The sequence below is a fragment of the Microcebus murinus genome, chromosome 3, assembly GCF_040939455.1.
Source record: "Microcebus murinus isolate Inina chromosome 3, M.murinus_Inina_mat1.0, whole genome shotgun sequence".
Taxonomy (NCBI): domain Eukaryota; kingdom Metazoa; phylum Chordata; class Mammalia; order Primates; family Cheirogaleidae; genus Microcebus; species Microcebus murinus.
This window is the reverse complement of record NC_134106.1, coordinates 60665707-60807054: the sequence shown is the minus strand read 5'-3', so window position 1 is coordinate 60807054 and position 141348 is coordinate 60665707. Positions and strand designations below refer to the sequence as shown.

General features: G+C 46.9%; 6 protein-coding genes across 9 annotated transcripts; 3 read left to right on the top strand and 3 right to left on the bottom strand.

Annotated features, from left to right (window-relative positions):
* The first annotated feature begins 53922 nt into the window (after positions 1–53922).
* EGR4 (early growth response 4) lies at positions 53923–57133 on the top strand. The gene is made up of 2 exons (XM_012756330.2): positions 53923–54304; positions 54705–57133. The coding sequence occupies exons 1-2, from the start codon at positions 54169–54171 to the stop codon at positions 56024–56026; spliced, it is 1458 nt and encodes a 485-aa protein (XP_012611784.2). The 5' UTR covers positions 53923–54168; the 3' UTR covers positions 56027–57133.
* Positions 57134–77482: 20349 nt separating this feature from the next.
* Positions 77483–93051, top strand: FBXO41 (F-box protein 41). Its single transcript, XM_012756326.3, has 12 exons — positions 77483–78522; positions 79856–80081; positions 80576–80649; positions 80911–81269; positions 82501–82742; positions 82966–83081; positions 83204–83356; positions 83522–83617; positions 85090–85208; positions 85391–85549; positions 86826–86941; positions 87071–93051. The coding sequence occupies exons 1-12, from the start codon at positions 77618–77620 to the stop codon at positions 87131–87133; spliced, it is 2628 nt and encodes an 875-aa protein (XP_012611780.1). The 5' UTR covers positions 77483–77617; the 3' UTR covers positions 87134–93051.
* A 61-nt stretch (positions 93052–93112) lies between these two features.
* Positions 93113–111346, bottom strand: CCT7 (chaperonin containing TCP1 subunit 7). Of its 3 annotated transcripts, XM_012756320.3 has the most exons (12): positions 111187–111346; positions 105449–105602; positions 104358–104464; positions 102725–102850; positions 101779–101831; positions 101254–101425; positions 97221–97385; positions 96242–96430; positions 95507–95604; positions 95054–95186; positions 94367–94573; positions 93113–93466 (listed from the first exon to the last, which is right to left on the bottom strand). In XM_012756320.3, the coding sequence occupies exons 1-12, from the start codon at positions 111190–111192 to the stop codon at positions 93245–93247; spliced, it is 1632 nt and encodes a 543-aa protein (XP_012611774.1). In that variant the 5' UTR covers positions 111193–111346; the 3' UTR covers positions 93113–93244. The 3 variants fall into 3 exon arrangements, with proteins under 3 accessions (XP_012611774.1, XP_075856993.1, XP_075856992.1); XM_076000878.1 differs by lacking the exons at positions 104358–104464; positions 105449–105602 and having other exon boundaries at positions 111187–111343; XM_076000877.1 differs by lacking the exons at positions 104358–104464; positions 111187–111346.
* Positions 111347–111444: 98 nt separating this feature from the next.
* Positions 111445–116653, top strand: PRADC1 (protease associated domain containing 1). Its single transcript, XM_012756324.3, has 6 exons — positions 111445–111765; positions 112295–112472; positions 114723–114823; positions 115347–115456; positions 115710–115877; positions 116102–116653. Exons 2-6 carry the CDS (start codon positions 112406–112408, stop codon positions 116220–116222), a joined length of 567 nt encoding a protein of 188 aa, XP_012611778.1. The 5' UTR covers positions 111445–111765; positions 112295–112405; the 3' UTR covers positions 116223–116653.
* A 472-nt stretch (positions 116654–117125) lies between these two features.
* On the bottom strand, positions 117126–129846 carry SMYD5 (SMYD family member 5). Of its 2 annotated transcripts, none has more exons than XM_012756322.2 (13): positions 129725–129846; positions 126352–126460; positions 125433–125572; positions 124834–124955; positions 124379–124448; positions 123698–123802; positions 122824–122886; positions 122533–122603; positions 122082–122188; positions 121605–121661; positions 119931–120025; positions 118683–118753; positions 117126–118592 (listed from the first exon to the last, which is right to left on the bottom strand). In XM_012756322.2, the coding sequence occupies exons 1-13, from the start codon at positions 129818–129820 to the stop codon at positions 118448–118450; spliced, it is 1251 nt and encodes a 416-aa protein (XP_012611776.1). In that variant the 5' UTR covers positions 129821–129846; the 3' UTR covers positions 117126–118447. The 2 variants fall into 2 exon arrangements, with proteins under 2 accessions (XP_012611776.1, XP_075856994.1); XM_076000879.1 differs by lacking the exon at positions 129725–129846 and adding an exon at positions 126558–126723.
* Positions 129847–133065: 3219 nt separating this feature from the next.
* Positions 133066–139915, bottom strand: NOTO (notochord homeobox). Its single transcript, XM_012756323.3, has 3 exons — positions 139504–139915; positions 135380–135594; positions 133066–133289 (listed from the first exon to the last, which is right to left on the bottom strand). The coding sequence occupies exons 1-3, from the start codon at positions 139913–139915 to the stop codon at positions 133146–133148; spliced, it is 771 nt and encodes a 256-aa protein (XP_012611777.3). The 3' UTR covers positions 133066–133145.
* Positions 139916–141348: the final 1433 nt, after the last annotated feature.

Sequence of the window (141348 nt, the reverse complement as noted above, 5' to 3'; positions counted from 1 at the left end):
AAGAGGGAGAGAAAGAAATGTGTTATTGGAGCCCAGGGAGAGCTAACGCTGTGGAGGAGCCACCAATAGGCTCTAGTTGTAACGGGACACAGCCTCTCACACTGGGTCCTTTTATTTGTGTGGCTGCATAGAGGAATATACCACAATGCATTAATCTATTCTACTGTTGATGGGCTTTTGGGTTATTTTCAGGTTTTTTTTTTTAAATAGTGTTGTCAAGAATATTCTTGTACATGCCTGTTGGTGTACATATGCACTCATTTCTGTTGGGTATATACATAGGAGTAGAATTTCTGGGTCATAGCATATATGAATCTTCAGCATGTACTGCCAAACTGTTTTTCCAAGTGTGTGTATCAATTTACATTCTCACTAACAATACATAATAATTCCTCTTTTCCTTACTCTTATCAACACTTGCTAAAGAAGAAAAACAAGGTGGGTGGACATACATATTCAGATATCAACATTTATTATAAAACTCTAGTAATTGAGACAGTGTGGTCTGGGGGAAAGGACAGATAAATAAGTGAATAGAGAGAATAGAGAGTCCAAAAACAGCACCATACATAAATGTGGACACTCAGTTAGTAACAAAGGTCACATTGTGGAGTAGTAGAAAACAGACATTCTCTTCAGTAAATGGCATTGGATCAACTGAATACATCTATCCCAAAGTGAAACCTAACCCTACTTCACACATACCTAAAAATCAATTCTAGGTGGATTGCAGATCTAAACGTGAAAAGTGAAACAATAGATTTAGAGGAAAACACAAGAAAACATCATAATTTTGAGGTAGGCAAAAATTTCTTAAACAGGACACAAAAAGCACTTAGTTAAAAAAGAAATGATTAATACATTGGATTTCATTAAGATTAGGGACTGTCATTCACCAAAGGACACTATAAAGAGTGCAATAGTATAAGTCACATCCTGGCCAAGTATTTGTTAACAGATATAACTGACCAAGGACTCGTATTCAGATTATAGAAAGGACTTTTAGAATGAAAAAGATAGCAACCTGGCTGGGTGCAGTGGCTCACACGTGTAATCCTAGCACTCTGGGAGGCCGAGGCGGGAGGATTGCTCAAGGTCAGGAGTTCAAAACCAAAAGAGATGGAGGTCTCCCTACGTTGCCCAGGCTGTTCTTGAACTCCCGGGCTGAAGTAATCCTCCCATATCAGTCTCCTGAGTCATTGGAGTTATAGATATGAGTTACTGCACCTGCCTCTTTTTTTTTGATGCTTTATCAGACTATGTACTTATGATTTTTGCATTTTATATGTGTGTTATATCTCAATTAAAATGTTATTAATGAAAAGTATGTACCTACAAGAGTGTTCATCACTTCATTGCACATAATGTCATTGGGTTCATTAGTTATGGTATTAGTTAAATAAACTGAGGTATACTCATGAAATAAAATACTTTGCTGTCCAACAAAGTAATATCTATGGAAAACTTTCACAGTATTTTGCTAAGTGGAAAAACCAGGTTATAAAACAGTATTTTTAGGCCAGGCGTGGTGGCTCACACCTGTGATCCTAGCCCTCTGGGAGGCCGAGGCGGGAGGATCATCTGAGCTCAGGAATTCGAAACCAGCCTGAGCAAGAGCGAGACCCTGTCTCTACTAAAGAAAAGAAATTATCTGGACAACTAAATATATATATATATATATATATATATATATATATATATATATATATATATATATATATAAATTAGCCGGGCATGGTGGTGCATGCCTGTAGTCCCAGCTACTCAGAAGGTTGAGGCAGTAGGATTGCTTGAGCCCAGGAGATTGAGGTTGCTGTGAGCTAGGCTGATGCCACAGCACTCTAGCGGGGACAACAGAGTGATAGTCTGTCTCAAAAAAGAAACAAAAAAACCCAGTATATTTAGTACAAGTCCACTTGTTTAAACAATGTATGTGGTATGTGTTTCTGGTGTGTGTGTGCTCATTCCTAACTGCAAGGACTCACTGCGAAATATTAATAATAGTTGTCTCTGAGTAGTGTGATTACAGGGTTGTTGGGGATTTTGTGTGTGTGTGTGTGTGTGTTTTTCTCTTCTGAAACCTTTGTTTTTTTATAGTAAACATGTTCTACTTATGTAAAAATATTTTTTAAAAATCTATTCAGAGCTTCATTGCCTCTCCATTAAATACTCTTTTATATATTCTCTGATTTTATCAAGTTAATCTTTTATTCTCCCCATGGTATTCAAATCAGGCAGAATGGCATAATTGATCCACTATGTAAAGCATTAAGCTAAAAATCTAAATGGCAGGCCGGGCGCTGTGGCTCACGCCTGTAATCCTAGCTCTTGGGAGGCCGAGGCGGGCGGATTGCTCAAGGTCAGGAGTTCAAAACCAGCCTGAGCAAGAGCGAGACCCCGTCTCTACTATAAATAGAAAGAAATTAATTGGCCAACTGATATATATATATAAAAAAAATTAGCCTGGCATGGTGGCGCATGCCTGTAGTCCCAGCTACCCGGGAGGCTGAGGCAGAAGGATCACTCGAGCCCAGGAGTTTGAGGTTGCTGTGAGCTAGGCTGACGCCACGGCACTCACTCTAGCCTGGGCAACAAAGCGAGACTCTGTCTCAAAAAAAAAAAAAAAAAAAAAAAATCTAAATGGCTTCACTTCCTAGTCCTCCTGTTGTGTGATCTTGTTTCTCCCATCTGATCTCCCTATACCTAATATTCTCTTCCCAGTGTCTTGCTGGAACTTGGGTTTAAAATTGTTCTGTTTCTCTGCATATTTTTCTCAGCATTTGGATTTCTTTTTTTCTGTCTATAAGAGACACAGCTTTAAAATCTCCAGACATAAACTGGGGTAGGTGACTTATAAAAAAAATAATAATGATCATACTAGCTCCCATGTGTATGAAGAGCCTACTATTTTTCAGACATGGTTCTAAAGGCTTAACATTAGTTGATCCTCACAACCTTAAGAAGTAGGTATTTTATATCTATTTTATAGGTGAAGAAACTGAAGCACAGATTGGTTAAGCAACTTGGTCAAGGTCACCTGGTTAGTAAGTGGTAAAGCCAAGATTCAAGAGCAGACAAGAACCCTGGAGGAGACAGTACATGTAAGATTGCCTGGGAGAGAGATTCATTTATATTTTTCTTTTTTTTTCTTTTAGACTGAATGGGTCTGTGGAAGAGAGATTCATTTAATAAACACCTTGGCTTTAAAAATCTTTGGCACTTCCCTTCCTAAAGAAATCCAATGTCAGGGTAATGAAAGTGAAAATGTCAGGAACAAGCCCTCAGGAGAATATGACAATCTTCAGGTATCTCTGATTGTCTTTGACATTGGAGGTCCCACTCCAAATGAAAGACCTTTTTTTAGGTAAGTGCTGAACTTTGACTGGACAGAAGAAACCCTGGGAGCTCTATTTTGAACTACCGACTTCCACTTCCTTAGTTGGTCCAGAGAAAGCACTTTAGCAAGTAGCAAGGGCTGTTTGAAATATATGACTACTGAAATATCAGTTTTGGTAAATGGATCAGGCTATTATCCAGATGGACCCTGAACGTTTAAGATGCGGATCATTAAGTGCCAGGAAATGTCCAAGGTTCAGCCTAAACTATGTAGAATCGTGGCAAAGCCAAAATGGCCTAAGTCATCTAGCAAATTATCTTCCAATCACTGTTTTTCCAGCCACTAGTTGGAAGTACTCCCAGAGATATAACCAGATAAATGAAGACATTTTCATGGGGAGTGGAGACCTAGGAGTTAGAAACCGATGGTAGTGGTTCTCAAACTCAAACTTGCATCAGAAGCATCTGGAAAGCCTGTTAAAACAGTTTTCTGGACCCCATCCCCAGAGTTTTTGATTCAGCAGATCTAGAGTGGGGTCCAATAATTTGCATTTTAACAAGTTCCTGGGTGATACTGAGGTAGCTGGTCCAGGACCACACTTTGAGAACCACTGGCATAAGAAATTGGTACAGTTGACCACAGCTGGGGTTTTTAGATTGTAAAGGTAAGCCCTCCTCATGGCCAGGTTCAGGAAGAAGATTTTAGGGATGCTAAACTGGTTCAAACAGAGAGGAAGGAAAACCAGAACAGTGCGGTATCACAGAAACCAAGAAACAAGAGAATTTCAAGGAGTAATAAAGTGAGAAGTCACATAAAAGAAGCAAAGATAATGGTCCATTGGATCTGGCATCCTGTAGGTGATCTCAGGGAGAAGAGTTTCACTGGAGCAGAGGGGACAAAAGCGTGGCTGCAGTGGTTTTGAGAGAAATATTAATAACTGGTGACAGGACTTATATGTGGGTGAATTTTTCAAATAGGCTGGCTGTGAACTAATGGAGAGTTAGACGGCAGTAATGAGCAAGGATTTGGTTTGAGCGAGGGCTGAAGGAAGTGCACAACGAGTGAAAAGAGAATGAAGACACAGAGGAGAGAGGAGCTGGTGGTGAACAGGTTCCTGAGAAGGTGAAAGGGATTCCCAGCCTGGTGGAGGGAGAAATCCCTTTCATCGTGGCAGGAGGGAAAGATAAGGGATGGGTCAAGAGAGAGGGTTTGATTTGTAGGTGGTTGGGAAAGAAGTTGAGAGATGGTTTTAATTTTCCCAGCTGAATGGGCAAGCCCTTAGCTGAGAGGGAGAGAGCAGGGGAGGGCATGTGAGGAAAGTGCAAAGAGGTTAGATCAACTGCTGGAAAGATGGGAAATAGCATCATTTCTGACTTACAGGATTAATGAGCAGATATGAGGGCTCAGATGAAGCTGGAGACTAATGGAAATCACGCTTGCATGAATTTCCTCAGCAGCTCTCAGCTGAACAATGGAATGCTGAGATTAACCGAGACTTGGGGTCCTATAGGTCAAGTACACTGGAAGGACAACGGGCATGGGGGTCTATAGAAGTGGATTTGCAGGAGGGGGGAAGTTTTGCAGCCAGCACTTGGGGCATACATTTCATGAGGTCAAATTTACCTTTGGAAATGCCTTACACTACCCTTACATGTAGTTTGCACTGACACCCCAACGCAGCATTCTTCAGTAAGAACCACATAGCCAGCATTAGCCTGGAACCCTGTCTTTGGCTGAGCAGCACATAAAGTAGTGGGCATGTGTTTAGAAGCCATGCTGACAAAAAGAGGGAGTGCTCTTCAAACCACAGTGAGGGCCGTGAGGTGCTCCCGCCACAGGAGGCACAAGGGAGCTGAGGTCAACCTGGGAAACGGCAGACTCAGGGCCCCCACCTCGCCCTCACTCCCTGCACAGACTCTTGAGAGGAAAGTCAGTGAGGCAACCGTGCTATTTAAACTGTTCTTCCTTTCCCGTTCTCATTTTTTCCTCAGACTGTAGAACCGAATTTAAATTAGTTAAAAACATGAATGATGTGATTTCACTATTTTAGGAATAAGAGAATGAGTGAGCTTAAATAATCAGAGGCTGTGTTTGGTGTGAATCATGACAGTTTAAGATTTCAAAGGTTCAGATGGCTGATAAGGCCGAAAGACAAGTATCCAAATAGCTGTCATTATCGATCAATGTGCTGCCTCCAAAAATCTCAAGTTCAAGTACCTCCCCTCTGACCACCACCCATCCTTCCAGTTTGCTAATTCTAGTACCCCCATGCTAGGCAATTTTTTGACCTATTGAGACCTCCAATCCAGTGACCCTGCCCCTCTCTCGCTCTCCCCTTGTCTTGCTCACTAATCTCTGTACCCAGACTTCTTTCAATGGTCCTTCACTACACAGACCCATTTGCAAACAACCTTTTTTCCTTGACCTTCTCTTCTTCCACTGCACTTGCCTGGTCAAGCTCAACTATTTGCCTGATTATGCACCTGAGGAGTTGAAAATTGTTGTTTAACCTGTTTCTCTCCAGGGTTTCCTGTCTTATTATTTGGGTGGATTTCACTTCCAACGTAGGAGTGCAAATCTAAAGTGGGATTGCAAGTCTGTACTGCCCGACAGTCCTGCATCTCTCTATGAGATGGGGGCACTTCTCCTAGAGAAGTCTGTTTTAAAGCTGCTCCTACGTCCTCAAACTTCCAACACCCTTGCCACCCCCTTTTCTCAGCTGATGACCTCATGCCATATGTTACTAATCACTATGACAGTCAGACAGGAACATTCTCACCTTTCCACCACCAAATCTGCTGCCTCCTAACTATATATACACACTGACTTCCTTCCTCTCGCAATGGATGGATGCCTAACCCTATCGAAGTTCAACTCTTCCGTGAGCTTTGAATCCCATCCCCTTTTGCCTTAAGTTCTTGCTTCTGCAACTATTCCCCTGTTCTCTTCTATCATTAATGTCTCCTTCTCTACTAAATTATTCTCACCAGCTTACAAGCATACCCAAGGATCTCACATCTTGGAAAACACCACCCTTGTACCTACATCTTCCTCCACCATCGTCCCATTTTTCTGTCCCTGCCTATCCTACCCTTACCAGCCCCTCACCTCCTATCCATCCTCACCCATCTCACATCTGGCTGTTATTTCATTCCTCCATTCCACTGAAACTGGTTTTATCAAGGTCATGAGTGACTTCTGTGTGGCCAAATCCAAAGGCCATTTCTCTATCCAAATCGTATTGAGTCTCTTAGCCACATTCAACACAGATAACCACTCCTTCCTTCTTTGCTTCTTTGTTCTCCCTTCAGCTTCTCTGACTACTTTTTCTCTCTTTTGATTATTCCTCCTCTGATCAACTGGTAAATGTTGGTGTGCCCTAGCACTCAATCTGGACTCTCTTCATTTTCTCTCCCCACTTTCTTTCTAGAGGGCTCATCCAGTTTCATGACTTTAAATGTTATCCTCTGATGATGCCCGAAATTATACTCTAGTTCTATCTCTCCCTTAAGCTGCAGGGTTACATATATAATTGCCTGCTTGACATCTCACTCAGATATCTGATAGGAAGCTAAAATTTAACATGACTAAAACAGAACTTTTGATTCCATACAATGTCTCCATCCTCTTTCTCCCATGTTTTCTATCTCAAAAGATGGAGATAGAAAATTACATTATTATATATCATAATATTATACCACTATACAGGGTACAATAGCTATCTATTGCTACATAACAAATTACCACAAACTGGCCGGGCAAGGTGGCTCACACCTGTAATCCTAGAGCTCTGGGAGGCCGAGGCAGGTGGATTACTCAAGGTAAGGAGTTCGAGACCAGCCTGAGCAAGAGCAAGACCGCATCTCTACTATAAATAGAAAGAAAATAATTGGCCAAATAAAAAAAAAAAAAAAAAATATATATATATATATATATATATATATATATATAAATATATAAATTAGCCAGGCATGGTGGCCACATGCCTGTAGTCCCAGTTACTTGGGAGGCTAGGCAGAAGGATCGCTTGAGCCCAGGAGTTTGAGGTTCCTGTGAGCTAAGCTGATGCCATGGCACTCTAGCCCGGGCCACAGAGTGAAACTCTGTCTCAAAAAAACCAAATTACCACAAACTTAGTGACTTACAACAGCACAGATTTATTACCATGCAGTTTCTGTAGCTCATATATCTGGGCATGACTTAGCTGGGTTCTCTGTCTCAGGGCCTCACAGGCTATAATCCAGGTGTTGGCTAAGGCTGCAATTTCATTAGCTGGTTGACTGCCATGCTTCTGTGGGTGGTTAGAAGAGCTCATTTCCTTGCAGCTGCAGGACTGAGGGCTTCAGTCCCTTGCTGGAGGCTTCCCTTGGCCCCCCGAGAGGCTGCCCAGTTCAGGCTGCCACATGAACTTCCCCACCACAGCCACTTATCTCATGACAGCTTGCTTCTTCAAAGCCAGGGAGGGTGAGTCTCTCTGGTGCGAGTTGGCTAGCACGATGGAATTTTATATAATATAATGTAATCACAAGTGTAATATCTCATCATCTCTGAATATCCTATTGGTTAGAAACAAGTCACAGGTCCTGCCTACACTCGAGTGTGGGACTAAAAAAGTGTGGACAACAGGATGTGGGAATCAGGGGACCCACCTTGGGGTCTGACTGCCACCACATAGGGTAAGCTGTAGCTATTCCTCTCTGTCTTCTGATGTCCAACAGGGAACTATGGATCAAACACACACACACACGATCACATGTATTTCCAAAGAATGAGTACTAATTTCTTTTTTTGGGGGGGGGGCGGGGACAGAGTCTTGCTTTGTTGCCCAGGCTAGAGTGAGTGCCGTGGCATCAGCCTAGCTCACAGCAACCTCAAACTTCTGAGTTCAAGCGATCCTCCTACCTCAGCTTTCCAAGTCAATAAATTTCTTTTTTCTTTGAGACAGAGTCTCACTCTGTGGCCCGGGCTAGAGTGCTGTGGCATCTGCCTAGCTCACAGCAACCTCAAACACCTGGGCTCAAGCAATCCTTCTGCCTCAGCCTCTGGAGTAGCTGGGACTACAGGCATGCACCACCATGTCAGGCTAATTTTTTCTATATATTTTTAGTTGGACAATTAATTTATTTCTATTTATAGTAGAGACGGGGTCTCGCTCTTGCTCATGCTGGTTTCGAACTCCCGACCGTGAGTGATTCGGAGAGAGCACCTGACACTACATAGAATAGTATGGGTTCTTCTCACTCATCTTACTCCCTCAACCTGTCTCCACCTCCTTCAAACCATGAGGTTCTGGGCCCACAATTCGGGCCCATTATGAAAGCACCTACCTCTTAATCACCACTGCTTAGCTACACAGAGAACTGTCTTTGGCATTGCCTTTCCCTTACCTCGACCAAATTATGTGATTAGCCAAGGCCTGCCCTCCCTCCACTCCCTGACAGTGAAAGACAGGCTGAGAAAGGGTGTTTCCTCTTCCACTTACATAACCAATTCCCTCTTGACTGACATTTTAAATATTTTTGATTTCCTTTTCTGAATCTGTACTGTTCTAAGTGTTTTGTTATTTCACTCCATCTCAAACTGGTTTTAGAAGTAGGTGAACTGAAAAGAGGCAACTAAAAATAAATAAACATCTAGATTCATATCTTCCCTGAGTCTTACCCAGCTCGGGCTGGGTAAGAACTGAAGTGAGATCATGAAGCCGTTGATCAATTAGTGAAAATCAATGGACTGAGATCTTGGGGTGGTTAAAGTCTTGCTGGAATGGGCTAGTAGAGCATGCACACCAGAAGGACAGGAGGTGGTGGTCACATGGAGGGATGCATGAAATCAAGATATTGAAGGAATGCAGAAATCAGTATGACAGATGTTTAGACACTTGTCCTTAAACCCGTCCTTGGTTACTAACTTATCATTCTTGCGACAAAGGGAGTTTCCCAAAGCCTGTTTAGCTTACTTTTGGTTTTATCGATTATCTTCATATTGTTCTAGATCGGGGGTCCTCAAACTTTTTAAACAGGGGGCCAGTTCACTGTCCCTCAGACCGTTGGGCGGCCAGACTATAGTTTTAAAAAAACTATGAACAAATTTCTATGCACACTGCACATATCTTATTTTGAAGTAAAAAAACAAACAGGCAAAAACACCCGCATGTGGCCCTCGGGCTGTAGTTTGAGGACTCCTGCTCTAGATAGTCTGGTGATCAAGGCAAACTTTCTCTGGGATGGGTACTTCAAAGGAAAGTACTCTCACTTTCCAAAGGTTCTGTGGGTCTTCCCAGCTAAACTTTCTGAGATTTTCGAATTTGGATGCAAGCCTTAAGGTCATGCAGTTGCTTTTCTCTGACAGCACCATGCAACTTCCCACTTCCCACACATCAGCTCTGTAGTGTGCTGGCACTGCAAAGGGTTAGAACCATTATGGTTGTATACCACCTCTCATTGGGTCCCTTGGACAATTCAGAAGAAAGTGCCTGGAGGAAAATTAGAGTTCTAATTATGGATTGGCCTGCTGAGATAATGTTTGCAGGCATACTTTTCCACGAATAAATCAGAGGCACACCATGGAAAGTAGATATTTCTGTTCTTGCCTCTTTGAAAGTGGCTTTCTGTCAGTAAATTATCTGTCCCAACAGATCCTCTTTGAGTTCAGTAAAACTGCATCATGACTTTATTTATTTGAAAACTACTCAGCTTAGGAGAGCATAAAAATGAAGTTATGTTACTAATTGTAATCATGCTAATGAGGTTTGCATTTCTTCAGCAAACATAAGCACAGAAGATAATAGTGACTGGAAACACAAGATTTTTCTTTCCAAAATCTCCTCCTCTTGCCACTGAAAAACTACTCCTCTTCTTTTATTTATTTATTTTTTATTTATTTATTTATTTTTTTTTTTGAGACAGAGTCTCACTTTGTTGTCCAGGCTAGAGTGAGTGCCGTGGCGTCAGCCTAGCTCACAGCAACCTCAAACTCCTGGGCTTGAGTGATCCTTCTGCCTCAGCCTCCCGAGTAGCTGGGACTACAGGCATGTGCCACCATGCCCGGCTAATTTTTTTATATATATCAGTTGGCCAATTAATTTCTTTCTATTTATAGTAGAGACGGGGTCTCGCTCTTGCTCAGGCTGGTTTTGAACTCCTGACCTTGAGCAATCCGCCTGCCTCGGCCTCCCAAGAGCTAGGATTACAGGCGTGAGCCACAGCGCCCGGCCTTCCTCTTCTTTTAAATTCTAAGACCTCCACCATCTGAATTCACTTGCCCCACTACTTCTTTGAAAGCAATAACTTCTTTTCATAAAAACGAGTTCACATTCCTTTTTGTAATATCTAAGTGATATATAAAAGCAAAAAATCACCCCAAATGGCATACATTTGGTGAACATCATTTTAGATACATTTCTATGCATATGTGCAATTTTTTAACAACAGTTTTATCAAGATATAATTCACAGGCCATACAATTCATTCAAATGTATAGTAGGTCACTGTGCACTTTTTTTTAGAGACACGTTCTCACTCTGTCACCCAGGCTGGAGTGCAGTGGCCTGATCATAGTTCAGTGTAACCTCAAACTGCTGGACTCAAGTAAACCTCTTGCCTCAACCTCTTGAGTAGCTGGGACTATAAGCAACCAGCCACTGCACCCAGCTAATTTTTTTTTTTTTTTTTGATAGAGACAGAATCTTGCTATATTGCCTAGGATGGTCACAAACTCTTCACCTATTCTTGAATTGGGTTATTTGTCCTTTTATTATTAAGTTGTACTAGTTCTTTATATATTTTAGATACAATTCTCTTCTCAGCTATATATGATCTGTAAATATTTTCTCCCATTCTGTGGACTGTCTTTTTACTTTCTTGATGGTGTCCTTTGAAGCACAAAAGTTTTTAACTTTGATGAAATTCAATTAATCTATTTTTTCCTTTGGTTGCTTGTACTTTTGGTGTCATATCTAATAAACCATGTCCTTAAAAGAGATTATATATTGTGACCAATAAGGATTTATTCTAGGAAAGCAAGTTTGGTTTAACATCCACAAATCAATATAATGTACTATATCATTAAAATAAAGAACAAAAACCACATGATCATCTCCATAGATGCAGAAAAAGCAGTTGACAAAATCCAGTATATTTGCATGATAAAAATACTCAATGTACTATAAATAGAAGGAAACTTCTTTAACTTTATAAAGGATATCTATGAAAAATCCACAGCTAATGGTAAAAAACTGGATGTTTTTCCCCCTAAGATCAGGAATAAGACAAGGATGTCCACTCTTACCACTTCTCTTACACATTGTACTAGAGATTCTGCCAGAGCAATTAGGCAATACAATTAAATAAAAGGCAACCAAATTGGACAAGAAGAGGTAAGGCTTTCTATTCACACATGACATAATTTTGTATATAGAAAATCATGGCTGGGTATGGTGGCTCATGCCTGTAATCCTAGCGCCTTGGGAGGAGGCCAAGGCAGAAGGGTTGCTTAAGGCCAGGAGCTTGAGACCAGCCTGAGCAACATAGTGAGATCCCAGATTTACAAAAATAGAAAAATTAGCAGGGCATCATGGTCCATATCTGTAATCCCAGCTATTCAGGAGGCTGAGGCAGGAAGATCACATGAGCCCAGAAGTTTGAGGTTGCAGTGAGATATGATGATGACACTGCACTTAACCAGGAACAGGAGGAGACCTTAAGAAAGAAAGAAAGAAAGAAAGAAAGAAAGAAAGAAAGAAAGAAAGAAAGAAAGAAAGAAAGAAAGGAAGGAAGGAAGGAAGGAAGGAAGGAAGGAAGGAAGGAAGGAAGGAAGGAAGGAAGGAAGGAAGGAAGGAAGGAAGGAAGGAAGGAAGGAAGGAAGGAAGGAAGGAAGGAAGGGAGAGAAAGAGGCCCGGTGTGGTGACTCACGCCTGTAATCCTATCACTCTGGGAGGCCGAGGTGGGTGGATAGCTTGAGGTCAGGAGTTCGAAACCAGCTTGAGCAAGAGCGAGACCCCATCTCTACTATAAATAGAAAGAAAATTAATTGGTCAACTAATATATATAGAAAAAATTAGCCGGGCATGGTGGCGCATGCCTGTAGTCCCAGCTACTTGGGAGGCTGAGGCAGTAGGATTGCTTGAGCCCAGGAGTTTAAGGTTGCTGTGAGCTAGGCTGATGCCATGGCACTCACTCTAGCCTGGGCAACAAAGTGAGACTCTGTCTCAAAAAAAAATAAAAAAAGAAAGAAAGAAAGAAAGAAATCAGTCCTAAGTAATTCACTAAAATAAATCACTAAAAATAATAAACAAGTTCAACAAAGTTGTAGGATACAAAATAAATGTAAGAAATCAATTACATTTCTGTACATTTGCAATGAATAATCAAAACTGAAATTAAGAAAACAATTCCATTTACAATAGCATCAAAAAGAATGTAATACTTAGAAATACATTTAACAAAGAAATATAAAACTTATACTCTGAAAACTACAAAACAATGTTTAAAGAAATTAAAGAAGATCAAAATAAATAGAAAGACATCCATATTCATGGATGGAAAGACTTAATATGATTAAGGTAGGAATACTCCCAAAATTTATCTATAGATTCAAACAATCCCTATTGAAATCTCAGCTGGCTTCCTTGTAGAAATTGACATACTGACTAAAATTTATATGTAAATTTAATGTAGCTTTTACATTTAGGCCTATGGTCAATTTTGATTTAATTTTTGTATGTGATGTGAGATAAAGGTCTGCCTTCATTCTCTGTATGTGGACATCCAGTTGTCCCAACACCATTTGTTAGAATGACCATTCTTTTCCCTATTAAATTATCTTGGCAATCTTGTTGAAAGCTATTGACCATAAATGTAATAGTTTACTTCTGGACTCTCAATTCTATTCCATTAATGTATAAATGTTAATTGTTTAGCATTTAATATAATTATTGACATGGTTAGATTTAGGTCTATCATTTTATTTGTTGTATGTTGGTCCCGTCTGGTTTTTTTGTTCCTCTATTTCCTTTTTCTGCCTTCTTTTGGATTATCTGAATATTTTCTAATATTTCATTTTAATTTGTCAATTGGCTTTTTGGCTATTTATCTTGGTATTGTTGAAATTTGGTTGTTATTAGTTTGTTAGTAAGGTTTTTTTTTCAAGTGATTCTTCTATGTATTGCAATGTAATTACATAACCTTTCACAAAACCTTGCAGCTATACAGGTCCATTGAGTAACCCCCACCTTAACTGATCTTTATGATGTAGCTATTGTATGTTTAACACACACATCCTTTGAAAACCCCACCAGACAATGTTATCATTTTTATTTAAACAAGCATATGTATTTTATAAAATTTAAGGGGGGAAAACGATAGTCTTTTATTTTTACACAGCTATTTATCATTTCTTTGGCTTTCCATTTCTGAAGAGCCAAATTTCTCTCTACTAAGATTCCTTTCAACCTAAATAACTTCCTTTAGTATTTATTGTAGAGTAGGCAACAAATTCTCTTAGTTTTTCTTCATCTGAAAAAAGTCTTTATCACACCTTTATTCCTGAAGGTTATGTTTGTTGAATATAAAATTCTGGGTTGACAATTTCATTATGTTAATGCCTCCATAGTTTTTTATGAAAAAAATCTGTAAATATTCAAAACATTGTTCCACTGTGTGTAAAGTGCTGTTTTCTGTAGCTGTTTTCAAAGATTTTCCTTAATTTTTGGTTTTGAGTACTTTTATTTTGAAGTTTCTAAGTGATAATGAGGTTTCTAAGTATGATATTCTCTAAGTTTATCTTAGGGTTTGCAAAGCTTCTTGAATTTGTAAATTTGTGTCTTTCACCAAATTTGGGATATTTTTGGTCATTATTTCTTCAAGTAACTTTTACTGCACCAATCTCTTTTTCTCCTCTTTTTGGGACTCCAATTACACATATATTATATCTTGATTTTTTTGAACAGATCCCTAAGGCTCTGTTTGTTTGATTTTTCAATCTATGTTTTGCTTACTTCTTCTGATTATATAATTTCTATTGATTTATCTTTAATTTCACTTATTCTCTTCTCTGTCTTCATTCTACTACTGAGTCTATCCAGTGATTTTGTTTGTTTCAATTATTGTATTTCTCAGCTCTGAAATTTTCATTTGGTTCTTTTTTAATTAGTTTCTACTTCTTTCCTGAGAAATAGAAACTAATAATTCATTCATTTCAAGTGTGTTTTTCTCTGCCTCATGTAACATAGTTACAAAAGCTGCTTTAAAATTTTTGTCTGATAATTTCACGATCTGAGTTACCTTGGGCTTCACTTTGTTGATTGCATTTTCCCTCAAGAATTAGTCACATCTCCTACTTTTTTTTTTTTTTTTTTTGAGACAGTGTGTCATTCTGTTGCCTAGGCTAGAGTGCAGTGGTGTCATCATAGCTCACTGCAACATCAAACTTCTGAGCTCAAGCGATCCTCCTGCTTCAACCTCCTATGTCGCTGGTACTACAGGTGTCTATCACCATGCCTAGCTGATGTTTCTATTTTTTGTAGAAACGAGGCTTCACTCTGTTGCTCAGGCTGGTCTCAAACTCCTGGTTTCAAAGAATCCTCCTGCCTCAGCCTCCCAAAGTGTAAAGATTATAGGCATGAGCCACCATACTCAGCCACCATACTCAGTTCCTTTTTATGTTGAGTAATTTTGTAGTGTATCTTGAACATTGTGAATGTTGTTGAATAGACTGGGGATTGAATAGACTGGGGATTCTATTATAATCCCCCCTGGAGACTGTTTTTGTTTTAGCAGGCAATCAACCTTAATAAGCTCAGAATGTATTTTCTGTGTTCTTTTCTGTAGTAGTTCATATTTCAGATTAGTTCTCTAAGCCTTTGTTATGCTTCTTCAGGTCTATTTTGTTCATGCACAATTAGAGGTTATTCTGAAAGTTGTGAGTTCAAATCCTGCTTAAGTTCTCTAAACTTTTGTCACTTTTGTTTAGGTGAGTCCTGCACATGTGCTCTTCAGTGGTTAGACACTCTGATATTTGATCATAGGGTTCAAATATTTGCATTTGTCCATGCATTCATAGCTTAGGGCTTATGTTGAGAGTTGTGTGGGTTCATGCACTGAATTAGTGAACCCCCTTCTCTGGCTCTCTCCCTTACAGAATTCTATCCCATTCTCTCAGGCCTGCAGAGGTCCTTTCCTAGTTTCTTTGGCCATTAACAGTGGGTTTCTGTTTAAGTTTTAGCCATGAGTGCCTCTGCACTACTCTACAACCAGAGCCCTGCACTGCTCTACAACCAGAGCCAGGCCTCTTGTGGGGAAAGTCCACAAGAGAAAAAAGGAAACACAAAAGAAACTTTACCTCTATGTTGGTTGTTTGCTCATTTTTTTACTCCCCTCCATGGTCTTCTTGCCTGCCCCCACTCCCACTTTTCAGAGTCTCTGGGTAGTTGTTTTTTGTATTTTGTCTAGCAATTTTAGTTGCAGTTGGCAGAAGAAATGGGCTGTAAAGGGCTTATACCACTATGCTGGAACTCAAACTCCGTCATAATATTTTAAACATGGAATGCTGATCTAACACTTGTGTTTATTCAGTTTGTATTCTAACGCCACCACTTACTAACTATGTACACTTGGGCAGATTACTTGATTTATCTGAACCTTAGTTTACCCATCTGTAACATATGATTATACTGCCTACTCTAGAAACTTGTTGTTAGGATTAATTGAAATAACACATGGATAGTACTTGGCCTATGATAGTTGCTCTAAACATCTGAAATCCCTTCCCCTAGATGGAGATAGCAAATGGACCTCAATACTCAAGCCAAACCTGTTTTTTTTTTTTTTTTTTTGAGACAGAGTCTCGCTTTGTTGCACATGCTAGAGTGAGTGCCATGGCGTCAGCCTCGCTCACAGCAACCTCAAACTCCTGGGCTCAAGCAATCCTCCTGCCTCAGCCTCCCGAGTAGCTGGGACTACAGGCATGCGCCACCACGCCCGGCTAATTTTATATATATATATTAGTTGGCCAATTAATTTCTTTCTATTTATAGTAGAGACGGGGTCTTGCTCTTGCTCAGGCTGGTTTTGAACTCCTGACCTCGAGCAATCCGCCCGCCTCGGCCTCCCAGAGTGCTAGGATTACAGGCTTGAGCCACTGCGCCCGGCCCAAACCTGTTTTAAAACACTTCTCAGGAACAATTTCATTTGCTATGGACAAATACCAAGGTGTTTAATAGAGGCTTGTTTTAGTCATTGAGTACAACAAAAGCAAACAAATACAATTTTAAAAGTAAAATTGAAGATTGATGATAAAATTTTATCAAGTTTTAAAATTTGAACATTTTTTTTCTCCTTATTGGTCACAGAGCTGTGCATATTAGGGCAATATTTTCTTGATTGTAATGTAACATGAGGAGCCAAATCAATTAGATCAATTGATTTTGTGGTTCTAACCAGATACAAACATAGAAAACAAATGCTTTTGCAAAATAGCTATACCAAAACATTGTGGAAAGGTGAATTACAGCATTATAACATTTTTAAAACTGTAATTGCTTAATGGACAATCTTCTGGACAACTTCTGCGATGATTACTATTTCATTTTTTGCATGCTAATACACATGGGTCTCTTGAGGCCTTGGCTCAAATGGTTCCTTATCAGTGAGGTTTTCCTTGACTATACAAGTCAGTTAGTCAGTAAGTCAGTGAGTCAGTGAGTCAGTCTGTCTCTCTCCACTCATGGAGACAGACCTGTTTCATTTTATAATAAAAAGCTGCTCCTTGGCCGGGCGCGGTGGCTCACGCCTGTAATCCTAGCTCTCTGGGAGGCCGAGGCGGGCGGATTGCTCAAGATCAGGAGTTCAAAACCAGCCTGAGCAAGAGCGAGACCCCGTCTCTACTATAAATAGAAAGAAATTAATTGGCCAACTGATATATATATTAAAAATTAGCCGGGCATGGTGGCGCATGCCTGTAGTCCCAGATACTCGGGACGCTGAGACAGAAGGATCGCTCGAGCCCAGGAGTTTGAGGTTGCTGTGAGCTAGGCTGACGCCACGGCACTCACACTAGCCTGGGCAACAAAGCAAGACTCTGTCTCAAAAAAAAAAAAAAAAGCTGCTCCTATAAACTGCAATAAAAAATAAAGAGAAAGAAAGAAAAGAGAAAGAGAGAAGGAAGGAAGGAAGGAAGGAAGGAAGGAAGGAAGGAAGGAAGGAAGGAAGGAAGGAAGGAAGGAAGGAAGGAAGGAAGGAAAGAAAGAAAGAAAGAAAGAAAGAAAGAAAGAAAGAAAGAAAGAAAGAAAGAAAGAAAGAAAGAAAAGAAAGAAAGCCAGCCAGCCGGGCGCGGTGGCTCACGCCTGTAATCCTAGCTCTCTGGGAGGCCGAGGCAGGCTGATAGCTCAAGGTCAGGAGTTCAAAACCAGCCTGAGCAAGAGCGAGACACTGTCTCTACTATAAATAGAAAGAAATTAATTGGCCAACTAATATATATAGAAAAAATTAGCTGGGCATGGTGGCGCATGCCTGTAGTCCCAGCTACTCGGGAGGCTAAGGCAGCAGGATTGCTTGAGTCCAGGAGATTGAGATTGCTGTGAGCTAGGCTGACGCCACAGCACTCACTCTAGCCTGGGCAACAAAGTGAGACTGTGTTGAAAGAAAAGAAAGAAAGAAAAGGAAGGAAGGAAGGAAGGAAGGAAGGAAGGAAGGAAGGAAGGAAGGAAGGAAGGAAGGAAGGAAGGAAGGAAGAAAGAAAGAGAAAGAAAGAAAGAAAGAAAGAAAGAAAGAGAAAGAAAGAAAGAAAGAAAGAAAGAAAGAAAGAAAGAAAGAAAGAAAGAAAGAAAGAAAGAAAGAAAGAAAGAAAGAAAGAAAGAAAGAAAGAAAGAAAGAAAGAAAGAAAGAAAGAAAGAAAGAAAGAAAGAAAGAAAGAAAGAAAGTAGTTGAAAACACTCCACAACCAATGTGTAATATCCTGGACTTCAAATGCAGAGTTAATCATTCCCATCAGTTCGTGGCCATTATCATGCTTGTTTTAGGCAGGTGCTTTGCTAGTTTGTTATTTTTTTGTATCCTCATTCCCTAAAGCCTATTTACCCACCGCCCTACCCATACACACACAGACAATAATTCTAGTGAGTTTAATTTTTTTTTAATTTTATTTTTTTTGAAGGGGTGGCGGTTTATGAGGAGGGTTACTCAGTTGCCTTGTTTGTTTTTGTTGAGACAGAGTCTCACTCACTGCCCTAGGTAGAGTGCAGTGGCACCATTGTCACTTCAACCTCCAACTGCTGGGCTCTAAGCGATCCTCCTGCCTCACTCAGCCTCCTGGGTAGCTGGGACTATAGGCACCTGCTGCAATGCCTGGCTGGGTTATTTTTTCTTATCTTTTTGGTAGAGATGGAGTCTCACGCTTGTTCAGGTTAGTCTCCCACTCCTGAGCTCAAGTGATCCTCCCATCTCAGCCTCCCAGAATGCTAGGATTACAGGCAGAAGTCACCTCACCGGGCTCACACCTGTAATTCTAATAAATTTAAAATGTAATCTTTGATTCATATGTCTCACAAAACATAATTTTTGTGTATGTTTTAAAAATTATTGCTATTATGCTTTAGATCTCATTCTCTTTCTCATGTGTTTGACCCCACACTCTGATATTAATATATTATCATACATTCACGTTTCTTGGGCATATCTGGTCTGTTGCTTCTACATGCCACATAGTCTTCTCTGGGCTTTATCCAACACATATTGCTTATCTAATTCCCTATGATTAATACGTAAATTGCCCCCAAATCCCTTCCAAAGAGCATTGAAATCTCCAGATATGCCCTTTTGTGGATCTGCTTGAGAATTTCTTGGTGATATATATGCAGAATGAGATTACTACACTATAAATCATACTATGCTTATTTTGCTTAAGTTCTGCCAAATTGCTCTCTAGAATGTCTATATTAGTCTATACCAGAATTTCAGAAAATTACAGTCCATGATTCAAGTCTGTCCAGCCACCTGTTTTCGAAAATAAAGTTACTGGAACACAGCCATACCTATTCATTTATGTATTGTCTATAACTGCTTTTGTGCTACAACTGCAGAGTTTAGTAGTTAAGATAGATACCATCTGGCGTACAAAGCCAAAAATATTTACTATCTGGTCCTTTACAGAAAATAGTCTGCATTGATTCTATGGAATTAATCAAAGCTTCCTTTGTTGTCTAGTACATGGTAAATTTTTGTAAATATTACCTGCGGACTAAAAAAAGAATGTATTCCTTCTTTAGTGTAGAATTCCATATACAGCTGGATATTATTAATGGTTTTATTCAGATTTTCTATATTTCAGCTTTTTTTATTTGCTGATCTATCAACCTGTAGTTAAAATTTCTAATATAATGATATCTATTTCTCTCAGAGTTCCTCAGTTGTTATTTCATATATTTTGAAGCTATGTTCTTACTGCATATATATATGTTCATGATGACTATATGTACTTGTTCTGTGGTTCATTTTCTTAGTATGTAACAATCCTCTTTGTCCCTTATTATGATTTTTTGCCTAGGAATCTATTTCATAGGTTCAAAGATTGCTAAACAATTTTTTTTGTTGTTCATGTTTTTCTATTCTTTAATTTTCAACCTATCATTTTACTTTGCTTTCAATATATCTCATATCTCATAGATATTGGTGAATCTTGTATTTGTTTTTTGTTACATGTTATTTGAAGATTTCCGGATTTTAATTGACGAGTTTTACTCATTTATATTTATTGACATTTCTGGACTTTTTATTTTCTATGTGCTGTACTTTACTTTTTTCCCTTTCCTGTTTTGCTTTGGATAAATAAAATTGAATGCCTTTTCTTTTTATCATATGATTGTCCTTAAGTTCCATATTTATATTTATTTAATATTATTAATTTATTTGATTAATTTATCAACACATTACCCTTCAAACAAAAGAATAACTTTAACATACTTTTATGTCCATTATAACCATGATCATTTTGATATTGTCTAGAAAATCAGTTCCAGATTTTTATAGATATATTTTTTCTCTTTTTTTTTCCCCTTTGGTCATTAAGTTTTTAAACAATGATATCATTTGCTAAATTATTTAATTACCCTTACATTTTCCAAGTATCTTACAGCATTGTCTTGGTTTCTCTTCTTATTTGAACACTTCCCTTAAAGCATTTGCAAAGTGTGTGTGTGTTTGTGTGTGGTAAACTTGTAAGGCCTTTTGTGCTTGAAAACATCTTTCTTTCTTTCTTTTTTTTTTGAGACAGAGTCTCACTTTATTGCCCAGGCTAGAGTGAGTGCCGTGGCGTCAGCCTAGCTCACAGCAACCTCAAACTCCTGGGCTCAAGCAATCCTGCTGCCTCAGCCTCCCAACTAGTTGGGACTACAGGCATGCGCCACCATGCCCGGCTAATTTTTTCTATATATATATTAGTTGGCCAATTAATTTCTTTCTATTTATGGTAGAGATGGGGTCTCGCTCTTGCTCAGGCTGGTTTCGAACTCCTGACCTCGAGCAATCTGCCCGCCTCGGCCTCCCAGAGTGCTAGGATTACAGGCATGAGCCACCGCGCCCGGCCTGAAAACATCTTTCTCATTGTCTTACATTTAGACTATAACTTGGATACATAAAAAATTCTGGACTTGAAATTATTTTTCTTTAATACGCTACAATTATTACTCCATTGACTTCTTGGATCCACTTTTTCTGTGGGAAAACCAATGTGAATATGGTTCTTATTCCCTTGATAGGTGATCTGGTCTGTAGGCTCTTTGTCTTTGATGTTTTCTAGAATATTTTAGAATTCTCTCTCTATCTTTGATGTCCTTAAATTTTACCATAAAATGTCCAAATGTGATTTTGTTCTTACCTAGCTGGCTTGACATGTAATGAGATTTTTCAATTCTAGGAATTTTATCATCATTATTACTTCAAATACTACTTTCCCATAATTTTCTTCTTCTTTTATTCTGGGATTCCTGCTATCTGGCTGTTAACATTTCAACTGCTATTCCTCACATCTCTTAGCTTGTATTTTATATGTTACATATTCTGCTACTTTCTGGGAGAATTTCTTAATCTGATCTCTGATTCACTAATTTGTTTTTTGCTGTTTATCCCATATATCATTTCAACTCTTGTGTTTTCTATACCTAATATATTCATGTTATTTTTGTTATGACTCCTTTTTCTTTATTCACATTATTAAATAACCTCTTATTTTTCTCAGTCTATTTTTCCTCATCTCTTGTCCCTCTTTCTGTGAGAACAGTAACTTTATTGTCATTAAAAATAATGATTTCACAGCAACTTTTTAAGTGCTGTAAAACAGTGAAAAAAGAGTAACAAAAGCCTCAAGGAAAATAAGTATGATCTTTTATTCCAGGCCAAGCTGTCATTCAAGTACAGAGGCAACAGATAACAGTTTTGAACACAAAGAATTCTGAGAATTCCAATGAGTTTGAATGGAGGAATCTATTAGAGGATAGACTTAGGGCTACCGAGAGATGACTGGAAAAACTGCAACAAAAGAACTGACAGAGAGCATTGGATTCATATCACTGGAGACTAAGACAAAACACATACAATTGACTATGATGGAAAAACAGATTGTAAATGATCTAAAAATGATATAACTGACAAAAATTCAGATGGGAAGAGAGAACAAAAGTAAAGTATAAATATGTTGTGAGGCTAGGCATAATAACTCACACCTGTAATCTTAGCACTTTGGGAGGCCGAAGCAGGAGGATTGCTTGAAGCCAGGAGTTTAAGACCAGTCTGAGCAACATAGCAAGACCCTGTCTCTGCAAAAAACATTGTTTTTTTCTTTTTATTTTTTTATTTTTTTATTTCGGCATATTATGGGGGTACAGATTTTAAGGTTTCAATAAATGCCCATTTCCTCCCCTCCCCCTACAAGTCTGAGTCTCCATCATGACCATCCCCCAGATGGTGCACATCTCACTCATTATGTAGGTATATACCCGCCCCCCTCCCCCCTCCCACCTGCCCAATACCCTATTACTGTAGTACCTATGTGACCACTTAGGTGCTGTTCAGTTAATACCAATTTGCTGGTGAGTATATGTGGTGCTTGTTTTTCCATTCTTGGGAAACTTCACTTAATAGTATGGGTTCCAGCTCTAACCAGGAAAATATAAGATGTGCTATGTCACCATTGTTTCTTAGAGCTGAATAGTACTCCATGGTGTACATATACCACATTTTATTAATCCATTCTTGGATTGATTGACACTTGGGCTGTTTCCACAGCCTTGCAATTATGAATTGTGCTGCTATAAACATTCGAGTGCAGGTGAGCAAAAAACATTTTTAAAAAAATTAACCAGGCATAGTGGTACATGCCTATAGTCCCAGCTACTCAGGAGGCTGAGGCAGGAGGATTGCTCAGGAGTTTGAGGCTGCAGTGAGCTATGATGATGCCACTGTACTCTCACCTGGGCAACAGAGAGAGACAATGTCTCAAAAAAAAAAAAAAAGATAAAAGAAAAGAAAAGATGTGGTGTAAATATGTTCCTTCATCTTTAATAGTTTGGGCTACAAAGCTGCCAAATCAAATGGGAGAAGGAAATATATTTAACAATAGAATGTTTAACTCTAAGAAAATAAGATTTTTAATTATTAGGTGAGGGGCAAAGGGGAGTAGAGAACACAAGAAAGTAGAAATATTCCAATTTCACCATTGCTCATAGTGGGGAATTAATTGACTCTATCTAAAGAAATAGAGGACTAAGATAGCTACATAAAATTATAAAGCTAAAAACTAGGAATATATAAAAATAGGAATCTTTTGTCATCTCACCCCAGTTAGAATGGCTATTATAAAAAAGAAAAAATAACAAATACAGGCTATGTAATTCTTATACACTTTTGGTGAGAATGTAAATTAGTACAGCCATCATGGAAACAGTATGGAGGTTCCTCAAAAAACTAACAATATAACGACCATATAATCGAGCAATTTCACTTTCAATTCCTTTCCAAAAAAAAGGAAATCAGTATATCAAAGAGATATCTGCACTCCCATATTTATTGCAGCACTATTCACAAAAGCCGAGATACAGAATCAGCCTATATATCCACCAACAGATGCATGAATAAAGAAAACATGGTATATATGCACAATGGAATACTATGCAGCCATTAAAAGGAATGAAATCCTGTCATTCACGGCACTAAGAATGAGCCTGGAGGAAATTATGTTAAGTGAAGTCAGTCAGGCACAGAAAGATAAATAGCACATGTTCTCACTCATATGTGAAAGCTAAAAAAGTTGTTCCCATAGAAGTAGAGAGTAGAATAGTGGTTACTAGAAGCTAGGAAGGATTTAGGGGAGAAGGACTAGGGAAAGGTGAGTTGATGAATGCAAATTATAGCTAGATAGAAGGAATAATTTCTAGTGTTCTATAACACTGTAGTAAACAATTATTTACTGTATCTTTTCAAACAGCTAGAAGAGAGCATTTTGAATGTTATCAACACAAAGAAATTATAAAGGTTTGAGGTGAAGGTTACACTAATTACCCTAACTTGATCACTACACATTGTGTACATATATTGAAATAGTATGCTGTATCCCACAAATATGTACAATTATGTGTCATTTAAGAAATAGGTATCTTCCAAATTACGATTAATACAAGAAACACACACTCAAAACAAAGCAAACTGGGAAAAGCTGACTGAAATTGTTGAATGCATTAATGACAATATTCTGACTATAATAGTGTATTACAATTTTGCAAAACATTACCGTCAGAGGAAACTGGGTAAAGATCAAATATATGATCTCTGTATCATTTCTTACAAGTGCATGTGAATCTACAATTGTCTCAATAAAAATTTCAATGAAAAAGAAAAGAAAACAGAGCAAAAGATTTTTAAAGCTAAAAGAGAGACAGTATAAAACAATATATTATAGAAACAGTTAAATGAGTCATATTAATTAATGTTAACTAGCAAAATCTAGGTGTTAAGAAGATCTTCAGATTGGCTCATAAAGCAAAACCCACACAACTGTATGCTATAGAAACTTACCTAAAATAAATTAGCACTGTTACACTTCTTCCCATCCCCTGACTTTTGGTACCTGTTATTTTATTTTTCATTGTCAAGGTTTATAACACATACATTTCATTCTATAACCTTTGTTTCATAAGTATTTATTTCTAGCTCTATGTTTAAATTGGCATTACAAGTAACACTTCCAAACATTTCTGGTTTTTATTTTGATTCTCTTCTTTATTCTATTTCTATCATTAGCATACTTTTCCAAGAAAGGCTTATATAACAACAGCAGCAACAACAATAATAATAGTGCAAAACATTTTAACATGAGTTCAGCTCTTGCTGTGTCTGAAGAACCATGCCCAGACACTTTAAATAATCTCATTTTGCTCTCAAAACAATTCTATATCTTGAACTATTATTGTCCCTATTTTATAGTTTCTTATTCCTTAAACACAGTCGTTTTGCTTTCTTCTAGCTCCTACATCTAAAATTGTATATCTCTTCCCCACCCCAGCATTAAATTCTATCCTCGAGAATGTACATGTTTTTAAACTAAAGACAATGACTTTATTTGAACTTAGCAAACAAAAGACCCCACCACTCTTAGAAGGAAGGGGAGGGTTAAAAATAATAGTAGCATTTCGTTCTACCACATCTGGGAGTCCTCACAGACTGATCCCTGAAGATGTGACTTCAGGAACCTTTATTTACTGAACAGTGAAAGGAGAGGTTGAGGAGGAAGCTTAGAGCTGGAGCAAGGTGTTTTCTTACATGGGTAGGATGTAAGTGTAGCCAAAGGAGGAATCATACTATAAGGTTAAAGTCCTCAAGCCATGTGACAAATGAACAAGAAGGATTGTTTTATCTGAAATTATAATTCTGAAGGAAAATGCTCAATTAATATTGCTTTTAAAATTACTGGTTGTTGGAATGATCTCCAAATCTCGGAGGTTATATATTTCCCCAACTGTGGTAGTGGTGAAGAAAAAAGGACAAAATTCATATGTGTGGATTACCATATTCATAATCAATTGCATATTTCTGTACTGATTCTAGAGGATTTGAAGATTGAATAATTACTTCCCCCTTTTTCTTTCCTTTAAAATACTAGTTATGGTAAATTTCTCCCTCTTGTTCCCACCTCTCACTATTGTAAGTGGGTACGTAGGTGGTACTTAAATTTATCATTCATTCCATAGGTTGATGAGTACTGGAATTATGAAAAACTAGAGGGGGAATGGGCATTAGCTGGATATTGCAATCTCCAAGATCGACTAATAGCTCTGAAAATGAAAGCAGTAGAGCATGATGATTAAGAACAAGGGATTCGGGAGACACTTGGCTTGGGTTCAAATCCTGACTCTGCCATATTTCCTGTGTGCACTTGCGAGGATTAAATGAGGTAATACATATAAAGTACTTAGAAAAATGCCTGGCGCACGATATGTGCCAAAGAATAAAAATGTAATGATCCCATGCTTTCATCTCAAGATGCTGAACATGACTTGGTATTGGCTCCCAGGGAGCTGTTCATGTTATCCCACGAGTAGAGCAAGTATTTGGAGCAGACATTTAAATGTGCTAGGATTCTGCCTCCAATATCCAACAGTGTCCTTGAAATATTAGTTTTCTTAATGACAAGGCACAAGATAAAGGAACTTGCCTTTCATTTTGGATGAACTATCCCCAAATACTCCAGATCTCTGCATACCTCATCCATCCAAGACCTTCCCCCAAGTGGAAAACTCCTGCATTTTCACAGGATTTATTGCTTTTCTTTGTTCCCTTTACACAAGCGTTAACGAAACACTCAATGTACTTATGGCTTTTAGTTCTCCAGAACCTTTAGTGTGGTGCCATCATTCTTGCAAAGAAGCATGCTGTGCTTTGGGCTGAAGATGGAGTCAGGGCTGCTGCAGAGTTCCAGAGCCCCCTGTGGTTGTGGGGTCTCCCCAGCAATTCTCCTGCCTTATCAGCCCCCTGGCTCATCAGCCTCTGGTTTAGATTTACTGTTTGTGAAGTGGACCAAGGTTGGTATGTGGAAAGGGGGACAAGAAAAAGGACAGGGAAAGACCTGGAATGCATGAACAGTCGTAACCACATGGGATAGCCAGTGGTGGCAAAGAATGACAAACACCTTGGATGTCAGCTGCAGCACAAATAGGGTCCATGCTGTACTTAAAACCTGGCATTCTCAGCAGATTGAGTCTGTTTTCATTCTGTTTCAAAAAGTGGCAGTGGGGGTGGGAGCGGCAAGGAACAACCAAATAGAATGAAAAAAGAAACCATTTTATTCTCTTTTTTATGCAGCTTCTGGAACCCACTCAAGTGGCAAGACATCCTACTTGAAGGAAGAGAAATGCATTTCATTACTTGGTAATAAGCTGGATTGGCTATTTATTAGCATCTATTTCAACATCCCAGGCATCTCCTGTAATGACAGGAGAGGTTGATCAACATTTACCGAGAAACATTTAAGAACTTCCATAAATTCGTGTTTCCTATGCAGAGCACTGACAAGCCGGAGATGTAATGACGATAATGAAATCTGGGTTTAGGAATTCCTTTGAAATCGGTCCAGGCTTGTCAGTGCCTTTGAAAAGCATATGGCCGAAGGCAGCAGTGATAATAAAAGCCCAAGGAAGCACAGCTCAATCACTCAGTTGCTTTCTCTCCCCCTCGCTGCCTTTGTTATCTGGCCATTATATGCTCTCCGGGCCATTGGCAGGAAGTCTGTAAATGCCAACTCGAGGAGTTTCTGGTGCATTATTAGAGCAGGCAACATTATTGGTTTTTTCTCCTTTAAAAAAGATTTTGGCAAGATACCTGAGACTCTGGAATGGGCCGCCAGCTCTCAGTAGGATTCCAGATGGCTGCGATTCCGGCTCCTGATGCCCTGATATCTCCCTCCCTCCTCTCTTAGATATTTTCATTTGTGTTCTCCTCAAAGATAAATATTTTAATGTCAACCAGCCTCAACAGAGGTCATTGTTTAATGCTTCTGGGTTAACCTTGAGGTGAACGAGCTCGCTCATATGTACCTGTGAACCTCAGCCTGCATGTCACCCCTCTCCGCACTCCCCCTGCCCCCTTTCAGCATCCTCCTCCCTGCCTCTCCCGCTGAGGTGTCCTGTGCAGACCTGACCTACTAATGCTCCCTCTTTCTTCCCCCCATTTAACGGGCTGCTCTCTAATAGGCGCTCAGGCATTCGCAGAGTGATGTGTGTGCTGGCTGTGATCCCCTGACCTCTGCGATCTGGGTAACTGCCCCTCCCTGAGCTCCTGTGGCATCCCGCCTTGTCCTCTATCATCAGAATACAAGGGAGTGGTTAGGAACAGAGACTTTAGACAGAACTCTTGGTGGGACCCTCGGCTCTGCCTCTTGTGAGCTGTGTGACCTAGAATAAGCCACTTAACCTCCCTAAGGCTCAGTTCCCCCATCTGAAAACCCCCCATACTAAAGTTTTCTTAGTAGGATTATTGTGAGGGCTGAACAGGTGAAGCACGTGCTATGGTCAGGGTACTACCTGTATATAGTAGGTGTCCCATGAGCTCTTGGCTGTTGTCATGGTTATCATAGCATTTATTTCCACTGTGAGGTGGCTGTCTGCCTCCCACGCTGGATTGTAAGCTCCTTGAGAGCAGAGGCTACATCCCTGTTGTCTCTGACTCCTAACTTCTAACATATTAATAACAGGTATCAATATATTCTGCCTCGAGGGCTGTTGGGGAAACTGTGCCCTCAATAAAAAGGGTGACTTTAATGGGGGAAAGTTCAGTTATGTGTAAGGCAGGAACATTTGTGCCCCTTTCCCCATATGCCCATTTCTGCCTCTCAGGGAAGGAGTGGTGCATTACTAGTCCTGTCTCTGAGGGTGGAGGAGCTGCTCAAATCCCGGGCACTCCTGAGCCATGTTTTACTGGTGGGCAGAGTGATAGTCTTCAGGACAGGTGAGAGTTTGGGCTCCACTGTCTTTCACTCCCCGCCTCCGCCCAGTGAGCAGAGCAGGCCTGGCCATCCTTCTGGTCAGCCCCGCCTGTTCTAGCGTCTCTGCCTGGACCTGTGGGAGGAAGGAGAGTGGGTAAGCTTCGCAGGCTCAGCTAGCCTCTCAGAAGAAGGAAGCCCTTTCTAGACTTTCAGAACTAAACCTTGTGCTCCAACTCAGAGAAGAACTATTTCTGGCAGGTGTCATCTACTTGTGCACCTTCAATAAAGTGATGCTGTGTTTCCCACTCCCACGTAGAGCTGAAAGAACCCTGAAATGGAGAATGGACACGTGCTGTGATCCAGACACCAATATCCCACCCCAAATCGAAATAGAGGGTAGATAGGCTAGATTGTACCTGACCCTTGCCAGGGACCATGGAAAGGATGGCAATACTCATCTAGACACTCCCAAGGTGTTCCGAGAGGGTGCTTGAGATGAACCAGAGCAGAGGAGCTTTTCTTCTTACTCTCTCCCCTTTTGTTAAATCATGTATGATGAGCACATACAGCTTCTATAGTAAAAAGGAGGCAACTGAAAAAGAATGGAGGGCTGGGTGTGGTGGCTCACACCTGTAATCCTAGCACTCTGGGAGACTGAGGCGGGAGGACCGCTCGAGGTCAGGAGTTCAAGACCAGCCTGAGCAAGAGCAAGACTCTGTCTCTACTAAAAATTGAAAGAAATTAATTGGCCAACTAAAAATATATAGAAAAAATTAGCCGGGCATGGTGGCACATGCCTGTAGTTCCTAGCTACTTGGGAGGCTGAGCCAGGAGGATCACTTGAGCCCAGGAGTTTGAGGTTGCTCTGAGCCAGGCTGATGCCATGGCACTCTAGCCCAGGCAACAGAGCAAGTCTCTGTCTAAAAAAAAAAAAAAAAAGAATGGAGGCATGAAGCCTGGCTTGGCAACAGTGAGGAGGAGTCAGGGCAAGGCGACCACCTCTTCCTCCCTTTTTCTTTGAGTCCTACTTCAAGTGTCCCTTGTTTCACATTCTGTTTACTCCCACTGAGTCACACTGTCTTCTTCCCAACACCCCATCCAAAGTTATAAGTAAATAACCTTTGGTTGGAATTCAGGTGACCTGGATTACTGCTCAGCTCTGCCCCTAACTCAACTGCCTTGGGACCTTGGGTCCTTATTTTCCCCAAGAGCCAATTTCCCATCTGGAAAATGGTTATAAATACTTAGCTCCCAAGAGACTGTCAGGTTATGGCCAGATAATGTATGTAAAAGCTCTTTCCAAAGTACACAGTGCTATAAACAATGTGCCCACAGCTTTGAGAAAGTCTTGAAACACTTGGCATCCCATAGCCTGACCCCAGAGAGTCAAGAGGAAAACAGAGCTAAAGAGTCAAAGACAACAGCACATTCAAGTCTCAAGCAATGAGATGTGAATCCCAGAATGGGGACTGGGAAAAACAGATGTAGCAACCAACTACTTCATACAGTGACCTCAAGTAAACCACAAAACCTAGAATTCCATGATTTTGTGTAAGAAGAAGCTGAAGTTTATTTATTCTTTCCTCCTCATTCTACAGATGCAGAAATTAAAGCTCAGAAGTTCTGGAAATCTCTCCCGGTTCTCAATTCAGTGTTCTCGATGCTGCACACACCTCTCTATAAAATAAACCTTCAGTTATCAGCTTCTGTGATGTGATAAAACTATGACTTAGAGAAAGAAACTAAGAGGATTTCCCAGGGTTAGACCTCTTGGTGGCTGTAGACTTCAGAGGAGAAGCCTAAGCTCCTGCTGCCTGGTCCAGAGGCAGAGCTCCAGGTTCTCACTGAGACACACACAAAAAAAGGGAAAATCCAAATTCCAGTTCCCATCTCTTCAACTGAGCCCATGTCTACACGGTGTTCAGGCTTGACAGGGGCTCTTTTGATAAAAAGCCCAGGCTTCCGAGTGAGAGAAGAGGCTCAGGAGAGTGCAGAGGAGGTCACAGAGTCCAAGCTATGAGCCATTTGGGGGCATTAACAGCAAGTTTAGGGCTGCATAAACAGAGCAGGATGGCCTCCTAAGTATTTGGGCCTAGACCCTAAAATCCCACTGTCCTGATGAGTTAGAAGGCAACAGAGTGAGAAGAGGATGGCAGGGCTCCAGTGGCTGTTTAGCATGGCACAGGCTTAGAAGTCAGGGTGTTTCTCTTCCTAATCTTTGGGATGTGGCAGTTTCAACTCAACATCTGTCTACCGAGTACTGGTAGCGTATCAACAGTTGGAGGCACAGGAAAAGGGAATCTATGGAACTGCCCCCAGGTGGTATATCCGACAGGCTGGTTGTGGAAGTGAGACTCAGACCATGAGAGGATGAACTAACAATCCAAGACAGTGTGAAGTTGTGGGTCAAAGTAGTGAAGTAACCATCTGATGTATGGAAGTCAAAGGAGGAAGGGAACCAATAAGGCTGGAATGATCCTGGGAAGCTATAGCATATGGACAGGAGGCAGAGAGTTGAGAATTAACAGAAACAACGCAGCCCCTCTGAGTAATCAATCTAACACAAGGTAGGAGATGCTTCCAGACAGATCACCATCACTATTACAGAGAACTAGACTGTAATGCCTGGCAAATAGCTGTTCTCATGCTCATTTTACAGGGAGGCACGGAGAAACTCGGCGACTTCCCAGAGATTTGCTACAAGCAAAAGGTCAGAGCCACAGTTGAAACCCATACAGTGCAACTCCCACCTCACATCTATTTCCCTCTCTGTGTGAGGAGCAACTCTCCAACCTTCTGTGAAAACGTCATCCTTATCCAGCACGGGACACCAGAGCTGGGACCTCCACCATATATCTGGGATACCAGGTGCCAGGATTTGGCTTGAAGAGCATGGAAGAAGGACAACACTGAAAGTCTTGCCTACTGCATAGACTGATCAAGTAAGGTAACAACCTATTCATTCAAAGCAGAGTGAATAATTATAGAAATCACATAAAGCCCACATGGCAGACACTGTTGGTTGGATAACCCCAGTCTGTTTCTGCTTTGCCTTCTGCACCGTGGAGGTAAGAAGCCTGGACTCACTTTCCCAGCCTTCCTTGCAGCCAAATGTGACTAAATAACCTAATTCTGATCAAACAGACTTGAGGAAAGTCTACTGGAATGGGGGAAGGTGAGAAAGCTGGCTTTTCTGATAAAAAGGTTAAGGGGGCCGGGCACAGTGGCTCACGCCTGTAATCCCAGCACTCTGGGAGGCCGAGGCGGGTGGATTGCTCGAGGTTAGGAGTTCAAAACCAGCCTGAGCAAGAGTGAGACCCCCGTCTCTACGATAAATAGAAATAAATTAATTGGCCAACTTATATATATAGAAAAAATTAGCCGGGCATGGTGGCACATGCCTGTAGTCCCAGCTACTCGGGAGGCTGAGGCAGGAGGATTGCTTGAGCTCAGGAGTCTGAGGTTGCTGTGAGCTAGGCTGACGCCACGGTACGCACTCTAGCCTGGGCAACAAAGCGAGACTCTGTCTCAAAAAAAAAAAAAAAAATATATATATATATATATATATATATTAAGGGTGAAAGAAGGATATGCTGGTACCACCCTTTCCCCCTACTTCCTGCCTTGACTGAGGAAGTAATATCTGGGATTGTGGTAGCATTTTTTTATTTTTTGGAAACCAAGTCTTTCTCTGTTGCCCAGACTAGAGTGCTGTGGTATCAGCCTACCTCACAGCAACCTCAAACTCCTGGGCTCAAGGGATCCTCCTGCCTCAACCTCCCGAGTAGCTGAGACTACAGGTGTGTGCCACCATGCCTGGCTAATTTTTATTTTTTTATTTTTAGTACAAACATGGTCTCACTCTTGTTCAGGCTGGTCTCACACTCCTGATCTCAAGCAATCCTCCCACCTCAGCCTCCCAGAGTGCTAGGATTACAGATGTGAGCCACCTCGCCCAGCCTGTGGCAGCCACTTTGTAATCATGAGGGAAAACAGCCAACACAATACTGCTGACGATCTGCAAGGGCTCAGGAAATAGCACCTTGTTCCTTGTCCAGGTTTGAACAAATTGAGAAATAAAACAGCACAGTCAGGAAACAGGATGAAAATATCACTTTTATTACTGATAAAAATAGTGTTTAGGACACAGTTTAACACAGAAGCCTGCTGACTCTCCACCCTAAAATGGCAGTCTGCCCCTGCTCCTACCTTCACGTGCTGCCCCCGGCCCTGCCACACTGCCCACGGCTCTTTTGAGAGTCCTGCAGGACCATGTTGGAGGCAATGCAGATTCTGCCACCGGAAATGCCTGCAATGAATTGAAACAGAGCATTCATTAATTCCACTTCCAGGCCATTGTCTTCAAGGCTGAGAGTTCATTCTCTCTTTCATTGCCCATCCCAAATAATTCCTAGCTGTGTCTAAAATAGCCTGTCAGAGGTCCTGCAATCAAACTACATGAGAATATTGGGGTTCTCCAGCAATTAAACGCTGGCTGCTAGTTGCCCCAAATACAAAACATCAACTGGTCCACCATCAAATTCCTGGGTAAATCAGATCCCTTCTTTGTAGGTTAAAGCTCAAAATAATTTTTAAGTACAAAATCAAGTTCTCTTGTCCTTGTGTCTTGAAGTTCAAAGGAATTGAAGTTCACACCATATGGTCCTGATTCTTCATTCAGCTCAGCTGCAGCCGCTGGGTTGGCATTGTCCTTTGGTGGGTGCAGCCTGGGCGGCATCCCCTGGACTCAGTGGAGGCCGCTCCTCCAGGACCCCAGAGGTGAATTATTTCAAAATCAAGTCTCCGGTGCACCACACTTTTTGAAGAGCCCAAAGATTTTTAAAGGACACACAAGATGATCACAGCATTGACCCAGCAATTACCGATGGGTTCCTCAAACTAAGCACTGAGTGTTTTCAAACACCTCAGCAGCCGCTCAGAAGTAACTGCCTGGGAGAGAGAGATGGAGAAAGTTTCCTTGGTTTTGGCCCCACCAGGATGCCAGATTATGCCAGCTGCCCATTAACCTTTTAAGTCCATAAACCTTTGGATTTACAATCAGCCAGAAGAAATTAAACAAAAGGGTAATTTGAGGACTTTGTACTTACCATTTCTGTGAGGAGAATGTACCTAGTACAACCCTTTCATTTTTTACTTCTCTTTTAGCCCTTTCAGCCCTTTATCCACACAGATTCCCCAGCAGAAAGGCGCGGCGGCACAGCCTGCACACTGGCGCTCTGTGGAGAGAGAGAAGAGAGGCAGGGAAGGAGGGCAGCAAACCCAGACGGGGGCACAACAAGCTGGCCGCAGCTTTACACACAGACAGGGCCTGATACTCAGCCATGCAGGACATCAGGCAGGCCACGGGACCTGCCTTAGAATAGTCCCTTAGGGGGAAAGAGAAGAAAGAGGGGAGGACCTAGAACTCTGTGTTTTCACCAGCCCTTCCCATGATTCCATTCACGTTCAAGTTTGAAAACCATTGCTCTATACATACACTCACCTATCGACAAAGCCTCTATAAGCTACAGTCACATTTAGAGCTAAATACCATGTAGGCAGCTGAAAATCTGTCACCTGGGTCACAGAATTAAAAGCCAATTGCAGCCGGGCGTGGTGGCTCACGCCTGTAATCCTAGCTCTTGGGAGGCCGAGGCGGGCGGATTGCTCAAGGTCAGGAGTTCAAAACCAGCCTGAGCAAGAGCGAGACCCCGTCTCTACTATAAATAGAAAGAAATTAATTGGCCAACTGATATATATATTAAAAAAATTAGCCAGGCATGGTGGCTCATGCCTGTAGTCCCAGCTACTCGGGAGGCTGAGGCAGTAGGATTGCTCGAGCCCAGGAGTTTGAGGTTGCTGTGAGCTAGGCTGACGCCACGGCACTCACTCTAGCCTGGGCAACAAAGCGAGACTCTGTCTCAAAAAAAAAAAAAAAAAAAAAAAAAAAAAAAAAGCCAATTGCAGAAAAATTCCTTCTTCTTGACAAACCACCACAACTAGAGTACAAGGCTCGAAGCCACCACGCCTGGCCGGAAATGTAAATTTGGTCCCCAAATCCCAGATACCAAGCAAGGGGAGAGTGTGTGTGCAGGGAGGTATAGCTAGAAATATGAGCAAAGAAATTTAAAGAAAAGAAAAAAAAAACAATTCTGTTGCACCCACTAAAACTACAGAACCCCCTTTCCTGTCTATGGAAGGGAATTTAAGCAGGAAAATAAATACGAGAAAGATTCAGAGAAATTTAAAGATAATTAGAAAAATAACAAATTGATAAAGGAAGCTCGAAATCTGGCGAGTCGTATCAGTTAAGATTTTCTTGGTTGCAAATAACAGAAGCCAACTTGCACTAGTTTACAGAGAAAAGGGAACCTGGTGGAAGGACCCTGGATACCTCACTGAATCCGAGCCTCCAAAATGCCTGCCCCAGGCAGCTGTGAAGACCTCAGCAGGGGAGGACCATGCAGTTGACCCTCGAATATCACCACTGATGTGACTCTGCCCTGGGGTCTCCCAGCTCCTGTGTCTCCTGGTTCCATAGTCCAGATCCTTACAGAAGATAGGATTTGGTAGACACAACCTGAACCAGGTTTCCTCCCCTGAACCAAACACCTGCCTTGGGAAAAATTTAAAGAGCACAGACCTGGGTGCTGGGCCCCACTGCTATAATTTAGGGGCAGTTCTCAAGCAAGGAGCAGTTGTAAGCTGAGCACCATGCAGGCAGCTCCCTACCATGGGACCCACTGTAACCCATGTCCCTTGGCACATTAACCCAGGAGAGCTCTGGACTGCAGGAGGCCAACCCTTGTGACCTCCCTCATGTTACCTTGTTCCTGAGCCTTGCAATGTCATGACCAGAAAGAAAACAATATTTTCAGCGGCCAGCCATGATGACACCCAGAGCTCAAAGGTGACGTAGAACACATCCTTATTTTTCAATTACTAGAGCTCTTTGGTGCAGACCCAATAGGCCTTGGCTGGGAAGCCCCAAGTCCCTTCTTCCCTTGGCTTCCTGCCTTTTCTCTTTTCTACTCCTTTCCCCCTATCTACCTCACCCTGCCCCCTTTAACCCATCCCCAGGCTTCAGATTCTGGGGTCCATTCTGACAGAGCCCCTGTGGACAATGTCTTGGAGACTGAATTGTCTCAATGGCAGACAGAGCCTCCTTACAGCACTTTAAGTCTACATAACTTTAGGTCTTGCAGATTCTTCAGAGAAAAACATCTATAGGATAAACAGGCTTTTATCCCACTAATTCAAATCCCCTCCTAGAATTCATTTTTGTTCTAAGAGACCCTGTTCCCAGCAAGGGTGAAAATGAACTAAGGGGGTTCCATAACATGTATCATTCTTTTCCTCCCCTCTCCAAGTTTGGTGTGAGTTTTGTGACTCCTGTTCACTGTCTGAAACTGCTCAGAAACACACACTTGAACTCAGCGCTAGAAGGAGTGACTAATGGCAGCATGTGTCACTCCACCCAGCAGCCTCTAAATTACGAGACTAGAAGGAAAATGTCACTCAGGAGCCATTATGCCCCACAGCAGAGCTGAGGGAAAAACACTAATCAGTAATGGAGAGGAGGTGGGCAGGGGGTGTGTGTTGGGGCGATCTCTTAGTCAGCTGTTGTGGTCCTATCCTAGGAGAAGGAACTTCTGGAATGCGACAAAGGAAGTTCTCCAAAGTGGTGGGTGATGGCTTCAAGATGAATAATATCTCAGCTATATTTGAGCTCCTCTTAAACATAGAAAATCATGCTATAAGAAGCAGTATTTAATCTGAGCTTTATTCTCTGCCAAGTGAGGCCATTTAAGGATTTTTTTAAAACATTAAGCCTGTCAAAGCAGATCTGCCCTATTGGTGACAACAGGGATAGATGAGAAGGTGATATAACAACAGGACAGGCTCCTGACTCCAAACCTGACTTGAATATAGCATGGAAAGTCACCTTGGACAAGGGAAGGTGAAGGAATGAGACAGGGACCATACAGTTAGATGTGGGTTATTGCCAAGAGCCTAGTTTTAAATGGTAAGTTTGTGGGTTCTTACTGCATTATTCAAATTAACTTAATAAAAGAAAGTTATAAAGGAAGATGAGGGTGAGGCAGGAGAATCAGCAAGTCCTTAACAACTCCATGTACCTATCTTTTAAATAAGATTTTTTAAATGTTTAAAAAATACTAGATTTATAAAAAAGTAAATATCTGTATAATCCTATCATATTTTGGATGTGGAAATTAGGAGTTTCTCCCACTACTCCTCCCAATCCCAGAGGCAACCTCAGTAAGTTTGAGGTGGGCACTTCCTAACTTATGAAATGACAATATAAAAGGGAGCACTTTAGCTTCTTCAACTCCCCACCTGATAAATTTCAACTCCCCACTTTGGTAAAAATATCCCTTTAAATGTCCTCAAAAGCATTTACACACATACAGTTGCCATGGTGTGAGGCTACGTGAAGATTGATGTAAGGTGAATGGACCCAGATCCTGGAACTCCCAGAAGCTTGCAAAGCAGAAATGATTAGGATTGACTGAATGCATGAGTTATTGAATAAATATATAAATGTAAAGAAGGTTGCTTTCACCCCAAATAACCAAAGCAATCTTAAGCAAGAAAAACAAAGCTGGAGGCATGACACTTCTTGATTTCAAAATGTATTACAAAGCTACAGTAATCAAAACAGCATGATATTGGTATAAAAACAGATATATAAAACAGCGGGACAGAATAGGGAGCCCAGAAATAAATCCATGCATCTATGGTCAATTGATCTTTGACAGGGGTGCCAAAAACACAATGGGAAAAAGATAGTCTCTTCAGTAAATGGTGCTGGGAAATCTGGATATCCACACACAGAAAAATTAAATTGGACACTTGGCTCATACCATATACAAAAATCAACTCAAAATAGATTAAAAACTTAAATGTATTAATAAGACCTGAAACCATAAACTCACTAGAAGAAAATATAGGAAAAAAGCTTCTTGACATTAGACTGCACCATGATTTTCTGGATATGACGCATAAAGCACAGGCAACAGAAGCAAAAATAGACAATCAGGATTGCATCAAAGGAAAAAGCTTCTGTACAGCAAAGGAAACAATCAACAGGGTGAAAAGGCAACTTCCAGAATGGGGGAAAACATTTGCAGATCACATATCTGAAAAGGGGTTAGTATCCAAAATATATAAGGAATTCATATAACTCAATTGGAAAAACAAAACAAAACAAAAAACCAAATAACTCAATTTAAAAATGGGCAAAGGACCTGAACAGACATTTCTCATAAGAAGACATGTAAACGGCCAACAATACAGTGCAGGAAAAGATTTTCAACATCATTAGTCATCATGGAAATACAAATCAAAACTATAATGAGATATCACCTCATACCTGTTAGGATGGCTATTAAAGACAAGAGGTAACAAGTACTGGTGAGGTTGTAAAGAAAAGGGAACCCTTGTACACTGCTGGTGGGAATGTAAATTGGTACAGTCATTATGGAAAACAGTATGGACATTCCTCAAAAAATTAAAAATAGAACAACTTTATGATCCAGCAATCCCACATCTGGGTATATATGAAAAGAAATGAAATCAGTATTCCAAAGAGATATTTGCACTCCCATGTTCATTGCAACATCATTCACAGTAACCAAGATATGGAAACAACTAAATGTCTGTTGACAGATGAATGCATAAAGAAAATGTGATATATAGATATAAGTCTACCGATAATGTGGGGTGCACACACACATTCACAGACACACATATAATTCAGCCTTAAAAAAGAACGAAATCCTGGCCAGGTGCAGTGGCTCACGCCTGTAATCCTAGCACTCTGGGAGGCCGAGGCGTGCGGATTGCTCAAGGTCAGGAGTTCGAAACCAGCCTGAGCAAGAGTGAGACCCCCGTCTCTACTATAAATAGAAAGAAATTAATTGGCCAACTAATATATATATATAGAAAAAATTAGCCAGGCATGGTGGCACATGCCTGTAGTCCCAGCTACTTGGGAGGCTGAGGCAGCAGGATTGCTTGAGCCCAGGAGTTTGAGGTTGCTGTGAGCTAGGCTGACGCCACAGCACTCACTCTAGCCTGGGCAACAAAGTGAGACTCTGTCTCAAAAAAAAAAAAGAAGAAGAAGAAGAAGAAGGAAATCTGCCATTTGCAACAACATGGATGAACCTGGAGGACCATATGCTAAGTGAAATAAGCCAGGCTCTGAAAGACAAATACTGCATGATCTTACTTATATACCAAATCTAAAGTAATCAAAGTCAGAGAGGCAGAGAGTAGAATGGTGGTTTCCAGGGACTGGGATGAAGGAGAAATAGGAGAGCGTTGGTCAAAGGATACAAGAGTTCAGTTAATGCAGGATGAATAAGTTCTAGAGATCTAATGTACAACATTGTGCCTATAGTTAATACTATTGTATTGTATACTTGAAATTTGTTAAAAGGAAATCTTAAGATCTTAAGTGTTCTTACCACAAAAAAAAAAGAAAGGAAAAAGAAAATATTAACTATGTGAAGTGCTAGATATATTAATTAGATTGATTGTGGTGATTATTTCACAGTGTATATGTATATCAAAACATCAAGTTGTACACCTTAAATATATATACTTTTTACTTGTCAGTTATACATCAATAAAGCTGAAAAGGAATTTTGAGCAAATTTCCTCAATTTAGTATTTGTTTTATGTAAAAATTAGCTATGAGCATTAGTTTTCAAATATATATGTTATAAAACACACACAAACTTTTAAAGAATGAGATTTTAAATAATTATTATGTGATGATATCTTAGTAGGAGCAAAGTGATAAAATAAGTTTTATTATTTTTAAAAATTTTAGATACCAGTGATCAGGCATGGTGGCTCATACCTGTAATCCTAGCACTCTGGGAGGCTGAGAAGAGAGGATCACTTGAGGTCAAGAGTTTGAGACCCACCTGAGCAAGAGTGAGACCCCATGTCTACAAAAATTAGCTGGGCATGGCGGCATGCTCCTGTAGTCCCAGCCATTTGGGAGGCTGAGGCAGGAGGATCACTTGAGCCCAGGAGTTTGAGGCTGCAGTGAACTAGGATGATTTCACTGCACTCTACCGAAGGCAACAGAATGAGAGCCTGTCTCAAAAAAAAAAACCCAAAAAATAAAAAAGTTTTGAAATGCATGTTTGTAAATAAAGAAAATGTTCAATTTGCAGGATTGTAAATAATTAAAATTTGTGTTGTGGAACATTGTATGTAAGAGTATATAAAAATAAACAGTTTAAAAGAAAAAAGGTTGCTTTCCTTTGCTTCAAGCAGAAAAAAAAAAAGTCAAGGGCATTTAATGGGTGGTGAGTAACAGTGGGGCCAGGAATAACCTGAATTCCTCTGGCAAGTCATCCGGACAGACGTGCACTGCATCCAGCGTGTACCAAGCCCCTGGCTGGATGCAGAAAGGGTGCAGAGATGAGTAAGACTGGTGCCCGCCCTCAAGAAGTTCAGAGTCTAGTAGGGGAGATAAGTGTCTATACAAATGCTATTTTATACAAAAATATAGAATTTAACTAAGGCTTACCAACAATGACAAAAAAGATGATGAGAGCACAGTGACAAGGGGAAGGAGTTGTCTGTTTGAGAACGTGAGTCACCTTGAGCTGGGATCCGGAAGAAACTCCAGGAAGAGCCTTGTTGGAGAAGGCAGTGAACAGGGGCTTGGAGAGAAGACACTTGAAGGCTTAGGAAGGGTGGGTGAGAAGAAGCGAGGACAGGGGGCATGAGGAAGGCAGCATCTAAATCTGCATCACGCTCCTGGACTCTCCAGAAGGCCCAAGAGTCCCTGAGGATGAGGCTGATGTGACAGAAGTGCTAGGAGGACTGGACACAGAGGCTGGGTCGGGTGCTCTTGAGGGACATATGGAGGGCTGTGACAGCCCGGGACCCACCACCTGGGGAGCTTGTCTCTGGAGGCCAGGTCTACTGTGGGCGAGCGGGCTCCCTGCCTGGACAGCCAAAGCAAGGGCTGGGTGGGCAGGCTGATAGGAAGGAAGTGAGGAAGGTACAGGCAGTGGAGTGAAGTGGTTAGGGACATGGGTCTGGACCCTTGAGTTGACGTCCCAGATCTCCCACTTTCTAGCTCCTTAATCCTGGATCAAAACTTAAACTCTCTGTTCCTCAGATTCCTCATTTGTAAAATGTGGACAATAAAATCCCCTAAGTCGTAGAGCTGCAGTGAGCAGGAAATGAGTTGACAAATACAAAGTACTAGCACAGAGTTATCACTCATTAACATTAGCTAGGATTATTCTCTAGGCACTTGACCTGGGTGCTCCATTTCTCTGTCCCCACTGATTTTTTCAAAAACTGGCTCCATTTTCATCCAGGGCCAAGTCATTCAGTGGATCAAAACATGCACTAGGGAGGCCCACGGGTTGAGGCTCAGTCTCTATATGGATCCATTAATGTGTCTTGGTTCTGCATCAGAGACGCGTGGCTCCAGCCCCAGCTGCAGCCCCAGCCCCAGCCTGGGGCGCCAGCCATGGAGAAGCAGGTGCCCTTGGTCATGAGGGCACCTGCAGGAAAGCAGAGGTGCTCCAGGGACCCCACCCCCCACCAATCAATCAGTTTGGACCCCACCAGTCCCATCATTCTTTAATTTTCTCAAATAAGGAGAGAGATGAAATATTTTCAATCATAGGCATCAATCCCTTTTCTTCCCACCCACACTTCCCATCTCCTCCAATCCCTCCCACAAAGCTAACATCCCAAAGAAGAGTCTTGTCACTCCTGCTGCTCTGGAGAAAGTCTCAGCCTCAGAAGACCAAAAGACAAGGTCCTTGCAGGCAGCAGGACCGCCAGGCAGCCCAGGCGCTCCGAGGCATAGGTGCTGGCAGCGGACAGCCTATATATGGAGCTGCCAGGAAAGCGACTGTTTCCAGGGTGAGCCCGCACTGCCTTTCAGGAAACTCGGAACCTAGCAACTCAGAACCTAGCAACGTAATTGAAGCCTGCCTCGCTCACCTCTCACCCTCCACCACCCGCCCAGCTCCTGCTCTGCAGCACAGGGCTGCTTGGGAGGGTTTGCTGCCCTGCCGGTGCCCAGCAGCTGGGTGAACTCTGCTCACGCGTGTTTCCCAAAAAGCCCTGGAGGAAATCCGGGTCTTCCACGGTGGTGTGGGGTTTTGACCTCAACAACAAGGCCCTGGTGGTGGAAATAATAACAACCCAGGGAAAACAGAGGGACAAAATGGCTAAAGGAGACAGCACAAAAGCACAGTCCGGGAAAGTGAATCAGCCCAGACTCTCCCACTTGGAAACAGACAGTGTGTGTTTGGCGTGATGACTGATTCTCCTCTTACTCGCTGTCATGAAAACAAAGCAACCATAGGGGCCATGGCAGATTGGACAAGAGGAATTAAGGAATCCATGGACTGGCAGGATGCATCTGTGAAGATACACTGGGTCCTCATGAGGACCTGCCCACACCAACTCCCAGACCACCTCCTACCTCCACCTGCAGGGTGGCAAAATGGCCTCCACAAGAAGTAGCTCAATGGGGCTCTGTCCTCTCCTTGCCAATACCAGGATGAAGAAGCAGGTGTGATGGCCACAGGACCAGGAAAGACCATGGATATAGGCAGCAAAGTCCAGGGAGATTTGCTTAGACAGAAATCCGCATAAGTCTGAAACTAGCACGGAGAAGAAATGGTTAAGGAAACAGAAAGAGAGAGTGAGGGGGAGAGGGGCAGGGGGCACATCCCAGAAACCAAAGCCAGGTGTGGCAGGGTTACCAGCTGCAGCCCTGAAGGCAATCCTGTCACACTGAGCCTTTGAAGAGGGACCCCTCCTGTCTAGGGCCAGAACTAGTTTCTAACTGGCCTCTGGTCACTTTTTTCCTTATTTTAACAAAGATGTATTTGATTTAATAGGCTTCTGTCTCAGTGATATTTGAATATATTTTCTTGTCTCAATGAAGGTTGTTTTGACCATTCTTCCATATCTTTATTTCATTGCTTCTCTTCCTAATTTTCAGGCTTCCAGTTCTACCTTCTTTCTATTACTTTCTCTTACCTTCCCATCCTGTGTATTAAACTTTATTCTTTTAAAAAATATCTGCCTCTATATTTCAGCCTTTTTATTTTAAAAAATTTAACCTTTTAAAATTCTGCCTTTGCTTTTTTTTTTATATATTCCTTTAAAATGTTGCTTAGTTAGATATTTACGGATCAAATACTTTCTATTGTATTTAGTTTTAGTTCAACTTTTTATTCATAAATTGTTGGTTTTTAAAAAAAATCCCTGCTATTAACTACATCAGTCATGATTCAGAATAGCCATGTGGCAGATTATACTTCCTAAAAACGGCCACAATATTTCCTTCTCACATGCTCTTCCAGAACTTTGCCACTCTCCCATCAAGAGGAGTCGTCTAAGTCCCCTCCCCTTGAACAACCTGGGTGGGTCTTTATGACTGATTTGACTAATAGAGTATGGCAGAAGTGATGTATGGGACTTTTGACGCTAAGTAATAAAGGTGATTAATTCTCTCTTCTGTCTCCTCTCTCCTCTCTTCTGTCTCTCTCTCTCTCTCTCTCAAAGCTAGCTCTTGGAACCCAGTCACTATGCTATGAGGAATCCAGGCCACATGGAAAGGCCCACGTGGACAGGAACCAAGGAACCCAGCTGACAGCCAGCACTAGTCAGCCCACTGCATGAGTGAGCCCTTGTGTAAGTAGATCCTCTAGTCTTGGGCTGAGCTCCTCCAACTTATGTGGGGTAGAACAAAGATGAGCCTTCCCTGCCAAGCCCTGCCCAAAATAAATGACAGTTACTGTTTTAAGCCACTAAGTTCTGGGTGGTTTGTTATGGCAGCAATAAGATAACTGAAACTGGGAAATAGAAACTACTTTCTGTATTTTAAAGAGGAAAAGCTTTATTAGAGAATAGTAAATACACAATTTTTGGAAGGGCTGGAATGAATCTCAGAATGTAAAATTATCAAGTTCAAAAATACACCATAGTAGATGGAATACAGGGATAGGAAGTGTGCTGGACAACACAACCACCTTTCAACACCTAAGAAGCCGGGGAGTGCTCACTGGAGCCTTGCTTTGGGAAAACCTCGACATGGCTTGATGGCACCAAAGGAGACAGGAAGATGACTGTGCCCCGCACCCAATTTCCAAATATCACACAAGGCATCTGCTTGGTATTACCTAATTTGCATTCAGAAATCTAGCTATGAAGGGGTCTGAGGATGATAGCTTTCAGCTCTCCAGTCGCTGCAGTAGTGGGAGGCCCTTAGAAGCGAGGAGAGAGAGAGATCAAGCAAATTGGTCAAAAGTATCCACATCTGTCTTCTACCCAGTAGTGACATCAACTTCCATCTTTTCAAACTGTTTTTGCTTTATTCTCATCTTTTCTTCTTGAGGGAAAAGAAAGAGACCCCCCCACTGGACAAAGTTGACACTTAAGGGTTAATAGAAAAGCAATGGCTTAAAATAAACATGGAGAATACCCAGGAAAACTCTCAAGGCCCAGAGGGCAACCTATAAAGTCCTCTAAACAGATTGAGACTTTTGTAACCACTTTTGCCCTCTAATAGTACCCTTTAGCTCATTTTATTATTAAAATCCCTGCCCAGAGGAAAGTTATAATATCATTAACATAACATGGTCGCATAAAGACACATGGTGGATATATTGCACCTCCTTAATATGGTTAGCCTGTGTACATACCATGACTTCAGGAAAGACTCCACATCATTCACTGAAAAGAAATTTAAGGTGCCACAATAGGCAGGTAGCCCATTTTACTCCCCAGAGAAGTCCTGTGCCACCCAGGAGTGAGTGGCCTGCGTAAGTAACCGCCAATAAACTCATTTGACTCGCCAAGCTGGATTTGTCTGAGTCACTTTTTGGTTTCTCAGCACCATCTCAGTCCAGAGGGAGGTTTTTCTAAACCATCCAGAGATTTTTCCGAAACACTTCTCCATCTTTATCATTAATACCTCGTTTTTCACTATTTGATTTTGTACTGGCTAGCAGAATTAGTAGATATAATAACAATAGCACCAAGGGGACTGCACACTATAAGAACGGGAGTATAAAACCTTCTGTTGGACCAGCACGGTGGCTCACACCTGTAGCCCTAGCACTTTGGAAGGCCCAGGAGGGAGGATTGCTTGAGGCCAGGAGTTTGAGACCAGACTGAGCAACACAGTGAGACCTCATTTTTACAAAAAGTAGAAAAATTAGCTGAGCATGGTGGTGCACACTCATGGTCTAAATACCCTGATGTCAGGCCAGGCGCGGTGGCTCACATCTGTAATCCTAGCACCCTGGGAGACTGAGGCGGGAGGATGGCTCAAGGTCAGGAGTTCGAAACCAGCCTGAGCAAGAGTGAGACCCTGTCTCTACTAAAAATAGAAAGAAATTAATTGGCCAACTGATATATATATAAAAAAAAAATTAGCCAGGCATGGTGGTGCATGCCTGTAGTCCCAGCTACTCGGGAGGCTGAGGCAGGAGGATCGCTTGAGCCCAGGAGTTTGAGGTTGCTGTGAGCTAGGCTGACACCACGGCACTCTAGCCCAGGCAACAGAGTGAGATTCTGTCTTAAAATAAAATAAAATATTAAATAAATAAATAAATACCCTAATGTCAAAACCAGAACCCAGAAGTCAACCCTGATTCCTTCCTCTTCCTTCTCCCGCACGTGTGACTCTTCACCCACACGTGTCCATTGCAGAATAGCTCCTAAATCGCTGCCGACTCTGAAAGCGTCTCCCTTCCCACCGCCACCACTCGGTTCAGGCTTCAGGGCCTCTTTCACTTGAATTGCTGCAGCAGCTTCCTAACTGATCTCCTCTCCAGGCTGCCTTCCCTGATGGGGTCAGACTGGTCTTTCTAAGGTAAGAATCACATCTCCTACATGGCTTAAACCTCTTCAATGGCATCTTATTGCCCTAGGGATAAACTCCAGATGCCTAAACCTGCTAAAAACGTCCTCCATGGCCCTGAGCTTGTCTGTCTTTCCAGCCTGACTCTACTTCCCCTTTCACTCCTTCCCTCTTTCTCTTCAGGTCCAGCCCTCACAGACTTTCTCCAGTTCCCTGAATCCTTTTTTCCTCCCTTATTCTTTTTCTCTCACCTTCTGGCCTTTGCACATACTGTCCCTTTTGCCTATAACATTCTCCCCACTTTAACCTTTCCCCTTTTCTTGGCTAACTTCTACTCAGTCTTCCAGTCTCAATTTGAATGTCACCTCCTTGGGCAAGCCTTCCCTGAACGTCTTGACTAGGTAACTACCTCCTGCCTCATCCTATGATCTCAAACCACCCTGTCCTTCCCCCACACACACATGCATTACACCTTTCTGTAAGAAGTTATAGAACTGGCTGATCCATTAAGTCCTCAATAAATATTTAGATGAATGAATAAATGAGTAAATGAAAGCAAGGATTGGAAGAAAACAGCTAGAAATGAAATTCAGGTCATAGTGACAAATCCCACCCCCATATGAGGAGATACCCAGAAAACAAAGTGCACACATTTGGAGTAAGGCAAGTTATTCCCTATTTCTTAACTGGATATATTGTTGTTTTGAGACAGAGTCTCGCTTTGTTTCCCAGGCTAGAGTGAGTGCCCTGGAGTCAGCCTAGCTCACAGCAACCTCAAACTCCTGGGCTCAAGCAATCCTGCTGCCTCAGCCTCCCAAGTAGCTGGGACTACAGGCATGTGCCACCATGCCCGGCTAATTTTTTCTATATATTTTTAGTTGGCCAATTAATTTCTTTCTATTTTTAGTAGAGACGGGGTCTCACTCTTGCTCAGGCTGGTTTCGAACTCCTGACCTCGAGCAATCCGTCCACCTCGGCCTCCCAGAGTGCTAGGATTATAGGCATGAGCCACCGCGCCCGGCCTGGGTATACTGTTTCTCACCTCACCTTTCCTAGTTGTGGCAAGTACTTGTGCTTCAACCACATACTTTATTAATTCTGACTCTTAATCCTGAGGCTGTAGTTAAAGCAGATAATATACCCCCATTTCACAGGTGAGAAAATGCAAGCACAGAAAGGATTAGTAATTTGCTCAAGGCACAGTGGCAGAGCTGGGTTGGAATCCATTCCCCTGACTCCCAGGCATGAGGTCTTTACCCCATTGAAGGATTTTCTATGTCTCCTGTAGGCATGTGTCCCTACCAAGTGGAGGGGTCACTGGTTAGGCCTTGTTGGAACAAATGTTTAGAAGTTCTGTTGGAGTTCCTTCCATTCCTTTCCTACCCTGTACCAGAAACCCTCTGTACTTCAGTAATAAAACCAGTTCTGTTCCGGGCCCCCATTGCTGTTTCCTGGGGAGGTGACCTCCGGGGCCCTCCCCCTCGTGCTCTGCCTGAATACAGCTCCCTTCTGGAGCCTTCACATGACACACAGCGTGAACGTGTGGGACCCACTGGTTGCCAAGCCAAATGTGGCTCCAGATTATTCTAGGAAACAAATAAATTGTTTTGCTCTGGATTGAAGGAATTGCTAATTAGGGATTTTTATTTTGAGCAGTGTTCCTTGGAGCTGGCAGACAGATGGAGTAGGCAACTTGCTCCAGGAGCATTGTTAAGCAGAGGGAGCTATCCATCTCTGCCCCTAGTTATAAGAACCTGCCAGGGTTCACTGCTGCCCAGCTCCTGCCCTCAGGGACAGAGGCTGAGGCTGTGTGGGAGGCTCCCTGGCTCACAGTGATTTCTTCTTGTCCAGGAACAGCCCTCTAAACACAAGCACAAGCCCCTACTGGCATTGTCAACTGTATATTACCCTGCCTGATAGCCAGATAATTGTCCTAGGGAGAAGAGCAGAGACCTTTCCTGGGATTCCCTACCTAGAACTAAGAATAAGAATCCATTTATCACAGCAGCTGATGCATAGAACACAGAATCTGCCAATGGTCAGGTTTTCAGTCATCACTGGGGGAAAAGAGGAGAAGCTGAGAGCATTCGGAAAACTCTTAGTCTGGTTCTACCAGCTCCTCACAGACACTCAGTTGTGTCCCTGACTCCCTTGTAGGATTGTTGTTTGATTCACGGGCTGATACATTTGGTCGTGGGGGGAGGGGCGCCTAAGCTAATTCAAGTTGTATCTCTGTTACTTGCTACCTGCAACCAGAAGCTCAGCGTGATGGTGGTGGACAGAATTCAGGGACACACAGAAGACCTAGGTTATGGTTCAATGGACCTAGTTGTGGATTAATTGCCTGGGTATTTTGGAGTCATGTTGTCAGATCTCAGTACATTGACCAATCTTCTTCAAAGAGGTTTAAAGAAAATGATAGCAAGATAGGGGAGGAAGGAAGGTGAAAAGACAGTGAGATGATCTCAGATGAGAGGAAGCAGGAGGAACCCAGGGGCAAAGACACGCCAGATAGGTTTAGCAGGCTTGTTTCTGATTCCAGTGCTGTTCTAGAGCTACAGACCTCTCAGCCTCCTTTTCACCTTCTCAGCACATGGATTGAAAATCAATGCTGTGAACACCATTATCTAATCAAATAAAAACATTTATCAAGATCTAAGTCCATTATTGCCCATGAAGGGAGAATCAGGCACAGGACCCAAAGGGGTGGTGGGAGGCTGATTCCAAATCACAGAGTGGGAACAGCATGAAGCCACTCTGTCCCTCTCCCTGCCTCTGATCCTCCTAGAACCCATCCATGTCACACCTGTTCTGTGGTCATCTACCTCACAGCTCTGCCCAGTGTTGACTCTGCCCAAGGAAGGATGGAGAATGCAAGACAAGAGATAGAATGAGGTCCCATTCTCCTATGGGAGAACAGCTTAGAAACTACCTTGGAAGGATCTAAGAAGCTTTTCCTAGTGCCTGGTAGCCACTTTGTTCTCCTCTCCTCTACCTTCCCCCATGATCTAAAATAGAAAGGACAAAATTAAGGAGGACAGGGGCAGAAGCCCCAACATCCAAATCCCTGTCCAGCCCTCCTCCCAGTACATGCCAGAGCAGCCCTACACGCAGGGGTGTGAGGAGCATGAGGAAGGCTCCCACTCAAATGTCTTCGGGTGAAGAATGAGTCCTCTATCTCATGGAAAAGGAAATACTAAGGCCCTGTGAAAAGGGCAAATTTCTTAACATTCCATGCCTCAGTTTCCCTATCTGTAAAACAAAGATTATAATAATAGTCATCAGGTTGTTGTGAGGATTAAAGGATGAGTATATGTAAATTTCTCAATACCTGGCAAGTAGTGCTCATAGCAAGTGGTACATAAATGTTAGCTAGCAAACAGTAATATTATTATCCCTATAATCGACACCAAGTATACATAAAAGGCTATGCATATCCAGATTCTTTGTAATAGTGGAAAACAGGAAACTGTCAAGTTAAAACAGCCCATATCATTATGGAAAAAATAAAACCACTCAAGGTAGAGTGTTAAGTTAGTTACAAGAGTGTGTACAGTATGATACCACTGGTGTAAATAATAACAATGATGAAAATGTGACTGTTGAATAAATGAATGTTGAACAAATATACATGAAAAACAATCTGTAGGAATCAACCTGAAACTATTTCAATGTATATATCTGGATATGGCATTTTGAAAGGCATTCTCATGTTTAAATTTATTTTTATTTTTTAGCAATGGGGGTCTCAATATGTTGCCCAGGCTGGTCTCTAACTCCTGACCTCAAGTGATCCTCCTGTCTCAGCTTCCCAATTTGCTGGGACTATTGGCACAAGCCACTGTGCCCAGCAGTATTCTGATTTTTTGCATTATAATTTTTAACATGCTTGTCTTTTTTCCAATGAGCCTGTTAAACTTTTTTGGGCATTAAAAGTAATAATCTAGCTGGGTGTGGTAGCTCACACCTGTAATCCTAGTACACTAGGAGGCGAAAACAAGAAGATACCTTGAGCTCAGGAGTTCAAGACCAGCCTTGGCAAGAGCCAGCTCCCATCTCTACTAAAAATAGAAGAAAAAAAAAGTAGCTGGGCATGGTGGAATGCTCCTGTTGTCCCAGCTACTCAGGAGGCTGAGGATCGGTTGAGCCCAGAAGTTTGAGGTTGCAGTAAGCTACGATGACACCACAACACTCTAGCCAGGGCAACAGAGTGAAACTCTGTGTCAAAACAAAATCAAACAAAAGCAACAACAAGTAATAATCATACTCATAATAATGACCCAAGCCATAAACCAATGACTGGTCATGAGTAGGGAAGAAGGAAGAAACAGAAAAGGACCCTGACAGTGGGTCTCTTGCCTTAGGGGCAAGATCATCAGACTCCTTCTGCCCCAGTGGTCATGGAAGCCTGGGGACACTACAGGGGTCTGCGGAAGGGGGCTGGACACTGAAGAGGCTGCAGGTGGATGCAGACTTTATCTCTACTGCCTCCTGTTGGCCTTGTTCCTTGTTAGCTTGATGCCCCAAACCTGCCTTTGCCACTGCTTTTGAATATATCATTTAGCAAGATGGGGGGTGGGGGTGGGGGTGGTGGAGGTGGTGGTTAATGGGGAGGGTAGGAGAAGAGAAGAGAGGAAGAGGGGAGAAGGGAGAGGCAGAAAAGAAAGAAAAGGGTGAGAGATGCAGTGTCTCTGCATTTCCATGGCCCCCGGGAAGTGGGACATGGAACAGCTCCTCAGCTCTCTCTGTTGAGAGTCGCCATGGAGACCGAGCGCTGGCCTCTTCATGATTAATACTCCCAGGCAGCTGTCTTCTTGGAGTCTTTTAAAATATATACACTATTATTTGAACACAATGATATTTAGAGCAGAAAGATCAAGGTAGGGTGTGGAGGAGGGAGCAGTAGCATTAGCAGAACTGTGACAGGGGCTGGGCCCTCCCCAGAAGAGAGAGCAGGGATGCTGCCTTCACCCTCCCTCTCCTCCTCCGCGGACCCCTCTACCCCTCTCGGGATCCAGTGCTTCGGTCTCATGAGCTGCAGCATCAGCATCTGAAGGGCCAGCCCAGCGCCTGGCACAGGGCTGTGCTCAATGAACATTTGATGAATGAATTTGTTCATTCATTAATTCATTCAGCAAATGTTTGTTGAGTGCTTGTCTAGAAAGTAAATTCTCCTTCCCATACCTTTCCCCGATGAAATAAAAAATGCCCTTTCACTCTCCCCAATGCTAAACACACACACACACACACCAACAAACTCCACAACAAGTCCTAAGAACTCTGCATGTGCACCTACTAAGCACAAGTCTGATGTGACCCACTGTGTTCCAATCCAGGGCCATCACTCCAGGGAATTCTTGCAGGAGTGGACAGCAGCAGGATTGGGTTTGCACATCACATCCTAATTGAAAAGCTAGAGGATCCTAGCTTTGAAAAGCTAGAAGATTCTCCATCTAAAGCCATCTTAGAGTGCATCCATTTGTAAAATGAGTTATCTTTTCCTAAATTATGGAGTAGGCTAGCCTGGGCTCTACTCTGAGCTCCATCACTGAACAGAGTGTGGCCTTGGGCGAGTCATGTAAAGGTTTTGAGTCTGTTTCCTCATCTGTGAAATGGGTCTCCAATTTCTTACTCCTAGAACTTTTGTGATGATTAAATTATATGTTTGTAAAGTGCTCAATGTATGTGACTTCTCTTTTTCCCCTTGTGTAAATTTCTGTCTTTGTACTTGAATTGTGATTAAAGTGGAGCTCATAGATCTAAGCTCCTCCTTCTTCCATCTTTTCTCAAAGACCTTTATTCTATCTGGGCCCAGAATCTCTTTATAAGTTGTTAAAATAGGGTGGGCGGGGCTAAGCTGGGAAGGGCTACAAAATGTTCAGCTCCCCTTTTATTCCCTCCTGGTCCTGGATGCAAATTGCCCTCCAGAGGTAGCCGTCCCTTGTTTGTGTATCTGTCCACCACAGGTGAATGGCACAAAAATGGGGATGTGGGTCAGCCTACACCCCAAGCCCAAGCTGTCTTCCCTATCCCCTCTCCTAATTATTCCTACCACTCCCTAGCCCTGCCCCCAGACCTAGCCTCTAACAAGAGAAAGTTAGGAAAGTTGCCTCTAAAATTTAAAAAATAAATTTTTTTTTTTAAAAAGAGAGAAAGTTAGGATAACTTGGACCCTTGTCCTAACACAGACCTAGCCCAACAGCCCTTGGCAGATAGCAGCAATGACCTGGCAGCTCACCAGAGGAGCAGGGGAATTATCTGTGACTAAGAAGGAGGAGGAATGCTGTGGCAGAGGGAAGAACAGCAGAAGGGACAGACACCCTGGGGCTGACCAATCTGGCCCGACGGGGCGACCTGGGGAGCCCTGGACACCAGCCCAGCCAAACTCCTCCCCTCCCCCTCCCTCCTAGGCAGCAAGATGCCAGAGTGGATTTGAGACATGTGTGCCCTGTGTGTCTGGTGTGGGCTCACCTGGCCTGGGCAATGCATTTGGATTACAATCAAACCCTGGGTCCGAAATAGAGTATAAGGGAAATAGTGTTCAGTGTGTCTAATATTTATAGACATGTGCTATGTTTCTGCATTTCCTACATGCACACATATGTGCTGCCAACACAGAACCATATCTGTGGTCATGCTGCAACCACATGACCCTGTGAAAACCTTTGTATGATTTGTGGCTTTGAGGAGAAGATGCATACAAGTGTGTCAGCATGTTTTGCAGGTGATTGTATGAAGGGACATATTCTGTGAACACAAACGAAGGGTCATTGTGGGGTGAGGGGTGGGCAGCTAGGTATGGAGATGGGGCTCAGGGTCCCAGCAGAAGAGAAACTAAACTCTACCTCCTGGTCCACAACAGACACATAAGAAATGAATACTGAATGAATGAACATGAGAAATTGAATGAATGGATGTTTGGATAATGGACATAAGGGGAAAGGACTGAGAATGTGGTGGGATTTGGGCATTCTTGGGCACTCTCTCTTGAAAAGGAGAGTACAGGATGGAAGGGAGGCTGGGAGACACACTGTTGTAGTCTCCCCAACCACCAAGGGGCTTTATTTCCATTTCAAGGAAAGTGGAGAATGAGGGGGGAGCCCAGACCTGTCCTTCTCACCTTCCAGCACCAGGAGTCCTAGGAATTGATGCTCTTTATAAAGAAAAACGTGCTTTTATTTCCCGTGTATTTATGCAATCCTCCCATTTAATTTGGTTCCAGACAGGAGTTAAGTGAGCTATACCACAAAATAAAATGAACGTTTTAAAAAGAGGATAAGAAAACGAGACAGAGGGAAAACCACGGCACAAGAGAGTTGAGACGCGAAGAGTAGGTCGGCTTCTTCGCTGGAGTTGGCTCTGATGCTTCTGCAACCAAGATTTGCAGCCTCCTTCAGGTTAGGGATTTAAAAAAAAAAAAAATCTCAGAAGAAGCCCAATTATTCCAAGTACTGCTTCCAGGGAAATATTTCCTGTGGATTCTCTGTGTTGCTAGGAACAACATCCCTAGAGTAAAAGTCGTTTATATGAAGGCAGAAAAAAGGTCTACAGAAGCACCTCATGCCCTGTGGGTGAGGGAGGAAGGAGCAGGAATTGGCCCTACTTCTCTGGAGGAGAATTTGCCAGTTGTCTATCAAAATTTTACCTATCCTTTGGCACAGAATCACGCTCATTGGAATTTACCCCACAGATACGTTCACGTTTATATAGTCAGGGATGTTGACTCCAATAACGTTGGTAAAAGCAAAAGGTTGGAAACTACCTGTATGCTTATGGATGGGGACAAATTCACTAACTCATGGTTAGTCCTTACAATGGAGTACTATGCAGCCTTAGAAAAGAATTACCAGGTCATTATGTTTGGACGTGGCACGATCTCTCAGCTATTTTAAGTGAAAAGAAAAAGTATACTGCAGAACAGTGTGCATGCTTGCATATGCATAACAATTTTCTGAGAGAATACCCAAAAAACTTATATGAGGCTACCTCCAGAGATAGGAATGAAGGTGGATGGGGAAAAGAGGAACTTTCACTTTTCCACTTAGAATTATTAATAATTATTACAACTTTTGTACTGATTGACTCTCCTCCCCCTCCAGTATTAGCAAGTATTACGGTCCTTTTTAATTTAAATAGGTTATTTTTCTAGCACAAACTTAAACAAAAAAAAAAATTAAGAAAATGGAAAATCAGGCGTGAGCAAAAGAAATGAATGAATGGCAATAATGTCTATGGTTTACTGAGTGTGCCTGGACGTTTACATGCTCTAACTCAGTTTCTTTCCATAGCAAACTCACAGGTGTGGAACTTGACCTTAGGGGGAATTAAATGACACACTAGTTAGTAGCAGAGCGGATTCGAACCCCAAACTGTGGAATTCCAAAGCCCACACGGTCCCACCCCGCAGCCTGTCGGCCTCTGCCTCCAGGCGGGAAGCGCATCCACTGGACGTCCGGCCCCACGCGGCGCAGACCCCCAGACCAGCGCACCCGCGACCCCGGCGCGCACGGGGCTCCACGCTCAGGGAGCGCGCGCGCACGTAGCGGCGCGGGGCTGGCGGCGGCGGCGGCAGCGACGTCACAGTTCGAGCTTTCCTTTTCGGGAGTCCCCGGCACACATCCTGTGTCCATGTTTGGGCATTTACGTCACGGCGGCAGGGCCGGGGCCTCCCGAAATGGCAGTGGCCCGGGGAGTCGGAAGCCCGGAGCTAGCGCCGCCGCAGCTATATAAGTGGGGGGGCCGTGGGTTGGGGGAGCCCGGCTGCGCTTTGGAGAGGCGAGGAGCCGCCGCCCGAGGCCGGTGCGGGCGAGCGAGGGCGCCGCGGCCCCCCAACTCCCTTCCCAGTGGTGAACCCCCGGAGCCAGGAGCCCGAGCGCCTAGGTCTGCGCGCCGTGGGGCGCCCCGACCGCCGGCCTCCCTGCTACCCGCGCGCCCCCAAGCCCAGCGTGCGAGGCCCCGGGCGTCCCCAAATCGCCGCCGAGCCATGCTCCACCTTAGCGAGTTTTCCGGCCCCGACGCGCTCTTCGTCAAGTCCACCGAGGGCTGTTGCGCGGAACCTAACGCTGAACTGCCCCGGCTGCCGGCCAGGGACGCTTCCGCGGCTGCTGGCTACCCCGGAGGTAAGGAGCGCGGCCAGAGGTGCTCAGACGGCTGCACAGCGCGGGGGCGGAGGATGCCTGAGAACTGGCAGGGACTGGGACTCTGAAGCTATGGGAATAGGGGCGATGGGAGGCGCGAGGATCCTGGGGCGCGCACCCCCATTCCCACCCCCACCGGGCCGCCAGCGCCTCCGCAGGAACCTGTGCGTGTATAGGGGCGTCCTTTTGCTTGTACACGTGTGTTCTGCGTGTGCATATTTGTATGTGTTTCTTGGGACGTATGCTGGCCCCTGCTGCATCAGAATGTGCAAAAGGCACTTTGTATGTATCCGTGCGCACCAGGGGCTTCGTGGGTAGGGGCTGCGGACTCAGAGGCACACGCTTTGATGTGCTGAGAGCTGATTCCTGCTTCCCTCCTCAGCAGGCGACTTCTTGAGCTGGGCTTTGAGCAGCTGCGGCGCCGGGGGAGACTTAGCCGACTCCTGCTTCTTGGAGGGTCCTGCACCCACACCCCCTCCCAGCCTCAGCTATAGCGGTAGCTTCTTCATTCAGGCGGTGCCCGAACACCCGCACGACCCGGAGACACTCTTCAATCTCATGTCGGGCATCTTAGGCTTGGCACCCTTCCCTGGCCCTGAGGCGGCAGCATCCCGGTCCCCGCTGGATGCTCCTTTTCCCACGGGCCCCGACGCCTTGCTACCAGGTCCTCCGGACCTTTACTCCCCGGATCTGGGCGCTGCCGCCTTCCCAGAGGCGTTCTGGGAAGCCTCACCTTCCACAGGCGCCCCCTCGCAGTGCCTGTATGAGCCTCAGCTCTCCCCACCCGACGTCAAGCCGGGTCTCCGGGCGCCTCCGGCCTCTCCAGCGCTGGACGCTGCCTCGGCCTTCAAGGGTCCTTACGCGCCCTGGGAGCTCCTTTCTGTTGGGACCCCAGGGAACTGTGGGTCACAGGGAGGCTACCAGGCGGTCCCCGAGGCTCGTTTCCCCTCAATAGGGACCAAGATTGAGGACATACTGTCCATCAGCTGCCCTGCGGAGCTGCCAGCCGGCTCAGCCAACAGACTCTATCCCACCGGGGCCTACGATGCTTTCCCGCTGGCCCCTGGTGACTTAGGAGAGGTGGCCGAGGGCCTCCCAGGGCTCCTGACCCCTCCTAGTGGGGAGGGAGGGAGTAGCGGCGACGGTGGAGAGTTTCTGGCCGGTGCGCAGCCTCAGCTTTCCCCGCTGGGCCTTCGCAGCGCCGCCGCGGCGGACTTCCCAAAACCTCTAGTGGCGGACATCCCTGGAAGCAATGGCGTGGCTGCGCCACCCGTGCCACCGCCGCCCGCCCCGTTTCCCCCAGCCAAGGCGCGGCGCAAGGGGCGCCGGGGCGGCAAGTGTAGCGCGCGCTGCTTCTGCCCGCGGCCGCACGCCAAGGCCTTCGCTTGTCCGGTGGAGAGCTGTGTGCGCAGCTTTGCGCGCTCCGACGAGCTCAACCGCCACCTGCGCATCCACACGGGCCACAAGCCTTTCCAGTGCCGCATCTGCCTCCGCAACTTCAGCCGCAGCGACCACCTCACCACGCACGTGCGCACCCACACCGGCGAGAAGCCGTTTGCCTGCGACGTGTGCGGCCGCCGCTTCGCGCGCAGCGATGAGAAGAAACGGCACAGCAAGGTGCACCTCAAGCAGAAGGCGCGCGCAGAGGAGCGGCTCAAGGGCCTCGGCTTTTACTCGCTGGGCCTCTCCTTCGCCGCCGTGTGAGCAAGAGATGGGTTTGTGGGTTGGGGCGCCGCCGCCCGGCGCGCACAAGAAGATCCGGCCCGTTCTCCTCCTCGCTTTTCTTCCAACTGTTCCTCGCACGCCCGGGGGCCGGCCTCCGTCCCGCTTCCAGTTCCCCTGAAGTGCCCGCCGCACACGCCCTGTTCAGCACCAGCTCCGTGGACAGCTCCCGCCGTCCCGGCGCTGTCTCCCTAGTTCGCAGCGCTTTGGGGGGAAGTTCCCTCAGGCCATCCACTGAGCGGGCTCTTCCTTGAGACCCGAGACAGTCTTTTGTACCTGGCGCACGCCCCACGCCGTCCTCTATACCCCCCAGAGACTGGCTGGGGCAGCGCCGAGCCGGTCTCGCGCGGGACTTTGTACAGCAGTGTCGTTTTCAGCAGCCATTGGATGTAACGTTTTGCTTTGGGGTTTTTTTTTTCTTTTTTGTTGTTAATTTTTGTAAAGCAGACGCTACTCTCAAGTAGTTGACAAAACTGTTTATTTTTGCAATTAAAATTATTGTGCTAAAAGCTTACCGAATCTGCCATGTAAGCTCCTGACCCTTCCCCCAACCCCTCCCCCGCAACCATATTTGCCAGAAAATAAAGGCGATCCCCACGCTCATGGAGTACAGGCCCTGAACACATTACACACCTAGTGTCAGGCACACCTGCCAGGCACTGCGGTACATGATAGGCATTTAATAAATATGTCCTGAATGAATGGATGAATTTAATCACAGCTGACCTAAGGACTAGAGTGTTTCTGGAACTTGAAAGTGATTGAAAGGCATCGGCGTTAAACATTTCGCATGCATATGTTATTTTCCTTAATCCTCACAATCCAGGTGAAGGAAGCATATACTCTATTTCAAAAGTGAGGAGGTAACTTGCTGGTAACCCAGCTAGAGACAGACAGGATCAAACAGAGCCGTCTGACTTCAAAGCCAGTGCTCATTTTTCAACGCCAGAATGAAGGCACCTGAACTTAACAGCACCATTTGGAAAGACTTCCTAGCAGAAAGTGAGAAACAGGTTTGGCAACTAGAGGGAGCCCCAGGCAGCAGCGACAGCAGCAAAAGGCTGCAGGATTTCAGTGCTGTTTGTGAATACCCAGAGTTTGGGTGTCACAGAGGCTCCAGCCAGTGGCTGTGCTCCTGTTCAAGAGTCACATGCTGTCAGGGCCAAAAGGTTCTTGGCATTTAGCTAGCCCACACCTGAGTATAGCAAGGAGCAGGCATTTGCCAGAGGCTCACGTAGTTGCTCTTCCCACAAAGGAGGCAGCAGCCCCCTCTTACACTTCAACCATGCACCTGCCAAAGCCACTTTTCTCAAGCTCCCCTTCCAGATGAACCCTTCATGGCTTTGGGGGTGGGGAGGATATGAGGGTGGTGAGGAAAGCATGATCCTGTGATGGGAAGGGTGCCCCCTCCTCCTCCTCTTTGAACTCCCTGCACAAAACTTTTACACTCTTTCTGGCCATCTTGGGTAGACCTTGGAGCATAAAAAGCCTGCCTTGCCTTCCATCTCTCCACCACAGTGACCCCTCTCTACTAAGGAAGAGAGAAGGCCTGTGTCTAAGTGAGGACTTCATTCTTTTCTGTGCTGAGCTGTTCCTGAATTAGGAGAGCCAACAGCCCTATGGTGCTATATCAAACCAACTTCTGACCCTCTGGCTTCTTCACCCCTCCACCATGCAATCCAGCTGACCAGAGACAAAATTATCAAGTCAGAGAATTCCAGCCTTTTCTCTCCACAGGTGTTAAGTGCTTTCACATGGCTGAGCATATTGTATCTAATAAACTAATTTGTGGTAAAGGATTTGACATTACCTCTTCTAGAGGAATTAACATTTTAAAACAGTAGCCTGCAGAGGGCAATGTTTAACTCTGTGGAGAGGCTCAAATGATGGACTACCAGACATTGTAAGTGCTAGATTCATGGACACATAAAATAATGGTGACCCTTATTATCTTACTATTTAAGTGACCAACTGACTTTGCTTTCCATGCAGAGTAGGGTATGGAAAAGTATAAAGGTCCATATCTCAAGCAACTGGTCCCAAACCATCCGACCTGAACAGAGGAGGAAGTGCAGACAGGCTATGGGTGGCTGGCCTCTGACTACCCCACCCTTGTCCCCCCCCAGCAGCATTCCATCAAGGCTGTCAGCCATATTGTGCCCCAATTTGTCCTCACACCACCTAGGCCTAATACCACTGATGAGAAGATGGAATTCCAAAGAGGTGACTTAGTAGTAGTCTCAGTGCTAGAGCCCAGCCTGGTTCTACAACTCCCAGCTGAGAAGTCCCTCCTGTGTCCCAAGGGACACTGCCCCCACTTACTGGAGCTTCCCTTAGGGATTTTGAAGGAAGAGAATCTTAGGCCAGAGATGGAAATAATTATAACCAATCTGAAAATCCACCCAAACCCAGGACCCAACCAGAATCAAACTGTCAGAGAGCTCATTTTCCTTACTTGCTTGTCTTTTTCATCTGATCCTCAAAATGTAGGTATTTTCCCAGACTCAGTTCTTAGCCTTCTTTCCTATTTCAACACACTTAGCATATTCATTGCCAGGTCTTCAGCCATCATGCCTTCATACATGGCTTCTAAGTCAGCCAGTCCCACGGTTCTGACTAATGAATATCTCCATATGGGTGTCCCACCACCATTTCAAATACAATCTGTCTAAAATCAAACCACTCTTCCATATACCAAACTTTTGCTAACAGTGACAATTATTTGCGTGTTGTCCTAGACTCACCTAAGTAACTACAGCTCAGTGGGATTCACCTTTATGTATTCCCTCCCCTACATATCCAGGCTGTCACTTAGACCTGTTGGATCTTATTGAAATTATTCAGGATCTTTTCTTCTCTCATTTGTGGTACATTGTTTCCTTTTACACATTGTAATTTTTAGCTTGTGAGCTCATCTTCAGTGAGGACTTACCTGGGCAGTGATACTTTGTGTACTGGATTGAGGGTATGTTTCTCCTGAGCAGTTTTGTCTTTGCTTATGCTACACACTCCAAGAGTATCACTTGATGGAGAATAATATTTTGCTAATTTCTTGGCTTGGGGTTCCTGTCCCACACAGGTGTTGTGAGTACAAACTCCAACTCAAGTAGTTATAAATTTTCAGAAGTAGCTCTCCTTTCTCTAACCAGAGCCCAGATCAAGACAGACAAGCAATACGGCTCCCTGCCCATGCCTTCTGGGGTTAGTCACAGCACATCGCATGCTTGTATTTCTTGATCTCAGTTCCCTCATTTTGGTCCATGTAGATTTTCTTTCCTTTCTTGCAAACTCAGCTAAGCATTCCAGGGGATGTGTTTTATATTTTGTGAAGCAGCCCACGTATTTTGTAGCAGGAGAGTCTTTGGGTTATCTGGTCAACAATATTATTGAAAACTGAAACCAAAAGAAATTGATTCTTCTATTAAAATATTTCTCATATTCTCTCTGTGCCTATTGCCAACACTCTCGCCCATGTCACCCTCTCCACATACACACATACCTTGGCTATGACAGTCACATAGAATCACATAACATCGTAGTTGGAAGGAGCATATAAGAATATCTTGTCCAATCCCACTCTGTATAGAAGAGAAAACCGAGGCCCAAGAAGTTTGGGGATTTTCACAATGGCACATAGATGGTAAGAGACTGAAGTTGGCCTTAACCCTGGGCCTCCCAGTTCTAAGACCAGTGTATATTTATATAACCACTCATTGCTACCACAAGCAGCACCAGTGGTCCCCAACTTTTTTACTTTCCAGTGCTCCTGAAGAGGCACATCAGTAACAGAGACTCACTCAAGTCCTGATTCTCACACTGGAGAGATGAGAAAGAGTAATAGGAAACTTGACGAGGTGGGTATAGGGGAGAATTTGACAAAGAAACCCAGAATGTCTGCTGTTTCCTCCCCTTTCCTCCCACCCCTGTACCTTGTTTGAGACAAGCCTGCATTATACCAAACTGCTTCCTGTGCCTCTATTATCCCTCCTTCCATTCCACGTTGTCCAGCACTAGTGAGGAAATATTCCCTAAAACACCATTCGTGACATATTAGTGCTTTATCCCAAACTGATCAAGGCTTCCACCCTCCTACAAAAATACATATTTTTCATCCTTGCAGTCAAAGCCCTCCACATCTGATCCAAATTTACCCTCCAACCTCCTCCTTTGCTCCTTGCTCTGCCCTCTCCCCTTCTCTGACCTATTATCCAAATGCTCCCACCCTTGAGCTCCTTCAAGGGCAGAAGATTCACATTTGTGGCCCCCATATCACTAAGTCAGCACATGTAAGTACTTAATTATTGTGTTGATTGGTTGACCAAAAAAGCCCAAAAAGGAGAAGGAGGGAAAGAGTAATGGGAAGAAAGAGGGAAAAAAGGGAAAGAAGGAAGGAAAGTGGCTGGAAAACATGAAGCTGGGAAGGAGAAGAGGGAAGAGGAAGGATCAAGAGGGAGAGGTGGGAAGAAGCAGGACTGAGGCCCTGACACTAGCTATGGGGTCCTCTGAGTGTGACCACACCTCTGGCTTGTCTGGGGCCTGTCCAGTTCTTGCTAGCCCACAATTTTCTGCCTCAGCTCTGGGACTATAGAGGTGTCTCTGTCATTGAGCTCTCCTCTCTCTCTTTTGGTTTCTCTGGTTTACATGGAGTAGGATTCAGTTTAACATTTTTAGAACTGTGGTTCCCATAACAACCAAGCAGGAACTGTTGTCTGTGAAATGTACATGGGCACACATGCGCACATGCACACATGCAACACGCATACACGTGTGCATACACACGATGTGTGCAAACACATATGCATACACACACATCCACATACAACATACATGCATGTCTACATGCACACACATGCAGGGATGTACTCACAAATACATGCATCTGTGTACACTTGCATTTGCACAGGTATACACCTGCATACACATGCACATGCACACATACACACACGTGCACAAAAGCACACACATACATACACCAGCATGCCGGAAATTGTTTTCACTAATTCATAGGAAACACAGAGTAAGGAGAAAGAAACATCACAACAACAAAGGTGGAGCCCAAACAATATATGGATATTTTTGGCTATTTACAAAAGTAGAGAGATGTAGGGAGTCTGCATTTTGACAGGTGAAAGTTAAGAGGACTGTGTTATAGCTAAGAGATGGTAAGAAGGCACTGTGGTTGCGCATAGACTTTGGAGTTTGGCAACTTGAGTTCATATCCTGGCTGTACCATATGTTAGATGTGAACGTGAGCTTCTCTTCTTGCAAAGTGGGGATAATAATAATACCTACTTAACAGGCTTACTAAGAAGATTAATGATATACATAAAAATGATTAGCATGATGCTTGGCACTTGGATAATAGGATCTGTTATCATTTAGGCATTAGGAGAAGTGATTTCTCATTTGCTTAATCTAAGAAGACTTCCTGGAGGAGGAAAGAAATTCAGAACTACAAGAAGGAATAGAAGATAGGGAGAGAGGGAGTTTGCCCTGAATGGCTACTGTACAGCCTCAGTCCTTATTAGATTTGCCTTTTCCCCCAAAGCCATCTGACAACAAGTCTACAAATTTTCCTTCCTGATACTGAATGTCCCAATGCCTCTGCCTTCATAGGAGTGGGGGGTCCAGGAAAGTCCCCATTGGCCTCGGTTTTTCTGGAGAATCCTGGGACTAAGTTGGATTTCTGCTCTGTTGCAGCCAGACTGCCTCTCAAGACCTGTCCCAGCCCTGCCCAAGCACTACCCTCAGCCTGAAATGCCATCTCCCCCTTTTCCTCATTCAAGGTTCAGCTCAGCCCTGGTCTTAGTAGCCCCCAAACCCTGATTTCTCAGGCCCCACTGCAGCCTGCGGACCTCCTCCACGTCTAGGACAGCCAGATTGTTCCTGTCTCACCAGAAGGATAGGCCTTACGCCAAGGGCGGAGCCTTCTAGGTGCTCCAGCCTCAAGAAGCCTGGCTGCTTATCCTAGCCAAGTGGTGGGTGTGGGCAGGAGGAAACCAGGGCCCTGGAGGCCACTGCCCCTTTCCTCTTCCTCTAGGTCCAGGACGGGATTTGTGACGGGGACACGTGCTCCTAGGTGGCACTTTCAGGGCAGGACTGGATCCCCGGACAGGGCCTGGCTGCAGCCACCCCCAGCTTCACTGGTTCCCTAGGAACGCCCGGAGGGGATCGCCCTGGGCAGTCTTCGCCAAGACCAAGCCTCCGACCCGAGGTCACCGAGTGCACGACCCTGGCGCACAGTCCACGAGGCCACTTAGGGACTGTGGCGCATATTATAGGAATAGCGCCACGCCCGCCCCCTTCCGGATACACACTGCCGCCCACCCCAGGGTTTACCCCGAGTGGGAGCAGGCCCACGCCGGAGTGTAGGGTTAGGGCGGAGAGGCCCTGATTAAAGGTGGGCAGCAGAGGCCACAGCTGGAGGAGCCCGGGGCGGGGAGTGCACCGTGTGGCGCTGGGAGCTGGGAAGACTGAGACCTGGGAGGAGCACGGCGCCAGGCGTCCCAGCACCCCCAGGGCGGCGCCGGGGACCCCTCCCCCATAGAAGCCACCTTGAGCGGAAAACGTGGGGTCCCGGCGCAGCCGCTTCTGGCCGCATCTGCCGCTCCCCAGCTCGCCAGAGAGCCCGCCCCGGAGGAGGGGCCGGCTCCGCCCCACCTCTCCGCTGCCTCCCTCCCCCTTCCCTTGCTGTTCTCGGGCCGCGCGCCCCCTCCTCCCCCTCCTCCCCCTCCTCCTCCTCCGTCTCCTCCATCCTTACCCCCACCCGGTTTGTGCGCCCCTCCTGCTGCGACGAGCTGGGAGGCTCGGCCGCCCCCGCCCCGAGAGGGAGGCGGGGGCGCTAGCCGCGGCGGCCACCCGAGGCTGCGGAGGGGACCGAGATCTGAGGCCCCGAGGCGGCCCTGCGTCTGGACCAGGCACGCGGGGGCTGCTCCTGCACCCCTAGCCCTGGGCCGCCGGGCCTGGCCTCGCCGCGGGGTGGAGGAGGTAAGGGCGGGTCGCGGGCACGCTGCGGGACTGCTCCTGAAGAGGGAAGGAGGGAGGACCCCAGCCGCTGTCTCCTCTTCCCCTTCCTTCTCCCCCACAGCCCTCCGGAGGCCCGCGAGGCCGCCCAACCAGGAGGGATTCTGGGCAGGCCAGGCCAGAGGCAGGGAAGGGGTTAATTTAAGGAATTAAAATCAGAACGATTTGAGACCAGCCTTCCCCTCCCCCCTCTCGTCTGTCGCTCCCCTAGCCAGGTTGGGGGGCGGGAGCGGACTCCAGAAACCCTATGGGACTCTGGACCTTGGAGAGCAAGGGCCAGAGGGAGGGAGGAGGGGGAGCGCCCTCAAACCCCAACCCTCCCCACCTGCTTCTGAGGGGATGGGGGAGGGGCTTGGTGCTGAGGCCGGGCTGGGCACCTGTGCGGTGTCTGTGCGTGCCGGTGTGCACGTGTGATAGTCTGGAGGTGTGCATGTGTGTGCATGCATGTTTCTGTCTCCTCACATCCCAGTGCCTGTGCTGGTGACAGTGCTCACAGTGTCTCTGGATGTGTGTTCCCCACTGCATTGCTTTGCATGTGAGCGTGTGTGACACGGTGTCTGTGTGTGCTGCCCACAACCTGCCTGTGAGTACAGAGTGGGGCCTGCTCTCTCCTTAGGTCGAGTCTGCAGCGAGGGGCCCAGATGGTTTTCTGGGTGTGGGATCCAGGTGCTGGAGCCTGTGTGTGTGACCTTGGGAGGCGTGTGCCTGTTTGCAGGAGCAGGAGAGAACAGAACAGAAAAGGCAGTGGCAGGGCTGCCAGGAAGCAAAGGACTGGATGCATTGGCCCCTGTGGGTCTTCGCCAGGCTGGAGTGACTGTTCTGGGAGGTGCACATGTTGGGGCCACAGCCACAGGTGTGGAAAGCCAGAGCCCCAGTCTTCTTGGGGGAGTCAGAGGGATTTAGAGAGGTAGAGGGCATTCCTTTATTCCGCCCCCCTCCTGGGATCTAATGGGGGGATAATGGGGACACCTCTAGTTGCCTCTCCCATTCTTAGAATACCACCACCTGCTGGCAGATGCCTCCTGAAGGCGCCAAGTTTACAGCTCCATTTCTTTGGCTTGTAAACCCATCTGTTAGCATTCAAACCTTCCACCCCCATTTCTGTAATTTCCACCTTCTCTGCTCCTTTCTTGCATATGGATTTTATATGGAAAGAGGGGGAAAGAGCTGTTAGGCCCTGAAGGCCAAGTGGAAGAAGGAGGAGATGCCATGGGTTTGATGGGGAGTTGGGGGCAGGGAAGGGGAGATCATCAAAAAACAAACTCTGCTAACTTCTCAAATTTTGCCTGATCTGAATTTAACTCAGGGAAAGAGAGAGAGAGACAGAGAGGGAGTTTGGTGACATCCCTACAATTGTTTCTAGATTTAAAGATGCCTAGCTTGTTTTGTTTTTGTATTGGAATATTTGTAATGAGAGGGGGATGATGGTTTATTGAAAGGTAATTGCCATCCTGCCTTTGAATTCCTTAGTGTCCCTCCCTCTCTAGTAACCATTGTACCCTTCATTCATTCATTCAACAAATATTTATTTTTATTGTGGGCCAACCTGTGAATATCACTGTGTTGGTGTGATATCCCACTTCCAACCAGAAAGAACAGTGTCGAGACTAAAAACATGGGTTTTGAAGCCAGTCAGGTAGTACTGGATTCAAATCCTAGTTTGTCACAGTTTTAGTTATTCATTGGTATATAGCAAAACACTCCAGGATTTCAGGATTTAAAACAACAGTGATTTATTATTTCTCATGATCTGTGGGTTGGCCGTGACTGTGGAATCTCTTGCTCAGCTGCATTCAGGTGAGGGACTGGCAGGAGAGGAACATCAAAATGGCCTCTCATCCTCCAAAGTCTCTGTGTGCACAGTATCTAATCATTCAGTCACCTGGCCCAAGTTTCTCGCATGGCAGCTGGATCCCAAGAGGTAGTATTCCAGGAGGACAAGTTCTAAAGTACAACTGCATAGCAAGCCTCTGCATCAGGCTTGCTCATGTCCCATTGGCCAAAGTGAGTCACACAGCTAAGCCCTGAGTCAATGTGAGGGGAGATCACACAAAGGTAGGAATATTGGGAGGCGTGTCTCATTGGGGGTCTCCAAAGCAACCGTCTTTACTGGCCATGGGCAAGTGACTAGGCCACTCCAGGCATCAGTTTCCTCATCCTAATATGAAGACAATGGCAACCACTTGTCAGCATTGTGCAAGGACTAAATGAGTAGCACAATATCTGACCAGAATAATTAGTGACAAATGTTCACTCTTTTGATTATTTGACTACAAGCACCCTAAGGGCACAGCTGTCATTTACTTTTACATACCCAGTGCCTGGCGTGGGCCTTGTGCTTGACCTCTTTTGCTGGGTAAATAAAATGGAATGAAGCAGATAAGCCCCAAGCCTTGGAGCTCAGCTAGAGTGAGCAAACCGTGTTAGGAAGACATAGCAAGTAGTTCTTACCTCCCAGTAGGTGACTGGCAGAGCCAGGAAAACACCTGTTACTCGACATGATGCTTAGATTAATTTAATTATAACCAATTCACCCAGTTCTGGGATGATAAGTATGGAAATTGCTTTGGTTACATGAAATCAATCAATTCATCCATTATTCAGTGTGATTCCTCTAACAACATACTGATGTCTGCTATGTGTGAGGAGGAATCAGTTGCATTGTCCCTGCCTCTGTGTATGTGTAGGAGGGATCTGATGTTCGAGCAGGTCCATCACCTGGATGTGATGCCTGTAACCATCCTTGAAGAGCTAAGGTAAGGAGTGATTTGTGCTGTGATGTGATTTGAGCTGGGGGGATAGGGCTTGAGGTCAGGGTGGGCTTCATGGGAAAGGTGGCCTTTGAGCTGAGCCTACAGAATTCACCAGTTGGAGAAGGTAGCCCCAGGAAGAGGGACCAGCATGATTCTACACTTGGGGATTTGACAGCACATCCCAGCACTCCCAGTGGAGCAAAGCCCCATAGGATGCCTGCAGAGGGAAGCAGAGACAAAGTTAGAGCCGGCAATGCTGAGGATGGTCAGATTCTAGCCAGTCTTAAGGGCAGGTAAGGCAGGGTGGAGTTTGCCTCTCAGGAGATGGCTGGCCTTCAGACATGTTTTTAGAATAAAAGTGACATAACCGGATCAATATTTGTAGAAAACTTTGGAAGCCATGAGAATCCAAAGCTGGAGGAGTTGGAGACTCCAGTTAGGCAGTGTCAATAGTCCATATATTAATAGAGGGGGATACAGGTCTGAACTGGGACAGTGGTTGTAGGGAAAGTAAAAAGTACACAGAGTCAAATATTTAGAAGACAGTGGTGACAAGAATCAGTGATTGATGAGATCTGAGGGGGCCTTTGAGAAGTCAGTGATGGCTTAGGGGGTTGCTATCCAGAGCGCTGAGTAGATAATGAGGCTAAGGGTCAAGATGGGAAACATGAGAAAAACGGTTTGAAGGTGGGTGCTGTGGCATTGTGAATTCAGTAGAGTTCAGCCACATTGAGCTTTGAGCTGTCAACATTGAAAGAGGGTCCTTTTCGTTCTTTTCCTCTCTACTGGCTGCTTGTAAGAGGCATTAAAAAAAACAAACAAAGAATTGCTATAGATTTCAGGTCTAAGGCATTGAGTTATCCATGCCACCAGACCAGCAGAAGTGATGTATAGAGTAGAATTGGCTCATCTCTAAGAAGCATTTAAATATGTTCGGGTCTCTCCCATCTGAAAAGTTTCTTTGGAATTCTCCCATGCTGCCCCCACCTCTTTGCAGTTGAGCTTCTTGTGTCCACCTACTGTCTCCTCACTTCCTCACTTCATTCCCTCCTCTGCCCCCATCAGCCAGGCTCATCAAAGCAGCTCTCTCGAAAGTTCCCTGTGCATCCTTTCCACTTCTGCTCTTACTTGAGTTGCCAATATTATTTCCACTGTTGCCCACTCCTTTCCTCCTTGACCTCTTCTCCTCCCAAAGAACTCCCATTTCTGCTGCTGGTTCTTGGAAACTTCTTGGTTCCTCTCCCTCCCCTTCCTCTCTGAAGGTCCCTCTTCCCCCCCCCTTCACCCTCTCCCTAGGCCTGCATTTTTATGCAATCCTCTTGCATTTTTATGCTTAAGTTGCCAAAGCTGTATTTTTAGCTACTTATTGCAAATCATGTACCAAATATCTCTGCTTCGAAAGCCCACTGGAACCTCAAGTTCATAAAATCCACAACCAAACTCATTATCTCTCCCCAAAACCTGCCTTCCTCCATTTGCCCTCCTTACTGGGTCATATCCTCTACCCAGTTGCTTAAAACCCAAACCTGAGCCTCATCCATGACCTCCCCCTTACCTGCCACAGTCATCCTGTCACCAGGCCTGTCAACTCTCCTTCCCTGATCCTGTATCCATCCTTCTTTCCATTTGTACTCCTGCTACCTTCTTTAATAATTTCCATTTCCAATGTCCCAACAGCCTTCTTCCTGACCTTGTCCCTCTGTGTTCATTCTCTAAACTGTAAATCCAGTCAAGTCCTTGACATTCATTCATTCCACAAACACTTACTGAGCACCTAACCCATGCCAGGCACCGTTAGAAGTGTTGGGGAAATAGCAATAATTGAGACATACAATGTCTCTACCTGCATGGGACTTACATTTTAGTTCCCCAAAGAAGGTGTGCTCTTTCTCACTTCCTCTGCCCTTGTACATGCTATTTTGTCTGCTCGGAATCCCTTTCTTCTTCACTGCTGACCTCGTAATGGCTCTTCTTTACCTGGCAATTCTACTTTGCTCTTCAAGAGTCAACTTAGATGCTGCCACCTCTGGGGGTTCCCCAGTCCCCCAATTCCTCAAGCAAGGTTAAAGATAGAATCCTGTGCCAGCCTCTTGCATAACATTTATCTAATGACCATATCATCTAATACTTCAGTCTGCCTCAGAAGATCACAAGCTGCTTAAAGGCCAGGACTGGATCTTGTTGGTCTGTGTGTCCTCAACATATATAGCACAGTACCCGGTATACTTCATGGCACAGAGTAGGTATTCAGTAAATGCACATAGAATGAATTCATGTTTGAATAGAGCTTATAGATAGCTCTATAGATCTATAGAGAAATATAGGTTTGGGAGAGTATTAGTTTGGACTCTTGATTGCAAGTGACAGAAATCCAACCCAAACTACTTTAAGCAAAAAATATATTATATTTACTAATTCATATGGCTGGAAAGAAGGGAGATGAGTAGGTCTTGGGCACCCAGGTTCTCCAAAATGTGGTGAGGACTCTCTAGCGCTTGGCTCAGCGTCACTCTGAATGTTGCCACTTTTCCTCCACCATGCATGGGCTTTCACCATGTGCTGGGTGGAGGTTGACAGCTTCATCATCCTAACATGTGATCCCAGAGGGACAAGAGGACTCCTCTGTCATATAAACTCCAAGTAAAGGACTGTGTTGGCTTAGCTTGAGGAATGTGCTCATCCCTGTGTTAATCACTGTGGCCACGGAGATAGAGATACTGTGATTGGCCAGGTCTGGTTCATGGGTCCACTCTACTAGGATTGGCAGCCCTGGCAGAACCACATGGAGTAGGGAGGGCAGCTCCCCAAAGAAAGGATGAGATGCTGCTATTACCAGAAGGTGAAGAAGACTTGCTGAGCAGATGGAAACAATAATGTCTCCTGCAGGAATTATCAGTGACCACATGATAGTGGAAGCCATAGAAAGACAAGATCACTTGCATTTCTGCATTGTCAACACGTGAGAATGTGACAGTAGACAGAACCTAGAGAAGACAAACATCTTGAGACAGTTGATCTTGTTTGAAGAGATGAGACTGAAATCCTTAAAAGTAAAGACTAGTTCAGCCTATAGAATCCTTCCATCCAAAGAAAACCTCAAGGTGGACTTAAAAGAAAGTAGACTTAAGATAGGCATTTCAGATGGGAGAGGGGGCATGATAGGTCTGGGGCTGGCAAGGAGGCAGATCCGAGGGCTGCAGAGATTGCTGATGTGGGGAGACTAGAATGCAAGAGAAAATCTCCAACTTTTCCATCATGGTGCTCATAGTGCAGGACTGTGATGAAAGTTGAACAATAGAAGTTGTTCAACTTCTATTACTTCTCAACACTTCTATTTCTCTTTTTTATCCTCTCCTTCGTCCCCCTGCCTCAATTGACTTCTTAGTTGCTTTCAGGCAAAGCCTCATGCCTATGTTAAGGAGGTGTGTAAATCTATATATAAACATTCCTAAGAAGATGCATAGTCATTCCTCAGTTCCAGCAGATGGAGGGAAACTGTGGGGTGGCCTGGGGGAAAGAGCCACCTGGACTCCAGAATCCCCTCCCCCTCCTCTCCCTTGCACACCCATCACAGGCCTGCACTATGAGCACTAGACTTTCCCCTTCTCCTGCTTTCTCAGAGCCTGGTTAGCAGTATGCTGGGAAAGTGCTTCAGAGGTGCATGGTGGGAGGGGCAGGGAGGGAGAACACTGGCTACAACTGAGGCCCTGAAGGTGACCCCCACAGGCAGGACCACGACTTAGTTGGGAAGAGCAGGCACACACACATTCCCTGACACCAGACTGACCATGTATCACAGAATAACCTTGTGTATGTGTGTGAATTAAACTCTGTAATATCTCTGGTCACTTTGCCAACTTCTTCAGTTTTGTTTATTAGCCTATTCAGGTTTTCTATTTCTTCCTGAGTCAATTTTGATAATTTATATTTTCCTAGAAAAACATTCAGTTCATCCAGATTTTCAAAAATTTGGGCCAAGAGTTATACCTGGTAGCATTTTAATAATTTAAGAAAATGTTCTCTGTGCCAGTGGTTATATCTCTTTTGTCATTCATAGTGTTATATATATGTATTCTTTCTTTTTCTCTGTCTCTTTGAATAGATTTGCCAGATGGCTATTTATTTTGTTGGTCTTTTGAGAGATTTTTTTTTTACTTTTTTAATGTACCTAAAGAATGGTGATGGTAGAACAATTACTAAATATTTATTCTTAAAAAATACATTGCCCTCCCTTCCTCTCTTTTCTCTTTTCTTTCTTTTTTAAAATTTTTAAATATTTTATAAAAATTAAATATTTTGTTTCTTTCTCTTTTTTCTTTTACAGAAAAATCAGTGCAAAATCTTTCTTTCTTTTTCTTCCTTCCTTCCTTTTTTCTTTTTCTTTTCTTTTTTTTTTTTTTTTTGAGACAGAGTCTCACTTTGTTGCCCAGGCTAGAGTGAGTGCCATGGTGTCAGCCTAGCTCACAGGAACCTCAAACTCCTGGGCTCAAGCAATCCTACTGCCTCAGCCTCCTGAGTAGCTGGGACTACAGGCATGCACCACCATGCCCAACTAATTTTTTTTCTATATATATTTTTAGTTGGTCAATTAATTTCTTTCTATTTTTAGTAGAGACGGAGCCTCGCTGTTGCTCATGCTGGTCTCGAACTCCCGACCTCGAGCGATCTGCCCACCTCAGCCTCCCAGAGTGCTAGGATTACAGGCATGAGCCACCACTCTGACCTCCTTTTTCTTTCTTCCTTCCTTCCTTCCTCCCTCCCTCCTTTCTTTCTTTCCTTTCTTCCTTTCTTTCTTTCTTTTTATTTTTAGAGACAGGGTCTCAGTCACCCAGGCTGGGGTGCAGTGGTGTGATCATAGCTCACTGTAGCCTTGAACTCTTGTGCTCAAGCAATCTTCCTGCCTCAGCCTCTTGAGTAGATAGGACCACAGGTGTGCACCACCATACACGGCTAATATTTCTGTTTTTGTGGAGATGGGGTCTCATTGTGTTGCCCAGGCTGGTCTCAAACTCTTGGCCTCAAGTGATCTTCCTGCCTGAGTCTCCCAAAGTGCTGGGATTACATGTGTAAACCACTATGCCTGGCCTATCTTTCTATTTCCTTAAATTTCTTGAAATTTATTGATGGCTGTTGTCTCCTATTTTTTTCTCATGGTTTGTCATCTTTAAAACAATCTATTGCAGCCCCCCAAAATCAGGAAATTAGTATTGATACAATACTAGCATCTAATGTAAGGACTCCATTCAAATTCCACAGTTGTCCAATAATGACTTCTATAGCAAAAGCAGCAAATCCAAGATTATACTGTGACTGAGTCCTCTAAGAAGCAGACACCATAAAAATAAATAAATAAATAAATAAATAAATAAATAAATAAATAAATAAATAAATAAATAAATAAATAAAATAAGCTAAGCCCTATCTCATACATAATAAGGTACTTAGGGGAAAAGTAATATGATATTTAAGGTTTGCTCACAATTCTCACGGTTATTCAATGGTGATGGGGGGGCAAATGTGAAGCCTGGGAGCAGTGTGCAGATGAAATAAAACTGGCCACAAGTTGAGGACTGTTGAAGCTGGATGATAAGTTACATAGGAGTTCATCATAATATTCTCCCTGTTTTTTAATATGTTTAAAAGTGCCCATAATGGAAAGTTGGTATTTTAATCCCTGTCTTGCCATGCCCACCAAAAATTTCTAGATGGATTAAAAATCCAAATGTAGGCTGAGCATGGTTGCTCATGCCTATAATCCCAGCACTTTGAGAGGCCAAGCTGGCAGGATTGCTTGAGGCCAAGAGTTCAAGACCAGCCTGGGTAACAGTGAGTCCCCCATCTCTGCAAAAAAAAAAAAAAAAAAAAAAAAAAAGCCAGCATGGTGGTGTGACACCTTGGGAGGCTGAAGTGGGAGAATTGCTTGAGCACAGGAGTCTGAGGTTATAATGAGCTATGATCCTGCCATTGCACTCCAACCTGGGCAACAGAGTGAGACCCTGTGTCTCTTATTTTTAATTTAATTAATTTGTTTATTTATTGAGACAGAGTCTCACTCTGTTGCCTGGGTTATAGTGCCATGGCATCAGCCTAGCTTATGGTAACCTCGAACTCCTGGGCTCAAGTGATTCTCCTGCCTTACCCTCCTGAGTAGCTGGCACTACACACACACGCCAAAACACCTGGCTAATTTTTCTGTTTTTAGTAGAGACGGCGTCTCACTCTTGCTCAGGCTGGTTTTGAACTCCTGAGCTCAAGCAATCCTCCACCCTCAGCCTCCCAGAGTGCTAGGATTATAGGCGTGATCCACCACGCACCAAGACCCTATGTCTCTTTAAAAATGTAGACAAGAAAATCATATACCAAGTTTATAACATGGTTATTTGTTTAAAGCCCTTAATTTAAAAAAAATTCCAGAATTTTTGAAAAAGGAAACCACAAGTACTAAAAGAAAACATATGGGCCGGGCATGGTGGCTCACGCCTGTAATCCTAGCACTCTGGGAGGCCAAGGTGGGCGGATGTTTGAGCTCAGGAGTTCGAAACTGGTCTGAGCAAGAGCAAGACCCCGTCTCTACTAAAAATAGAAAGAAATTAATTGGCCAACTAAAAATATATAGAAAAAATTAGCCGGGCATGGTGGCACATGCCTGTAGTCCCAGCTACTTGGGAGGCTGAGGCAGAAGGATCACTTGAACCTAGGAGTTTGAGGTTGCTGTGAGCTAGACGGATGCCATGGCACTCATTCTAGCCCAGGCAACAGAGTGAGACTCTGTCTCAAAAAAAAAAAAAAAGAAAGAAAACATATGTAACTCAGCCAGGCATGGTGGCTCACGCCTATAATCCTAGCACTCTGGGAGGCTGAAGCAGGAGAATCACTTGAGCTCAGCAGTCGGAAACTAGCCTGAGCAACGGTGAGACCCCATCTCTACCAAAAAAAAAAAAAAAACCACCAGGCATTGTGGCGAGTGCCTGCAGTCCCAGGTACTCAGGAGGCTGAGGCAGGAGATCACTAGAGCCCAGGAGTTGGAGGTTGCAGTGAGCTACAATGCCAATGCACTGTACTCAGGGCAACAGAGTGAGACTTTGTCTCTACAAAAAAAAAAAAAAAAAAAAAAGCTGAAAACATATGTAACTGTTTATATAATCTTGGATAGGGATAGACTTCCTAAGCATGACAGCAAAATCAGATTTTACTGAAGCATACTTTAAAACTTTAGTATATCGATAAAGACCATAAACAAAAGTAAAAGCCAATCAACATACTTGAGAAAAATATTTGCAGTATATAAATGACAAAGGATCAATATTACAAAAAGCCCTTGCAAATCAATATGAAAATATGAATGTTCAGTAGAAACATGAGCAAAGTAGTACATAGGCAAGTTACCAGAGATGGAAATGACTGGTAAATGTGTGAAAAAACGTCCAACCATCATAAAGAAATGCAAGCGAAGCACTGGGCCATTTTCCACTTTCCAAGTTGGCAAGAGTTCAGCGAGGCCAGATCGTGAAGCCGAGGAGTTTGGCTGCAGTTGGTAGAAGATGGGGAGCCCTTGAAGGAGTCTGAGCAGGAGTCATCTACAGAAGGGGGAATCTGGTGCCTTCTGTATGGTGGCGTAGAGCTGTGGGACTGAAGGCTGGGCCAGAAGTCTAGGTGTGAGGAGGCTGTGGCCCAGAAGGCACAAAGCACGAGAAGAGCAAAAGAACAGTGGGGCTGCAAGCATTCTGAAGGAGTCATCAGCAGGTCTTGGTGGTTAGCTGAGAGAGAAAAGTGAGATAGCCAGTGACATGGCTGGAAGGACAATGGCACGGATGAAGGAAATGGGAATGCTGGAGACTGAGTGAGGGGAAGTCCAGGATTTGTTTTTGACACAGCGGGTCATTGTGTTAGTCTGGAGACTCACTATTAGAGACTGGCAACTGACTCAAATGCAATTGATTAAAGCTACAAAAATATTTGCTGCCCCACTCCATTGAGAAGCCCTGGGTTAAAGCTTTAGTCACATCTGGATGTGGATGTTCAAATGACATTAGCAGGAGTCTTTTCCTTTTTTTTCTCCCAAAGAGAGGACAGAAATGGCCACAAGCAGCTCTAGGCTCACATCCTACCGGCTGAACATGGGTCCTGGGGTGCCTGTGTTGGCCTGGATTGAGAAACGTGTCCATCACTGACCTAATCACTGTGACTCTAATGGAACAGCCTGAGGTCATATGTGTCCCCCTGGAGCCTGGGGTGGGGTCAGCCCTACCCAAACCATTCAAAGCAGGGAGGGAGGGAGGGGGGAATGGTTTGCTAAGGGAAAATTGGCAGTCAGTCCACAACAAAGGGTTACTATAGCTAAGCAGCAAAAACAATAAGTGGCCACCTCAATCTACTTCTTGGCATCCAAGATCTATGCAGACCTCTCCTTCCTGTGTAATTTAAAAAACAGTTCCCTGTTTGTCATAAAGCAACTATCCCCCATAAAACTTAAAGCATAGTCATCCCATTTCTGGAAGGAGACATTCCAAGTTCTCGCCCTGTTTCCACATCCAGCCCAGTTCAACATCTTGGCAACCGGCTGTTTGGTCAGGTGCTACGCTCATGGTCTTTCAGTTTATGGCCAGACCACCACAATGGAGGACAAAATGGATAACTGCAGAACAAAACCCTCTGAGTTGAAGAGAGGAGGCCAGGAACAAAACCTGGTCTGTGGTCCACATGATTGACAGAATGGCAAGGAAACGGTTCCCTAGGCACCAATCCACTGGTCTGATTCTGTCATCTCCCTGAGAGTGGCCCTAAGGGGTGCAGGTTTGGGGGTTGGGGTAACCTTACAGGCTGAGTAATCCTGGTCTTTGTTTTCCAGGTTTAGGGGGGAGGGGTTGGGTTCTGGCAATACAATTCCCTTACCCATTAGGAGGCTTTTCAGTCAATTTGCATTTGGTCATCCCTAGAGCTATTAACCAAAGCTAGAGAACCTCATTGAAAGTTATAATTCTTGGATGAAGTCCCTGGTGGTAATGTTGAGGGAGGGGAGGGGTTGTCTCCTAGCAACAGGCCCCAGTGCTCGCTCATCCCAGGAGCCCTTGGTTCTGTGGCCTCTAGCTGGGCCTCTGCCACAGGGCAATGCAAAGCCCCAGTTTGGGAGGCAGAGCTCATTTTCATTTACCCCTTCCCACTCAAGCTGTGTCCCAACAGAAGGCTGCTTATAATGGAAGCTTCTGTGGAGCTGGGAGGGCACAGCAGGAGAGGTTCAGCAGGGCCTGAGGAGTCAAGAGCCTGTCAGGCCCTAGGCTTATCGCCTTCTGAGCTTCCAGCTTCCTTGTCTCTGCGTGAGCTTACTTTAGCTTGAAGCAGAGAACTGGCTCTTAATTACCTGACTCTCAGCCATATTGGATTACTGGCCTTAGGCGGAAAGGACCTCTCTGAGCCAGCTGCATTTTCTTCCTTTCTGCTTTCAGATGGGTCCCTTTCAGCCAGAGTGTATCTCTTTCTTGCTAGACCTGAGGCCATGAGAAAGACACCCCCAACATCCTGACATTTTGCTACAAGTCCCCTAATAAAGTTCTAGCCTTGGTAGGTACATGGCCTCAGCCTCAGGTGGGAGAGAGTTTAATCAGCCATTTTGCTGCTCTGTGACAGGCTCACCAACTTTTGAGCAGAGAACAGGGAAGCAGTGCTACCTTCTGCCCCTTCCCTTAGTTCTAATTCCTTCTTAGGGTCTATTAAAAATTTCCATCTCTGATTCTAATTTGTTGGCTAGGACATTTTCCTGGTGCAAGTAACACAGAGCCAACTGTAACTAGCTTAAGCAAAAAAGGTAATTGATTGGCTTATGTAACTGAACAGGCCAGCATCTCAAACAGTGCCTATGAGAAATCTCTTTCTCCATCTCAGGGCTGCTTTTTGGGGTTGGCTTCATTCCCAGGTGTTTCTTCCCAAAAGGAGACAAAGATGGCCCTAGCAGCTTTGGCCCTCTCCATCAACTTAGAAACCTGAGCCCAAAAAAGGATGCTTTTGCTCAATAGTTCCAGAACAGTCCTGGGGCTCATTGACTCAACCTGGGTGCTCTGTGCCTATTTCAAGACTCTGGCCAGGCCTATATCACATTCCCCAGACCATGTGGACTGAGAAAGTGGAAATGGAACAATGGTTTCCTAAAGTCAAACAGGGTGCTGCTACCAGGAGGAGTACTGGGTGCTGGGCTAGCACAGGGAACAGACAGCCACCCATATATCCATGTGGAAATGGCAGGCGGCACACAGAACTCGGGAGCAGGTCAGGATAGAGATGTTGAGCTGAGAGTCTTGAAGATGAGAGTGAGTGTGGGAGGGAGCCAGGCTGCCTGTAGGGAGGATAGGGGTAGAGGGGATGCAAAGGCAGGCCTCAGAGAAACCCCATCATGAGACAAGAAGTTTAGTAAGGCAGCAGAAACAGGAATTCACAGGACCCAGAGGAAAATCCAAACAAGGCAGCATCATGGCAGTCTCTGAAGATGGAGGGGTCAACAAAATCAGCCAACGTCCAAAGTGGGTGAAGGTCCTTGATGACAACTGGATTGTCTGATTAGCAGGTGGTCTATGACCCTGAGGAGCACAGGGACAACAGAGGGTGGTGGGAGCACTTTTGCAGGCAGTTAGGGAGGGGATGGCAGTGAGGAATGAGATGGAGCCCCACAAGGCAGGGGAAAAGTGACAGGAAGCCAGAGATGGGGGGTGGGCATCAGGAGTTGAGAGCAAGGAGTGAGATGCCAGAATTGTGGGGAGGAGTGTTTGTACCAGAAGGGTGTGGGGAAGACACATATAGGGCCCTTGGGGTGAAGGGTGGGGCAGGGACACTTACTGGAGGTCTACCTAACCTTTTCTAACTCTGAGAAAAGGACCCAGGTGTCTGGAGTAGCAGGGATGGGAGGGTGTGGTGCAGAACAAACAGTGACACTCACAGGTATCATTCAGTGTAGTGATGTGTTAGTCCTGCAACATGGTACCAATAGTCCAGCCCGTGTGATGGGTGTGGTTTGCATGACATGAAAATAAGCATCTTCTTTTTAAGGATTCTTAAAGATGTAAAATACATAAATTACATATAATGCACTTATCTTAAGTGTGCAGCTTGATGGTTGTTTGCATATGTATGCACCTATATACATCCCCTCAAAGCAAGATACAGAACATTTTCAGCATCACATAAGGTTCCCTTCTGCCCCTTCCCAGTCCATGCAGCTCCCAGGGGGAACCTCTATTCTGATTTCTTCATCAATGTTGTCTGTTCTTAAACCTGATCTCTGTGGAATCCTACAGAATGTACTCTTTGGTCTGGCTTCTTTTGTGCAACACAATGGTGAATGGATTCATCTATGTCATTGTGTGTACCAATAGTTCCTCTTCTTATTACTGGGTAGTATCCCATTATGAATATGACACAATTTATCTATTCTACTGTTGATGGGCACTTGGGTTGTTTCCAAGTTAGAACAGTTATAAATAAAACTAAGTCCTTTGAAAAAAAAAAAAAGAAAAATATTCTAAAACCCCATTCCCTCTCACTCTCGCACATGTACAGGCCATTGCACAGGTACCCGACCAGGCCAGCCCCTCTAACCTCCCGGGTGTGTGATACGGGAGGGGCGGGTGGGAGCAGCGATGCCATCCTCCTAAGACTTACTCACCCTCTCTTCTAGCCTCCTCGCCCCTGGCCGCGGGCGCCCTGAGCCTTCCTGACCCCGCAGGGGGGCTCGCCGCGGCCCCCATGAGCGCGCCTGGCTGACCGAGGGGCGGCCGCGGTGGAGCCCGCGCGCCGCGGGGGCGGCGGGGCCATGGCCTCGCTGGACCTGCCGTACCGCTGCCCCCGCTGCGGGGAGCACAAGCGCTTCCGGAGCCTGTCGTCGCTGCGCGCGCACCTGGAGTACAGCCACACGTACGAGACGCTCTACATCCTCTCCAAGACCAACAGCATCTGCGACGGCGCCGCTGCGGCCGCGGCCGCCGCCGCCGCCGCCTCGGGCTTCCCGCTGGCGCCGGAGCCTGCCGCCCTGCTGGCCGTGCCGGGCGCCCGGCGCGAGGTCTTCGAGAGCACGTCCTTCCAGGGCAAGGAGCAGGCGGCCGGGCCGTCGCCGGCAGCGCCACACCTGCTGCACCACCACCACCACCACGCGCCCCTCGCCCACTTCCCCGGCGACCTGGTGCCCGCCAGCCTGCCCTGCGAGGAGCTGGCTGAGCCGGGCCTCGTGCCCGCCGCCGCCGCGCGCTATGCGCTGCGCGAGATCGAGATCCCGCTGGGGGAGCTGTTCGCCCGCAAGTCAGTGGCGTCCTCGGCCTGTTCGACGCCGCCGCCAGGGCCGGGCTCCGGCCCTTGCTCCGGGCCCGCCTCGGCCTCGCCCGCGTCCCCCTCGCCCGCCGATGTAGCCTACGAGGAGGGCCTGGCGCGCCTCAAGATCCGCGCGCTGGAGAAGCTAGAGGTGGACCGGCGGCTGGAGCGGCTAAGCGAGGAGGTGGAGCAGAAGATCGCGGGCCAGGTGGGGCGGCTGCAGGCCGAGCTGGAGCGCAAGGCGGCCGAGCTGGAGACAGCGCGGCAGGAGAGCGCGCGGCTCGGGCGGGAGAAGGAGGAGTTGGAGGAGCGAGCTTCCGAGCTCTCGCGCCAGGTGGACGTGAGCGTGGAGCTGCTGGCCTCGCTCAAGCAGGACCTGGTGCACAAGGAACAGGAGCTGAGCCGCAAGCAGCAGTGAGTAGACCCTCGGGTCCCCGTGGGTGGGTGTGCCCGTGCGAGTCACTGTGCTGCCACCACCACCACCACGACCACCGTGAGCGAGCCTGAGTATGTGGCCATGGCTTTGTAATATGGAATATGTGGCTATGAGCATGCAGTGGTGATTGGGGCTGAGAGTGGGGGATGGGGTGGGGGGCAAAAATGTCTTGATGATGTGAATTTGGCACCGTGAGTACATGGCAGTATGAGCATGTGCCTGTTTTTGAAAATTCTTTCTATTCCTCCTCTGTCCTGGCCAATGCCAATTCCTGCATTTTGGTACCAGATCTGACTCCCTTTCACCTACTCAAAGACATGGCCCGATTCTCCTTTCTCCCTTTCCCACCATTAGATTTACCCTATCTGCATAGCATTTCTAAAAGCATGCAGACGTGATGTCATTTCTCCCATCTGCTTCAACACCACCTCTCTGTAAGCTACTGCCCCTTTTCTCTCCTCCTTACAGAAGAACAACTCCTTGTCTCCAATTTCTTTCCTCACTTTCTGTCTTGAACTCAATCTGATCAGGTTCCAGTGATGACTCCAACTCATGTCAGCAGGGACCTTCACCTTGCTAAGGCCAAGCCACCATAATACTTGGCCCATCAGCGCATTTGACATAGCTGGTCCTTGAAACACTTTCTTGACTTGACTTCCAGGGCGCTCTCTCGGGATTTCCTACTATCTTTTTGTCTACTCCTTTTCACTCTTCTTTACTGGCTTCTTCTCATTTCTCTGGTCTTTAAATGTAACATTATGAACTACAGACAGTCCCCAACTTACACTGGCTCAACTTACTGATTTTTCAATCTTATAGTGGTGTTCGAGCTATACGCAATCTGTAGGAACCGTATTTCGAGTACCCATACAACCATTCTGTTTTTCGTTTCCAGTACAGTGCTCAGTAAATTACTCGGGATATTCAAGTTATTGGGCTATGTGTGGGGATATGTGACGTGGCCGTGTGCTCTGAGTGTGTGCCCGGGAGTGCGTTGGGAGGCTGTGTATTGAGGCCACGTGTAACAGAGCACGTCTGTGAGAGGCGGCTGTGACTGGTTACGGTGTATGGACTGTGCGTTTGGGGCTGGGTGGGTGCGGTGTGTGTGACTCCGAGTGCATGTCTACGTTTCTGTGTGTGCCATTGTGTGGGGGGCGTGTGCTGGGCCTGTGCTGCCTGGACCCATGTGACCATGGGCAGACGCTGCAGGCAGCTGTGGCCCGTGTCTTCCCCCACTGGCCAGGCTCTCCTCCAGAGGGTGGGTGGGCAGCCAGGCCGAGGCCCTGGGGTAAGAGACTGCTCCCGGCCCAGGGAGGTGGTGCAAATCGACCAGTTCCTGAAGGAGACGGCAGCACGGGAGGCCAGCGCCAAGCTGCGGCTGCAGCAGTTCATTGAGGAGCTCCTTGAGCGGGCTGACCGCGCCGAGCGGCAGCTGCAGGTCATCAGCAGCAGCTGCGGCAGCACACCCAGCGCCAGCCTGGGTCGTGGGGGTGGGGGCAGCAGCGCGGGCCCCAATGCCCGGGGCCCAGGCAGAATGGTGAGTGTCCACCTGCTTTCTCTCCTCTACCTGCACACCCGGCCCCCCACGATCTCCCCTTACACAAGGCCTGACATCCCCCAGAAGGCCCCATGCTTTCCTTCTCTGGGCTTTCTCAACCATGAGCAGATCCAGGGCTGGAGTAGGGGTCCAGGAGCAGGGAGCCCCTCTGATGGGGCAGGAGTGCCGGCCCCTGCGGCTGGAGTGAGGTGTGACCCAGTGGCCCTGGCCCTTGTGGGCCTATCTCTGCCCGTCCCTGCAAATGAGAGCCCAGAAGCCACAAGCTGGGGCCTGGGGTGGTGGGTGGGTGTGGGGAGGGGCTGGCGAGCCTGCCTCTCTGGGCTATCTGTCTGTCCATTTGTCCATCTTTCCCAACTTTTTCTGTCTCTCTCTTCTCCCTCTTCTCTATCTTGTGCCCTGTTTCTCCCGCTGTTGCCTCTCATCCTCTTGCCTCCCCTGCCTACTTCCTTTCCTTCCTGCTCTGGGGCCCGCAGAGAGACCACCACGCAGGCCCAGCTGTGCCTAGCACATATGCGGTGTCACGGCATGGCTCCTCTCCAAGCACAGGGTAAGCCTTGGGCCTGGCCCGCCCCACACAGCCCACCCTCACCCTGGAAAGATCCCCTGGCCTGTCGGGAGCTTGTCTCTTCCTCCTTCCCCTGTCCTCCTTGGGTCATCTGTGTCTCCCTGTCTCTACCCAGAGGGAGCTTTTGGAAAGCAGGGCGGGTGGGTTGCCCTTGGCTGGTGGTAGAGTCGGGTAGGGAGTTCGGGCAGGCCTGGTACGCCCTGGTGCCCCTCACCCCTTACTGTCTGGTCCACCCTGCCCCAGGGCCTCCAGCCGTGTGCCAGCTGCATCCCAGAGCTCAGGCTGCTATGACAGTGACAGTCTGGAGCTGCCCCGGCCAGAGGAAGGGGCCCCTGAGGACAGTGGCCCTGGGGGCTTGGGCCCACGGGTGCAGGGTGCCAACGGGGGCTCAGAGAGGTCGCAGCCCCCTCGCAGCTCAGGCCTGCGGCGCCAGGCCATCCAGAACTGGCAGCGCCGACCCCGCCGACACAGCACTGAAGGGGAGGAGGGGGACGTCTCGGATGTGGGCTCCCGGACCACCGAGTCAGAGGCTGAGGGGCCTTCAGATGCCTCCCGTACCGGGCCTGTTATGGCTGGGCCATTGAGCAGCTGCCGGCTCTCAGGTGAGTCCCGGGAGGGTGGGCAGAGAGGCCAGCCTTTCCCATGGTGCCAGGCCCTCTCAGGGTACGCAGGGCTGAGGCAGTGAAGCTCCTGGGCTCCTGCACCTCCCTTCCCCTTTGCCTGGACTTGCCCACCCCTTCTGTGGTGCCCTTTAAGCCTGGGGCAGGAACTTGAGTGACAGGGCAGGGCTGCTGACACAAGGGTGCCAGGGCAGGGACTGGGGGGAGCGGCTCCATGCACATGGTGGGCTCATTAACTTTTGTAGGGAGTTGAGTGTCAACTGCAGGCTCTGAAGCCCCCGCGCAGTGGGGGAGAGCCAAGTGCCACATTCACAGGAGGAGGCCGAGCACTCGTGTGGGCAGGTTAGGAGGTTAGAGGGTTCGTTTCAGGAGTGCAGCTGCACCCCCTATGACTGTTCTAGGCCGCCCCTCACCTGCCTTTGGGTTCCACACACCCAGTTTATGCTCTGGCTCTTCCAACCTCTCTCCTCCTCCAAATCTGATGCAGCCACCTCATGTAGAAGTTGAGTTTGGACTGTTGGGTAATATACAGCCTTAAAAAGATAGTTTATGCCCAGGGGACCTTGTTCTGCTTTGAAAAAAGAAAAGGAAAAAATAAAATAAAATAAAGAAAGAAAAAGTAATAAAATTAAAAAAATAAAAATAAAAAGATAGTTTAGGCTGGGCACGGTGGCTCATGCCTATAATCCTAGCACCCTGGAAGGCCAAGGCAGGAGGGAGGATTGCTTGAGTTCAGGAGTTTGAGACCAGCCTGAGCGAGAGTGAGACCCCCATCTCTATCAAAAAGAAAGGAAAAAAAAAAACAACAAAAAAACGTAGCTAGGCAGTGCAGTGCATGCCTGTAGCCACAGCTCCTCAGGAGGCTGAGGCAGAATGATCACTTAGAGCCCAGGAGTTGGAGGTTGCTATGAGCTAGGCTGATGCCACTGCACTCTCCCCAGGGCAACAGAGTGAGACTCTGTCTCAACAACAGCAGAAAAGAAAGTTTACATGAAGAAGGGACACGTTTTTCAGATTTGTAAAATTAGGGCTGGGGTACTGCAGAGGAGGGGAAGCAGAGGCCATCTTCCTTCCTCCAGAGGCGCTGGGCCCCCAGCACGGTCTTGCGTGCCCATTCCTCCTGCAGTGCCTACCCCACCCCAGCTCCCCACTCACATCCCCACGCTGACCCTGGACGCTCCATGCTCACCTTTGACCCCCTGGTGTTCTGCAGCCCGCCAGGAGGGAGGCAGTGGACGGGGACGGCGAGCGGAGAGGGGCAGCCCCTCACGCTCCAATGAGGTCATCAGCCCGGAGATCCTCAAGATGCGAGCCGCCCTCTTCTGCATCTTCACCTACCTGGACACGCGCACGCTGCTGCACGCCGCCGAGGTCTGCCGGGACTGGCGCTTTGTGGCCCGCCACCCCGCGGTCTGGACCAGGGTGCTGCTTGAGAATGCACGAGTCTGTTCCAAGGTGCCTGCCCTGCCTGCCACCCTCACCCTGCTGTGAACTTGCCTTTCCCCCAGTAGAATCTGGCCCCTCGAGATCTGGACCTTGCAACCCTTACAGCACCGCAGCTCCAGCCTGGCTCCCTGAAATGCTCCCATGGGGGCTCCCATCCTGGGGCTGGCCCACCTCCAGCCAGCCGAGCTCAGATGTCTGTCCTCATCTCCAAATACCCTTCTCCTCCACACAGTTCCTGGCAATGCTGGCTCAGTGGTGCACCCAGGCCCACTCGCTGACGCTGCAAAACTTGAAGCCCCGGCAGCGGGGAAAGAAGGAGAGCAAGGAGGAGTATGCCCGGAGCACCCGGTGAGGCCTACAGTGGGTGGGTGGGTGGGTGCTCCTGGGCCACAGATCTGGAATTAAGTGAAGATACTTCCCAGAGGAGGAGGTGGCCATAAGCAGCTCCCTGACCTCCTGGTCATCCCCAGGGGCTGCCTGGAAGCGGGGCTGGAGTCCCTGCTGAAGGCGGCCGGGGGGAACCTGCTGATCCTGCGCATCTCCCACTGTCCAAACATCCTCACCGACCGCTCGCTCTGGCTGGCCAGCTGCTATTGCCGTGCCCTGCAGGCTGTCACCTACAGGTGGGTGCACCCTGCCCAGGCCCCAAGGGATCCCTAGGCACTGCATAGCCTTCCCACAGGGTTCTCAGGCAAAGGGCCCCAAGAGCTCTGTGGCTCAAGGGAAGGAAGCCTTGGCAAGAGCAGAAGCCGCCAGTGTGGCCAACTCTAGCTTTGTCTTTCCAACAGGAGTGCCACAGACCCCGTGGGCCATGAAGTCATTTGGGCCCTGGGCGCCGGCTGCAGAGAGATTGTCTCCCTCCAGGTGGCACCACTTCACCCCTGGTGAGCCTGGCAGGGCAGACGGGGAGGGGACAGGGTTGGGCCTGGTCTGGGGCTGAGGACTAAGCAGATCTGAGCCCATTCCATAAGTTGTTGGGGAGGCAGATTCACACACGTTGATTTGCACACATTCACACATAATGCACTGAGGTGTTAGGAGCAGGGCTTTAGAATCAGACCTGGGATCCTGTCCCGGCTCACGGGCAGTGTCACTTTGGCAACCCAGTCGCATCTTAGTTTCTCAAACTGCAAAGTGAATGTGATGTTAGGATTCTGTCGCCCTTACTAGGGCTAATTGTTGCCCCAGTGAGATCATGTACACAAAACCTGCCAGGTCCACGGTAAGTGCTTAGTAAACACTAGATAAAATTAGCCAGGTTTGTTTTGCATATGAAAGGCAGTTCAGAGAGGTCAGTCTCTAAAGTTCAAAAGAGCTGGTTGTTGGAGAACCCAGGGTGTGAAATCAGTCCTCCTCTACTTGGAGTTCCTCAGGCACCCCAGGCTCCTTCTCTCCCTGGCCAGCTGCTATTGTGGTGCCCTGCAGGCTGGCACAGGTGGGTCCACCCTACCAGAAACAAGGCCCATGCTCATCCTTGCCCCCGCCCCAAGTCCTCTCTTCACATGACAGCTCTGCCCAGGTTGTCCAGTGTGCCTTCACCAACGCCCTGTGTCACTGCTCCCCTGCTTCGATTCCCACTGCACCGTGTCCTGATCCCTGCTGTCGCCCATCCTGCAATAATGTCTCTATGTTTTGATCTCCGCTAGACTGGCAGTCCTTGGGGCAGAGTCTGGAAATGTCCATGTCCATATCTCTGGTACCAAGCGCATAGCAGATGCCAGGGAGATGTCTGTTGCCTGGGTGAATGCTGAGGGAGGAAATGTTTAGGGAAATGGCAAGTTTGGTGGAGTGGCATGGGCAGGGCCAAACAACGAGTATAGAAAGGGAGGTCGGGGCAAGGTCAAGAAGGGCTTGCTAAGGAGTTTAGGTTTTTGCATTTTATCTGAAAATACTAGGAAGCTATTAGAGGGTTTTAGATTTTAAGAAAGGGATTAAAATCAGACTGGTAATATTCTGTGCCCTGCCCCCACGATAGATTTCCACTCCTGAGGGCAGGGATCATGTCTGTATTGCCAACACTGTATCCCCAGGCCCTGGCTCAGTCGTTCTTTTCTGAATGGAAGTAGGAAGGAATGGCTCACAACGCAGAGGGTGAATTGCAGGGAGACTAGTTATAATGCAGAATGCTGATGCTCTGAACCGCGGGTTCATGAGTTACTTAGGAATCAGACTCTGCAGGGCTTGGCAGGAGATGAGGGGAGACGAATCAGGGATGATCCCAGTTTTCTGACTTGACCATATGGGTTCTTGGTGGGACACTTGCCTGAGGCAGGGAAAGGTCCCAAAGGAGGAGCTCACTCAGGGGGTCAGGCATCTAGAGGCTTTCCTGACGGCTGTCCCCCTCCCTGTTCTCCAGCCAGCAGCCCACGCGCTTCAGTAACCGCTGCCTGCAGATGATCGGTCGCTGTTGGCCCCACCTCCGGGCACTGGGGGTTGGGGGCGCCGGCTGTGGGGTGCAGGGCCTGGCATCACTCGGTAAGTCTTTCCTTGGGACTGGGGTGGGGATTGGTGAGGAGCAGGTGTGGGTACAGTGCTAGCCTGTGAAATCCCACAGGGGCTCAGGCTGCAGCCTGGGTGGTGGCAAGGGCCTCAGGGTGCTGGCCAGGGGATGACCTGTGGAGTTTATCAACAGGGCCTTCCCTTGTTCCTCTTCTTAGCAAGAAACTGCATGCGGCTGCAGGTCCTGGAGCTTGACCATGTGTCGGAAATCACCCAGGAGGTGGCGGCCGAGGTCTGCCGGGAAGGCCTGAAGGGACTGGAGATGCTGGTGCTCACGGCCACCCCTGTTACCCCTAAGGCCCTGCTGCACTTCAACAGTGAGCAATGGGGGAATGCGGGGCAGGGGATGACCACCACCTGTCACCATGCCCTGTAGCATAACCAATCCCCTGTTGCTCCTGATCAGTGCCAGGGTAGACTGACCAGGGTTCTAGCCCTGGCTTTGCCACCAGTGCCTTCTGAGGGGACAGTGTGGCATTCAGGGCCCTCCAGCAACTGGTCCAAATGGTTCAGTTCAACAGACATTGGTTGCCCTACAGAGACAAAGTGCTCTACCCACGTTGGAGGCATGAGGTGTCGGCCCCCATGTGAGCCTCTAGCCCAGGGCAGAGGCGGGGAAGATGGTTAGGAACACAGGTTCTGGGCTGGACTGACCTAGGTCCCCATTCTGGCTCTGTTACTCATTAGCTGTGGGCAGGTTTCTATACTTCTATGAGTTCTGTATTTCTGTCTGCTAAGCTGACTTTCCAGAAGGGGTAGGAGGATTAAACAAGGTGATGTGTGTAAGCACCTCCAGGATAAGTCTCAGGGTAAAGACTCCCTTCTCCCTGGGGTTCCCTGGACTCCAAATCATGTGTCTTGTGGGTCCCTACTTTCTCAGACCACCCACTCCGCTCACAGTCAATCCTCTGCCTTCATCGAGGAGGAAGGTGCCCAGCTTGAGCTCCTCCTGCCCAAATGAGACCACCATCTAGGCCCCTGGCAGGACCCCATGTCCTGGCCGCTTAAAACGTCCCTTGACTTTCTTTCCAGGACCCTCTTCTTCCCTCCCCTTCAGCTACATGGTCACCCCCTGGACCTTACCATCAGAACTGAACTATTCAGCCTCCAAAATCATAACTCCAGGCCCTCCTTAACTTCCCTGACTTCACATGATATCTGGTCCCTTAAGCCCTCTGCTCCCAACTATTTCCCCTGGCTCCCCGGCTTTGAGCTCCAGCCTAGATCTGTCAGCCTCACCTCTGCCATTCTGTTCCTGGCAGTTCATTTCCAAATGCCCAGACCACAGCACAACTGTCCCCTCTGCCAGGGAAGTTCCTTAGAGTCCTTGAACAATTGGCTGTTTCCCACTCACACTCCCAGAGTCCACTGGAGCCTCTCCCGTTCCCCAACTCCATCGCCCACCTTCTCCCCACGTCCAGCTGTGAGCCCCTGGGTGGCGTGGGCCGGCTCCCCTCGTTTATGCTCCCGGTGCTGGGCACACGATTGTCTCTCAGTGGGTGTCTGATTTCGTTAGTGAGAGGGCAAAGGAGGCATCACCCATGGCCCATTGCCCAGGCCAAACATGGGTCCCTCTTCCCCACCTCTTCTCAGGCATTTGCCGGAACCTCAAGTCCATTGTGGTCCAGATTGGGATTGCTGATTATTTCAAAGAGCCCAGCAGCCCCGAGGCCCAGAAGCTGTTTGATGACATGGTGACAAAACTCCAGGTGAGCTCTGAGGCCACCTAAGTCCCTAAGCGGCATCCCTCGACTAGGGCTGGTGGCCTGGGTTACAGTGGCGGGAGGGCCCCACCTGCCTGGCTCTGAGAGAGAACTAACCCAGGGTTTGGTCCACAGGCCCTGAGACGGAGGCCCGGTTTCTCTAAGATTCTGCACATCAAGGTGGAAGGTGGCTGCTAACCCGGGTAGGGGGCGGCAGGGCCCCTGCCAGCCCCACACCAGGGCACTCTCTTTGGACCTCCGGAGGGACCCTGGTTTGGACTAGACCTTCGGAGGCCTACTGTTATCCCTGGCTTCCAGGGAGGGGTGACGGGTTCCTGTCCTTCTCCTGGAACTGCAGAGCAACAGGCCTGACCCAGGGTACTGCCTCTCTAGGACAGGGGCTCGGACAAAAGCTGCCCTCCGACCCCCAGCCGGAGCAGCCTCTGGCACAGCCAGCGAGGAGCTGTCCCCACCAGCACCTGGTGTCACCACCTGGAGGATCTGCAATAACCACCCAGTGGCTCCTCAGCGGCTCAGGCAGGCCTTTCCTTCCTGCACCCAGCCTCCCGACCAGGGGCCTATGCTAGGCTACAGGCCAGAGGAGGCCCCAGAGGCAGCTCAGACTCGGCAAGGAGGGCTCCTCTCCCCCTACCCTGTCCCAGCCTTCTGTGGGGCATCCCCTTTAGACAGCCTAGGCTGAGTCCACATTCTCCAGGGCTAACACAGGCAGGCCTAGGGGCCTGGGCACATGGTCAGCCAAAAGCTGGGGCATGGCAGTGGGGTGGTGGGGATGAGTTTGGAAAGGAAAACAGTCACCCTGAACTTCTCCCCAGGATGAGACCACCCCTCCAAGGTGGGGAATTGCCAGGTGGAGAAAACTTATTTACTGCTGTAAGAAGGCAAGACCCCTCCTCCCGACCCAGCCACCACATACCCCACCACATTCCAGAGCTAAACTCAGTGCTGAAGGTGCATGTTTCTATACCTACTGTTCATTCCTGAGGGACCCTCTGGAGGGTCAAGGTCCCAGCCCTGGGAAGCCCTGTCAGCAGTGAGAAATAGTTCCCATCTTTAAGGAATTTCCCTCTAATCAGGTGCTTGGGCAGGATCGGATGGCCTTTGGGGAGGCACTGGGCTGCCCTCTGTGCTGGGGCCTGGAGCAAGTTATGAGGGCGGTTTGCTTTGCTTCCTTGTCCAGTGAACTTGCTTAAAGATACAGCTGTGGCAGGCTGCCAGACCCGTGGGGCCAGGGAAAAAGAACGTTCTCAACAGACTTGCTCCCCTTTCCTCAGTCTCCATTGGCCCCATGTCTAAGGGCTGTGTTGGGGGTCTTCTGCCTAGGGGCAGTGCTGAGGCCTGGGCTGGAGCCACTTGGCTCAGAAGGCACAGAATGCCAGTGGAGGTTTCCACTGGCCCTTGCACAATCCCCGAAGGACGAAGGCTCCAAAGACTGAAGTCTCGCCAGTTCTTCCTCTTAGAACTCCCACAGGTTCAGAGGCTGCAGGTCCTTCCAACCTTCATTTGGAAAGTTTTTTCAAACATCTAAACTATGTCCATTGTAGGCTTTCCTTCTCCTGTATGGGATCGGCTCCCAGCCCTAGCCATTAGGCTGCTGGTCCTGGCTGGTGCTGGGGTCATCTTGTTTCCCAGTCCTTCCCAGGAACTCAATTTTCTGCCACAACCTGGCTTGGACATCAAGACCAGCCCTAGGTTACCTTGTAATGAGTCCTCCAGAGCTGAGATCCCCACTGGCACAGCAGCCTACCCCAACTCCCCTGGTTCCACTCGCTAGCACCGTCCCAGGTCTTTTTATCATTGCTGACTTTTTCTCCTGTGGCTTGTTCTGTCTCTGCTCTTTGAAGACGTGAAACACCAAGGGTGTCACGTTGGCAATTTCCTGTCCAGTCCTGCACGAAGCCTTGGCGTGTGTGACACCCCTGCGCACCTACCCCAGAGCAGCTGGCTCCATCAGCTCCCACCTCCCCAGCCCACTCCCTCAGGAGTCACAGGAAGGAGCAGCTCAGCCTTCCTCTCCGCCAGAGGCCTGAAGAGAGGTGGAGGCCCACTCAGGGCCTGGCTGCCCTGGGTTTACCTGGCTTGCCTTGCCAACCACATCCCTATAGCTCCTGTTCCCGTGACCCCAGGGCCAGAGGTGCTGTCCTGTCTCCTGGACAAAGCACAAAAGGATGCCCTGCTTGGCCTGAGCCTCCCCGACTGAGGAACCTTCTCTGCCCCAGGGAACCTTCTATTCCTGAATATAAGGCTTTAGGCAATTTTGCCCTGGATGGTACCCACTGGAATGCCTGGCACCAGCTCTAGGAAAGGAGGTTGGGGAGCTAGGGTGGGAGAAGAGTGGTGCTGAAAAGACTGATGCTAGTCGTACGTTCATTCACTCATTCATTCATTCGTGCAGCAGTACTAAGCACCACCAGCACTAGAGGCAGAAGGATGAACAAGACCCCATTTTGCTTGGTGGGAAGTCCACCCCATGGGTTTGGCTCTTTCCAGAAAACCCCTAAGTTCTCCATCCTGTGTTTTCTGGCTGTGTGTAAAGGATGTGTCATGTTGCATAGGTCTGAGCCCTTGCCAACAGGAATGACATGTCAATGTGTCCCATCGCACTTGCACCCCTCTTGCTGATAAGACTTGTGCACCCTGGCCTTCACGCATGCCTTGAGCTCTGGCAGCTTTGCAACCCCCTGCCCCTACCAGCAACTTGATGCTCTTCTTTTGTTCTCTGCTCAGGGGGATGAGCCCTGCTGCTGAGTGGGGAGCTTTTGCTTGCTGGGACGATTCACATTTATTCACTTCTTTGGCAACCATACAATCAGGGCTGAGGATGGGGAATAGGGACAGAGGGCCTGGCCATCCCTAGAAGCACCTCCTCCCATCTGTACCCACCCAAAGGGGAACCATCATCCCCATCATACCTAATAAGATGCAAAAAAGGAGTATCAGAGAGCAAACCAAGGTAAAGCTTGCTCTAGGGGCCCCAGGTATGTGTGTAGGTCCTATGAGTGGTGTCCACTTGGTGTCCCTACGACACAGCCTGGCCCTGGCACCTGAGAGGTTGGCATGCTTGGCTTGAGTACTTCATGCTTTCTCAGGCTGCTTCCCCACAGCACTGGCAAGAAATGAAGATGCATATGTATGCATCCCTGCGGGGGAAAAAAGTGGGCTGCCCAGAACCACAGCTTTTCACTGGCCAGGAGAGACCACCTAAGGAGCAAGGCAACTCATGTTTCCTTAGTCCTGCGATAGTAGAGTGGGAGCCAGCCCCTCAGGAATTGCTTCAAAAGGAAAAAAAAAAAAAAAAAAGCCTCTTCCCAAGGCCTGCTCCTCCAAGGTTTGGCTCTGTTCTTTGCCTTTGGGTCCTGCCTGTCCCCTTGGTCCTAGTCTCTAGTCCTCTGGGCCACAGGTGGGGAGCTGCCCAGGCCCCAACCCAAGGCGCTAAGTCAAAGGAGACCTTCCCAGAGTGACTATTGGTGCCAAAGTCCCAGTTCCTGGTGGACTTGGGGTGAACACAGGAGATGGTGAGTCGGTCTATGGCCCAAGTGCCCAGAGATGTTAACTTGAACCTACGGGATCTTTCCCAGCTTCAGTCCCTGATGCGTGTGACTTCTCTCCCCTGGGGGTCTGCTTCTTCTTTTACTCCTAGTGGACATGCTTTCTCACCCAGCCTTGTTCCAGGCCTGCATTTGTGTATATATTGCTATGTATCGTGTGTATGTATTTATTCCTGGACAAGTGTGTTCATCTGCAGCCCTTGCCTGAGGATAAGGTTTAGGATTGGGTGAAGATCAGACTACCAGGGTCAACTACGCAACTACTCCCTCCCCAACCCCTTGGGACCTCAGCGGGTCCCAAAGCAGCCCTGACAATCAGGCAGGCTCCCCACCATGAGGCCAAGCCTCCTCTGCCACTGCCAGCATGGCCCTGGGGGAGGCTTGGCCTCAGGCTCCCCAGCCTTCACTCTGCCCTGGCAGGGGTCCTGCATCGAGGGGCAGAGCCCTGAGATGACCCAGGCTTGCCTTGCGGTTGATGCCAGCAGGCTTGGTTCTAGTGGGCACCCCTAGTGGGGACCTCCACAACTGGCCCCTAGGCCCTGCCTTCCCACACAGCCAGGCTGCAACGGGCCTGAGCTGTGAGAGGGTAGCTTGCCCACCTCAAGCACATCAGGCAGAGGGGTGGAGAGCAATTTTTGGTTTTACTTTTGTTTCTAAAGTGGTGCCTGTACCTCCAGCCCCCAGGGGGCCTTCCTACGCCCCACTTGTCTGCCCCACCAGGCATCGCCATCCCAGCACTTTGCTCCATGTCACCCGTAGATGCCCTTTGCCGAATGTACCTGAGTGTATGTATTTAAAAGGACTTACGCGGGCATCAGAGAATTTATGGCTCTGTATCCAATAAAAGATGGTGAAACTGGTCTCTCTGCCCCAGGGAAGTAAATGGTATGTGGCCATATTTGTCAGTCTGTGTCACCACAGCCTTTCTGCAGCTCAAGCACACAGAGGCAGGGAGGCAGATAACCCACTCGGCATCAATGGGGTGAATGGGTATTAGGAAGACTTGCTTCAGAACTGTAGAGATCACTGGAGGTAACTGCCACCAAGGTTATTGCCCCTACCATAGCTCAACCGTCCTTTTGGTGTCTGCATTGACAGAAAGCCATGGGATATGTCATTTCTGGCTCTCAGCTGGGAGAGGTCATCTTCCAGGGCAAACCCAGCACAAGTACAGCAGAACAGGCACTGCCCGGGCTCTCTCCCTGGCTTGGCCTTGACTTCATTTTACAAAATGGCCTTGACCCACTGGTTTGATTACTATAATCCTTAAATATTTAAAATCAGAAAAGGAACAGGTGTTTAGGCTTAAACTGTGGCTCTAACATCAAGCAAATAGAATGAGTGAGCATTTAAGCCTTACAACTCTTTGAACCACCAATTCTTATCATACAGGTAGAATAGTTGAGGCTCAGAAAATTAGTCTACCTAAAGACTATCAATTTAGGAGGGTTGCCAGACTCCAAAGCCTGAACCTGGCCATAGCCCCATCTGCTTTGGAGTCCATCTAACCAGGAGTGGCTGGGCTCAGATATTTTTATTATTATTTTCACCACTTCCCAGAGCTTCAGGCAGTGAAAACGTCAATGGCTCAAGGTGACATAATCATTTACCTCCAGTTTCAACAATTACTAACTACAGCTAGCTACAAGCCAGCCACCAGGACTAGTATAAATGTGGAGGCTGCTGGATCCTGATGGAATTTCTGTTTACCTACCGGCCATTCCAAACTTCCATTGGTCACAAGAAAATAGAAGGGACCCTAAGATCACTGGTGGCTGAACTGAAGAAACCAGATGGGGACCCTTTCGGTCATCTTCTTAAGGACTTCTAAGACGTCACCAGAGTTTAGAGAGAATGAGTCCTCTCTAAAACATCCCTCTCAGAGTCCTCAACTTCAATATCGTAAGTAACAGGGAATGAGAGAGACTGAGCCAAAAGAACATGGTGGCAGAAGGGGCAGATGGAGCACACAAGGTAATGCAACCCATTTACTCAAACCAGAAAAACCCTGGGTGCGGTGCCTGGCTAGGCCAGGGCTAAATAAGATCACATCAGAAGAAAAGGAAGCAGGCTAGGCGCTGTGGCTCACGCCTGTAATCGTAGCACTCTGGGAGGCTGAGGTGGGCAGATCGTTTGAGCTCAGGAGTTTGAGACCAGCCTGAGCAAGAGCAAGATCCCGTCCTTACTAAAAAAAATAGAAATTAGCTGGACAACTAAAAACATATAGAAAAACTGAGCCGGGCATGGTGGTGCATGCCTGTAGTCCCAGCTACTTGGGAGGCTAAGGCAGTAGGATCGCTTGAGCCCAGGAGTTTGAGGTTGCTGTGGGCTAGGCTGAGGCCACAGCACTCTAGCCCAGGCAAGAGAGTGAGACACTGTCTCAAAAAATAGAAGAAAAGGAAGCAACTCCCTATCTCTTAGCCACTTCTGGGACTAAGAATGCAATGACAGTGACACCTCCAGAAAAGGGCCACTCTAGTGGAGCTCACCTCAGGATGCTCTTTTCTACCTACGGGGCAAGTGCACACAAAACTAAAGTTCTGAGGTACAAACATTTGTAAGTAAAACTACCACGAAAAAATAATTCACAAAGTTAATTCGAAGTCTTAAGTTTTATTTAAATAACGTCCAGTGAGAATAGAATGGGCCAATTAATACCCTTTCCTTGTAACACCAATTAACCAAGCCAGGGAGACTAAGTGCACCCTACAGCCAGCCAGACACGTGATGAGTGGGATGCCTCTCAAAGGGGACGGCCACGACCTCGGCCCCGGCCAGCTGCTGGGGGAGCGTCCACAGTCGAGCGGGGGTTCTTAATGGTTTCATCTACAGACACGATAAGGCACGCCGCCTCTGAGGCTGCTGTCAGGGCATTGATCCGCACCATAGCTGGCTCCCACACGAAGGCCTGAAAGTTGTCAGTAATGTCCTCGTTGTTGATGTCCACCCCATACCATGTGCCCCCCTGAAAAAGCAGGAAAAGAAGGGAAATAATATGGAATACTCTCAAATTTCTTCCTGTATACCGGTGCTCCAAAAACACTTGGACTGTTAGAAATCTTTGGGCTCTCTGAAACTGATAGCATGTCCACCAAGAAGACAGCATCTTCCTGTGGCATTCCTTCAAGAACCTAGAAGCACCCCTACTCCTGCCAACCACTCCCTTCCAAGCCTCGACAAACTGATCACCCAGGAGCTCTAGGGCCTCCATCAGGCAAGCTGCTGTATTTCAGGCAGGCCCCATCCTCAGGTTATCTGAGGACTAGGTGTATGAAACTGTGAGTTCTCAAAAGAAACAAGAATGGATTATTTTCTAATCCCTCCTCTCACTGCTTAAATTAAGCCTCATTTTATAGATGAGGAAACAGACACAGAGAGGTAAAGTGACTTGCTTAAAGTCCTAACACAAGCTAGAGGCAAGGTCATTCACTAAGTGTTGCTATCACAGTGCTGACCACTTAAACATATCTGCTTACCAAATGGGGAAATTAAATTCTCAGAGGCTGAAGTAACTAGCCCAGGATCACACCTGGAGGTGGTGGAGCCACGGCAGGGCCACAGATCAGCAGGGCTCTGAGTGCTTCACCATCACACTAAGAAATGCTCTGCATGAGGTCCTCTAGGCAGGAGGCTGCAGGGTTCCTCTCACTGCACCATAAGGAGCAATTATATATATATATAGAAGAACTGAAGAAACCCTGGACCTCCAATCCTGGCACCGTGGCTTCCCCTCTGACTTCAGAGACAACAGTTAGTGGGTACTGGATGGAGCTGCAGCCTATCACCTGGGCACAGCTTGTGTAAGCGCAGTACACACTCAGAATCTTGCCCCAGGCACCCACCAATCCCTGAACAAAGCACCCACCTGGGCATGCCGAGCCCGCAGCTTGTTGAGGATGTTTGTGGCATCAAAGCCAGCATTATCACACAGCTGGCGTGGGATAATCTCCAAGGCCTTGGCATATGCCCCAATCAACAGCTGCTGCTTTCCAGGAATAGTCCTTGAGTAATCCCGCAGGTACTTGGAGAGCTCCATCTCAATGGCCCCGCCACCAGCCACCACTGAATCATTCTGCAGAAACAAGACCACCTCTTAATTTAAGTGATTCCTGGTCCAAGCTCCAAGTTGGGCCACTCACCAGGTCCTCCAGCCCAGAGAGTGGTTCCTCATTCCTTCCCCTCACCCAAAGCCCCAGAAGCCCAGACATGGCCCCTGTTTAGCACATGCCAACTTCAACCCAGTGAGTCTTATGGTTTCTGACTGTCTTTAAGGTCACCTGTAGCTTGAGGGTATTGGCATTATCACTGGGATGGCTGACTACAGCAGCTCCACAGTTTGCTAACAACAAATCTTAGCTTTTAAGGCAGCAAAACCTATTTTTGAGAGACTGAGGCTCAGTTTCTCTTCGATTTGTGAGGCAAAGCAGGGCCTGCCACACCACCCCAGGAAGGCAGGTCACATAGGGAAGGAATCACCACACAAACACTGGGTCTGATCAGCTACGGCACAGTAAGCTATGCAGGCAGGAGGCCGATCAGCCCAGTACCTTACCTTGATGGCCCTCCTGACGATCATGATGGCATCATGCAGGGACCGCTCCGTTTCCTCCATAAACTGCTCAGCACCGCCACGGAGGATGAAGGTGCATGTCTTGGCCTTGGGGCAGCCGGTGAAAAAATTGTACCTATGCCCAGGATCAAATCATACACACGTGAACTCCTTTCTGCCACCATCTTGCTGTACTGTCCTCACTGCCAAGCCCTCCCAACTTAAAGCTCTGGGGGCTGCACCACTAAGGCACAAAAGGTTATAGAGTCATACTTTAGACCCAAGTAGGCCTTTTTCTCTCCTGTAACACTGAATATATCTGAGCTCTTCATGCCCAAAAGTGACCTTGAAAAAAGAACAGTACAAGCTGTATACCACACCCAAAACATGGCAGAAGGCTAGGCCCAGGGAGATACTGTGACCTTAGCCTACAGACAGCCCAGGCCTATGGCTTACCTTTCGCCGCCAATCTGAGTCTCTTCAAACACCTGGCAGCGACCCAGCACATCTTTTGACAGAGCATTCACACTGGTCTGGATTGAGCCTCCACAGGCCTAAGGCACAAGGAAGGAAAGATCTAGCAGTGAACGTTCACAATAAGCCCAATTCCCTGCCACTTAGTCTCAAAGCCAGTTCCTAGGTTGGACTTGCCACAGTGCCCCAGAGCCTCCTGCACTGGATAAACTGCCCTTTCTCTTGAGCTCCAAGAGACTCTTCCCCAAACAAAATAGAACTAAAACACATTAAAGGCCTAGTTAAAAGGAGATCGGTGTCCCTTCAATTTGGCTTACATTTTCTCCCCCAAACTAGGGTGTTTGGGCCCAGTATTTGAACTCAGGAAAAGTACTTTAAACCTAAGAGCATCTTTTGTGAGATGCTCAAGAAAGAGAGGAAATCTAGCTGGGAGCATTAATAACTGAGTTTGTCCAGCTAAACATACCATTACTGCTAGGTTCTCTCACAAACTAGATTTATTTCCTGACTTGTTCTGGTTAGACTAACTTTAAAGCAGTTTCTGTCACTGAGTGCACACACACACTGGGAATGGAGCACTTCTTAGCAAAAAGAAAGAGTTATAATACAAGGCTGAATTCCCATGCCAACCTGACAGTGCACTCTATTACAATAGTCATGAATGAAAACCCCTCAGGGCCATGAAGGCCAAGCAGTAGCCTGTGAAAGTTTACTTACCATCATTGTCCTCTTCAGATCCTCCTCAGGTACTCGGCCAGCACAGAACATGTCCCTATCAGCAAAGTACTGGGTGGCCACATCTCCAATGGGGAGTTTGGACAAGACGACTTTGGCTCCAGAATGATGGATCCTCTCTAACTTGTCATAGAGAATGTTCCACTCAGCATCAACAATTGCCTGATAATCCTGCAGAGGCCCAGAAAAGGATGAGAATGCTTTGGGGAGGAAGTTGTCATATATGGTAGGGTAACATATACTCTCTAAAATAAAACATACTAATTTATCTGGTAATTAACAGGGGTAAACAAAATAACTGCTCTTCAGTTCAAGCAAAAAAGGACCCTATAAGATAACTTAGTAACCAACTAGAACTTCCAAACACAAAAGCAGACAATAATCCCACAGCTGGGAGCTACACCAAAACTAGCACTGACATGATGTAAGAACTAGTTTAGTCTGGCTGAGTTCTAGTCTCTTCTAAGGTGCTGTACCCATGGAGTTCCCAATGAGATCCCTCCTCCAAAGGCCATTCTGTGCTAGGGACATATTTCCCAAGAGCTGCCCACAGCTGGGTGACACTGCTATCTTCAGAGGCAGCCTTGGTAATATCAGTGAAGGGAACACACCTGTCCCTGCAGCATGAGACCCAGTCTAGAAGGGGAGGAGCCTATATCAGCACAAACAAGCGGAATAAAAATGAGGGCAGGCTGTGCACCAGGAGAACCCCGGCCAACCTCTTCCCCAGGGCCAGAGCATAACATCTCAATTTCCTTAGGTCAAGGTCACTCAGGGAGAGTACAGAGTGAGAAAAGAAGTGGGCTTGGTATTTAAACATCAATATTCAGGGAAGCAGGAGGAGAAAGGGTCCCACAAAGAGCCTGAGAAGCAGAGTTGGGCTCAAGACAGCCATGACGACCCAAGGCTCTGGCCCAGAAAGCTGTCCATTTCCATGCCACTGCCAGCTGGAGAGGCCTACCTCAACTGTGTGGACTCTGATCTCGGCATTGTCTTTCTCAGCTTTCAACTCCAGCTCAACATTTAAAAGGGCAATCATGGGATTATCGTACTTTTTGGGTTGCATTTCAAACCCAGCATAAGAGAAAGTCTTCTTGAATGCAACACCAGCTACCAGCTGAGAATCCTGTTAAAAAAAATAACAGTCCAACAGTTTAGTACATGCATGAAATACAATCCAGCTAGTAGTTTGCTGGTCTAATGCTTGTCCACTCCTGTGAATCTCAAAGAGTTAATCATGTCTTTTTTTCACTGTTATAACAAAGCCTTTCCATTATCATAAAATTTGGGAGAAATCAATTTTTCAAAAAAAAAAAAAGTAACACAAAACATATTTGAGTTACCCTTTAAGGAAAATCATTCAGTTCAGTGACAAAGCAAGATAAAGACCTGTCTAGGCTGTCCCCCAAGACTGACCTTTGAAGCACTTGCCAATAGATACACGCAGTGCACTAGAAAAGGAGCCAGGTGTTTATGAATACAGCAGAAGCTATGCAAAGCTCCCCACTTCTATGCTCCAATTCCCAAACCTCAAGTTGCCTACACATAAACCTTCACACACCCTCACCTACAGTGCGCAAACACACAACCACTACAGCATGTGTGCTGTAGCCTAGATGCTTCTTCTCTCCAGAAGATGAAGCCAAAAGGTTGTAAGAATTAGAAATCTCAGCTGGGCACCGTGGCTCACGCCTGTAATCCTAGCACTCTGGGAGGCTGAAGTGGACGGATTGCTCAAGGTCAGGAGTTCGAAACCAGCCTGAGCCTGAGCAAGAGCGAGACCCCGTCTCTACTATAAATAGAAAGAAATTAGCTGGACAACTTAAAAAGATATATATATATGTATATATATATATATATATATGTATATAAAATTAGCCGGGCATGGTGGCGCATCCCTGTAGTCCTGGCTACCTGGGGGGCTGAGGCACTAGGATTGCTTGAACCCAGGAGTTTGAAGTTGCTGTGAGCTAGGCTGATGCCACGGCTCTCTAGCCTGGGCAACAGAGTGAGACTCTGTCTCAAAAAAAAAAAAAAAAAAAGAATTAGAAATCTCTTACACAGTTCCTAAGCTATCATCATGGCTCCTTCCATCTCAAGAAGTGAGTTTCTACCACTTGTTCCATAACAGAGTTTCCTGTGGGCTGGATTTAATAGCAGAGCATGATAGAAATCACACTGCACTCAGGACTCAGCACTACCATGAGACTTAGGTTCACATCTCAAGACATTTTTCTAATTTCTTTTATTTTTTTTAAAGTAGAGACAGGGTCTTGCTATTGCCCAGACTGGTCTTGAACTCCTGAGTTCAAGCAGCCCTCACACCTGGTCCTCCCAAAGTGCTAGGATTATAGGCATGAGCCACCATGCCCAGCCTCAGATCTTTTTCTTAGTAAATGACCAAGGCATTTCTCACACCATAAAAAAGGGTATTCAGTTCAATGACCTTAGGTTCTCCATCAGTGCTTATCTACAATTCTAATCTGTAATACTATAGCCTATTAGCAAACAGTATCTGTCCTCCATTCCTGCATTCATTCAAATCCACAGCCTCCTGAAGAGAGCGATGCCTGAGGTGAATCATGATTGTTGAGCAGAAATGAGTTGTCAAATAGAAAAAAGGGATATTCCCAACAGATGGGAGGCAGTGTTGTAGAATAAGGGAATGAAAAGCCACCTGAAGTTGCTAGAATGTAAAAGACTGGGACCAGTCAATGAGGAAGAGGGGAGCAGGCGGAGGCCAATTTACAAGGCTATTATAGGCTCTGCTAAGCTCTGGCTTTTATCATGGAGGCAATGTAGACCCCAGAAAGCTTTATGCAGAGGAGTAAAGTGGGGAACTCCACCCTGCAACAGTAGTAAATAGAATGGATTAGGGGATGCAAGACTGAAGGAAGGACAACCATGGTCCCAGGAAAAAGAGACAGATTTATGAAATAATTAGTGAATTAATAGGTAAAAATGAGACAATAATGACTGACAGGTTGTGGGGAGTCAGAAAGGTTTATAAGGATGACACTAGATGTCTGGTTTGAGCGACTGAATAAAGATGGTGATACCAACTGTGACAAGAAAGAAAATGCTACAGGTTTGGAGGACAAGATTTCAGTAGCAATTGGATATAGGAGCGGGATGTTCAGGGGAGAGGCTAAGGACTACAGATAAAGATCAGGAAGTTCTCAGTTAATCCTGATAATAAATAATCACTACCACCATTTATTGAATTCTGGGTCAGGTTTTACACTAATAGTTTTATATGCATGTGGGACAGTCTGGAGAAAACACAAGTGTGGCTTACAGAGTCCCTGGCTTTCTTGCCAGATAAGATTATTGGTTTTGATCCCTAGTTTAGTGGATGTCAACCTAATCTCAAGGATTTATGGAAGTAGTAAGTGGGTATGCTGGGCACAGTTCCTCACGCCTGTAATCCCAGCACTTTGAGAGGCTGAAGTGGGAGAATCACCTGAAGCCTGGAGTCCGAAACCAGCTTGTACAACCAAGCAAGACTCTGGCTATGCATACATACATACATAAAGAGAACCTCAGTCCACTGGTATGACATATGCCACAACAGAAGAGAAAATAACAAAGTGTGAATGCAATTTGGGAGAGTAAAAGTCAAAGAACAAAAACAGCTACACTACATATTTCAAGTAGGTCTTCCCCTGTCCAAATCACTTTCTTGAGATCACTGAGGAATAGAGTAAGAAGTACAATAAGCCAGAGATTGAAAAAGTCAAACGTAGCATGGAGATATCAAAGAACAATTCAGGATAGTTGCTATTTAAATTTAAATAAATCAAAATTAAATTTAAAATTCAGTTCCTAAGTTGCATTAGCTGCATTTTAGTTCTACATTATTAGTTCTCATTCCTAGCTTAGTGGATGTCAATCTAATCTCACTAAGGGCTTATGGAAGTATGAAGGCCAACAAACATAAATAGGGCTATATGTAAATAGGGCAGTGCAGATATGTTAACAGTTCCACCACCACAGAAAGTTCTACTAGACAGTGCTGAGTGAAGAGCCACACAAACTGATATAGATCAATTTCTAAAATAGGTTGTTAAAAGGTCAAAACCAAGTCAGAGAACACCATATATTGCAAGCAGTCTTTTGTGTTTAAGAACACAGTATTCACATACGTACTCATATAAGCACAAAGTAATTCTGGAAGGCTACACATATACAAACTGATAATAGTGGCTGCATATGGACCAGGGTGATGTATGGAACACTTACTATTTACGTAGGCCCTTTTTTGAACTACATATCATCTATTCAAAATAGATAGGCTGGGCATGGTGGCTCACGCCTGTAATCCTAGCACTATTAGAGGCCAAGGCAGGAGGATGGCCTGAGGCCAGAAGTTCAAGACCAGCCTTAGCAAGAGCAAGACCCCACCTCTACTAAAAATAAGAGAGAAATTAGCTGGGCAACTAAAAATTGAAAAAATGAGCCGTGTGTGGTGGTGCGTGCCTATAGTCCCAGGTACTTGGGAGGCTGAGGCAGGAAGATCGCTTTAGCCCAGGAATTTGAGGTTGCTAGGCTTGATGCCACTGTACTCTAGCCCAGGCAACAGAATGAGATTCTGTCTCAAAAAAAAAAAAAAAAAGGGAGAGCTTAACAATATCACTTACGAATAAAGAGTGGAGTAAAAAGTACTTCTCAGATTTATTAATTGGGAGGTCATATACAATTTATCTGAGCTGGCCCTACTACCTATTCACCCCCACATTGATATAGAGAACCTGAGATTCTGAAAATCAACCAGTCCAATTTTCTATTCTGTTGATAAGCAAATAAAGATCCACAGAGATTACCAAAAGTATCTACAGTTACAGCCTGTAGTGACAATATGGGAAGTACCACCCCAGTCTGACTTCCTGTCCAACATGCATTTTCTGTACAGCTGTAATGTGTGCCCTTCTTCCATATAAAGCTGTCTGAAGCGTCAATGTGAAGGCAGGAGCTGTCTAGGGAGGCAAGCTTACCTCTAGGGCACCACCCTGTACCTTCTTGATTCCAATCATTTTAAGCTGCAGCAAATCATCGAGCATCATCACCGCATCAACCACCATCTTAGCAAAGAAGGCTTTCTGCTGGGAGATAAGCTTGGAACTCAGAGCAGTCATCGCACATTTTTCCAGTAGCTTCCTCTGTTCCCTGGGACACAAGAGCAGAACCTGCATTAAGTCTTGAAAAGCAAACCCCTCTTGTCTGATTCTATTGCAATGTGGAGGCGGTTCCCTTCCAGCCTCTAATGTCGGCCCTCTCCAACTTGGCCTTCTGTATCTTCAGGGCAGATTATCAGTGACAGATGGTGACTGCAGTCAAAGACCTCACATGTGACACCTTTTAAACTAGTTTACAGCCTCTTCTGTGCTGTGTGGGCTGGGGTACAGCCAAAGGTCTCACAAGAGCCAAATAGCCCCAGGCCCATACAGAGATTGCAACGTGCTTCTATATCCCTTGGGCCACAGAAGTCAAGGTTCTGACAAAGTCCAATGCAAACTTACACTTTATCTGCCTTCTTCACAGTCACAGCGATCTCTTTGATCTTGTTAACTGCCTGCCAAGAACAGAAATTGAATGAGTCTCTCATGCTATAGACACACTACCAAAGTGGATCCCAATCTCTCATTAGTTCCTAATTTGTTTACTCCCAACTCTTAAACATTTCTACTCTACAGTCAAAACAACATTCTGGGTCTTGTAACTGCTCAGAAAACTATAAATCTCTATAGTTCAGAAAACTCCAAAAGTTAGAAATGTAGAGGAGGTATATAGTTCTGAAGAATCAACAGGGGGCTTTCAAGATTGAGCTCTGGACCTGTAGGTAACACACTAAAACAAATAAGCAGAAAAAAGCTATGACACCAGATTAGGCCAAACCTTCTGACTTACTAAAAGCACCTATGACAACTTCTAGTACTTCACATATTCATTACATATATAATACACACACAAATATATATACTAAACTTTTAATCTTTTTCAAAATTTACTCTTCATATATCATCTCATTTTAATGTCCCCACTTGAAACAGAGACGGCAAAGGGAGAAAGGCCAAGAGAAATGAAGTACCTCGCCCAAATCACAAAATGAAGGCTAAAGAGTGAATACTAACTAGGTCTCAAGATGTGCCATGAGGTACTTGATGAAAACAAAGTTAGTCCTTAGTTACTAAGAGCCTATACCTACATAGTAGACTATACCTACTATAGTCTACCTATACTAGACTATACCTAGTCTACTAGGCTGTTTAAGCTGAAGGTTAAAGAGATTAATGTATGACATCAAGTAGGTACTGAATAATACAACTTAGAATCTTTGGAATAAGTCAGAAAGTGCCCAAAGAACCTCATTCTCCATCCTTCCACACACCAGGAAAAATATTCCCCTCACTAAGAAAAACGTGAAGGCACCCAGGCACAAGGTCGGGTTAACCAGTACTCCCATACCAACTGGGTGGCTGTGCGGAAAGCTCGAATGATGATCTGGGGATGCAAACCTTCCTCCACGTATGGTTTCACCTGCTTCAAAAACTCCGCAGCCAGCAAGGTCACTGAGGTGGTGCCATCACCAACCTGGAAGAAGATAGGAAATAAACATTTTCTGATATTTAGGAAATTAAGCCCTGAAACTCCATTTTTAGGCACTCTACCCATTTAAACTGGACAACTATTTAAATGGGTGTCAAGCTTTTTTCTGGAAGCATAGGTTTTTGAAACAAGTAGAAAGAAGGTGACAGTAGGTATCCATCTTGTCAAATAGTCCTGAATTAATTCCCCAGACCCATTCTCCATAAAGAACTGACATAGGCAATCAAATTTTTTTAGGATATGAAATCACACATGTGAATTAACTGAGAACGTATTTATTATATACAAGGCATTGTGATGAATAAGACAGTTCTTGTCATGCTTATAATACAATGCTTACATGTCATAATAACCATGGCACCAAGAAGCATGAGAAAAATAATCTTTTTTTTTTTTTTTTTGAGACAGAGTCTCACTTTGTTGCCCAAGCTAGAGTGAGTGCCGTGGCGTCAGCCTAGATCACAGCAACCTCAAACTCCTGGGCTCAAGCGATCCTCTTGCCTCAGCCTCCCGAGTAGCTAGGACCACAGGCATGTGCCACCATGCCCGGCTAATTTTTTCTATATATTTTTAGTTAGCCAATTAATTTGTTTGTATTTATAGTAGAGATGGGGCCTTGCTCTTGCTCAGGCTGGTTTTGAACTCCTGACCTTGAGCAATTCTCCTGCTTCAGCCTCCCAGAGTGCTGGGATTACAGGCGTGAGCCACCACACCCGGCCGAGAAAAATAATCTTTAAGGAGCAAAAAGTATTGTAGGAGTTTACAAAAAGATAATTTTCAGCCAAATTCTACTAAAATAAACCTCCCAGGACCTGCTGCAGTTTTTTATATTTCAAAAACTATTAAGAATAAACAGATTACAAGTCTGCTAATCTTTCTAAGATGGTGCTATTCTGTGATGAGATCTCTATCCAATTTTTAATGAGGGAGAAAAAGAATGAGAGCTTTTAAGAAAACTGATAAAGAGGCTAAGGCAGGAGGATCCCTTGAGCCCAGGAGTCTGAGATTGCTGTGAGCTAGGCTGACACCATGGCACTCTAACCCAGGTGACAGACCAAGACTCTGTCTCAAAATAAATAAATAAATAAAAAAAATAAAAAATAGAAAAAGAAAACTGAGAAATGTCCAGGCATGATGGCTCACACCTGTAATCTCACCACTTTGGGAGGCCAAGGCAGGAGGATCCCTTGAGGCCAGGAGTTTGAAATCAATCTGGGCATCACAGTAAAACCTCATCTCTACAAAAATTAGCTGAGTGTGATGTAGTAGTCCTAGCTACTTGAAGCTGAGGCAGGAGGATCGCTTGAGCCCAGGAGTTTGAGGCTGAAGTGAGCTATGATGACAATACTGCACTCCAGCCCAGGCAAGAGAGCAAGACCCCATCTCAAACAAAACAAAACAAACAAACAAAAAAACTTTTAAGAGAAGAGAGTGAAGGAGCAAGCAAGCATGTGTTTCAACCACCATTTAAACATACAATCGATTTCCCTACCTCAGCATCTTGGGATTTGGCAATGTCCACTAAAGTCTTTGCTGCAGGATGCACAACATCAAGGAGTTTCAGAATTGTGGCCCCATCATTAGAAATTGTTGCTTTGCCTTAAAAAAAAACAAATAAAAGTTTAAAGCCTCTTTTTTAAATTCTGTCTTCTAGTTGGACCTGGAGTCCAAATACACTTTATTGGGATGGGGCAGACAGGATCATGGCAAGATTAAAGGGGACAGGCAGGGCTCGGTGGCTCAGGCCTGTAATCCTAACACTCAGGGAGGCTGAGGTGGGTGGATTGCTCAAGGTCAGGAGTTTGAAACCAGCCTGAGCAAGAGCGAGACCCCATCTCTACTAAAAATAGAAAGAAATTAATTGGCCAACTAAAAATACATAGAAAAAATTAGCCAGGCATGGTGGCATATGCCTGTAGTCCCAGCTACTTGGGAGTCTGAGGCAGAAGGATTGCTTGAGCCCAGGAGTTTGAGGTTGCTGTGAGCTAGGCTGATACCACAGCACTCTAGCCTGGGCAACAGAGTGAGACTCTGCCTCAAAAAAAAAAAAAAAAGATTGAAGGGAACAGATACTGATCTCATTTTATAAAGTTAGCTCTGTGTACAAGGAGCCACCTAAAATCATAAGCTTTCAAAGACCACAGGCTTCCAATCTTGTTTGAACAGCAATTATTACAGCTTGACTGGATGTAGAAAATATTTTAAAATAAGAGCAACCACTTAGATAGATATTCTTAACAAGCTGACACCCTCACCCATCAATTAATACACTAAAACCTACGGGGAAATTTTCTCCTTGTCTTGACCATACAATGGGAGTGACCATAGGCAACTCCAAATGGTTCTATTTCATGTTTCTAGGCCCTGTCTTCAGGCAACGAACTACTGAGCCCAGGTTCTCCAATATATTCCCACAAGGGCTCAGCATGCAGGACAAGGTATGAAATGGAACTGCTTCAGAGTAAGCAATCCCTTAGAGATCTTAAAAGCAGTGGCATTTCTGATGCCAACCTGTGCTAGTCCAAAACACTCCCTAAGAGCATCCTCTCACGTGTACAGGCCTGAGAAACCCTGTAGACTTACCTCGGCCATCCACAATAAGCTTATCCATGCCACGGGGACCCAGGGTAGTTCTTACAGCCTCAGCAATCACCTGGCAGGCACTGATGTTACTCACAAGCTGGGGAATTCCTTGGGAGCTATCAGTCCCTTCTTTTAACAGAATAACTGGTGTGGGCTAGAGAAGAAAGAACAATTGACTGCTTTTAATAATCATCTATTACAATGAGATTCAAGGGGGGAGGAGAAAAATGATCCTATCTCCCATGTAAGAGAATTACCTAGAGGCCTTCTTGAACCATATTCTCCCATTGTCCACCACATCCATTCCCCACAAGCCTCTACCACCAGAGTACTGTCAAGATTACAGCATACCCTGCACGTGTGCTAGACAGGAAAATGGTCTGAGAAGCACTGATGTGATCGAATAAATCATGTGTTCACCAGTGCCCACATGAATGGGCATAAACTTTTCAACTTCTGATCTTATTCCCTGTGCTGAGGAATTAGGTCACAACATAGGAGGAAGCAGGCCCTGCTCAGTGTTCACCCCCACCAAAACATCTACTTATGTTATTACAGCTCAATCTTAGAGAAGCAGATGGGGCATTGATGCAAAATGCAAGAAGCCAACAGCTTGAGGTATTGTCCTGGAGATGCCTAGGCAGGAAGCTTTGTCAGGGATGTTCAGCTGGAGTGGAAGAAAACAGGCAGAGAAACAAAGAACACCTTTGTCCTGCCTCACAAAATGACAAGTCTAATTCATACAGTAGTGTTTCTCTCTCTCATGCTGGCTCAATAAAGCGTCTGTGTGACTATTTCCAATCAGCTACCCCAAAGTTGTTTTTCTCTTTCTATTTTGTTTTGGTTTCCAGAATAGTCACTATCCCTATAAGGGGTTCATTTTCAGGCTTGCTTTAGAAACTTTGGGAAGACAGGGATACTTGCTTGTTTTATTTATTTTTTAAATACCCATAGTCACTAATGCACACTTGCTTGTTTTAAAGGGCCTGCTCTTGGCCTGGGGCGGTGGCTCACACCTGTAATCCTAGCTCTCTGGGAGGCGGAGGGGGGCAGATTGCTCGAGGTCAGAAGTTCAAAACCAGCCTGAGCAAGAATGAGACCCTGTCTCTACTATAAATAGAAAGAATTTAATTGGCCAACTAATATATATAGAAAAAATTGGCTGGGCATGGTGGCACATGCCTGTAGTCCCAGCTACTCGGGAGGCTGAGGCAGGAGGATCACTTGAGCCCAGGAGTTTGAAGCTGCTGTGAGCCAGGCTGACACCACGGCACTCACTCTAGCCTGGGCAACAAAGCGAGACTCTGTCTCAAAAAAAAAAGAGAGGGCCTGCTCTTTGCTCTAAGGACCATTAGCAGAGAGTTATTTCTCAACTTAGCAAACCAGAGTTCTTTCTCCCTGCATCTAAGCCTGAGCCTTCAGAAATGAGCTCATGAACCAGATCCAGTCTTTCCAAGTGTTTCTGACTAATTTTGTGTGTGAAACAGAATATAGTGAAGGTAAATACTATTTCAAAACTTGTATTGTGTTATTTAAATGTGTATTACTAGGCTATGGCTTAAAATTTATTTATTTAGTATGAAATGCAATGAAGTTTCAAAGCCACTGCACCAGTCTACCCCTGGGGTACTTAAGCGATCTGAGCAGGGAAGGTACAGGAAAGCACCGGGGTGTCCTGGGCTAACAGTAACAAGTGAGGAATTCATATACTAAAAACACAGTCTAGCAACCCATGAGACTAACTCTGTACTACATAATTCCTTAAAAAGTCCAACTCCTCTGGCCAGGGTAGCTATACAGTAATGAGCAAGTGGAAGACTGGAATAAAGCTAAAGAGGTAGGCAGGAACTAGATCACATACCCACTTGTAGATAGACTATGTATGGAAAGGAATTTATATTTCATTCCTACAAAAAAAGATAGCCCTGGAAAAACTTTCAGCAGAGGGATGCCATACTGTGATTTACATTAAAACAAAAATCACCATAGAAAATGGGTAAGAGGCAACACATAATATGTGAATGTATAAAAATGGGCTAGAAAGATGCCCTGCAAACTCTAAGGAATAAGAGAATAGAGATAATTTAACATATTACTCAGTACATTTTTAAATGATTTCAAATAATCACTTATTACTCATTAAATTTTTTTTTTTTAAAGAATGCTTGTCATATAACCCCCAAAATCTGGGATCAGGCATGGGTTGGAGAGAAAATTCCTTCCTATTCCTGGAGTGTGCCAGGTCTGGTGATAAGAAATGACTTCTCTATCCTCCCAGCATTCTTTCAGGCCCTTCAGTTGGCCCAGTCCCTGGTGCCTTCTGTAAGGGAAAAATGTGTCTCCTGAAAGGCTTCCCCATCACCCAGTCCTGCTAAACCATTCCTTATGGCAGTCTCAAGTCTTCTTTGGTCCACCCCTGCCCTGGATGGAGTCTTATAACTTAAATAAAAAACCAACTTGAGGCCTGGTGCGGTAGCTCACGCCTGTAATCCTAGCATTCTGGGAGGCCGAGGCGGGCAGATTGCTCAAGGTCAGGAGTTCAAAACCAGCCTGAGCAAGACCCTGTCTCTACTATAAAAATAGAAATAAATTAATTGGCCAACTAATATATATATATATGAAAAAATTAGCCTGGCATGGTGGCGCATGCCTGTAGTCCCAGCTACTTGGGAGGCTGAGGCAGTAGGATCACTTGAGCCCAGGAGTTTGAGGTTGCTGTGAGCTAGGCTGACGCCACGGCACTCACTGTAGCCTGGGCAACAAAGCGAGACTCTGTCTCAAAAAAAAAACAAAAAAAACCCAACCCAATTTGAGTCTCAATCCCTTCCTATCACCTTCAACAGGTTCTTCCATCTCTTCAACAGGCTTATTCAATGCTTCTGTATACTTTTTCTTACCTCCACCTGCAAATTGTACCCTCATCTACAAGAGCCACCACATCATTTCTACCAAAACCATTTTCTTACCACCAGGCCAGCAATTCCTCAGAACCCCAACACTTCTGAGAAGTTTTATCTACTGCAGTAAACACTGTACCCTGAACAGGTGATCCTGAACAGGTGATCTCATGACTTTCTCTTCGCTTTTCCCTGCTCACAACCTTTGTATCACCATCATCATCTTTAAGTACAGGTTTCCCAAAGGCAAGGACCACAGTTAATTTGATCTGTAGAGAGCCAAGATTTGGCAATTTGAACATGAAGCAATGTTCAGCAGCTGAAAATTTAACTGTTACTTCAAAGTAAACCATGAAATAAGATAGCATTGGCTTTTGATTTTTTTGGAAAAGCACTGGCAGTATGGTGACACTAAATTTACTGGCAATTCTTAAGTACCCAGCAAGAAGGGCTTGGAAGCAGCTGACTCCATAGTCCCTATGTCCCCTATGCTTTGTAGGCTCTGTAGAAACGGCAGGCTGGGCCCTCCTCTAACAGATCCTCAGCAGCAAGCCCAGCTTCTGTCCCTCAGTTACATTCAATCTCACTCATTTTTATTACTCAAGTAAAGAACAGCAGAATCCAATAATCTGCCAGGGGTATCATGGAAGGCTTTGGAATTTCAGCTTCATGATCTTCCTCTTCATCCTACTTTAAAATTTTTACCCAGCATTATTAAGCTTGATGTTCTACAAAACAAGACCAGACATGTATATGCCAAGGCACATAGTGTTCAACAAACAAAGGCAAGGATATACACTCTGTACAAGCTATACCAAAGTCACAGGACTGAAGTTTTGGGGGACCTTTTAACCTCTCTTTCAATCACAGAAGGCTTCTAGAATATCGGGGACCAATCTGATGACAGGAGGACTCTTGATGATAGGAGTTTCACACTGCAAAATGGGGAAGACACAGAAACAGCTGATACAACAGAGAAACAGTCAATCTGACAGGGCGGGAGTCAGTTTTGGGAAAATCCAAGTGTTGTGGTGTGGAGCCCCTCTGTGAAGGGTTTTATCACCACACAGAAAAATCTTGGTTCTGCTCCAGTTCCTTGGAATGCCAACCAAAGCTCTTATGAAAGCCTTGGGAGCTGGCTGGACTGTAGGTGTGAAAGAAAGCAAGCAACCACTTAGCAGAATAAGTGCTAGTATTGCGGAGTGCTTACTACATGCTAGGCATATTACATGTTACAAACCCAGGCACTCATTGTGGCTTCAAAGCCCTGACTCTCAATTACTATACCATGCTGCTTCTGCACAGAAGATGAAGAGGATTTCTACTGAATAGGTAATGCTGAAGATGGACTGAAAAAGGACAGTGCTAGAGGGATAAAGGGGAGAGGGAGTACAGATAAATGCCAAGTTCCTTCCACCCTGTGTACAAAGTGAATTCACATGGCATTTGATAGGAGAAGGAATGACATCTATCAAGACAGGGAAAAGCTGCAAGATGCGTGAAAAGAACAGAGAACTGAGTCGTACTGATAGGACAATATGGATAAGTGAACTGCCAAGTACGCAATATATTGGTCAGGGTTTTGTCATCAAACAACTCTTTAGAGTTGGCCCTACTCACTAGCAACCCAGGAGATACCACTGAGGCTTGGGACTCACGGAATGTATCTGCAGCTCTGAGGGGGGTGGGGAGAATGGGCTGGGGGGGTGGTGGAGAGCAGAGCTTACAAAAGCCCTTTAAGCCCGGCGCGGTGGCTCACGCCTGTAATCCTAGCTCTCTGGGAGGCTGAGGCGGGCGGATTGCTCAAGGTCAGGAGTTCGAAACCAGCCTGAGCAAGAGCGAGACCCCGTCTCTACTATAAAATAGAAAGAAATTACTTGGCCAACTAATATATATATAAAAATTAGCCAGGCATGGTGGTGCATGCCTGTAGTCCCAGCTACTTGGGAGGCTGAGGCAGCAGGATTGCTTGAGCCCAGGAGTTTGAGGTTGCTGTGAGCTAGGCTGACGCCACGGCACTCACTCTAGCCTGGGCAACAAGCGAGACTCTGTCTCAAAAAAAAAAAAAAAAAAAAAAGCCCTTTAGGAGCTTCCAAGATTCACAGCAACTCCCCAACCCCTCAGCTCCAACTTTAAGAAAACGACACCCAGAGTTAGGTAGCCAACTAGAAAAGCCTATCTAATGTCAACGGAGTCAGAGCCCGGGTCTTTCCACCTCTGATCCAGTGTCCCCATCTATCCTGCCCATTCTCCTGGCTGAGACTGCATCCCCAGACACCAGCAGGGCCTAGTGCGTTCAGCAGGCACTCACTAGGCGTTTACTTCACGACTGCACCCGTGAGTGAACACTAGCGGAAGTGTCTGTTTCCCTGCATGCAGCGGCGGAAGGCGGGCGGGTTTGGGGACAGTGAACAACCACAAGGTTCCCATGCTGCCTCTGCCCATTCTCGCAAGCACATGTTTTCACGGTCCGCATTTCCCAGGACAGCCCGCGCTTCCAAGTCTGGCCACCGACCTCGTAAGCACGCTCAACCCTCACTCGTTTTACCCAGGTTCCGACTGGAGGGGGATTCTCGGCCCTAAAGCACCCTCTGACTTGCCGTACCCAACCGGCCCGACCACAGCTCTCCCTCGAGCCCCAAACAGCCCTCGCCAACCGCTCCTGCTCGGTGCTAGGGTCCAGCCGGGCCGCGGCGAGCCGGGGTCGCCCACAAGCGGAGGTCGGGGCGAGGACAGAGGCGATAGACGGAAAAGGGTCCTAAAGAGCCGACGCCAGCCGGGCGGTGCCGGCCACGACCCAGATGGCCGCGGATGGCGGCGGATACGCGAGACCCCACTCACCATCATTTTGGAAGCTTATTCAGGGACCCGCACTACTCTTCCTTGCCTCTTTCTATCGGGGCCGCCCAGCAACCCACAATGCCCCGCGCTACAGAAATCCCCAGAAGCTTCGCCAAGCCGTTGCACCCAGAGAGGAAGCAGACAGGCCACTTCCGCCACTCTATGGTTCGCTACCACAGAGTCGCTGTGGCTAGAAGAGCCAGAGGCTGGGCCTTGGCCAGAAGAGCCAGTGTCTGGGCCTGGACGCTCTAGCGAGAGGTGCTAGTTATCGCGGGGTTGTGGCGTTTCGGTCTTGCTTTTGTCTTTGAGCCTGTAGGGTCCTTGCTCCCTCGATCCCGTCACCCACGAACCTTGACTCCATTCCCTCTACCCACGGACGTCAGACCAAGGAAAGCAGTAAAGACAAACGTTTATTAAATGCCAACTGTGAGACAGACTTATGCTAAATAGGCACTTTTCGTGAGTGATCTGATTTAATCCTCACAACCCTATTCTGCTGGTACTATCATCATGTCCATTTTACTGATGAGGGAACCGAGGCGGAGAGGTTAAGAAAGGTGTCCACGTCACAGTTACACAGTAAGTGCTAGCGAAGCGGGCGTGGGAAGCCGGCCTCAATGCCGGTTTTCTAGCTCTGTAGTGGCCAGAGCCTACCCGCGGGTGGCATGCCTCAGACCGCGGCCAGCGCCGCTGGAACTGGGCGGAGGACCGCCGGGCTAGACGGATGCCTTCCCGAGGAGGGGGTGAGAGGAGGCAAATCGTCAGACGAGGCGCCCTCGGGGAGGATCCGGCTAGACCACAGGAGCTGACCGCCAGGACTTTTGATTGCTGAAGCGAGTCCTGCGGGGCGCCTACGGCCAGCTCCCGCTCCTTCCGCAACCGCCCGCCCATAGCTGGGGAGGTACCCGAGAGTCGAACCCAAACTGAGACAAGCAGAGGCGGGGCTGAAGTGCGGGCCAGTAGTAGCCAGAGTTTAGACCAATCAGCCCTCGGCCCTACTTGTCTCGACCAATAGGAAGTGGGCTAAGGCGCAGAGGCGGAAAGTGTAGCTACATGAGCAGGCGTCAGAGCCAATCAGCCGTGGGTCTCGTTCCCGTTGTCCAACCAGCGGCGAGAGCGGGTATGTGGGCGGGAGGCCGGAGCAGCTGTCAGGCTAAAGTCCGGCGAGCGACGCTCGGGGACGGCGGGAGGAGACGCTGCGCCGGGCCGGGCCCTGGAGATGGTCCCCGGCGCCGCGGGCTGGTGTTGTCTCGTGTTCTGGCTCCCCGCGTGCGTCGCAGCCCACGGTGAGCGGCAACGGGCGGGGCTACGCTGCGGGGCGGGGCTGGCCGTCCAGCTTTCGCGTGTCTCGGGCTGGGGGCCATGGGTCACCTTGGGGATCCCGCGAGTTCAGAGCAGGACTGGTCTGGGGACGGACGGCTGGAGTGAGTGGGTGCTGGCCCCCAGGGACATAAGCTGGGCGCAGCCTGAGGCTAAGCTCTGAGTCCGCAGCTTCCCACGTTCAAGCAGGTCCCCGAACCTCCCCCGCCTCTCTACCCATTAGCACCTACCCAGGTGACTTAGGGTAAGACCAGGAGGAGGCACAAGGAACAACTAAAGATGCTACAAGCTAGAGATATGTATGTGAACATTCATATACATATACAGAAGCACACATTCCTACACGTGGGTTCACACAAGTACCCCAAACCGGTTGCACCTACACAAGCAGACATACCACAATTTATACAGATAAGCACATGCAAAGGCAAGCAAGGATGTGTGGGGGGAGAAGGGTAAGTTTACCACTAATCCAGGAAGGCTTCCAGGGGATGTATCTGATGGGGAGCCCCACTTCGAGGACAAAAGTCTATATAGCTAAGTCAGTGGAGCTCTACTTGGTGGCTGTGATTTGGACAGTAAACAAGGACAGCTAAAGCCACAACCATGCCCAAGCCTAGCACATAGTAGTGGCTCAGTAGTTTGTTGATTGACTAATGGACCTGTGGCAGCAGCTTTTATCCTTCAACATTCCTCAGTCTCTCTGGGCTAAGGAAACCAGGACTCAAGTCCAGTTAAAACGTTAAACTCTGGTGCTGAAGTTTCCATACCTTCAGAAAAATCTAGTTCTTCTGGTAACTCTCTTCCTCAGTACAGTGGAGCTGGACAGTTATTTATTCATTCAACCTTTATTGAGCACCCGCTATATTGTAGCCACTATGCTAGGCTCTGGAGATTCAGTAATGAATGAAGCTACAAACTTAAGATCCTTGTCCTAGTGGAAGAGATAAGACATTAAACAATTGTGAATCCTGAATAATAATCAATTATGTTGAACTATCAACTGAATAGTACATTTGAATGGGTTTAGGGGAGGGCAATCATGAGGCAGAAGCTTTCTCTGAGAAAGTGACATTTAAGCTATGATCTGAAAGATGACTACGAGTGAGCCAGGTAAAGTGGTGGCAGGAGGGTGGGAGTAGGGAGCCTTCCAGGTAGAGGGAACAGCTTGCAGTTAGACCCAGAGAAATGAAGGAACTGAAAGGCGGCCAGTGCAGCTTGACCATAGGAAGATTAGATTGTAGTAGTGGCCAGAGGCCAGATCAAGGAAGGCCTTGTAGGCCACCCCTAAAGTTTAGATTTTAAGTGCAAAGGGAAGTCATTGAAAGCTATTGATGCCCTGAGCATGGTGATATGATTATAATTGCTAAGATGTTTTAAGATCTCAAGTTGTTGTTTGTGGAATGGACCTTAGTGAGCAAGAATGGAGGCAGGTAGACCAGTTAAGAAGCTGAACAGGCCGGGCATGGTGGCTCACGCCTGTAATTCTAGCACTCTGGGAGGCCGAGGCGGGCGGATTGCTCAAGGTCGGGAGTTCGAAACCAGCCTGATCGAGACCCCGTCTCTACTAAAAATAGAAAGAAATTAATTGACCAACTAAAAAAAATATACAAAAAATTAGCCGGGCATGGTGGTGCATGCCTGTAGTCCCAGCTACTTGGGAGGCTGAGGCAGGAGGATTGCTTGAGCCCAGGAGTTTGAGGTTGCTGTGAGCTAGGCGGACGCCACGGCACTCACTCTAACCAGGGCAACAAAGTGAGACTCTGTCTCAAAAAAAAAAAAAAAAAAAAAAAAAGAAGCTGAACAGTCAGGAAGAGATGATAGTGACTGGACTAGAGATATGGCAGTGGGACTAGAAAATCAACTTTTAAGTTTTTGAGAGAACTGTTTTGTACTGGGGCCACTACATCTCTAACCTGAAACTCCCAGGTCTTTGGAGCAAAAATGGATTAACTCTAGAGCCTCAGTCTTCCTGGCTCACCTATGTATGCAGCAGCTGGTGCTCTAAACCTCTGGGGTTACTAACTCTGTCTGCATCAATTCTATCCTCCCCAGGGCAAAGACCATCTATCCCACCTACCGGGGGAGTCCAACCAGCTGAAGCTGGGGCCCTGTACCCAGATTATAGCCAGCCCAGTTGAAGACACAGGTCTGTGATCTGCACATGAACCAGCTTGTTCTCAGGAGGCTTCTCACCTGTACTCTTTATCTTTCAGGCTTCCGCATCCATGATTATTTATACTTTCAAGTGCTGAGTCCTGGGGACATTCGATACATCTTCACAGCCACACCTGCCAAAGACTTCGGTGGTATCTTTGTAAGTTCAGAGAGGCCCCTGATCTCTGATCCTCAATCTCCCCCTTCCCCTCTCATCCCACCTGAGTGCTGAGACAGGCAAGGGAGGAGAATCCAGCTGTCCTCCAGGAGCTGCACTGCAGAAAGGAAGCACTTCCAGCTACTCCCCTGGGTATAATATAGACCTGGGCACAGTGGAAGGACAAGCTGTCTCCTTGGGTGACATGAAATAATGAAATATCAAGGGCACCAGTTTCTTTTGCCAGCTTTAGCTCTGAACTATGTGACTTAAGGCAAGTCACTTCCCCTTTCTGGGTCTATAACCAATTCCCCTACCTATTTCATGAAAAGGCAGGGTAAGGTAGGACAACCAGATAGGCCTTTGTGAGAATTAAGTAAAAATGCTCAAGTGCCTGGCAACACAGAAACCACTCCACATTTCCTTCACACTTTATGAGGTGCCAATAAGATGGGATTCTCAGCCCAGTCCTAAAGCTGATGTGTCTCCTTACACTCTCACCTCAAAATGTCTAAACGTTTTTCAGCACACAAGGTATGAGCAGATTCACCTTGTCCCTGCTGAACCTCCAGAGGCCTGCGGGGAACTCAGCAACGGCTTCTTCATCCAGGACCAGATCGCTCTGGTGGAAAGGGGGTAAAGAGTGGGCAGGCATGGGCAGATTCTGAGGTTATCGGTGGTGGTGGTGCTTTGAAATTGCTGTTTTTGAATGATTCATACTTTTAAGGGTCTTTAAGAAATGTCTTAAGGTTATCCATACTTTGGGCTATTTACTTACAAGCTTTAGAACAAATTCTTCATAGTCCTCCTTCCATACTCCCAGGGTGATGGTCTGGGGGAGAGTAGCTAGGACCTGCCTTTCCTTTGGTCTCATCACCACCTTTTCCAGGGGCTGTTCCTTCCTCTCCAAGACCCGAGTGGTACAGGAGCATGGCGGGCGGGCAGTGATCATCTCTGACAATGCAGTTGACAATGACAGCTTCTACGTGGAGATGATCCAGGACAGTACCCAGCGCACAGCTGACATCCCTGCCCTCTTCCTGCTCGGCCGAGATGGGTGAGGGCTCCTTGTCTCTGGCTGTGTCAGCACCAGGTTGGGTGCCATTACTTGGGGAGGTCAAGGGTAATCACCAGTCCCTTCCAATGGGCCTCATCTTGGGGTGCCTCAGATGAAGGGCAAAAAAGTTCCTGGGCTTTGGAATTCCCAGAGTGGTGGGGACAGTGGGGCATGACAGGATGCCAAGAAAGTGACCATGGCCACCTTTCTTCATGCCCTCCCAGCTACATGATCCGCCGCTCGCTGGAACAGCATGGGCTGCCATGGGCCATCATTTCCATCCCAGTCAATGTCACCAGCATCCCCACCTTTGAGCTGCTGCAACCACCCTGGACCTTCTGGTAGAAGAGGTGGTCCCATATTCCAGCCATAAGTGACTCTGGGCTGAGGAGGAGCAGCCCAGAAATTTTGCTATTTGAAATTTGGGGATAGCATTTAGGGACAAGTGAAGCCAGGTAAAGGAAAAGGCCTTGGCTAGGCTGAGGGAAGCCACACCACTGGCCTTCCCTTGCCTAGGGCCCCCAAGGGCACCTCATAAGAGGCAAGAGCCAGGCCCCAGGGCTTCTGGCTAGAATCTGGAACAAAAGGAGTTAAAGGCATACAGCCTGCGAGCCATCTGTGACCTGCCACATCCCACCTGGCTCCACCATCCTCTAGCCAGGGTCTCTTCACAGTGACTTTCGCAGCAGTTGTTGGAGTGGTTTAAGGAACTGGTGTTTGGGGACTCAATAAACCCTCACTGACTTTAGCAATAAAACTTCTCATCAGGGTTGCAACTGTGTCCTATAATAAGAGCACACAGGGGTGGGAAGGGCCTTCAAACTCACTCATCTGGTCCCATACCGTCGTTTTGAGGAAAGGAAACTGATGCCCAGAGAAGATGAGTTACCCAAGGTCCTTTAGGACCAGTGTTCAGACTGTTAGTCTTGGATCCCAACACAGCCTCCTACTCAAGAGCTTAGGAAGCCCAAGGAAGCCACAGTTCAGCCCCCTGGGAGGAAGACAGCTTGTAGCCTAGAACTGGGGATCCAAACTGAACCTCAGAGGACCCTTGCTCTTGGGCTTTAGAACATCTACACATCAGAGTACAAAAAGAGCAGAGATGAGCCCAAGCTGGGGAGCCTGGAGCTTGTTTCCTGCCATTGCCTGGTCTAACCTATGCCCCTTTGCACCTACCTACGTGACACGTGATTACTGTGTGCCCTATGCAGCCTGTCTAGCCACTTTCCACAAAGTATTCCTGCGGAGGCCTGTCACCACTCAGATTTTATTGAGAAAAGTGGGCAGGCGGTGGTGGGAAGGGGTACTGGCTGCTGTGGAGTAAAAACCGAGGGGGCCAGACAGGCAGGTTCTACCTGGCTCCATGGTCCAGACAAGGCCTGTGGGGTGGGTACCTGCCCTCCCTGGGATTCCTCAGCAAGATGTGGTAGGCCCCTCCAGGAAAGGAAGGCACCAAGAGTGACGGGTCATAGTTCCCACAGCATCCAAACCAAGAGTGAGAGAGCGGGGTGGTGCTGATCCAGGGCAAGGAGGGGACACAGTCAGGGCTAATCTCTAGCCCAGTTCCTCTAGGTGTCTGGAAGACTTCAATGTTCTTCTGTGGACACCCTAAAGATGGAGACTGAGGCCAGGAGAGCCTCTTACTGACCCATTTTAACTGACCCCAGGGAAGACTAGAGCATCCTAAATTAAGGAGCACAGGCCTGTCAACCCCCAAGTCTCAGCCATGATACTAGAGTGCTCAGTGGGAAGAAGGTGTGAGAGAGAGTAATGAGCCCCCACATTCCCCTCCTGAGCAAGGTAGAGGCTTCTTCCTACCCCACAGGGCCATCCACTGTGCCAGGGCCTGAGGGGCAAGGCACAGGGGACAGAAATTCTGGAGTCTGGGGAAGGGGTTAATTTCTACTTCCCCAGATGTCCAAATGGTGGGAGTGGAGAGGGAAAGGGGGAAGTCATTCCCCTGATCCAGTGTTCCCAACTAGACAGCCTTAGGGAAGGCTTAGGAGGCCAGATCCTTCTGCCTGCCTCTCCTCACTGGGCTCGTGGTCAAGCAGTAGCCTTATAAGCTACAACTGTCGCAAGTGGGAGGTACGGAAGTAGGTGAGGACACCTTACTACCACCCCTTTCTGCTTCAATAAAATTGTTCTGCCCTTCGATTTGCCATATTGTTACCCCCTCAAAAGGAATCAATGGCAAGTTGAGAAGGGAGAAGCCTCAGGTGGATGGGTGAATGTGGGCCGTAGGGCCAAGGGGAGGAAACACTGTTAGGCCCTGACCCGGGTTCCAGCCCCTCCAACCCTAGCATGGAGTGAGCTCAGGGGAGGCTGGTTCTGAAAGGCTCAGTGACAGTGCACAGCATAAGCCAACTCAGCAGCAGTGTACAGGGCATAAGGTCTGGTGGGAGTTGGGGGCCTGGGGTCCAGCCTCTATCCTACCCTCTGGCAGGGAGAGCTGGAACAGGGGAAAGCAGGCAATGGGAGTGAGGAATTCCTTCCAAGCCTCTTCTCTGCGGGAAGGGCCCCCTTTTCCGGCAAGGTCTGGGGCAGAGCTCCTTCCAGCTACAGCAACATCACACATCAGTCATCTCATCCCCTAGCTCTGCATCTTCCGGCTCTCCTTCTTCCTCCTCTTCCTCTTCCTCCTCTGAGGTCACATTGGGTTCATCAGCCTCTGCCAGGCATTTGGGACAGGAACAGATAAACAGATAGTTCTCCCTGCAGAGGTAGAATGAGGGGGAGGGGGAAAAGTCAGGCTGGGACGGAGGACCCAGAGCCCAGCTGCCCAACCACATTCCCCGCTTGCACCTGAGGATCTTGTGGCGGCTGTGGCGGCTGCGTTCCCGCTGACAGCAGTCTAAGTAGCTGATACAAATTTCCTGTAGGGGAGAGGAGAAGTGGGGTCTGATGGTCTGCACTCTGTATTAGATGGGACAAAGTCCTCCCCCAACACCTGCCCTCTCTCCAACCACTGCCCCATCTTCAGGAGTCAGGCCTGAGCTGCTCTTCAGTGAACAGGTGGGCTGCCCTGATCCAGTCCCCTGTGCCTTCAGCAGGCAGGCCACCATAAGGCTCCTGTGTCCTAATCTATGTCTGAGACAGAGAGGAGACTGCGGTTAGCCTCAGGACATGGTGAAAGCCAGCCAATGGCCAATGTCTGTGGCTAGGATCAGAAGTTGTCTTGGTGTGATGCTACCTGCTCTGGAGGGAAATTCAGCCAGGCTTTGTGCACTGTACTAACAGCCAAGATCCCAAACCAACACTAGCCTGCCAAGGCCCAAGCCACAAAGAGCTATCTCCTGCTTTCCTAGAAACTGCAGATTTGTTAACCAAAATGTAGCTAGAGATAAGAACCTAGACAAGCAGCTGTCCCTCAAACACTGCTCTGAGGCATTCTGGAGTTACATTTTGAAGAAGGAGAGTAGGGTTATAACATAGCCATGGGCTAAAACAGTAGTCCCCAACCTTTTTGGCACCAGGGACTGATTTCATGGAAGACAATTTTTCCATAGACGCGGGGGTACAGTCAGGATAATTCAAGCACATTACATTTATTGTGCAGTCAGACCTCTCTGCTAATGATAATCTGTATTTGCTGCTGCTTGCCAGCAATAGCATCACCTCCTCAGCTCCGCCTCAGATCATCAGGCATTAGATTCTCATAAGGAGCGTACAACCTAGATCCCTCGCATATGCAGTTTATGACAGGGTTCCTGCTCCTATGAGAATCTAATGCCACCACTGATCTGACAGGAGGTGGAGCTTATTCACTGATTCAAGTGATAGGGAGCAGCTGTACATACAGATGAAGCTTCACTCGATTACCCCTCCTGCTGTGCAGCCCAATTCCTAATAGGCCACGAACCTAAACAGTACCAGTCCACAGCCTGGGGGTTAGGGACTGCAGGGCTGAAAGACTCAGGCCTGGGGCATGTGGGAACCCAACCCAACAGCCTGAACTTTAAGGGGCTCTAGGCACTGCTGCCCCTAATCCTTGGGGATAACTTTCAAGTCCCACTGCCCACCCAACCCCTCACAGCTCCTAGAACCCCTCACCTCTCCTGGCTTAATATCCTCCAGGGCGGTGACATGCAAAAGGAAGTTGTTTTCTGGGAAGGAGGTCTCTGCATTGGGAACACAGCTGTGGTTGCCTGGGTCACAAGATGCAGATAATGAGGATTATTGACTAAAAAAAGTAATAGCCTCAACTCTGCAAAGCAATGGGTCCCATTCTCTCGTGGTCTCTTATCCCTGCCAGGGCTGAACAGATACTAGAACCCAAGTTTCCTGACTCCCCAACCAGTGCTCTTTCTTGAAGGCCACAGAGCCCAGGCATGAATGCACTCCCACATCACTCCCCATTCCAGCCTCTCATGATTGGCTAACTTCGTTCTCAGTTGCATTCCCATTGTCTCACAAATGGACGGACAGGGCTCTGGAGGGATGCCTACACCAGACCACTGAACTCAGTTCTGTCTCTGCTTATTGGATATCTGGTAATGGCTGACTCAGGCCCCCTGGGAACCCAGTTTGGTAAGGGTAGAGTGGCACTGGAGCCTGGGCGGAGTTTGCAGGGAAGAAACTAGAGGGCGGGAGGCTGAGCTCTGGAAAAGATAGTTGTCTGAGTGATTCCTCCTCTCCATCAGGTGCTTGGTGAGACCTGCCTTCTGGTCTGAACTCCCTCTTCCCAGGATCCTGAGGGCCTCTCCGGCTCTCCCAATACTACCTATCAAATCTCACAGGACAGTGATGGTGGAAAGTCCAGGCATCACTTTGCAAGAATCAGAGCTCTGTGCCTGCCTTCGCACAGGGCCTGGCCCTCTGTAAAGTGGGGGTTTTTTTGTTTTTGTTTTTTTGAGACAATGTCTCACTCTGTTGCCCAGGTCTAGAGTGCCATGGCATCAGCCTGGCTCACAGCAACCTCAAACTCCTGGGCTCAAGTGATCCTCCTGCCTTAGCCTCCTGAGTAGCTGGCACTACAGGCATGTGCCACCATGCCCAGGTAACTTTTTCTATATATTTTTAGTTGTCCGGCTAATTTCTTTCTGTTTTTTTTAGTAGAGACAGGGTCTCACTCTTGCTCAGGCTGGTTTCAAACTCCTGACCTCAAGCAATCTGCCCACCTCGACCTCCCAGAGTGCTAAGATTACAAGTGTGAGCCACTAAGCCTGGCCAAAAGTTTTACATATAAGCATATATTAAAGCACGAGCAGCTGGATGAATGAATGAAACAATAATGGAACCATAGCACTCTGGGAGGCCTAGGCGGGTGGATTGCTCGAGGTCAGGAGTTCGAAACCAGCCTGAGCAAGAGCGAGACCCCGTCTCTACTATAAACAGAAAGAAATTAATTGACCAACTAATACATATAGAAAAAATTAGCCGGGCATAGTGGCGCATGCCTGTAGTCCCAGCTACTTGGGAGGCTGAGGCAGCAGGATTGCTTGAGCCCAGGAGTTTGAGGTTGCTGTGAGCTAGGCTAACGCCATGGCACTCACTCTAGCCTGGGCAACAAAGTGAGACTCTGTCTCAAAAAAAAAAAAAAATAAATAAATAAAAAATAATGGAACCAAAAGGCTCAGGGTAATTCCCTAGGAAGCTCAGACTTAACCCTCAGACTCAACCCTACCAGCCTACAAAGGGCCACTGAGAAAGATGAATTGTGTCTGTGAGGCCACCTGGCAAAGGCAGAAACACCTGAGACCATCCCTCCTCAATGCCATAACTCACAGCAGCTCTGAAGCACAAAGAGACCAGATCCTTCACAGTTAAGAAACTCGCCGGTTGCTGTAAGACAGTAATATGCAGACATTATTCTACCCATTTTACAGGTGGGAAAAAGAAACTAGGCTCATAAGGACAGGCACTGGCTCTACTGTCCTGCCACCCCACCACACTATTGCACCCAGTCCCTACTACTTTACCTAAACTTGCTTCTCTGAGACACAAACCTTGCTTTTCTGTCTATGACATCACCCTATTTTCCAGCACTGCCCCTCCTCCCAGCATCGAGCTTCTGGATGGACCATGGGGCCATCTCTCACTGTGTGTCCTGTGGACAGATCTGAAGCTCCACACAGGCACATAGGGATTACCTTCCACCCCAAGCCCCCATTAACTCAGAGTACCCTGGGGACAGACTAGGTGTCCCCCATCTGCCTGGGGGTTCTCTAAGGTTGGGTGAGGCCAAGGCCCCATCTCACCAACCTGCCTCGATGTCCTTGTACAGCTGGTCAATGAAAGCATCCAGCTGCTCACGGTCCTGAGGCTTCAGCTCCAGAGCGTCACAGGCATGGACCCACTGACTCAGGGAGCTGGGGGTCCCAGGCGGCCCGTGGATGGAGAGGAGGAAGCCCAGGTCACAGAGCTCTCCACCTCCAGGCAGGTTAAGCCCAGGAAGAAGAGTCTCCCACCCCTGCCCCTTTTTTCTCCAGGGTAGGGGTCCCATCTTCCCTAACAGTCCAAGGCTCCCAAGAGCAGACTCCACTGCCTCATTCTTTCTGACTCCCCACCACTGCATCCAGTTCAGCCCTCTAGCCACAGAGTCACACCCTACCTTACCCCAGTCTTGAGAGACACTGTGGCTACCTTCCTCAATCAATCTCCCACCCAATCCCTGAGAGATAAATCCAATAGCTCTGGAATATTCTCTCCTAACCTAGTCCCAATTCCTTGGCCATTGGTCCCAACGAGAGCAAAGAGAGATCGGAATCCATCTGGAGTAAACCACTGTGGGGGAGAAAGAAAGGAGATGAGTGCTCAGGTTATAGCCACTTGCTTTTCTTCCTAACACGACTGTTCAGGAAGTCTTCTGTGAGTCAGGCCCATCCCAACTCTAGAAGACCAAGCTGGCTTTGGCTTAGCTGCCCCAGGAGGAGATGCTGACCCAGGTGCTCATAGAGAACTAGAGTGACAAGGCTGCCCTTGTTCCTGCCCCCACTCCACTCACCTGGCTGAGTGTTTCCTCATAAAGGGCCTCTGTGAAGAGTCTCCGCAGAAGGTCCAGTTGGCCCTGGTTTAGGGGAAGCAGGGAGAGACTTGCATCCCTGGGATTTCCCATTAGTACCCAGCCAGGGCCCAGAAGACCAGGAGAGGGAAGAAAAAAGGGCCAGCTCTATAGACTGAGCTTTCCCTGAGGGCAAAGGAAGGCCGCAGACTCCTATTTCCAAAGAGTTTTGGCAGTCCACTGGCCTGCTCCCAGCCAAAATTTTTCCTCATTTTCCAGCACTTATACCAATAAGGCTGAGGCAGCCTGGCTTAGAACATCTGTCCTCATCACCATCCTCAAAGCTCTCCTGACTTAGCTCCAGACCAGTAGGCTCTCCCCTTCCTTTCCACTGAATTCAACACAGAAGGGCCCACCCTAGCTGCATCCTGCCTTCACCCTCAGGTAGCTCCTGTGTGGAAGTCTGCTGTCCTCAGTGAGAATCAGTACTCTGATTGGGAATGGGCACTCAGTACATAGGCAGTTTCACGCTACTCTCTGACTCTGTGGACCCCAACCCTCCATCCTACCTGATGTGCCCACTGCTCTAGCCTGATAGGAGTTCTGCCTTTCCACAACATGTACAGAGTGCTTTCAGGGCAGAGGGTTCTTCCTCTGTCACCACCCTACTTTCCCACTTTCCAACTATAGGGCCATATTGGGTCATGAAGTTAAACAGTGGCCAGAATGTCTCTCAGTGAGTTTGGGCACAGGTTCTAACCCATTCCTATAGCTGGGAAGGGATCAAATGTGGAACTCCCCACAGGTAGCCACAGACATCCTAAGCTATTTGGGGAAGGCAGGGCAACAGGGAGATGGGTCATCAGAAAAGACTAACCTTGAATTTGTCCCCCAGAAGTTTGTGGACAATTTCCTCCTCCTCATTGGCCGTTTTGTTACAGAACTGGGAGAAGAGCCTGATCCAACGGTCCTTATCCTTAGCCTGCAGTGAACAGATATACTTAAGGGTCATGGACACCCACCTTATCACTGGCACTCCAACCCACGTGGGAGGGGCAGCTTGTTTCAAAAGCCCCTGCCATCAGGGAAATCCCACCACACCTGAGCTTTCAGGGGCCCTTCCTCTGCCTGAGGCTTCGCCCCATGCTGCCCACCCCCTACCAATTCCCCAGATGGAGCTGAGCTAACCAGTTCAACAACACTTGGAAAAACAGGAGAATGACACTGATTAACAGTATTAACAGAAGGTTAATACTGGAGTGCCTTCTCTCACTCTCAGATAAGATGCAATCCTGAAAAAGTGCTTATATATTGAATGCATAGGTGCTGCCACCCAAGACATCTTGTACATCAAAGTCCAAATGAGTCCCTGCTCCCCTACTCCCCACGCCTGATTTATGTCGAGCATACTCCTAAGGTTTTACATAATAAGCAACTCTCTTTTGTGAAGGCCAGGAAGAATTCTGCATCCAAGATAGGGCGCTGAATTGAGAAAGAGACCAAGACCAAGGGTTGAATAGGGCCAAAGCCAGCTCCCCAGGAGCATCAGGTGGCTCACCTGCTTCACTGTGGCCACCATCCGGGCCATCAGCATGATGCTTGCTGTCTCAGGGGGGTAATGAACACTCCTGGGAAAGAGAAAAAAAGTTTTGCCTAGAAATTCCTTCCTCAGTAGCTGAGCCCAGGGCAACCCAGTCTGACTGGTACAGAGAAACCTTCCCACCAATTCCATTTATTACAAAGCGAGAAAGTCACAGGAGGGACTCAGGCAGGACTTGGCATGTCCCTGGGCTTAATGGGGCTCTTTCTGGGAGTGTGTAAAATGCTGAGGACAGCAGGACTGGCAGCCCAGATTAAAGGCAGGAGGTTGGGAGATGTGACTTCTATTTAACCCTAAAAACGGAGAGAAAGTATGGGGTACAGTAACTTAAGAAAGATGGCAACACCTGCTGAGCCCACGAAGGCAAGCAGGGAGGGAAGGATAAAGGAAAGAAGAGAGGAAAAAAGACCTACCTCCACGCCTCCTGCAGCTTATTGAGAGGATGCAGAGGGTCATCCTGGGAGGGGCCGGGGCACAGGACCTGGTGGTATTGCTCAGCAGCTGCCAGCCGACATTCTGCACTGCAGTACATCACCTGTTAGGTGGGGTGAAGTCAGCGGCCCAGGATATGGCCATGGGGTGAGGGGAGCAAAGCACAGACATCCCATATGATACTCACTTCTTCTAACTGCATTTCTTCCACACAGAGCCCCTACGCCATAGCTCAGAGGTATTATGAGATGAGAAAACATAGGGTGCTCTGGGGCCATGTGCAAAGCGCGCCTAACCTAGGCTTGTAAAACCACAGAAAGGAAAGAGAACTTTTCAGGTAGAGAGGAGAGCCCCTGTGAGGCCCTCAGAAAAAGGCAAGCTCCCAGGAAGCCCATTTTCTAGACAATGGAACTGGGACAGGAAAGATGAAACTGTAACAATAACCAGGCCTTTTCAATGTCTTTCCCCTACATTGCAGCTTTCAAGGGCCGTGACCAGGTCTGTCTTTGTTCCTGTCTCTCCAATGAGGATTTCAGCTGAGGCCCACCCCCTTTCAGGTAAATTCCCCAGACATGCTCACCTGGCAGTGGGGACAGTTCTGATGGAGGTCCTTGCGCACAGTGCACAGCTCTGGGTGAGGCAAAACCTGGCCTGGTTTCCCAGTCAGCCTCTGGGCGTTCTCCTCAGCCTTCTCCAGTGCCCGAAGGCAGTGGTCACAGGCTGAGGGTGAGAGCCAGACATGACAATATAAGTGTCTCGACAGCAGGGGCCACATCTATCCTTTTCACAGATACATTCTAGTATCTATAGGGCTAGAATGGTGCCCCGCACACAGCGAGTGCTCCATAAAAGTTTGGGAAGTGAATGAATGATTACATTAATGATTAGAATGAATGAATGAATTTTACATGCATCCAAAGGTGGATGATCCTCCTCCCTCTCAAAGACTCCCTAGTCCCTACTGTCTGACTCTCCCTGCTTCTCAATCAGGTCCACTCTGTGGGGCTCCCCCCATTATCCTCCAGACTGAGCTTTCCTCATCCTCTGCAGCCAACTGACCCTCTTTTCATGGTGTGTCTCTAGCTTAAGAAAAGTGTGAAAAAAGCATATGGCCAGCAAAGCTAAGAGCATCCTACTGGCTTTAGATTCCTAACTCAGCCTTCTCTGAACAAATGCCATGTGGCCTCCTCTTGGTGGAGGGCTCCACTTTGGCACAGAGCCCTTCACCATGATGTCCAGTCCCTCATACTATGGGGCCAGACTCTGAGTCCTGCCTGAGTGACATCCTCTCCTGGGAAGCATGTCAGAAGAGCCTGCTACTGCAGGCACACAGCCCCAAACAATTGAAATTAGACAGAGGTAGAGTTCTCCAAAGGGAGACAGCATTTCCTCCCAAAACCTGGAGTCTTGGAGACATCGACCAGTAGGGACATATACTCTCTTCTGTGCACAAAGGCAGCTGGGCCCAGCAGCATGAGGAGTAGGCAAGATGTGCTCACCTCGGTAGCGATAAAGTGCATTCCACAGAAATTGCGCAGCCACCAGGGGCCGTTCTACGAAGATGGTCTCCCCTTTCTGGATCAGCTGTGTGGCAAACAGCCCCTTTCCCTAAGAGGGTAGAGAGGGAAGAGGATGGCCATAAGAAGGGACAGAAGACATACCTCCAGGAGCTCTGAAGAGGCTGTTCTGCCTCACCCTGACATACCTCCTTCTTAGCAGAGGCCTCTATCTCTGAGGGCACATGGAGAGTGGTCAGCACCCTCCATAACTGCCTCCTCTGGAAATGCAGCTCTGACTTACTTCCAGTTGCACCTCTTTCAGCAGAAGGCCTGGGACAGGGCAGAAACCACCACAGCAGCCATCTCAGATTACTCAGAGGAGAAGAATTTTTAGGATGGCCAGAGTAGGGCCAAGGCTCATAGCAGGCTGGAGCCTCCTGTACCAGAGGCTGCTAATAACAGAGCAGGCTTCCCTGAGTCACCCGTGTGCCTCTCCAGGATCCTAGCAGTAGTACTGCTGCTCAGGGTTGCAGAAAACTCCTACACCATGGAAGAGGGAGGCTGAGTTTGGGGAAAAATGTGCCCTCTTCCTCGGTTAGCTGGGTACCTACAGCACCTAGCACTGCTCAGGGGTTACACTGAAAGAAATGAGCTAATCCTAGCACCAGTTCTATTGTTAACTTGCTGTGAACATTTGAACCAGTTGCTTCACTTCTTTGCATCTGTTTCCCATATGAAAAATGAATATTATAATAACACTGACCAGGTAGTTTGCAGGATGCAATGATATATAGCACTGATGAATGAATCTCATGAGCTAGCTCTACTTCCTTACTACTCAGTGTGAGATGCATGGACTGGTAGCATAGGCATCACCTGGGACATTGTTAGAAACGCAGAATCTCGGGCCCCACCCCAGACCTGCTGAATCAGAATCTGCATTTTGACAAGATTCTCACATGATTCATGCACGTTAAAGTTTGAGAAGCACTGACCTAAAATACTATATACATCATGTAAACGATGAAGGAGGAGAAAACAACCTCTGAATTGCCATCTCTCAAATGTGCAAAAGGACTCAGGAGATGGCTTCAGAACCTAGGCAGCTATTGGCCTTGCTGAACACTTACTCCCCTTACTCACTTAGAGACGAGGATTGGTGCTCTGCCAACACTGAGCTGCCACGACCAAGGGAAAGGAAAAAAATGCTTGACACAGCAGTGAAAGGTCCTGTCACTGTAGCCTCCCTACTTCCTTCTAGCACTACTGCTCTGGCCTGACAGGGGTGCCTCCAAAATTCAGAGTGGCAGGAATGTGTGGACCAGGACAGCCTGGAACGGCCCATAAGCCACAAATCTCAACCCTATGGAAAACTATGGAAGCTCTTCTTAACAGAATGGAACAGGTGAAACAAAACCATGGGGCAAAGCCACAGACACACCCTTGACCGTCTTCCTGGAAGCCCTTCTGTGCCTTGTAGCCCTGGGACCCAATCTAGCAAAATGAAAACTTGGCCTTCCTCTATGGGATAAAATGATATGAACAGAGACCCACTTAATCTCTGACAATCTCAAATCTCGATCTCCCTCTCCTTCTTTCTGGAGGACCAAATACAGAAAATATTTAGTAATCAAACCAAAGGAAAAGAATCAGTGTTGTTCCTTTATAAAGCCACTCATTTCCAAAACAAATGAAAGTATTTCAAGAAAAACAGCTCTAATTCATAACATCAAGAAGCCTGGAGAGCACTGAACTTTAATGGAAACCAACCATACAAACATATTTCCAATTTGAAAAGGAAATTTTAAGAAAAGATCATGAAAAATTCTAAGACTATGCAGTATTTTTTTTTTTTTTGAGACAGGGTCTGTCTCTGTCACCTGGGCTAGAGTGCAATGGTATGTTCATAGCTCACTGCAACCTCAAACTCCTGAGCTCATGTGATCCTCCTGCCTCAGCCTCCAGAATGGGTAGGACTACAAGCATACACCACCACGTACGGCTAATTCTTTTCTATTTTTAGTAGAGACAGGTCTCACTCTTGCTCAGGCTGGTTTCCAACTTCTGACCTCAAGCAATCCTCCTTGGCCTCCCAAAATGCCAATATTACAGGCATGAGCCACCTCACCATTGCAGGCCACCCATGAGCACTAGAGGTTCTGGGTAGAGATGGAGATAAGAGCAGATAAGGAGACCAAGGATGTAGGGGAGCTGCCTTACTGGGAAGGACAGGAGTGCTCCAGATGCATCTGGAACAGAAAGAAAGCAAAGGAAGGCTGGGTTGAGAAACTGGATCAATATGATAATGCTGACAGCAAGTGACAGATGACTAGAGGGCTAACATCTTGGGCAAGGACCAAGGATACACACAGCCACTACAAATAATAAATTATTCATCCTCACTAGTAACCAAAGAAACATAAATAAGAACAAAGCAATACCATTTTGCACACATCAATTTGCAAAGATAACTAGGAAAGAAAACAATGCAAGAGAGAACAAAAGGATGTCTGCACAGAAAATGAACTCTAAGACCTTTGACCCCAGGGATGAAAAATAAGTAACAATAAAGGGCCCATTAATAACTTCCATTAGTTCCCTCCCATGGAAGAGACTATTATGTTCAGTTCTTAAAAATTAACATGTAGAAGTATGTTTATTAACATTGAAAGATTCACTGCTGCATCAAAATGCTGCTCCTAAAAATGTAATTTTAATATACACATATTTGCACAAGTATAAAATTATGAGTGATTTTTATCCTTTCTTTCCCTACATGCATTTTCTATTTTTTTCCACAGTGAACTTTTAAGACACAGCAATAAAATGACAAAACCATTTCACTTTCTTATTAAAAACCCTTCAAATGTTCTCATGGCCTTGGGGTTCTGGTCCAAATTTCTTAGCACTCCAACGCCCTTCGTGAAGGGCCCTGGCCTCTCGCCTCATTCCCACACCCAATCTCACTCAGAAAGTTCCCAGAGGACCCAAGCTTTTTGATACCTCAGTTATCCCTATCAAGCACGTCCCTACCCACGGTTCCAGGAGCCCAGTAGCAAAGCCTCTACCCCGGGCCAGGAGGCCCGGGACCCCCTAACCCCGACCCCAGCAGGCACAGCAGGGCCTCAGCCCAACGGGTCGGGTTGCGCCAGGAGGGGAAGCGCAAGGAGACTGAAGAGCCCAGGTCCACCGCGTGACCGCGCCAGGAGCCTGCGCGTGGGGACACACTGGGAGTCCCCGGGCCGCGAGCAGGGGCCGAGCCGCAGCGTCCAAGCGGCACAGGAGCTTCCAGGCTCCGGCCTTGGGGTCCCGCGGGGCTACCTCCGATGCCGAACGCGGTTGGGGCCCCCGGCCGGATCCGCCTCGGCCTCACCTTGGCGCTGCTCACGAAACGGACTTCCACTGAGACCCTGGCCCTGCCCGCCACGCCCACGCAGAAAGAGAACACGTCGCACATGGAGGCCGCCATCTTGGGCGCGCCTCCGCCTTCTGACCCTTGACCCCCGCCTCGACCTGGGAGGTCCCGCCCCTTTTCGGCCCCGCCCCCGGCGTGAGTGTCAGTGAGGCTGTGAGGGTTTGCCATCTAGTGAGTCTGAATTTATGTCCCTTGGTTCGTTGATTGGGTGTAGCTGCTTGTCTTTGTGCTTTTACATCTGTGTATTTTTTGTGTCTGTGTGTTCGTAACCAGTACGTACCTCTGTAGAGCCTATGTATGCGTACGTACTTCTGATGAGTGTCTGTGTCCGAGAGCATGGTTGTGTATCTGTTGTCTATGTCCACACAGCAGCCTGTCTTAATTGAGTAAAGCACGCTTTGGACCTAGTCCTGGACCAAGGGTTAGGAAAGCGAAGGCACTTACTCTTCGTCTGACCCTCAACCTGAAGGGAAGGACTAGACTAGCTTATACCCTTGGACTCACTCACCCCACCTACAAAGTCCACGGCAAGATTTCCTTTCTCCATAAACCCTCTGGCGGCGGGGCAGACAATCCTACAGAAAGAGTAAGGTGGACTTTTGCCTCTCAGATTCTTCAAGGGCTTGGGGAACCTTGCAGCCCGTGGGTAGAGAAGAGGTCCATAGTAGACCTCAGATCTGAGGACCCCTGAAATTGGATGCAGAAGTGAGTGTGCATATGCACATTTCTGAAAAGGGAGAAGAGTCTGTTCTCCCATTCAGGACCCCAAAAAGCTGCAAACCAGGGACCTACAGCAGTCCCCACAGCTAGACTTGACCATCCTGCCTTATTTTGTTTCCTTGTCCCCAGCTGATTCTGTGTTCCTTGAAAAGAGATCTGTGTCTGCATCTGCTATATTCTCAGGGTGACATCTGGGGACTGGGTAGAGCCCAGTAACTGCTGTATAGGTAACTAACATGATTTAAAAAAAAAAAAATGATCTATACCCCCATAATATGCCGAAATAAAAAAAAAAAAGTAGAAAAAAAAATGCCTTGGGGGCATTGCCCCTGCCTCAGAAAACTCCACCTTGAGAGCAGCTGGGTACCATGCCCTCCCTACCAGATGGCAGGACAAACCTCCCTCTACCCCTCACCTGAGCCCCCAGGAGCTAGTCTGGAATCTGAATGGTCTGTACTACAGAAATGGCCTCTGAAAATGCTGGTGGCAGCTTTCCAGGAGGGTACGCTGTCAGGCTTAGCCAGGGTCAAGAAAGGGGGAAATAATAACTGTTTTGTGAAAACACAGCAGAGTCTGAGAAAATGCCAGCCTTGGCATAGACAGAGTAAATTGTTCTATTAACAGATGGGAGGGGGTTGAGGTGGGTAGCTGAAGGGAAAAAGATGGTGGTAGCATGTAGCACCAAGGTAGCATGCTGCTCCAAGAAGGCAGCGGGGCCTGAGTTCCTGAGAATGGCAACAATTCAGACAAAACAAAACTTTCAGAATCTCTGTGAGGTGAAGTGGGCTAAACGGTCTACCTTCCTCTTTGCTCTCAACTCCACCATCTCTGGTGGGGAAGTCTTCTATGCCCAGACACTGATTCAAGGAGTCCCCTTCTCCTACCCCTTCCCACCCCCTGCCTAGCCAAGCCAGGAAAAGATTGATCCCTGGGAAGCTAAGGCTGGTAACGGTACTGTTCCCCCAGGTGAGGGGGGCTGTGATATTGTTAAATATATATTTGGTCTTGGAATCTCCTAAGTGATGTCTTTTTGTATGCTAATTGAGTTGATGGCTGAAAGCCCTGGCTAGCTTCATGATGGGGGCTGCTCACCAGAAAGACCAAAGTAGGATTAGAGGGTTGGGATTTTCAGCCCATCTCCCAACCTCCCAGAAGGGGAGAGGGACTGAAGAAAAAAAAAAATTTTTTTTTTTTTTTTTTACAAACAGGGTCTTTCTCTTTTGCAGGAGCCTGACACAGTGGCGTGCTCAAAGCTCATGGCAATCTCAAACTCCTGGCCTCAAGCAATCCTCCCACCTCAGCCTCCTAAAGTGTTAAGATTACAGGCCTGAGCCATGTCACCCAGCCCCAAGGTTAAACCGATCAACAATGGTCAATGATTTAATAAATTGTGCCTACGTAAGTAAAACTCCACAAAAAACAAACCAATAAAGATAGGGTTTAGAGAGCTTATAGAAAGCTGAACATGTCATAGTCCCTGGAGGGTGGCACACCCAGGGAGGGCATGGAAGCTCCATACCGCTCCCCCATACCTCATCCTATGTATCTCTTCATCTGTATCCTTTGTAATATCCTTTATAATAAACTGGTAAGCGTAAGTGTTTCCCTAAGTTCTATGAACCATTCTAACAAATTAATCAAACCCAAGGAATGATTCATGGGAACCCCAATTAATAAATGGTCCATCAGGCCAGGCACAGTGGCTCATGCCTGTAATCCTAGCACTCTGGGAGGCCAAGGCGGGAGATCACTTGAGGTCAGGAGTTCGAGACTAGCCTTAGCAAGAGCGGCCCCGTCTCTACTAAAAACAATAGAAAGAAATTAGCTGGACAACTAAAAGTATATAGAAAAAAACTAGCCAGGCTTGGTGGTGCGTGCCTGTAGTCCCAGATACTCAGGAGGCTGAGGCAGGAGGATCGCTTGAGCCCAGGAGTTTGAGGTTGCTGTGAGCTAGGCTGACGCCGTAGCACTCTAGCCTGGGCAATAGAGCAAGTCTCTGCCTCCAAATAAATAAATAATGGTCCAACAGAAGCACAGGTAAAACCCAGGGCTTCTAATTGGTATGGAAAGTAGGGGGCAGTCTTGTAGGACTGAGCCCTCAAGCTGTGGGATCTGACACTACCTGCAGGTAGATGGTATCAGAATTGAACTGAATTATAAGGACACCCAGCTGGTGTTGGCTGTTTGGTGTGTGGGGAGAAAACGCACATGTTTGGTCATAGAAGTCTTCTGGTGTTGACTGATATGTCGTGAGAGCAGAGGCAACTTGTTTTTTCTAAGGGGCCTACCCTAAACAGTATCTGCACGCTTAGCACTGGGCCTGGCACATTGTAAGTGCTATACAGACATTATCTCACCCATGGAAGGTCTAAGTTATCAAGACATCCATCATACAAATGAAGATAAAAGCCTCAGAAGTTCAGGAACTTGACCAAAGACATAACTGAAGGCCAAAGTTTGTGCCTCTGACCATTACATTATTCCAGTTACCAGGGCTCAGTATATAAAAGAAGTTCCCTGCTTTGACAGTTTAGATTCCTCTGGTTAAAAAGGTTCTTTGTTGAGACGTGGGGCAGAGAAGTCCAGTGGGCACCCAGAACAGGAACTAGCCCAGGCCACCTGGGTAAGGCCCCTGTCCCGGTCCTCAGCCGTCCACTCCCTACTCAGAGTTGTCACTCTGGATGCTGGTATTGGAACTGCTGGAGGGCTCATCCAGGGAGGTAGCCTTGGCAGACACAGCTAGCAGTCTCAGCTTTTGCTGTTTCTGATACTTGACCCTTCGATTTTGGAACCAGATCCTCACCTATAATTGGGGAGAGTGGGCAGAGATCAGAATGTGACCAGCAGATTCCAGTGCTCCCCAGTTCTTGGAGTGCCCACCCCTCCTCTGTCTGGCCCAAATTTGCTCTTCCTTCTAAGGGAAGCACCTCCTCTGAAACACCCTTTTCTATTATTCCAGACACCATCCATTCATCCAGTGAGTATTTATTGAGCTCTTAGTATGTGCTAGACACCATCCTAGGTGATGATATAGCAGTTAGCAATAGTGGCATGGTCTCTGCCCTCATGGAGCTCACGATCTAATAGAGGGACATTGGTAACAAACATGTAAACGGTGGGGCTGGGGACAGCATATAGGAAGGCTTTGAGGTAGAACCAAGCTTGGAATGTTTGAAGACCAGAAGAGAAAATGTGGCTGAGAGGGAGAGGGGAATCCACAGGAGGGAAATGGGAGAGGTCAGCAGGACCCAGATCACCCAGGACCTGGAAGGCCACAGATAAAAAGTGTCACATGTGAGACTTCTAAGTGGGATGTGATATAGTTCTATTTACATTTTTTAAATTTTTATTTGTTTAGAGACAAGGTCTTGCCCAATTGCCTGGGCTAGAGTGCAGTGGCATTATAGCTCACTGCAACTACAAACTCCTGGGCTCAAGTGATCCTCCTGCCTCAGCCTCCCAGGTAGTTGGGACTACATACAGGTATGCACCACCACATCTGGCTAATTTAAAAAAAAAAATTGTAGCAATGGGGTCTTGCTATGTTGCCCAAGCTGCTCTCAAACTCTTGAGCTCAAGTGATCCTCTTGCCTCAGCCGCCCAAAGTGCTGGGATTACAGGCATGAGCCACCACACCCAGCCTATTTACATCTTAAGAGCACTGAACACCTGGCGGCTGTATGAAGAATATATGACAGAAGCAAGGAGATGGGGGTTGGGGGCTACTGCAGTGGTCCAGCAAGAGCTGGGGGCATATGCTAGGGGCAGTGGAGAGAGATGAAGCCATTCCAGCCACATTTTGGAGGTAGAGGTGACAAAGCTTGCTGATGGTTGGAAGTCAGAAAGAAGGAGGAATCTAGGATAGCTAGGTTTTTTGAACAATTGGGTGGATGGTGGGTGGTATGAGAAAGGAACAGATTTGAGGAGGAAAGCAGTCAGGAATTGAGATTTAGACTTGTTAGGTTTGAAATGCCTGAGACATTTAAATGGAGACATCAAGAAGGTAGTGAGATGTACTACATAAGTCATAAGAGAGAAGGTTGTATTGAGGATACAAATTTGGGAGTCATCAGCTTATGAATGATACCTTAAATGATGGGAACAGATAAAACCAGCTGGGGAGAGACTTTGAGGTTCTAAATGGAAGAGTAGCCTGCCAAGAAAATGGAAGTGGCCAGAGAGCTGAGAGTAAAACCAAGAGAGCATAGCTGTGTGGAAGCCCAGAGAAAAGTGTGTTTCAGTATGGGAAGGAGTGGCTGACCCAAGAGCTGCTGAGAGGTGGAGTAAGTTGAGGAAAGGAAAGCATCTGTTGGCTTGGGCCACATGGAGGCTATTAGAGACCTTGATGAGAAGTTTGATGGAATGGTAGGGAAAAAAGTCTTGTTGGAATGAGTTAGGGAGTGAATGGGAGGTGAGGACACAGTAAGAGTGAACATAGCAAGTTCTTGAGAAGTGTGCCTGTGAAAGGGACAGAAAAATAGTACAATAGCTGGAGGAGAATATGGGAGTCAAGGGAATATTATTTTTTAAAATATTGAGTCTCTTGAATATCTACTTAATTTCATATTAAAAATATTTTTTAAAATATTGAGTTTCTTGAATATCTACTTCATTTCACTGATAGCTCTTTATTTAGCATGGAAGCACTTTATTATAAGTCTCTAGACAAATAATCTAAATTAACATCATATGTTGATCCTATATTGTGACTTCAAATGGAACTGTTTTTCTTATTATATAGGGAATGTGCAAAACAGTTAGGGCCTGACTCCCCCACAGCCTGGTACAGAGGGAGAGGGCCCCTGTCTTCCTCCCACCCCCTACTTAGGGCCTTCCAGAGGTAGTGTCTGACCCTAGGTGCAGCCCAGGCCCCACAGGAGTCCCTGCTCCCACCTGGTCCTCCGTAAGTTTGAGCTGGGCTGCCAACTGGGTTCTCTTCTTCCCCACCAGATTGTGTTGTTTTGCAAACACTTTCTCCAACTCTTGCAGCTGCTCCAGTTTAAACATGGTTCGGACCCTCTTTTGGTGTCTCTCAGTGTCCTGAAGGTCCTTGGTAGGGATCCAGTCTCGGGGGCTCCAGAGGTCTGGGTAGGGAGCCAGTTCCAAACCTGAAGAGTAACCAGCAGCAGGGAGGGTTAGCCAGCAGCCACCTGCCCACTCATATTAGAGGAGCGACACACACCCACAAGTCTGCTACCCTGCCTTCCCCTTGGCCAGGTAACATGGCAGGAAGGCAGAGTGTGAAAAGACTGTACAGAAATAACAGGAAACGAATGAGAAAGAAAGGGCAATGCTATGAGACTCCTTACCTTCGCTACTCTCTGGCCAATGGCTTAACTTCCGGCCCCTGATAGGAGTTGCCAAACCTCCCTTCTCCTTGCGCTCCTCTCCTCTCCTTGACTGCTTTGGGGAACCCCATGGGATGGGCAGAGGAGGCATCCCCAGGGATTCACCCTCTTCATTCACTCAACAAATACTTTTTGAATGTCTGCTATGTGTCAAGCATGGTTTCAAGACAAAGCAGAAAATCTCTACCTTCATGGAGCTTACATCTTAGAAGTGGGGGAAAGAGTAAACAAAGTAAAAATATAAAATATTTAGTATGTAAGATAGCAATAAGTGCTCAGGAGGAAAAATAAGGGAAAGGGGACAGGATGAGTGTGTATGTGGGTTGGTAGGAGGCAGTTTACATCTTTAGAAAGGGTGCTGGTGACATTTGAACAGGTCCACTATGTCTAGCCACTCTGTACAGCTTGTGCCCTGCACACAGATATCCAGCTAGTAGGGTGGGTGGGGTCTAAAATTCTGCCTACTCTCTGTAGGCCCATTTTTACCTCCTGACAAGGTGCTATGTCTGCCTAGAGGAAAGGATGCCCTTTTAAAGGGACAAAAAAGCACTATTCAGCTTGCCAAGTTAGGGGCCAGTGGAGATGCATTAATCAGGGGGAAGTTCCTGAGTCAGGGCTCAACGGGAATGAGGGAGTGGGCCATTGGGAGAAGAGTGTTCTGGGCAGAGGAAGGGCAAGTATGATGCTAAGTCCACTCAGCCCCCATCAGCCTTGGGGAGGCCTCAGGGCTAGCAGACAGGCTGCTCCAATGAAGGGAGCAGGGCTGGGGTCCTGGCTGCCTGGGACTCCAATCACTGGGCCCACCAGGCTTACCATGTGCCAGCTACAGAGCAAGAAGAAAGTCAGTGGTTGTTATGAGATGGATTATTTCCAGATGGATTAGTTCCAGAGTTGGTGAAAAATAAGCTGGCCCATACCTAATACCATGTACCAAGAAAATTCCAAATGGAGCAAATATTTAAATGTAAAAAAGCAAACCCACAAAACTCTAGAAAAAACCAGGGGAGAATTATTTTATGACCTCAGAATGGGGAAGGTCTTTCCAAATATGATATAAGACATGGAACTCATTTATAAAAAGATATATTCAAACACATAAATATTTTAAAATTTTGATTTGCAGGTAGGGGGAGGAAAAAAAAAGAAAATAGTTTTCTACATGACCTAAAAATGACCATAATGAAAGTCAAAAGGCCAATAAACGGGGGGGGGGGGGGATTTTTGCAATTAATTATAGTCAAAGAGCTAATTTCCCAATATAAAAGAGCTTCTACAAATGGATTGTTTTAAATGGCCAACCAGAAAAACGGGCAAAGTACATGAACAGATAGTTCACAGAAAGGGAAATACAAATGGCTCTTAAACATGAAAAGTTGCTCAATCTCATTTATATTAGAGAAATGCACATTGAACCAACAGAGGTAACATTTTCCTTTTATCATATTGACTTAATTTCTAAAGTTGGATAACATACTGTGTTGGCAAAATCGTGGGGAAGGGGAAAACTCTTACCCACAGCTTGTGAAGGATAAAGAGGGTACCTGCTGTGTGGAGGGCAGTCTGGCAAAACTGCATGAGTATATACCTTTTGACCCAGCAATCCCAGCTACACTAGAGTATCCTATGTGCAGGGTTACTCACTGCAGCACTATGTATAATGCAAATGATGAGAAACAATCAATGGGGCCCGATTAAATAAATTATGATATATTCTTACAATGGACTACTCTGTGGTTGCAAAAGCTCTTTAGGGATTGGAAAAATCTCCAAGATATATGATCCAATGAAAAGAGTAAGGCGCAGAGTAGTGTGTATGGTATGTAACAGGGAAATGAAGGAAAGAATATATATGTATGTGTGTATATATCTATATCCAGGTATTAAATATGCATAAAATACCTCAGGAAGTAGGTGGCTAGGGAACAGGAGCTGGAGAGAACACTCTTCTTCATACATCTTAGTATATGTTTGGACATTTGGACTGTGTGGCTATAACACTCATGCAAAAACTAACTTGAAAATGAGACAACTGTAATATAAAGTAGTAAACTGGTGAGGTGTGGTGGCCCATGACTGTAATCCTAGCACTATGGGAGGGCAAGGCAGGAGGACTGCTTGAGGCTGGGAGTTCAAGACCAGACTGGGCAATGGTAAGACCCTGTCTCCACAGAAAAATACAGAAACTAGCTGGTCATAGTGGTGCGTATCTGTAGTCTCAGCTACTTGGGAGGCTGAGGCAGGAGTACGGCTTGAGCCCAGGAGTTTGAAGTTGCAGTGAGCTGTGATGAGCCCACTGCACTCTAGCCTGGGCAACAGAGTGAGACCCTGTCTCGAAAACAAACAAGCAAACAAGAGTAGTAAACTGCAATTCAGACTTCAGGTGTGTAGAGAGCTCAGACAAAGCCGACTTAAAGGCCAGGCATGGTGGCTCACACCTGTAATCCTAGCACTCTGGGAGGCTGAGGTAGGAGGATAGCTTGAGGCCAGGAGTTCAATACCAGCCTGAGCAAGAGTGAAATCTCGTCTCTATTAATAAATAGGAAAAATATTAGCAAGGCAACTAAAAATGGAAAAAATTAGCGGAGCCTGGTGAGAGGTGCCTGTAGTCCCAGCTACTCAGGACGCTGAGGCAAGGGATAGCTTGAGCCCAGGAGTTTGAGGTTGCTGTGAGCTAGGCTGACTCCACAGCACTCTAGCCCAGGCAACAGAATGAGACTCTGACAAACAAACAAACAAACAAACAAACAAACAAACAAACAAACAAATAAATAAATAAATAAATAAATAAAATAAAGGCTGACTTAGCACAGCTCTCAGATACAGTGGTGTGAATCTGTATGGGGTTGGGAGTCCAAGGGAAATGGAAGATTGGGGGTGCGCTGGGAGTAGGAACCAGGGAAGACTGTGTTACAAAGATCCTAGTATGGGTTGATAAGACTTCAAATAACTTTACTCCTGTTTTCCTTATGGGGATATGAGGAAGCATGAACCAGGCAACCAAAAATGGCAAAAGCCGGTGTAGGTGGATGTTCATCCTAGAGCGGAAAGTTGCCTCAGCAGTTAAAGTCTCATGGGATTTAAGTGCCTAGTGCTTAAGTACCATCCCAAGAGCTCTGTAAGCTCGCAGGCTCAGAGAGGTTAGGTGTGGAGCTCAAGTTCCCATAGACGTGGGTAGTGGAGGCGGTAATGGGGTCTCCTCCTAGCAGCTCCTCCCTAAACAGCACCACCTGTAGCGTCCACTTTTTCCAGAAAAGACTGGGCCATGGGTTCGGGGAAAGCCGCTTTGGGTAAGTGTCTGCACCACCAAACGTCACCCCAAGCTGGTGTGGGAAGGAGTCTAGGGCCGCGGAGTCCGGGAGCCCGACTGGGTCCCCTCGAGGCCCCAGTGCTAGCCTTGGCAGCCTCCGGAGCGCGTCCCTGGCCCGCCCGCACACCCGCTCTCTCCACCCGCAGCTGCGTGCGGGGAAGCCTTCCGCAGGGGTCTTTCTCAGCGAGACTCTATGTCGGTCCTCGTTTTCGACAGCAAAGTCAACCGTCGTAGACCCCCTTTTCACTCCAACCGCGCGTGGTTCTCAAACAGCGACTTCTCTACTCGGATGCCAACCCCCACAGCCTCCAGTCCCCACCCCCCGCCCGCTACCCCGCCCCGGGCGCCGGGCTGCAGTTTACCTGGGAAGCCGAGGCCCTGGAGGCCGCAGTGAGCCACGCGCAGCCCCTGCACAGGCTGCTGAAGGCATAGCGGGTAGAGACTCACGCTCAGGTAGGCGGGCAGCCAAGGCTCCGGGCACACCCAGGGCAGAACCGGGACAGGAAACTGGGAGGGAGCGATCCGGAGACCCGGGAAGACGCACGCGGAGCTTGATAGCTGTGAGACAGCCGGCACGCGGGGGTCCGGCCTCGCCAGGATGGCCTCGACCGAGAAGGACTCTAGGCGTCCTGGAGCGCGGGGCGCGCCGGGGCCCGCGGGGTGGTGCAGGAGCTCGGGAGAGCCGGGCGCAGGAGAGCTGCCCGAGCGCGGGGGCTGGACCCCGGCTCCCAAAGGAAGGGGCGGCCGGTTGCCTCGCAGCCCAGGGCTGTGCATGGTGCAGGGAGGGGAGCCGGGCCTCTGGGGCTGTGTGGGGAACTGGAGAGGCGAGTGAGGAGACCCTGTAAAAGGCAGCAAGACTTGTTGCTCAGGAACCGCCCGGCTCTCAGTGAGGGTGCTTAAATTTGGCGGGGCGGGGCGGGGCATGGGCCGACCTTTTCTTCCTGGGGCCAGGCGGGGCCTCCGAAGTCTTGCTCGCCCTGTAGCCCTGGCCCACGCCCAGCCCTGGGTGAGGCAAGGTGGGCGCTTCTCCAAGGAGTGTGCTCCCTCCCTTCCTCTGCTTTTAAAATGCCCACCCTGGGGCGGTCGGGGGAAGGACCCTGAGCTAGCGGTGATCCTGGACTAACCACCCCAGAGAGCCACTGGGGGCCGTCTTTGCCTCTCGGTCACCGGAGCAGCAGTACCTCTCTCCTCCCCGCTCTGCTGGGGCGGAGCTGCGATCTGAAGACAGGTAGTGCGTCCGTCCAGGCCTCAGCTGATCCGCGCCGCCTTTAAAGCTGACGCCCCAGCCAGATTCACCCAGGACCAAGCAGACGTTTTTGTTTTTGTTTAATTGAAATAATCTAGGCCCTGCGCGGTGGCTCAAGCCTGTAATCCTAGCACTCTGGGAGGCCGAGGCGGGTGGATTGCTCAAGATCAGGAGTTTGAAACCAGCCTGAGCAAGAGCAAGACCCTGTCTCTACTAAAAATAGAAAGAAATTAATTGGCCAACTAAAAATATATAGAAAAAATTAGCTGGGCGTGGTGGCGCATGCCTGTAGTCCCAGCTACTCGGGAGGCTGAGGCAGAAGGATGGCTTGAGCCCAGGAGTTTGAGGTTGCTGTGAACTAGGTTGACGCCAGGGTACTCTAGCTAGCCCCGGCAACAGAGTGAGATCACTCTGTCAAAAAAAAGGGGGGGGGGGGACAAACAGTTGCCACGTCACGGGGCAGTGAAAATTAAAGGAGTCAATGCACGAGGTGCCCTTAGAACTGGCCTGACACGGGGCGATAACCATGCAGTGAATGCGGGCTCCCATAGCGTTCTGCCTTCCTAAATAGATGCCTAACTCCGAAACTATCTCTCCAGGATGAGGGTGATTTGTGTCATTTTCGAAAGGCGTCTGCTGTTTGGGAACAAACACACCTCCTTTTTATCAGCCAGCTAGGGATGGGTGGACGCTGCAGGCTCTGCCTCCTCCCCCTTCGGCAAACACCCTCTGGGCAGCTACGCAAGCAGCCTGGAACGCGAGATTGTCTCGGCGCGATGAGAGGGTCCCAGGCCTGTGTTATTGGGTTCCCGCCAGGGCGTGCGGGGTCAAAGAAGAAAGAAGACACCTCTGGGAAGGGGCGTGGCTGGGATGCCAACTCAGAAGAGAGCAAGGTCAAATTCACTGAGAGTTGGGGGCTCCGGTGAAAGTCTCAAATCCTACACACGGCACTCGCCTCTCA

Coding starts and splice junctions, on each gene's coding strand:
- EGR4 (XM_012756330.2), top strand. CDS start 54,169: ATGCTCCACCTTAGCGAGTTTTCCGGCCCCGACGCGCTCTTCGTCAAG. Junction 54,305..54,704: donor GGCTGCTGGCTACCCCGGAG/GTAAGGAGCGCG, acceptor TTCCCTCCTCAG/CAGGCGACTTCTTGAGCTGG.
- FBXO41 (XM_012756326.3), top strand. CDS start 77,618: ATGGCCTCGCTGGACCTGCCGTACCGCTGCCCCCGCTGCGGGGAGCAC. Junction 82,743..82,965: donor ATGCACGAGTCTGTTCCAAG/GTGCCTGCCCTG, acceptor TCCTCCACACAG/TTCCTGGCAATGCTGGCTCA. Junction 83,357..83,521: donor CTGCAGGCTGTCACCTACAG/GTGGGTGCACCC, acceptor TCTTTCCAACAG/GAGTGCCACAGACCCCGTGG.
- CCT7 (XM_012756320.3), bottom strand. Junction 101,426..101,778: donor GTGAAGAAGGCAGATAAAGT/GTAAGTTTGCAT, acceptor CTTGTGTCCCAG/GGAACAGAGGAAGCTACTGG. Junction 97,386..101,253: donor TACAGGGTGGTGCCCTAGAG/GTAAGCTTGCCT, acceptor TTTTTTTAACAG/GATTCTCAGCTGGTAGCTGG.
- PRADC1 (XM_012756324.3), top strand. CDS start 112,406: ATGGTCCCCGGCGCCGCGGGCTGGTGTTGTCTCGTGTTCTGGCTCCCC. Junction 112,473..114,722: donor CGCGTGCGTCGCAGCCCACG/GTGAGCGGCAAC, acceptor TTTATCTTTCAG/GCTTCCGCATCCATGATTAT. Junction 115,878..116,101: donor TTCCTGCTCGGCCGAGATGG/GTGAGGGCTCCT, acceptor ATGCCCTCCCAG/CTACATGATCCGCCGCTCGC.
- SMYD5 (XM_012756322.2), bottom strand. CDS start 129,820: ATGGCGGCCTCCATGTGCGACGTGTTCTCTTTCTGCGTGGGCGTGGCG. Junction 121,662..122,081: donor GTACAAGGACATCGAGGCAG/GTTGGTGAGATG, acceptor ACTGTCTTACAG/CAACCGGCGAGTTTCTTAAC. Junction 118,754..119,930: donor AGGATATTAAGCCAGGAGAG/GTGAGGGGTTCT, acceptor TCTCCCCTACAG/GAAATTTGTATCAGCTACTT.
- NOTO (XM_012756323.3), bottom strand. CDS start 139,915: ATGCACAGCCCTGGGCTGCGAGGCAACCGGCCGCCCCTTCCTTTGGGA. Junction 135,595..139,503: donor CCAGGGCCTCGGCTTCCCAG/GTAAACTGCAGC, acceptor GTTACTCTTCAG/GTTTGGAACTGGCTCCCTAC. Junction 133,290..135,379: donor TCAAACTTACGGAGGACCAG/GTGGGAGCAGGG, acceptor CCCCAATTATAG/GTGAGGATCTGGTTCCAAAA.